This window comes from Aristolochia californica, unplaced genomic scaffold (genome assembly GCF_029961685.1).
Source record: "Aristolochia californica isolate CCGP_79_NKW_82.1479 unplaced genomic scaffold, dmAriCali1.0.hap1 SCAF_16, whole genome shotgun sequence".
Lineage (NCBI taxonomy): Eukaryota > Viridiplantae > Streptophyta > Magnoliopsida > Piperales > Aristolochiaceae > Aristolochia > Aristolochia californica.
In genome coordinates this window covers 1,179,664-1,320,525 of record NW_027181837.1, presented here as the reverse complement: position 1 = coordinate 1,320,525, position 140,862 = coordinate 1,179,664, and the positions used below count along the sequence as shown (strand labels likewise).

Genomic DNA, 140,862 nt, shown 5'->3' with positions numbered 1-140,862 from the left:
CTTATGAACATTTCTTACCTTCCTTTCAAGCCTTTACTTCCTCACTTTCCACTATTTGTGTGCCAACATCCTATTCTCAAGCAGTTAAAGATCCCAACTGGTGCATAGCCATGGATGTCAAGTTGCATGCTTTGGAACAAAACAACACTTGGGTCCTTTCAGACCTTCCCCCTAGTAAAGAACCCATAGCTTGCAAATATGTGTATAAAATAAAGAGCAATTCAAATGATAGTATCGAAAGGTTGAAGGCCCGCTTGGTGGCTAAGGGTTACACCTAGCAAGAGGGGGTTGACTACACTAAGACATTCTCACCCATGGCTAAGATGGTGACTGTTCGTTGTCTTTTATCTATAGCTGTCATCCATGAATGGTATTTACATCAATTCGATGTAAATAATGCCTTCCTTCATGGTGACTTAAATGGAGAAATCTTTATGACCAAACCACCAGGGTATACTAAGGGTAAGCCCGACCAAGTTTGCAAACTTTAGAAGAGTATTTATGGCTTAAAACAAGCCTCAAGACAGTGGTATGCCAAACTCACTACTTGTTTGTTAAATTTTGGCTTTTTCCGATCCAAGATAGATTACAACTTATTTATTAAGTCTACTGACGTTACTTTTACAACTCTCTTAGTGTATGTTGATGATATTTTGGTGGCCACTAATTCTCTTGATTCTATAGCTACACTCAAGGATTTTCTCAATGATAATTTCAAGATCAAATACCTTGGTCCTCTTTGGTTTTTCCTTGGTATTGAGGTGGCCAGAACTTCCAAAGGGATCCATATTTCTCAACGCAAGTATGCATTAGAGATACTTGCAGATTCTGGCACTTTGGGATCTAAACCAGTCAAAGTACCGATGGACCAAAATTTAAAGCTTAGCAAAGATTTTGGCCTTGAATTGCAGGACCCCTCCACTTATCGAAGGCTGGTTGGAAGGCTTCTATACGTGACCATAACTCGTCTTGATCTCAGCTTTGCAGTTCACACACTCAGCCAATTTATGTCCAAGCCAACTACTGCACATACGGTTGTTGCACATAAGGTTTTGAGGTACCTTAAGGCAGCTCCTGGCCAAGGCCTTTTTCTTGCTGCTCATCACTGTAGTTAGTTGTATACTGTGACTCTGACTGGGCTTCTTGCCCTGACACCAGTCGGTCAGTAACAGGCTACTGCATTCTACTTGGCAATTCACTCATTTCCTGGAAATCTAAAAAGTAAACCGTTGTTTCAAGGTCTTTAGCTGAAGCCGAGTACAGGTCCATGGCAGCAACATGTGCTGAAATCACTTGGCTCAAGTTTCTACCTCCAGATCTTCAAGTTTCCCATCCTCAAGCTGCTCATCTTTTTTGTGATAATCAAGCAGCCATTCACATCGCTGTCAATCCAGTTTTTCACGAGCGTACCAAACATATCAAGTTAGATTGTCATCTAATTCGAGATAAAATCATGGATGGTTCCATTCCCACCTCTCATGTTCCTAGCCACTTACAACTTGTTGATCTCCTCACCAAGGTTCTACCTTCTACAACCCTTCAATCTCACTTGCTCAAGATGGGACTTACTTGCTGTGTTGTACAATTGTAATGGGTTCTCTTATTGGGGTGTCAGACTCTGTTATGGAGGTAGCTGTCATAGTTGTAATTGGTTATGTTATTTTCTTGTAAGTATTGGGTGTCAGACTCTGTTATGAGGTAGCTGTCATTGCATTATATATATTTGGCCCTTTGTAAAGTTGTAATCAATTCGATTCATATTGAATACAAAGAAGAATTCATTTCATCTCTTCGTTTTCCTTTTCTTACACCTACTTCTCCCACCTCCTGACTGAGATAATCCCTTTAAATAACATCCATTGCCAATGATCTTCACGTTCTCTGGTTCTTGGACGCGAAGCGTAGGACCAGGTAGAACAGAAACCTGTATAGAACCGCCCATCCCAACATCCAGAACACCATCTCCCACTTCTTAAACTTCTGCAGATTAACCGAGAGTTGCTTTAGAATGATTTCCCCCGTCACAACATTTCCATTTGGATCCACTCCGAAAGTGTGGTTGTTCTGAAATTGATTCATCAATATCCCCTGGTATGGGTACTTCATGGTGGAGATTACGTTCATCCATTTCCAGGCATGGGGAATGTCGTGGGGATTCAAGAAGAAGCCGCAGAACAAGAAGAAGAGAGCAGTGAAGGCGATGACTGCGGCGAAACCCATGATGTAGTTGGGAACGACTGAGCTAACGAAAACCACGAAGGAATTGGTTGAAAGAAGGGAAGCATAGAGAACTATGAAGAAGTAAATGAAAGAACCTCGTAACTCCAAGGCATACCAGACGATTACAGAGTATGGAAGGGCCTGGATAGCTAGAAATGGGAGGTAGGTTAGCATGCCGGAGATGGCATACGAAGATGCACGATATGCATTGTGAGAGGTTTCTCTGATGAAGATGAATCGCTCTTGGATGAAAGCAGGGACGGCGTCGTTGGAGGAGAAGAAGAAAACACATACGGTGAAGATGAAGAAGCTGAGGCGATTGGTGATCCCTTGCAAGTCGTCTTTCGGCTTCAAGAATATGGTGGCCAAGATGAAGCCCATGAAGGATAGAACGACCAGTCTGGATAGGAAAAGCTCTGGCGTTCGGCGGATGTTGGTGAAGTTTCGGCGGACTAGGATACATATCTCGCTCAGGGAAGAATTTGCGAACTTTGGCCCGAGGTGTCGGCGAATGTTATCGGTTTTCGAAATTTCCGCCGGCGTCAAGTAGTCATCTTCGTTCACAGTGTAATCGCTGCTGTGTGGAGTTGGGGTGCCAGGTAGTATCTCGCTGGGGTCGGTGTAGTAGCCAGGAGAACTGCACCATACAAGAGCATCCATTACATCTTTATAATCTACTTTCTTTTATAATTGTCCACTTCAAATAGCTAGTTTTTGTTGTTAATTTGATTTAACTTCGGAAAAGTAACTGTTACCTTAACGGATTATGGGTGGAGGTCCGATCGCGTCGATTCCAGGAAGGGGTAAACCTCAGGGTCTCCATGACTCCGCTCTGATTGGCGCTCCAGGATCTAGATGACCACGTGCTTCTGACACTGTGATCGAAGTCATTGGGGGCCCTGTTCCCTGACCTCCCCACCTCTGCAGACACTCGATTGCTCGCCGCCGGCGGTGGCGTCGGTGGAATCGTCGACAGAGACATGTCATCGGACAACGGAGGTGGTCTCAACCCCGTAAGGCAAAATTTGGAGAGAGGATCAACACCCATCTCGGATAGATCGTACTTCTGGATCACATCCAGAAGGTGTTCGATCGCATTCTCGCCTTTCGGGAGCTTGCGTCCCATCCGGCCGAGGTAATGAGTCACGTCCTTGGGTGAGCCTTGGTACATAAGCTGGCCGCGAGCGAGGATGATGAGGTGGTCGAGGAGCATCTGGATGCGAAACGATGGCTGGTGGATGGTAAGAATCACCGTGCTTCCAGAGCGTGCAATATGGTGAACCTTTTCGATGACACTGTGCGCGCTGGTTGAGTCCAGACCGGAAGTTGGTTCGTCGAGGAAGAGCAGCGGTGGGCCGTGAATTATGTCTACTCCAATCGAGACCCGACGGCGCTCACCGCCGGATATTCCTCGAATTCCTTCGTCGCCTATGTATGTATTCTTAGCCGACTGATTGCATAACAAAATTCAAAGCGTAAATAAATAGTCCAGACTGTACATTAACCAGAGATTAATTGAAAAATCGAAAGAAGAGACGATGATGTCAATCTCCGATCTGTAACTGAAAGATCGTTCAGATTAAACCTGAAAATTAAGCTAGAACTAATTAACGAGATGTTTGATGAGTTCGCCTACCGTCAAACCAAGTTGTTCAATCAACTTCTCAACTATGTTCTTCTTCTCAGAAGAGGGGATGGTACCAAGGCGGAAATCGGCGGCGTACGTCAGAGTCTCGTATACGGTTAACATGGGAAAGAGACGATCTTCCTGCATTATGTAAGCCGAAGTCCTCTTGATCAAGCTCGGGCTCACCTCACTTCCATCTAAGGACACTCTGCCCTTGAGGCTTCCACTTGCAATCCTGCCGGCCAAGCCGTCGAGGAAAGTAGACTTGCCTGCGCCACTCGGCCCCATAACAGCAGTGATGGATCCCTTGGGCGCATAACCGGTGATCCGGTGCAGCAAGTCGACTTCCTGGCTTGTCCACTTGCCCCCCACCTCCTGCTTCTTCGTGACCGTGTAGGTGAGGCTGGAGAACTCTATCCCGCCGGTGAAGCTCGACGGCTTGATAATGTCCAGGACAACGTCCCGGGCATTAGTAAGCTGTCCCATTTTTCTTCTTCTTCTTCTTCGTGTTCCTTTCCGTTAGCCTTTGACAGTAAGGAGAGGCTCGATTTGATATAGAGAAAGGGGGAGAGAGAGAGAAGACAAAGTAGAAGTACTGTTCAGTGCCTGATGTTCTCAGCCGGGATTGAATGAAGGTGGAGGGCAATTAAAAGACATCATCACAGCTGGTGGGTCTGGTACAAGGAGCTCGTTCCTAGGTTCCTTTAAACGACTTCATTGAAAAGGCCGAAGATGGACTCGTTATAGTCGAAACGATTGAATTCTCTTTGTTTTCTTCGTCCTCGTTTTAGATGTTTTGTTTTTTTGACAACATTAGCAAGAATACCCACCCTGGGCTTTTCGTTTCAAGGTCGTTTGTGAAGGACATTAGATTACAGAAAAGGAAGGAGACGACAAAATTAAGAGGGACATTCTCATCTTGGAAGCTTCAGCCTTCATTCTTGGCTGTGAAAATGCTGCTACTTTTTGGCATATATGAGGTCCAAGAAAGATCCAACCGAAGAGAATAATCAAGATGAGAATCTCCCTTTGGAATTTGTGTTAAAGACTCGTAAAAATGGGAGACGAAAGTGATATCTTGTAATTGCAGTCCCCTTCAATCTGTTCGAACACCATCAGCACGACTTCAACAGATTCTCAATATTTGATCATTACAACCCAATCGCAATGAAATCTAGCACTGTAAGATGAGAGATGCAAGCCAAATCATCAATAAAGATGACTACAGAATGCAGATAGTTCCAGTCGTATCCGAATATTTTGTGAAAAAGTTACACTAATCTTCTGTAAAGAAGATTTGGATTTTCTTTGATAGAGGAACAATTATAATCCGCTTTTTCAGAATATTTAGTGTCTCAAGAAGTTATAATCCGCTTGCAATTTTGTTTCTTTTATCCTGGAGTAGGCATCTTCTTCAGTCATCTAAGCTTTCTCCACTTCCATTTCTTCACCTTAAGACCTGACTGTAATTTGAGTTCGAAGCTTCAGTTGAGACAGATAATGGACTAGGTAACTGTAAGAGATTTGTTATACAAAAAAAATTATGGGTGGGAAATTACCAAAAAAATTGTAACAAAATTCAATTATCTAAGTTGTGGAGTCTAATTAATGTCCTATATTGAGTTGTCACGGATCGACCTGCACAATCAAATCGTTGTTGGAGTTGGAAGAGGGGTGGAGACAATATCTGATCCTCGTTGATTGTTATTTCGTTAAGGGTAATTTAAGAATTTTACTCTTGTATCGTGGTTACCTTAATTTTCTCTTTATAATTGAGGGGTATTAATCAAAATAGTATCACTAGTTGCAATTCGAAAGGTTATAAAGAAACACTTGATTTCTCTTGTTAGTCTCACAGGTCTTGTTAGTTTAAAATTATACCTTTGATTCCAACGATTCCGGTATCAGAAAACTCGCGAGTCCGGTATGAGAAAACTCGTGAGTCATGTCCAAACTAGGAGCCAAATAGGCTTCTGGATACCTTATCTAATACTGAGAGTCTGAGACGGTCACCAGTCTTGCCGCTGAAAGATTCGTCTCCTTCATCAAGTGCAAAGCCTACGACAGAAGCCATGAGCAATCATCTGAGCTTTGAGATGCCCATTTCAACTAAATCGTCTGTCTTCAGTCCCTTTGGGTTTTATCGAGAAATCAACACTTATAATCTCGCTGTGAAAGCAGCGTCGTCGTCCTCTTCTTTGTTTCTTACCGCCAGAGACAACAGGAGGAGAAAGAATTCCTTGGAACTGATAACGAACAAGCTCGCTAACTCTAGAGTCAATCGCTCTTGCCAGAGTGAGTATTACTTCTTTTCGCTGGTAGTCATTTTTATGCTCGAATGATTGCTAGAAGTTTGCTACAGTGTTTTTGTTTGGTATTTGACATAACCCAAGATTTTTTCTTCAACCTTGGTGAAAATTATCTCGCTTTTTAATTGCGGTTTTTGGGGGAAGGGGTTTACCATTTCTGAGACGGGACTCTGTGACAAAGCATTCCGACTATGACATTTTACATTTGCTTCTGTATCTTCTCCCATTTTAAGCTTTCTTTCCTTTCCCTTTTCTTCCTCTTTTATGTTTACGCTTTTATATAGATATATATCTTCAACTGAAATCTGTATTACGGCTGTGTTTTCCGTCAATCCATGCGAGTTTTCACAGAAACACGAAGATAAACCCAATCGGGTTCTTCTTGGACCCCTTGAATCGTAAATGGAGGTGTGCTTCATTCTTATTCATAGATAGGAAATGGGGAAAAATTACGGAGCAGTTGTTGCTATCATTTTGTTTTTAGAAAATTGTATGAAACTTAAGTAGTTTAGTTAAGATGCAACATCGGCTATCTTCAATTGGTTATGCTGTATTTGTTAAATTCGTCCACTGGTTACTCGTATCGAATTTCTTCAGCTTCTACTTTAATACGCTTTGATTGATAGTTGGGAGAAATAGTGAAGAAGTCAAAATTTTGGAGCTTTCATGTCATGCACATTGCCTAGTTCATGCCCACCGTGAATAGCTAAATCTTGACTCCCTTAATGCATTTTCAGCTTTTCCTACTATTGTGCTGGATGATTATCTGAAATTGATCCTGCCTCTTTTTCATGGTTTCCTTTGAAACGAATATCTGTAGACCCTCAAGCAATTGGCTCCGGCTCACCCCAAGTGAAAGAACAGGCTGAGGTTCTACTTGCGGAGGGATCTTACCCCAGAGAGACTAGTATCAATGCTACCTCTGTGGAAGACCAAGCTGATACTCAAGTTTCAAAAGAGTTAGGCTCTAAAGCAGCTATCATTGGCACGTTGGAAGAGGCCAAGATTCATGCTGCAGTAGAGTCAGACCCTAAAGCAAACAGCATTGACTCTACCCAGGTGGAAGAGCAAGCTGAGGTTCAAATTGTGGAAGGTTACACCATGACCCAATTTTGTGACAAGATGATTGAAGTTTTCCTGAATGAGAAGCCCCAAACAAAAGATTGGAGACAGCTCTTGATATTTAGAGAAGAGTGGAACAAGTACAGAGACAGCTTTTACTATAGATGCCAAGTACGAGCTGATGCCGATAATGATTTCATAATGAAGCAGAAACTTGTTAGACTCAGGAGAAAGGTTAAGAAGGTATTACTGGAAATTATACCAATTCTAGCTCCTGTAAACTTTTTATGGCTGTACTCTGAACTGTAGCATTTAGTTCTTCTCTGCTTTGTTTTATAATTGCAGATTGATGATGAAATGGAGAAACATGACGAACTTCTTAAGGAAATACAAGATAACCCAAATGACCTTAATGCAGTTGTAGCAAGGAGGAGAATGGACTTTACTGGGGACTTTTTCCACCACCTTAATTTACTTTCAAACATTTATGATGGTCTCGAAGATTGTGATGGTAACTATCCAATTTATCATTTATATTAGAAAAAATTAAAGTAGATATTGTTTTTTGCCCGGTGTGTCTGCTGTTTCTAAAGAAATTTATACATGAATGGTAAACTTCAATTGTGGTACCTCCCCTCTTGGTAGCCTCCTTGGACATCTTTCAGTATGAAAAACTGGTGCTTCAGCTGTATATTTCAATTCATTCTGGAGAGCTGTTATTTTGATGTAGAAGGACACTTATCACAGCATCACATGATTCAGAGCTTTTATCCTCAAATCCTGCATGACAGAAACTATTTTGACGTTTTGTTTGATTGCAAGACTAGAGGAGGGGCGGCATGACAGAAACTAGTCAAAGTTTAAAGACGTCCAAATGTTTATGTTTACCTTTATTTTTCCTTATGTGGCTTATAGTATAGTGGTATGTCTTGGCAGCACTAGTCAGGCTTGGAGCTAAATGCTTATCTGCTGTGCGGGCATATGATAATGCCATTGAAGACATGGAGACGTTAATGGCTGCTCAGGCAAAGTTTGATGAAATCCTGAACTCACCTTCACTAGATGCAGCTCGTGAAAAGATAAAAACTATGGCAAAAGAAAAGGAGCTTGATTCTTCTCTGATTATGTTGATAAATAAAGCTTGGGCTACTGCAAAGGGGTCCGAAAAAATGACCAATGAGGTATAGTTACCATCCCTAGATTCTTTACCTGGCTTTTGGCAATTGATTTATACTAGTTATGTGTTAATAAAACTTGTGCAGGCCAAAAATATCATGTATCATATATATAAAGCCACAAAGAGCAGCCTTAGGAGTATTGCACCAAAAGAGATTAAGCTACTAAAGTATCTCCTTAACATCACAGATCCTGAAGAAAGATTTTCAGCATTAGCCACTGCTTTCTGTCCAGGAGATGAACATGAAAGGAAGGATGCTGATATGATCTACTCGTAAGAGCTTATTCTGGCCCCCATTTTAGCGATTGTAAAACAAATTTAATCATGTATAGGAGTTTGCTTTCACCACAGTTTTCAAAATAGCGGAATGCCAGACTGTGATGCCATCACCTTGAGATTGTATTTATCTCATGACTTTTATGTCTGGAGGATTTTTCCTTACAGGAACTTGTCATCTGGTACATGTGACCTCTATTATTTTTGGCAGTACACCGAAGGAGCTACATAAATGGATTAAAATTATGCTTGATGCTTACCATCTGAACAAAGAGGAGACTGACTTGAGGGAAGCCAAGCAAATGTCTGACCCTATTGTTATTCAGAGGCTCTTTATTCTCAAGGATAGCATTGAGAAGGAATACCTGCAGCATCAAACAGAACCAGACCCTGAAAAGAAAGAGTGAGGTACTCAACATTTCTTTGCTACTTTTTGTTGTAGTGATATCTTCAATTTAGTAGTTCCAATGCTTAGTTGAGTTCTTGGATTTGATTAGCGAAGAGCTAATAATGGAGAAGTGAAGCTTTGATTTTTCTCTACTCAACTCTGCAAAATGTAGTGAGCCAAGTTCATCATCTGTTGACATATCTGATTGCTTAAACATGGTTGGTGGTAAATTTTGACCAATCTCACTGGAACAGTTATGCATGGGAAATCATAAAGAAAGGTATATAATTTCTATATCAAATAGTAATTCATCCGAGTATTGGGAAATGTTATCCTTTGTCCTTATTACTTTTCTCTATTTTATTTCAGCAGACAAACAGGCTGAGCACTCCATTGTAGTCATCAAATGCTTGAAATAGTGGGCTTAGCATACTCATCCCAAAAGAACAACATTTACCTACAGTGTTCCTTCTTGTCATGTTACATAGTTCTGATTATGATGTTGGTTGTTGGCTTGAGTTTTGATAACTGACCACAAAGCTTTACTCTTATATGTCAAATTTCACTGAAATCTTAACCTGGTTCAGTGATATTATTTTGTACTAAACAATATATGCCAATTTACAAAAGGGCAGATTCGGTAAAGTGACGGGTTTCTCGGATACCTCTACTTCCAGTTGCGAGTTCTTCTCGTATTATGGCCAAAGTTGGAGGCTCACAAATAGGTTTCTGTTTTAGGAATATGTCCATGCAGAATATTTCTCTGAAGTTTGATGTGGTCCAGGTGGAATTATCTCCTTTATCATGGTTGCAGAGGGAGTGACTCCCTCCTCCAGTCTCCACTCCCTTATAGGAAAAGGTTTTTCATGAACTGATGAAAAGACCCACTTCTCCTCTGCCTTTTCCCCTCACATAAAGAGGCAAGGTGTGTGAAACTAACGAAGTTAAGGCAGGTGAAGTTGCTTATAGTCCGTTTAAACCATGGTGTTTTGACTAACTGAATCAACTCATAACTCAGGCTGAGTCGGATTGGATTTGGCAAAGAATTAAGATGTCGTAAAAATATTAAGATGGGAGGACCATATTTAGAAATGTTTCTAATTAAGTAACTCCAACTCGGGGTCCCAAATTTCGTAGTCTGATCAGATGAGTTGAGGGAGATTCACGAGTCCGATGGATGAACTCAGCCGGGAGCTCACCCATTATAAGAAGGTTCGAGTGTGTCCTCGATGGAGCTGGCCGAGTCGTTGGTCAACTCGGTGAGTCCACACGGGTTTGGATCGGTTTGAGTCTAATGTCGCCAGTCGCGAAATGAAATCATCCAGAAGCCTCTACGCCGTCTTGGAAATGCTATATATTGTTGACCGAACCTCCGGCTCTGTTCATCTATTCCCACCCTCATTTCCTGGCTCTTCCCTCATTTCCTGGCTCTTCTGAGGGATTCCTGATCCCCCTAAACCCTACTGGCAAACCCTAGCTTTTCCTTCCGGAGAGCGTGATAATGGCGACGTCCGTCATGCTTAGGGCCCTGAGACGTAAAGACCTTTTTTCTTCTTCATTCAGATCGGTAGGTTATCATGTCATTACAGTTTCACTAGTTTTTTACTCGCTTTTCTTTTTGTCTTATAATTTCCTATACGGATGCTCGAAACATCTTTTCTTTTTCTTTTTCTTTTTTTTACTACAATCTGGTTGTTATTTTTGGCTTCTTCCTCAATCTGTACTTCTACCGATTTTTTGTTTGGAAAGATTTTACTTTTCAGGATAAGAGTAGACGTCTTTTGAGTTCCTTCCGGACTAAAATTTAAGACCTCGAATATCCAATAAAATACCTTAGTTAATTCTAGTGTCTTCTATTAATCATAAGTTGTCTTGCTTGTATATTATTTATTTATTACCTTTGCTGATGACTACGTCTTGATAATGTTACTTACGATTGATTTTAGTTGGTTTTTAGCTAGCCCAAGCCATTTTACGGTTTGGTAGACTGGGCTCCAAGATCATTTTGCTTCCGCTCATTTCTATTTTATTAGTATTGTATTTGCGTTATATTTGATGGCTGTGTTGTACATATTTCTATATTTGTTTGGTTACAAGCGGAAGTACAGAGTGTCTCTCTCGAAAGCATTCAATATTTCTTTATTAGATGCGTATGTGTTTGTTTGGATTGGCGATGGAGGGATCGATATGTGGATCTGACTACTGACTTTGAAGGCTCATGTTGTCTTATGTGGTTTGTTTGTTAAGGTTAAAAATGTGAATGCATCAATTTCTCCTTCGGGTTGGAAATGGCCAAGTTTAGCAAGGACATTCAGGTTGGTGCCTTGGGTCTCAGCCTCGGTTTTCTTATATTTTTTAATTTTTATGCTTCCAAAAAAGTGATGTTACAGTTGGTTCCAAATTTTCGATTCAGCTCAAGACCAGCTGGTAATGATGTTGTTGGGATTGATTTGGGAACCACAAACTCATGTGTAGCTGTAATGGAGGGAAAGGTAAATTGTTTATTTATCATCTTTCTCATTTCTTTACATGGATTCAGTCATTGGTTGTATTTCTAATCCAAAGTAATACCTTATCCAGAATCCCAAAGTTATAGAGAATTCTGAAGGTGCTCGAACTACACCATCTGTGGTTGCTTTCAACCAAAAAGGAGAATTGCTTGTTGGAACTCCAGCGAAGCGGCAGGCAGTAACCAATCCAACGAATACAATTTTTGGGACTAAGCGTTTAATTGGTAGGCGTTTTGATGATCCCCAAACGCAGAAGGAGATGAAGATGGTTCCATATAAGATTGTTAAGGCTCCCAATGGAGATGCATGGGTCGAAGCGAATGGACAACAGTACTCTCCAAGCCAGATCGGTGCCTTTGTCTTGACCAAGATGAAAGAAACTGCTGAGTCATACCTAGGAAAGTCTGTTTCTAAAGCTGTGATTACTGTCCCAGCATACTTCAACGACGCTCAAAGGCAGGCAACAAAAGATGGAGGGAGGATTGCTGGCCTAGATGTGCAGCGTATTATTAATGAACCCACGGCAGCGGCACTTTCTTATGGGATGAACAACAAAGAGGGTTTGATTGCTGTTTTTGATCTTGGTGGCGGTACCTTTGATGTTTCAATTTTGGAGATCTCTAATGGTGTTTTTGAGGTATGCCTTTTTTTTTATTGTCAGTAGAAGTATTTCTTTTGAATTTGTGTTCTTCTCTGGGTGGGTTAGGCTCATTTAGTTGCTTTTGCAGGTTAAGGCAACAAATGGCGATACATTCTTGGGAGGAGAGGACTTCGACAATGCATTGTTGGAGCATTTGGTCAGTGAGTTTAAGAGAACTGAAGGTATTGATCTCTCACAGGACAGGTTGGCATTGCAACGACTTAGGGAAGCTGCTGAGAAGGCTAAGATTGAGCTCTCATCAACAACCCAGACGGACATCAACCTTCCTTTTATCACAGCAGATGCTTCTGGAGCAAAACACATGAATATTACATTGACAAGGTCAAAGTTTGAGGCGCTGGTGAATCACTTGATTGAGAGGGCTAGGAACCCCTGCAAGAACTGTCTGAAGGACGCTGGCATATCTACAAAAGAAGTAGATGAGGTGCTTCTTGTGGGAGGTATGACCCGTGTTCCTAAAGTGCAGGAAGTAGTTATGGAGATATTCGCGAAAAACCCAAGTAAAGGGGTGAATCCAGATGAAGCTGTTGCTATGGGTGCGGCCATTCAGGGTGGTATTCTCCGAGGAGATGTTAAGGAGTTGCTTCTATTGGATGTCACTCCTCTTTCACTGGGTATTGAGACGCTAGGTGGCATCTTCACCAGGTTGATCAACAGGAATACAACTATTCCCTCCAAGAAAAGCCAGGTTAGTCCCCTTTAAATTGTCGGGCATATCAGTAGTGTGTAAGTCCAGGATATATGTATTTCAATTATTCCTATGATTTGTATGCAGGTGTTCTCAACTGCAGCAGACAACCAGACACAGGTAGGTGTTCGTGTGCTCCAGGGTGAGCGAGAGATGGCAACTGACAACAAGCTCCTTGGTGAATTTGAGCTTGTTGGTATCCCGCCAGCGCCGAGAGGCATGCCTCAGATCGAGGTTACCTTCGACATAGATGCCAATGGCATTGTGACAGTATCTGCAAAGGATAAGGCCACCGGCAAAGAGCAGCAGATAACAATCAGGTCTTCTGGTGGGCTGTCCGAAGATGAGATCGAGAAGATGGTCAAAGAAGCGGAGTTGCATGCTCAAAAGGATCAAGAAAGGAAAGCTCTAATCGATATCAAGAACAGTGCTGACACCAGTATATACAGCATTGAGAAGAGTTTGAACGAGTACAGAGACAAGATCCCTGCAGAGATAGCATCTGAGATCGAGTCAGCGGTTGCAGATTTGAGGAAGACGATGGCAGGAGAGAGTGTAGATGAGATAAAGGCGAAGCTTGACGCAGCAAATAAGGCAGTTTCGAAGATTGGACAACACATGCAAGGAAGTGGGGGCGGTTCGGCGTCCGGCGGAACACAGGGTGGAGGTGACCAACCACCCGAGGCAGAGTACGAGGAGGTGAAGAAGTAGGAAAGGATTTTATGTGTCAGCCATAAATTGGACACTCGTGAATGTTATGTGTCATAAGCTACGGTTTTGTAGGAAGTTTTCTGGGAGACAACATTAGATGTGGGAAACTATTAATGTTGACATGCGGAGTTTTAGAGAAAAAAAGGTGAGAAGAGGAGCCTGCAAGTTCTACTTTGTTTGGATTTTTTTTTGTTCAATATTAAAAGGAGCCCGGCCTTCGACGGGATATCATTTCATTATTTATATGTTAAACCGATTTGGTCACGGATCTGGCTCAATTGCAAAATGACAACTGAAGGAGCAATTCATTATCTGAAAAGTCAGCCTAGATACTGAATAGTAACAATGCTTCATAGACATTAATAAGGAGGGTTTTCTCAACCTCAATTTAAGCTGTGCTGAAGCATGTAGAAGAAGTCCTCTCATTCTATAATCTCATTGTGAGCCAAAGCTCGATCAATTATAATCTATGCTGATTTCCTACCTGAGCTCCATAAAATGAAGAAGCAAACACATTATACACAGGAAAAATGGGAACTGTCACAGCTTTTGATGCAGTAGCCCTTTCACATCTCATTATCGATTATGTCTCTAATCATCTGTGTTGGTATGAGGCCTTCAGTTCGAATTGCATCCTTGCTGGTATCAGGGCTGAAGAAATACAGTGTTGGCAATCCACGCACCTACCACAAGCCTCTCAGTTATAACACTTCCCTAATGATGCATGTGTGTTATGTAGGTAGAGAGAGAGAGAGAGAGAGAGAGTACCTGCATATTACGGCCAAAGTCATATTCATCATCTGTGTCTACCTTCACAAACTTTGCATTGTTCTCATACTCTACAGCAAGCTAAGTGAAATGATAGGGTGTGAGATAAAAACCATGACAAACAATTAATTTCCTCACATAATAACAATATGATGATAGGACTGGTGAAATGAGTAGACAAAGCACAAAAAATAACATGAATAGAAGCTGTTAAGAAAAGACATTGAAAAACAAAAAAAAAAACAGTAATGGATCTAGCATATGATACATTGAAAAAAGGAAAGGAACCATGTACCCAGTCTAGAACACAGTCAAGGAATCTTTAATGATTGGGATGATGAAAGGAAAGAAATTTTTTTTTTTCAATTTGTTGAAGAAGTCGTATCTAAGAGTCTAAGACGAGTCTTATGCAGAGTATTTCTCACAAGCTTCAAGGAGTTTAAGATGAATCTCATGGAAGACAAGTCTCACATAAGAGAAGTAAGCTCAAAGGAACAAACTGGAATAAAAGAGGAGTTATTGTTTCTTTTATGTTTAATTTAGCAAGTTATAGTTTAGGGTAACTGAGAAAGTCAAGTTAGTTTGTAACTAGGAAATTCTCTTTACTAATAAGATTGTCTAGAGGGAAGATAAAAAACTTTTCAGTCTCCTCTCTTGGTTTCTTTTCTCTTAACGTGCCCTTAGGCCTCCTCTCTCTTGTTCTCTTATTCCTCTCTCACGTTTTTCTCTCAAGCATGCTCACCTTATCAAATTTAATATGGTACTGGAGCGGGTTCTAAGATGAAGAAGGAAAAAAAGATGGAAAAAAAAGAGGAAAAGGAAGAAGAAAACGAAAAAAAGAAGATTTTTGCTTTTCCTTTTAGTCTTTTTCTTTCCCAATACCCATTTTTCCTTTTCACATTATCATACCATGCTTTTCATATATCAAATAATATATTATCGAGAAGATTTTTGAGTCTAGTTTCTAATGCAAACAGAATTTTGGTAATCAGAGTTCCTTACAAATAAAAATTAATATTTGAAGCAACAAAGGTCAAACAACAAGAAGCCTTCGAGCGGCAACAAAAAGCTCCAATTTTTTAGACTTTTTTAATCCATCAAGAACAAGAATTTAATAGAAAACTATATGTCAAAAGAAATCTATGTGAGTCTTATTTTCTATCTCAAGAAACAGTTTCTCGGTCTAATTTTTTCAAAGAGAGATATCAACATCGGAAGAATCAAAAGTCATGCAAGAAAGTTGTTGCATGCAAAAATTCAAATTTTAAGCCTGATTTTTTCCATCTCTTTTAGAGCTGCTATTCTTGCTTTGCACAAGCCTCCTATTTGCTTTCAAACTCTAGTGCATGTCTCTACCAACATAAATCTTTCTTTGTAAGAGTTTTTTTTCCAAGTTTCCTAATTAAATTTGAAGTTTATGTTGCTTTCTATTTCAGGAAAGTTTTTTGTTTGATACTCACAACAATGTGCGAACTACTTGTCCTTGAATACTGCTTAAATCTCAAGTTTCCTTCCTCGAGCGTGAGTTTCCCTTTTCATAAGAAGCTTCCTTTCAAAAAAATCTCATATTCTGGACATGCAAGTTTATCTCCATTTTTTATTTTTTTTGGAGTCTTTTACATGGGTTTATCTAGCCACACATTTTTTCTGCTTGTTGCACACCAAGTTGTTTCCTTCTCAGGACATCTCCATACATAGTTGTTAAAGTGATACTCTCAATAGTTCAATTATGTGTCCTACTCTACTTTTGGGTTGGTTGTTGATCTGGTTTGCATTTTATCATGTTTTATCTCCCTCATGTCAACTTTAATCTTGTTGTTCAATCTTATGAAAAACCACTAATTCCTGGTTATCATTAGTCAATTTTTTTGTTCACATGATGGTTCAATCACTAGTCAATTGTGGTAAACTTTTTGCTCCCCATCAAAGTTACTTTGACACACACACACACAAAAAAAATAAAAAAATCAAATGACATGACAGAAATTTGGCTGTTCTAAATTCTTTATCCCTCTTTTGTATCAATTCTCATTTTTTGATAAAAAAAAAAAAAATCTCATTAATATATTAGTTTGATAAGCGTCTCTTTATTACTATTTTGTACCTGCAAAGAATAAGAGTGTGCCTAACATCCAACTTGAGTCAAGTTTTTTTGTTTTTACCCAAGTGGTGATTTTTTTTTAACTACCTTTGAATAGTAAGCAGTCCCTTTTCATGCCCTAAAATTGGGCCTCTTTGCCACCTTTGAAATTCAACATAGTTTTTCTCTTTTAGACTTTAGACTGGTTTTTACTGGTATATGGAGCTTTATCGTTTGGTTAAGAATAAATTTTTTCTCTCATATTTGTTTTGTCTAAATTGGGTCTTTGTGTCTTTTTTATCCCCAACTTGATGGGAGAATTAGAAAAAAAAAAAAAGTCCAAGAATGAGGTACAAAAAAAAAGCCTACCATGAAGAGAAATTTTATGAGACCAACAACGAAGAACTCCACGAGTTGTGCTAAAGAGTATCCAATTAAAGGGCAGTACTGAAGACTAAAGAACCAAAGTAATGAAGAAGGAAATTTTGAAGATTGAAGACCAGGGAAATTTTCTAGTTTGCTAGACCAGAGAAATTTGCAAAGAATTTTTATTTGAAAATTGAAGTTATAAACTCCAGCTTGACATAGTGTTGAAGAAGCTAATTAAAGAGTCTAAATTGAGTTTCAGGTAGAGCATTTTTTACAAAATTTTGGAAATCTAAGGTCAATTTCATGCAAGACAAATCTTGCAGGAGAAGTACGCTTAGAGGAACAAGCTGGAATAAAAGAGGATGTTTCCTAGTTGTATCTTGTCTCTTTTATGTTTAATATAGCAATTTATATCTTAGATGTAATTGGGTATCTGAGAAAGTAAAGTTAGTTTGTAAATAGGAAATCTTTTCTCTTTATTAATATGAATGTCTAAGAGGGAGGGAAAAAAACACATCAATCTCCTTTCCTGTTTTTTTTTTTCTCTTAACGTACCCTTACCTCTCCTCTCGATTGTTCTCTTCTTCTTCTCTCACATTTTCCTCTAAAGCATGAACACCTTATGAAATTGAACAGAATTGAATTTCAAATTTCACCATCTTCAACCAAAAACAAAAAGAGAGAGAGAGAAACAGAGAGGGACAGAGAGAAGAGAAACTAACGAGAAGTGATGCAAAGCAAAAAATATAGCATCATCATATTTGTGGTTCTCTCAGCTTGCATAAGACAGTCTTATAAAAAGCTCAGCTACACAATCCTTACAAGTCAATAACTTTAACTCAATATTTTAGGGTTTGATAGACCTCAGATGTTGTTTAGTAGAACTGGGATTGCAAAGGGACAAAAAAACCCTCTCTAGCAAAACTTTTAATCGAACTAGGATTATGGGGTCTCCATTTCCAAAATTTCACATAAATAATATTTAATGCCACTGTGCTTTCACCTTTGAGCCCATTATACACACAAATTAGGCTTTTCTAACTCATAGACAGTACCAGAGTAGATCTCAGTGTCACCAACCATTTCCTTCCTGGCAACCATCAGTTGCTAAATGTATCAAACAGAATACGTCTACACTACAACAGTATCAACAGAAATTGCCATCAAAGGCACAAATTTTCACAAATTCTGCAGGAAGAACCTCATGGGAGACAGAAAACCAGTGGCATCAAAATGATTCCTTAATGTTATTTAATTTCAAAGAGGAGATGAATGCACATTGTCTAGTAAACACATAGATGAATCTAAGTAGTAGCCATAAGTATGATATTTCAGAGACACGAGTAAAAAGAAAGGGAAGCTCCAAAACTTTCCTTTCGAACATGTCGGGTATCTCATTGCATCTCATTTTTATCTTATATATTTCAAGCTTTCAGAATTATATAAATAAATGGTACGGCCACTGGCCTTGTAGCATATAGGATATACATTCATCCACAACGTTCACACATTTCAAATTCGATTTTTATATATAGGTGAGTTCAAACACATCCAAAAGCTGGTGTATTTTCACCTTTTTCTAGCTCAAATTGTGAGATTTTATTTACTTTCTTTCAATCAAAGCCCGCACTACAAAAGCAAGTGCTCTGAAATCCACCTCCACATTCCAATGAAATTGTCAAGCATATAAAAAAACAAAGGCGCTTACCAATTCGAGCTCCTGAGCCATCAGTATGCATGGCCCGCACCAAGTGGCGTAGAAATCGACAATCAAGGGTACATTTCTCTCGCCCTTCACCAAGTCCTGAAGCTCCTTTGCCGATACCTTCGACTGTGAGCCAGCAAAATAAAGAAGCAGATGTACATCACACTTGGCTTGCCCAAGTCTCGTGAAACAACAAAGTAAAGAAAAATGAATACAGAAAGGTTACCACAAGATAGTCTGGTCTGAGGTATTTGGCAGAGATGGGTTTCGAGAGAACTCTCGCTCTAGAGGAAAAAGTGAGGGAAGGAAGCAAAGCGCGTCTGGAGGAAGAAGAAGTGAAGCGAAGGGAAGACAAGAACGGAGGCGTCTGAAGTAGAGCCATCTCTTCACTGGCAGTCACTTCCCCGGCTCTGTTTCAATTTGAAAGGCAGCCCTCCGACTTCTGAGGCCTCTTATCTTCTCCGTCCTGCTGCTATACAATGTACCCGCAAGAATTTACATTACCGCCATTATAGTTTGCTCTTGGAGGGGTCCTTCGGTTCACACTCACTATGGATAAATTAGAGGCTGATCCAACACAAAAAGTTATTACTTGTAAAACATACCATTATCTCAGCTGTCCTATCAAATGACTATTATCTCAGCCATCTGATCATGATCGAACGGCTGAAGTAGTCATGTTGCATGTTTCACACCAAATAACTTTTCTTATTGGATCAGCCGTGAGATAGATAGATATATAGGTAAATTTTTTTTTTCTTCTATGTTAAAACAAGTTTTCTGAATTAGGTCAAAACTCACTACTCTAATCGGAGAAGGGACTCATCGAAACATTAGGGCTTGAGTAACAACACCCTTTAACACAGTTTTGTTTTTTTTAAGAGGGGTGTGGCTCGATTCGAACTCTCAACTCTTTAACTCATCAAACTCACCCAAATAGTAAACCGACTCGTCCAGTAAAAAACCCATGATGAAAACATAACTATAGTATATAGATCCAATTGCATATAAATTAAATTATCTTTCCAAAAGAAAAAAAAACAAAATTACTATCATGTTAATATTGTTTATGAGATGTTAAAATTTGATTATAGGAATAATTTCACATTGAAAATTATAAAAAAAATAATTATTAATTTATAAAATTAAATAATAAACATCCAAAGTAGCTAATCATTTCAAGATAGAACATCTTCAGCTGTCTTGTCCATGACCCAAACCACATAAAGTTAAACATAATTGTAATGAATTCATTACAATATGTTATCAGTTCAACTTCTTACTACATGTATAAGATCTTTACTCTTCTAAAGCACACACACACACCCCTCCCTTTCTATTTTGCTCTCAACAACAGTGTGACCTATTTGCCTCCCTACTATCCATAATACAAAAAATAATGATGCCTTTCTAACCACAATATGATAATGCTACATAGAACATATCAAAATCGATAACCGAAAAAACATCAATTGTTTCTCCCTCTGTTTGTTCTACTTCTTTTAGTAGTTAGGGTGGCCTCAAGGTTAGATGCAGACTGATGGCATCTCTGAGCAGGCAAAACCACAGTTTCATTAACAATAAATAACACCCTCTTCTCTTTGAGTTTAGAAAGACATCAGCGCTTGGATGATTTGGACTTAAAGGTTCGTATTTTGCTACTTGCTTCCATGGGTGGCTTCCAGATTATATCTTCGAGTTTGTTACAGAAGCTTTTATAGAACTGCAATCAAGAAAAAAGAAGAGTATGAGTCTCAAATCAGAATTTGCAGAGGCAAGAAGGAGAAAAAATTTGGCTTCACTATTTTTATCCTCTTCTGAAATAAGTTAAACAATCCCTAGTGGCCAAAAATAAAAATGCTACACGGATGAAATCAATGCTCCAAAACTGCGGTGTTGTTAAACTCTGACCTTAAGATACTCAACTGCATCTCCACTCGCATTTTGAATGTCCACCATGAAAAACGATGGAGCGACTTCAAAAATCTGCATAAATTTGCATCATGTTGAAAGTCAAAAGGTCTTTTATTAACTACAAGAATAACATTTTGAGATTCCGCAATTCAGATTATGAAGCAAGCAACAGAGGTTCATATGAGTTTAGATAGGAGCATACTTCCAAAATGACAGAAAAATGACTAGTCTTGTCAGCTGAAAGGCCTTCCACCCTCATCTGAAATACACAATTATATCCGGGCCAAGCCAACACATATTAGATAGAAATGCAATCCCTAGATAGAAATGCAATCCCAACAAAAACAAGTCATCCTAACCTGAATTTTTTTTAATAAAAATAGCTGACTAAAAAAATGAGCAGAGTATCAGATTACTATTACTTTATAGTTACGGATATGAGTCTTGAAACCCATTGATTGAGCAACAACCTCCATACTTGATAGAACAACTTTAGCTGGTTTCCTTGATACAAACCGTGTTTGATGGTTTACATGGTCCTGTTAGACGAAGAAGATGCAAACGTATCTCAGCAGAAGCACAAGATATGATTCTCTAGTTTAAATAACAGAAAATGGAATTAATTTTTGTGAGGCCAAAATTAAGAACTGAGAAGTTGACCAAATAATGCCAAATCTATACTTTATTGAGGAGTGGGATTTAAATTGCAGTAAACCGTAAAACAAAACCAAAGAAATGGTTGACATGCGTCTATGCAAGGAGGTACCTGTCCCCTAGCAAACAGCGATGCAAGGTTTAGACCTTGGGAGAGAATGATTAGGTCAAATGCATTCAGAATAAGTGGGCCTGCATCACTATTACCAGGCTGTATGTTTTCCTGAAGATCCTGCATGGTTAGAAAGTCTAGTTATTTTACTTCCTGTAAAGAAATAAACTGGAAAGGAAGAAAAATAAATTCATGTAGATCAGAAACAAGCAAAACATTAAGGGCCTTACCAACCTCAGGATCATCAAAGACAGCATTTATGTCATCCAGATTCACATCCTCATCTTCCACATGTTTCGCAGGCACATAATTCCTTTTAAACCATTCATCATTCCTGATGTCTACTATTCGTATTCGCTGAAAGATTTTAAATGGTTTCATCAGTTCCCAGAGCAAAAAGAGCTGAAAGCTACAGTAAGAGGGATAAAAGTGTTACAACTGATTCTTGAGACAATTTGATAAGCCAAGACAGAAGAAAACAGCATTTGAAAACAGAGCTAAAGCAGAAGTCTGATAAAGATCACATAGAAAACTAGTCCCCTTGTTCTAATTGGTGTTGAATTGTTCCACCTTGCCTTTGGAAGACATCACCAAGTACAGATCAATTTTGTACTTTTGGGAACAATTATAATCTTTCTATTAGGTTCATATCTAATATAATGGTTAATGGGCTAGAATTAGTGAAAAATATGAAGTTTTGTCAGATTTGATGCTTGTGCTGCTCATTCCCATTCAAGATACATTGTAGACTACTTAGCAGTGTATATTCAAAACAAAAAGATACATTGTAGACTACTTAGCAGTGTATATTCATACGCAGAGATACATTGTAGACTACTTAGCAGTGTATATTCATATGCAGTAACTCATTTATCATTATTATTATTTTCAATCTTTTAAAAAGTTATCACCAATGCTACCTCATTCTTACAACCAATGCATTGAAAACCACTGGATTTTCTATTGTTGAAGGAAAACATTAGTCCCTGAGATTGACAAGTGAGCAAACAGGTAATACTAACTGTTTCAGGATTTGGGTCAAGTATTCTCTGAATCAAGGACTTTGCTCCAACAGGAAACCAAGATGGACAAGAGAATTCAGCTTTCTCAATCTGTAAAATCAACCAAAAAAGGAAATCAGATATCCTACATGGAAGACATTCTTTTCCAAGAGAAATACAAAACCTCCAACAATGTAATTAAACCAAAATAGAAGCTCAAAAATAAAAGCTTAACGTTAGAATGAACAAGAAAACAGGTTGAACTGATCAAGAGAGTATCAATAACAATCACAATGAAAGATAAAGAACTTGCCATCTATTTATATGCTAACATTTTTCTGAAACAGATGCTCATTGTTATCAGACATGCACTCACTCCCTTTTATCTAGAAACAGTCATCACAGTTTCTTTCATGCTCAATTATCAATCCTGCTCAGATTTGACATACTTCCCAATCTTCACATAACCCCATTGATGTTACACAAGAGGTATGACCCTCATTGTTTTAAATCGCTTCTGATAATACTATTAGCAGCATACCATTTGCAAACGAATAAGTCATAAAGAATGACCAGTATGCTGGAAGCAAAAAGATTACTTCCAAATTGGAGACAAATACCTTACTATACAGTGATGTAAGGTCAACATCATCAAAAGGTAGATATCCTGCCACCAAAACATAAAGAATCACCCCACAGGACCAGACATCTGCTACAGCACCATTATAACCTTTGTGGCTGAGTACCTGAAACAAAGACAAAATTCAGAATGGAGGACCGGAAGCAGACTATAACCCATGTAAATCAAACTGCAGTTAGGAAAAGTGTACCTCTGGAGCAACATAATTAGGAGTTCCACAAGTTGTACGAAGTATGCTAACTCCCTACACAAAGGCACCAAGGTGGCAATTAATCTCGTTTCTTTTGATGAAGAAAAATAGGCCAGGGCAAACAAAAAGAAAGAAACACACTTACTTGCTCAGGCAAAGCACTAAGGCCAAAATCTGAAATTTTCAGATTTCCTAGCGAATCTAAGAGGAGATTTTCAGGCTTCAAAAAAGAAAGGAAAGAAACTGTAAGAATATCTTGCAATACTTAAAAGGTGAAATCTCTCAGAACACCAGATAAAGAATACCTTCAAATCTCTGTGATAGACTCCCTTGCTGTGGCAATAATCCACTCCATCAATTAGCTGTTGAAAGTATCTTCGTGCTTCAGCTTCACTAAGGCGCCCATGATGAACCTGTACATCAATGCTTAAGGTGAGCAATTTGTGAAAATGAAAAAGATATTTGCAAAGAGAGTCATTCCCCAGATAACTCGTTCAGGAACTCACAGTATCTGATAGATAGGTTCAGCTTTGTTTTGAGATAGGGTGGCAAGTACTCACAATTTTGTCGAACAATTCCCCTCCTGTTATGTACTCTAGAATAATATAAATTTTTGTTCGGCTTGCAAGGACCTATAAAGGAAGTGTTCCGTATTAGCAACATTAGGTAATAATATAAACAACTTGGGACCTAACCATCTATGAATAACTGAAAAATGAAGTCACAAAAGCTTAAGGGCAAGGAATATAAAGAAGAGCATAACACCATACCTCATTGAGGCGAACTACTTGTGGATGTCTGACAAGCTTCATTATAGATATTTCCCTCTTGATCTGTCAACGAGGAAGTTTGGTAAAGCCTTCAGCAAACACTGACCGGAGAGCATGTTTTTGAAGAAAAAAAATAACCACAGCGATTTTCCTTAAGCTATATCTGACTTTCCCCAATTGAATCTCACATACAAAGAAGAGGTTTAATGTTGAGTTCATCGTTGCTTCAGTTATTATGCTTCTAGTATTAGTAAATTTTCTTCATCACTATTTGGTATCTACACAAACCAGAACCCGTGCTTAGAGGTGCAAAAGAAATTAATATTAGTATTGCTCGTGCACAGACAGGCATTTAGCCTTCAGTGAAGGAAAAAAATAAAACGAAATAAATAAAATAGAACGAAGCCCAGATCCGAGCGACAAAACGGAATATCTGTACAACGATAAATTTTGTTATCAGATACGCGGCATTCGACAATTTTGGCAGTACATGGTACCAACTTTACCTTTCGCCTATCTAATCAGCCAGTTCAACAGACGCGGACTCATACATATTTCTATTTCAAGATAAAAATAAAAAAGATGAGGGAAAAAAATAGGAAGCAGAGAAGTCAAAGACCAAACCTGATCGACCATCTTGTGTTTGATGATGGTGCTCCGATCGAGCACTTTCATGGCTACACTCTCCCCCGTCTCCGTATTCTGGGCAAACTTCACCTTGGCGAAAGTTCCTTCCCCAATAGTCCGCCCCACCTCATACTTTCCCACCTTCCGCACCACCATCACTCCTACACTTCGTAACCCTCTTCCGTATCTCCACTACATTCGCTTCCACCGGAAGAAGATCTGCAAAAACAGTCGACGTGGCTTCTTCCCTTATCCCTTCTACCCTTTTTCTTCTCAAATTCTTTTACCTTCGATTATTCTATTCCCCTTATGAACAACCTCCAGTCTGCATACAGGAATTTTGCCGGTTGAGTGGCGGAAAGTGGGAGGGAGTGGAGACTTTTAAGCGTCGGCGATTCGTCGAAAAGTAAGGAAAAGCGCGGTTAGTTTTTGTTCTGTCTGCAAGTTGGAATTGAAATTTCTCGGTTTTCTGATTGCCCAACCAGGTAACAAAAAAACCAGATTGGGAAATGTGTCCAAACGCCACTGAATCCGAAGGGTGTCGTGGACTGCTCGTCTTCTCTACGTATCTACTGCGTCGACGTGTTTGTAGAGAGCCCAACCCCCAAGCCTATAAATATCCATTTTTTTTCAAAGTGCATATTTTATTATAAATTTAAATTCATTTTTGAAAAATATCAAATTTATAATTAATAAATTTAATTCAAGATAAAAATAATAATTTTTAATATATAATATTATTAAATTTTAATGTTTTTTCCCCCACATGACTCAATTGTCAGTCACATTATTATAAGACATTAATTACTTGAATGTTTCATCAACCGTGGAAGTTCAAATTTCAAACCACTTTATGTCATGCCACAGTGGGTAGTGGGTGCAGATTTTCAATTTATTGGATAAAGACATTTGCTTTGGGGGTGTTGAAAAAAGTTAGACAATGTGTAACAATGTGTAACACCATAGAATGTGTCACATTTCAAGTGGGGGCCATTTGAAATTAACATCTTGTTCAAATATCCAATATGATGACTAACTTGGTTTTGGATTAGAAGCTAAGGCAAGAGGTCTAGAAATTTTATGAAATTTAACAATATTATGTAATATTTTTATATTTAAATTTTTATATGAATGGGTAATGAAGAAACATGTCATAACATTAAAATATTTAAAATTATTGTTTTTAATTATAATTATAAATTTAATATTGATCTTTAATTTAGTTTTTTTTAATCGATTTATTTACTCTAGTTTCGTGTTTTGGATTCGAATAGTACCCAAACTCAATGGTTAGCCGGTCAGGTCAATGGATGTAATAATCACCTGATTTTAGATCGTGAACTACTATAAATCTTTGAGTGTTTATTATATGATTATTTTTATTTACATTGAACATAGCTTAAATCAAATTGCAAATAAAAATCTCTTTAGGGTGACACCTTTCTTTCTCATAGACCATAGACGAAGACAAAGAAGAACGAAGAAGACAAATGAATTTATGGTGGTTCGACAGTGTGTCTACATCCATAGGAGTGGCACCCAGAAAAATCACTCAATTTCAATTAGGGTTACACCATAAGTATTTATACTAAAATTCTAGACGTATTTATGTATAAAATATACAAATATCCATGTATATAAATACCCCCAACCTATATGAGCCATATACTTCAACATAAGACAAGGGGGAAAAAGAGCTTCCCATCCCCATCAATTTATGTGCAAAGGAGATTCGCATCTCGAAAGTTCATATCTTTACACATAAATTATTTTAAAATTTTATAATATGGTTTTATAAACATATGATTTCATAATGATGTCAACACTAGTTCAACTCTTTTTGTTTTGGTGCATACTCCCTCCATAAAAACATGCCATGGTGATGGCGGGTTTTTTTTCCTCTATTACTTGTGCGTGCGTGCGTGTGTGTGTGTGTGTGTGCGTGTGTGTGTGTGTGAGAGAGAGAGAGAGAGGTTTTCTGGAAATGATATTTGTACAAAGAAGAGGTTTTATGTTGTAACAGCCTTCACGCAGTTTGCACTAAAATCGTGCATGACATTTGTTAGTTACTTTGCCAAAACCATTGTCAGCAAGTTATGTCTATAAATAGAGCCTTGTACACTATTCAGATATCAATGAAATGAAAGAGTATTTTCTAAACATCTCTGTTTTCTCATTTTATAAAGTCGTCTCTGTTTTTATATTTTATCAGAGCTTCTCTATTCTTAGAGAGAGAGAGAGAGAGAGAGAGAGAGAAGGGGTATGACGATTCTTGTAATATGCTCAACTACACACCCTAGTCATCCAAGATGAGCCTAGAAAACTCAACTCTATGGAGGTAACTATGACACAAGTTTCTTTATCGATGAAGCGATGATCAATTTCAATATGATGGATTCGGTTATAACTTTATCGTAGTAATTGGGTAGATGTCTTTGGAAGTGAATAATAAAAAATTGTCCCATGTAAAAAAATATTGAGTTTATTAGTTACATCTTCCTAAACTGACTAGCCACATAAGAAGCATCTCATCTTTTTGAATATTTTATACTTGTAACAATGTGGTAAATTTTTAATTTTTTTAAAGTTAAAAAAAAATGGGTAGGTTAAATCATCACCAAATCGTTGTAAGGAGCCATCACTTGATACTCGTGGGTTTGGTACCTCAACTTGATTATGTAATTACCATCAGCGTATATAAGATGCCATCCTCTATAAAGTTTGACTTTTGTTTACTTCATCAGCACTGGGACCCACATCGGGTCCACTCTCTCTTCTTTTATTGACCTCAGGTGAAAAAGCGAAAAAGGTAAATTACACTTTGGACCACTACCGAGGTTGACCTCTCCATTGACTACTTTATACCCAGACACATTGACGACAACAACTGCATGCATGGAACTGTTGGAGTCACGCTGATCTCTTGACCCTTCGCGTACGAGTTCTTCTCTCTTTCCACTTTCTCCTCTTCTTTTCGCCATTAATGCCCTCTTGCTTTTCTCTCCTTCGATTATCTTTCACTACCTTATTTTGTGGCTGTCCTGTAAGATCCGAGCCACCTTCGACGTGCATGGCGATTGAAATTGTTATAACATGAGGTTCCGAGACTCCGTTTTTAGTATCACAAGCAGTTAGTAGCATCTGTCGCTTCGCTGTATGAAGCAAGAAGGCAAGAACAGTAAATGAGATTATGCTGTTGAGGAGCGGGTTGATTAGTGAAGGCCGAAAAGTTGCCAGGAAAGACTGCGACTGAGTATGCCCTGTTTACAGCAGAGATAGGAGTGAACGCCTCTTTTTGCGGCTTCGTTTGTGGGACTCGAAACAGAATTTGTTTTCTTAGCTGTTAAACTAGGAGAAGAGTTTGCCTCTTTTACTTCCGCCGTTGCCAAAACTGCGCTTTCTTTCATTCTTTTATATTTTATTCTCTCCGTCGATCCATTTCTGTCGCTCTTGTTCTGATCAGACTACGGACGCGTTCCTGTTCTCTCTCGTTCTTCTTGTCTTTTGCGCTTTAGCCGGAGGCCAGAAGGGAATCCGCTATGGACCTGGAACTGGGACGGACACTGAGGGTGGAAGATGAAGAGGCGCCATCCATCTTCAGAAAGGAGACTGACCGTCCTGTTACACTCAAGGTAGCGAAATATCAAACGAAATTTCATTCGTTCGTTTTCTCTTTTCTTCTTCTCCTTGATCGCGAGTAAACTGTTTGGTTATTGAATTGCGATTTGCCGTTGGGTCATCTGTATCTGCTTTTCTCTTTTCTTTTTTTTTTTTTTTTTTTTTCTCTAACCCAAATAAAAGGTACATCTCTAAATTTGCTTCTCTGGCTTTTTTCATGGCATAGTTGACAACGATTAATTAATAATATTCATTTATAATCAACAACTTATATATAGCGGTAATAAAACAGATGTTGAAGAAAGAAAGAGTAAAGGGATTGGCTGTGATATATGATCAGCCTTGTAGAAGCAGATTAGTGAAAGAAAGAAGAGAAATGCTCCCTTTCTATCGTGATTGTATTTGAATCTTGGATTTCACTTTTAGTAGCTAGTTCCAACACATTTGTTTGGAAAGTAACATCAAATATCCCTGCAATGCAGTTTGTCGAAGTTAAATACCTGATCAAGCCAAACAAAACAAAGAACAGATGCTCAATCTGGCCTGCTTCCAGTACCAATGTACCAGATAGATTGATCCTTAAAGGCATCAGCGGAGTAGTATACCCAGGAGAGATGCTGGCAATGTTGGGTCCTTCTGGAAGTGGCAAAACAACTCTGCTCACAGCTCTGGGGGGCCGACTCCATGGCCATCTGTCCGGCTCAGTAACCTACAATGACATGCCCTTTTCAAAATCCATGACTCGGAACACTGGTTTTGTCACACAGGACGATGATTTGTATCCCCATCTTACAGTTACTGAGACCCTGGTCTATACGGCAAGATTGAGGCTCCCCAGAAAAATCAGTAAAGAAGAGAAAGTCGGGTTAGCTATGGCTGTTATCTCTCTTCTTGGACTAACGCATTGTAAGGATAGTATCATAGGCGGAGGGTTGGTAAGAGGGATTTCTGGAGGTGAGAGGAAGAGAGTTAGTATAGGACAGGAGATGCTCATAAACCCTAGTCTTCTTTTTCTTGACGAACCCACCTCTGGTTTGGATTCAACAACTGCACAGAAGATCGTTTCAACACTAGAGGAACTGGCAGCAGGTGGAAGGACTATTATTATGACCATACATCAGCCTTCTAGCAGGATTTTTTACATGTTTCACAAGGTTTTATTGTTGTCAGATGGGTATCCTATTTATTTCGGCAAAGGATCAGATACAATGGACTACTTCGAAGGTGTTGGACAGAGCCCTGGTGTCCCCATGAATCCTGCTGATTTCCTTTTAGATCTTGCTAACGGTATGTTACTTCATTTTATTATGTTTAGTGTCTTTTCGTTTTTTTTTCTTCCCCAACTTTTTTATTTTCTTAATTAAGACTTAACAAAACCTCTTCTTGCAGGCATATCATCTGTAGAATCACAATCAGATCGTACAGAAGTAAAAGGGCTTCTAGTTTCTGCTTATCAAGATAACATTGGCAACGAACTGAATAACGAGCTTTCTGTGGTTGTTGAAAGTGGAATGATAGCCACCAAGGACCAGAAGGAAATCAGTAGATGGAGTGCAACTTGGCGGGAAGAGTTCATTGTGTTGCTTCAGAGGGGCATGAAGGAGGGGAAACACTCATCTTTCTCTGGTTTAAGAATAAGCCAGATCTTGTTTGTAACGTTCTTCACCGGCTTTCTTTGGTGGCAATCTGATAGCTCCCATATTCAAGATCAGGTTAATTTGTCTCCGATTTGCCGTTTTACTGGATTTTCAAACTAATGTCTAGCTTAATCTAACTCATTATTTGTTTCTTTCCTACAGACAGGAATACTTTTCTTCTACACAACCTTCTGGGTCCTCCTGCCCATGTTCCAAGCCATCTTCACGTTCCCTCAAGAACGAAAGATGTTGACAAAGGAGAGATCTTCAGGAATGTACAGGCTCTCCTCCTACTTCATGGCCAAGACTTGCAGCGACTTGCCAATGGAGCTCGTTTTGCCAACCGTGTTCATCACTATCAGCTACTGGATGGCCGGCCTAAAGCCCACATTCCCAAACTTCTTCCAAACCCTCTTCGTGATCCTTCTCACAGTCGTAGTCGGCCAGGGCATGGGGCTATCATTGGGGGCCCTCATCATGGACCAGAAGGCTGCAACCACACTTGGATCCATCTGCTCCCTCACATTCCTCCTCAGTGCCGGATACTATGTGCAGCACGTTCCAGTTTTCGTTTCTTGGGTGAAGTACATCTCCATCACCCACTACACTTACTTACTCCTGCTGGATTCTCAGTTCGCCATTGACGACACATATCTTTGTGGGAAGCAGGAATACTGTTTGGTGAGAGATTTCCCCACAATAAAACTCGTGGGCCTTGGTCATGTGGGTACTTCTCTTATGGCATTGTTGATGATGTTGGTGGGATTCAGACTAATTGCATATGTTGCACTTACCAGAATCGGGGCAAAAAGTTGAGTTCAGTTTTCAGCTTTTTGACGTAGTCGTGTTGGTACTGGTAGCGGAAGAATCAAAGAAAAAAGGGTCAACACAAATGTAAAAAACATTCTTTAGGTTGAATTAATCAGTGAAGAGAAGTTATTGGAGTTAGAGAACAGTTCACTGTAATTTTTTGTTTTCTGTATACGAATCTGTCCAAGCTGGACCATAATTGCTTATTTCATCTTTGTGTTGGTATTTGACTAGTTTCCCATCAGATGTTCTGGGTTTCTGGTATTCCAGTCCTATTTCTTTTCCAGAACAGATCAATCAATTAACTGATCATTTAGAATAATGGGATTTTTTCCCATCAAATGCATGTCACTTCTGAGTAAATCAATCAATTGGGAGGATTTATTATGAGAACGAGACTATTTCGAAGATGAGTTTTTGTTTCAGCAAATCATAATCCAAGGAATACAGTCAACTGTACAGACACGAAAAAAAATTAACTGAGGAAGTTTACACAGTTGACTACTACCCGAGATTGTACTCAACTGTACTGCAGGTACTGCTTGTACTGCAAGCTTTTCTTTTTGCTTGTGGGAGACGACAAGTCTTTAATAAAGCAAGTAGGTGGGAAGCATAATAAGAACTCTTGTAGAAAAATAAAAAAATTATTGAATTCAGCAACTGCAGTCATGCAAAATATCTTGGAATAATTTGTGCCGAAATGGCTCAACAACCAGTTGAGGTGCTCTTGTTGTGTCCAACGGCAAACATTTGATGCCGATTAGGTAAATACCAAAACAGACATCATCTCGTTAAAAAAATTTTATCTTGATAGAGCAGATTTCTATTTGGATTTTGGATCGAAAATATGAATTTTGAACCCTTTTTTTTATGTAAAATGATTGGACTTGTTTTGTCTTTCTGGAAAAAGTTGAGGGACAAATCTTTCATTTTCGATTCTAATTTCTTATTTGAAAGATGTCAAGCATAAATTTAAATAGATTTCTCATTTCTGGTTGGAGCGAGCAATCAAACAGGATTCTGATGCATCGAGACTGAGAGCGGGGAAACTCGATGAATTTCTGGGAATTTTGTGAGTTTTTCTTCAATCTCTCGTTCGCCTTCTTCAGGAATCGTTTTGTGTTATTGTTTCACATGCCTATAACGCGGAGTGATCGAGTTTCCCTGGAGTAGCCAATTCACATGTTTGTTGATTCGATTGTTTTTATCTGTTTGGGCTACGATTTTTAAGTTTATGATCTGAATTGCTTAGTTTTGCCATGCTCTATTGGTTTCCCGATCTTTTGAGCCTTTTTTTTTTCTTCTTATTTATGGTTGTTGTGAAACAAGGAGGCTAAAATTTCTTAATTTGTGATTTTTATTTGACTGCTTTACATATGTTATGATCATTACTTTTCAAATATTTACAAAATTTTGATTCTGAAAAATGGATTAAATTATCTCTCGGGTCTCTCTCTTGTAAAATTTGATGAACACTTGAGAGTTGTTTTACCATGTTATATGATTTTTGAGTTAAATTTGCAATTTGAACGATCAGTTTATGGAGAGCGTTCGATTATGTTCTATCTGTAGCATGAGAAATCTCGGCATGCTTTCTGGTCATCTTTTACCTTGGTAAGGTCTTCTCTCATGAGGAAAATTAGAAAGTTGCCTTCTGAACGAAAACAAGAGATGCATCGTATATTTGTTCTTTCTAAATTTTGTCCTTTTGTACTTTTTACAGGAGAGCTGAAATCTTGTTTTTCGAAATTTCCATCGGAGAAAATCTTTGTATCTGATCCTCTTCAATAAGGAAATGGAGCACGATCAGGAAGTCGAGTGGCTTGAAGCACAGAAGATTAAAGTTAGCGTTGACCTTGTGGATGCAGCTCAGCAGCAGCTACAATTTCTTGCAGCTGTTGATAAGAACCGTTTTTTATATGATGGCCCTATACTGCAAAGAGCAATTTACAGGTTTGTTTTCTTTGCAGATCTTTCCATGTCTTTATTGTCTTCGCTCATAAACGACCATGACATTTGCTACCATATCTTACTAATTATGTGCCTGTTCTTCAGCATACAGCGTTGTCTGTCTTTTGCCTTTTCTTGTGATTCAAATCACTAGATTATAATACTTTGAACAGCTCTGGATGTTGATTAGGGGAAAATACCTTAATGTTTTTGGTTTTTTTTCTTATTTTGTGACTCTTTGATGGCTGAGGTGGACCAGACATGGCACAAAAACACTATAGATGTCCATAACAATGGACTGGCTTCTTGATTCTAAGACGATGTTAGTGATAAAAGTCTAGTAGAATATTATTAATAGTCAATTATCACAAGTCACTTTCTTCCTTGGAGTGCCCCTTGGTTCTTTCTAACTTTATGAAGTGATCTTGTTAAGGTACAAAGCATACTGGCTGCCCTTGCTTGCTAAACATTCGAAATCTCCAGTTCTGGAAGGCTTTCTTGTTGTGCCTCTTGATTGTGAATGGATATGGCATTGCCACCGACTTAATCCGGTAATTTTCATAGATGAGAATGACCACTTCTTTGATATAAGTTTTTGAATCTTCTAGTCATAAATCTACATTACTTAGGTACAATACAAAGCCGATTGCGAGAAACTTTATGGGCATATCTTGAACAACAAAAATGTAGTATCTGTTGTGCAAGGGATCTCCAAACAGCAGACAGAAGAAATTTGGAGCAGCCTATATTCAGAGGAACCATATGAGCTAGATTTTAGCAGTTTTCCATTGAAAAATGCTCCAGGAAACTCTCATGAAGCTGAACTTGGCATCCAATATGATCTTGCTTCTGCCGCTAGAAGGCAGAGTCCTTTCTTTTATCAGGTAAACAAAATGATTTCTACTTTAACATGCTTTTCGTATGTTGTTCCTATTAAATGCCTTTTTATTTGACTAGTGGATTTGGTATACTGTTTTTTTCCACTCATCTAAAACTTTCCTGAAGGCCTCCACCTCAATAGATGGAACTTTCCTGGTGAACTTTGTCTCAGTTTTTTCACGTCTACGTGACCATGAGAAAACAAATTGTTATATAATGTGAAAGAATGGTTACTCAAGACATAACATGGGATTCAATCCATGGCAGAGTCCATGTCAAAGCAATTCTTTGGTCGTACTGCATCTGTCATTCTGATTTTATGTAGAGTAAGCATGTTATGCAATCCTAGGAATCTACAGTGGAAAATAATTTTGAATTACTGCAGTAGATGGATCCAGCTTAATCTCTGTTTACATTTCAAAACCAATCTCAATCATAATGATTGGTGATGTTTTCTTCACTGCATAGAGACTCAAGATTTGAGAATCACTAATAACTGTGGTGCCTATACATGTTGGACATGAAAATCAAAATCACCTGTATCAGTGTCAAAAGTTACTTGTGGTAGCCAAGAGAGAGAGAGAGAGAGACCACAGTTATGGATCATTTCTCTGGTATCTATAACAATCTTGGATGTCTGACTAATTAGCCTTAATCAATGGTTATGAATAATAAATTACTCTTACTTACAAATAATAAAAGATCAGAGCTCTAGCATCATTTTACTGGTGCCTACTGGCAGAAAAGATCTAATGTATCTTTCGTATATATCCTGAGCTTCTAGTAGCACAATTAACCTTTATATTCATTTCTTCATTGTTGAACAGGTATCCAGGCCTCATATGCATGATCCTCACTTTCTTGAAGGTGCAGTAGCCAGATACAAATGCTTTTTGCACCTTATCAAAAGAAACAAAGAGAAAGCCTTGAGACGTTTTTGTGTACCCACTTACGACATCGATTTAATTTGGCATTCTCATCAACTACAACCTGCCTCGTATTGCAATGACCTGATAGAAACTTTAGGGAGGGTACTAGAGCATGAGGATACTGATTCTGACCGAACGAAGGGGAAGAAGCTGGATACGGGTTTTTCTGAAACCGCCAAACAGTGGGAAGAAACATTTGGGTTGAGATATTGGAGAGCAGGAGCAATGTATAGAGGCAATGCTCCTTCTCCTGTCTCAGACACTCCATGGAAACTAAAGTCTGTGGCCAAGGATATTGGTCCTTGCAATGAGTTTGAGAAATGTCTTGATCTTCCAAAAACAGAGATCATGGAGGTAAGTTTCCTGACAATTTTCTAGCAGCTCTTAAAATGCCTTTCTTTGTCCTCTTTATGTTAATAAATTTTGAAACATGAGCTTGAAATCAGGATAAAAAGGTCCAGCATGACAATCTGTAATAATTTCAAGTTGAGAAAGCCAAACCATGGACCGGTCAAGCATCTAGAAGTGATACTTGTTGCTCCATTTTTCAATATTTCCTCATTGAATGTCCTTAAATTATGTGAAGCTATTAGCTACTCTAGTGTAACTGTCCCTTGCAGGTTAATTTAGAGTTTGTTCGGGTAAAATATTTACCAGCTCACCAGAAGGGGGATTTCTTCCTCTTGGTCAGCAAGAACCAGCCAGATAAGTTCTTCAGCAGTAAGAAAAGACTGAAAATTTTACCCCAATCCAGGGAGAAACAAGTTGCTACCTTCCATTGTGAGCCTCATGGGGAGCTGAAATTTGTGCTAATGTCGGACGCACTGTCCCACATACCTTTGTCAAAACCTGCTACAGTCATGGGCACAATTTCAGTTTCTCTACAAGACTTGATGAGATCCAGTTCTACACTCACTGTTGAGAAATGGTTTGAGTTAGACCCACCATCTGGTGCTGCTGAACCCAAGGCGTTGACTCTACATCTTGCTATATCTTGGACGATTCCGACTGTAGCCCCGCATGCATTCCATATGGTCCAATTCCGTCCATATGTAGCTAGCAGTTGTTTATTCCCTCTTCCGGGGAACATTCAGCAGCTTCGGCATTGGACTCGTGTGGTGGATGGCACTGGGGAAGAGATGATGAGCCTCCAAATCAGGTAATCCATGCTTCTATGCAGAGAAGAATAATGTGATACATCAAGATTTGTTATCCATACTGACAGGCTAGAAGAGCAGTGTCTCTTCAATGCCACGCTATCGAGCTTTTCCTTTAACTGGACCATTGTCAGATTCATTCAATAGCTCATTTCAGTCTTTCCTGATCTATGGCGGCAATATTTGTTTAACAGATTGTGGACCAAGACGTGGTTTGGGCATAAGTACATAAATGTTAGTTATTTAAAATATCTACAATTGGATTTCAGATCTAAAGAAAATTCTGCTATCGGATTTAAATTGAAATAGTTCCTTTTCTGTTCTGAAGTCCAGAAGATTGAGCTTGTTCAAGTTGTTCAATCAATCCCTAAATCTTTGATCACTTTGGGTTTTCTACTCTTAACTAGAGGACATACAAGTTGTGGTTGATCCAGTCCGCTGTCTGGTCCACAGAGTCATGCACAGAAGCAACTTTTGGGGCAGTCAACTTTTCAAACCATCTTTGTTTGTTTTTGAAATATTATAGTCTTTTTTTGACAATACACGCATGAAAAGCTGAACTCTGACCATTTATCCCCTGTTTTAAACTGTTTTTCAGAAACTTGAAGAAAGGAGAGGTAAAAAAGAAAGAGCTAGTTGGCGTAATAGGAGGCACTGCTGTCAAATGTGTGCTAGCTGAGTCCACTGAAACAGGTTGGTCCTTCTTGGATTCTCACTGGTTCCTTCAGCTTGAGAAAAGACCTACCAAAGAAGGTTATAGCATTGATCTCAGAGGTGATCGTGCGGTATAATTTTCTCATCCTCTCTTTATTTATTTATATTTGAGAAAAGCCTAGTTGAAATTGTCTGCTCATGGCAATAGTGATCATATGTCACTGTAATCTATAATTGTGACAGGTAAAACTTTTCCAAGGGAGGAAGCTGGAATATGAACCAAAGTACATTGGCAATCAGAAAGATGAATGTGATTTTATGACTGCAGTTGGTTTTTCAACAGAAGATCCGTATGGCAAAGCAATTGCCTTGCTTAATTTGAAATCTAGCCTTCTCATGGTATACTTCTCATTTGTTCTGTGAAGTACTGAGCATTCAAACACCGATTTTCCATACTTACGTAATCGTCTGGATTCTGATAGGTCAATGAAGACTGGTTCGCTTTGCCAGCTATTCTGCTCTTATACTTGTTATCAGACATATTCAGGAAGGAGGGACGTGGTGGGATAGCTAAAAATGAAGAGCTGGGTGTTAATCTAAGTGATAAAGCAGATGACTGCAGAGTGGCAAATCTGGGAGGACTTGATGATTACTGTGGTGATGAGAACAATATGCGGATAATTAAGAGCAGTGGCTGTGGAAGCGGGTGTGGAGGATGTGGGGCTGGGTGTGGAAATGCAGTTCGAGGTGGTGGTTGTGGGGGGTGTGGTGGAGGCTGTGGAGGTGGTTGCGGTGGAGGATGTGGAGGTGGCAGTGGGAACAGGTGGGCAGCAAATGAAAAGCATGGAAACATGGTGGCAACCGTGACTAGAGGTTGTGGCAGTTGTGGTGGTGGCTTATTTTCAGGTGGTCGTCGCAGTGAGTGACACCAGAAAAACATGATGGTATTTGTAATATGTGTAAGTACAGTCATTCTCCTGTTTTATTGCATAAGTATAATGTATTAAGGTGCTTGTTCCATTAAACACCTGCTACAAATAAGAGCTGTACCGCTTCAACTGCATACTAAATACATATGTTTTCTTATCAGAACTCAAAGGCATGGGCATCTTTAGTAGTACTACATCTAGAAAGTATATATTTCTATCCAGAAAAATTCATTCATGGACTGCTTTAGCACCTAATTAAGCTTTATAATTCTTCCCTTGGTAGAAACATTATTTGACCAGTGCCGCATCAATAAACTAATTCTAGAGTATTTTACTTGATCTTACTTGGATTATATGGTTCATTTGAAGTGGCTTTCACAGATGAAGACCAGGGGATATTTTGCCTGTGTTAAATCTGAGATGTTTCAAGTACCTTGCCCAAGATGTCTCAGGTTTAATGCTGTATACTGTTAAGTTAACATAGGGGTTGTGCTGTCTTACTTCCTTTAATATCTTGCCTTATATATGAGACCAAGCTCTTTCTCATACTAGAGACATTTTAGAGTTCATTTTACTTATATACCATTGCCCTTTGTGATTCTGTGACCTCTTCTTTTCTTCTTTTTCTTCTTTGTCTTCCTCTTCCCATCTCAGATCAATATTTTGATTCCATATTAGATTTAGAAATAAAAAATCAATAGAAAGGGTGGTTGAGCATCATGCACTCAACCCCAACTTTGCTAGTTAAAGTGGAACTCTAACAATACAATCCCACTTTAATGGCTAGCCATAAGGATTTCTTCCTTCTTCTTCCTTATTTTAACCTCCATTATGTCACATATTGACCTCATGAATTAGGAGTCAAATATGTCTACCTTTTATTTTTATTCAGAAAGGAGTTTCAATCCAAACAAACACACATGTCAATTTGCTTTTGCCTAGATTGAATTTACTCTGAAATGTTCCAAATCTCTCTCTCGTCTTGAAGAATTAACCAGGCGAGTGAAAAAACAGATTTTAGTAGAAAGTCAGATTAATGGATGGTTTACCAGGTGATTTAGATAATTTGGACTGGAAAGTGGAAACGCAGAATTCTGTCATCACACATCTCTATCAACCATTTGATATCTGAAAAGCTCACTTTTTCAATATCAGCCACTCCACGAATTTCTCTCTTTTGAATGCAGAAGGTGGGTTCAATCGATCGATCACGATTGGTCTCCTAAACGCCATGTCTTATCTCACCCACCATCAGCAGGCTCAACAGTAACCCTCATCTCCATCACCCAATTTCAGGCTAATTTCAGGCTCAACAGAGACCCAAAGACTTGATTAAAAAAAACTCACAGAAGAAGCTCTTTTCTTCACTGACTGCGTTCAAAACCAAATTCAAGCGAAGCAGAAATTTACATCTGAGATATATTCAGGAAGAGGTTATGATGACAACGGAATACTACACAAAAGGATCCAATTCTTTCATGGTTTGAAACACAGAATTACAGGAATCCATTCCAAACATCCTAAAACCCTCAATTTACTACCACACGTAACGATCAAATCTAGAAGAAGATGATGGAGGGGTCACAGCAGCATTCATCAATAAGACAGCAACAGCAGAGGGCTGCAAGGCTGCAACACAAGAAAGATTACTTACTGAAGGTCATGAACCAGAAGTGGTAGTGAGAGTAATAGTACAAACCATCCTTCGAGGAAACCAGGTTGTCTCCGAGGCGGGGCATATTGAGGCGGTGCCATCACTGGAGGTCCCTGGTAATAGCCTGTGAAAGCAGAGAACATAAGAAGGCACAGAAGAGGAAATTCCCAAATATAACGAATTTGGAATAGCGAGAGTGAAGATCTTCTCAGTTGTCATTCTCGAACGATAAAACAGCATGAAGGGAACATCAGCGCCATTACTTTAGCTTGCCAGTTCTAATTTTTTAACATTTCACGGCACAAAATGCAAACAGAAGAGATTTCTCAGATCAAGAACTGTTAAAACCCCTTGAGGATGGTACTGACGGTCAAAATCTCCAGAACCGTCCGGGTTGATTCTCCATAACTTATGTGTTACACGACCAAGAAACAGCAGAAAAAACAAAATGATCATGAAGAATGAAAAGATTTTTCCATGTAGATGGCTTGCCCCTTAAACGAATGTGAGAAACAGAGATGATGAATATCAAAGATGATCAAACCAGAAAGACAGAATCGCAGAAGTCCCACAGTTTCAGCTCCCAGAAACCACAAAACTGAAAGACATCTTACCTTGAGCAGGGTAAGGATAACCATATTTGGGGTCGCTCATTGCTCAGCAACTGAAGATAACCAGGAGAAACAAATTGGAAGCACAAAATTATGCGGAGTCCTTTCAGCCCACCCGACTTATATAGTGATGACGACGAAAAGATGAAGTTTCCAGACGATGACTTAGACCCCTCTACACTGCCTTTTGGTAAAGTAATCCCATCTGGAAAAGATTGCACCGCCTGCAGTCTAGACACAGATTACGCTGTTTGGTGTCTTCCGCAAATCCTTTTCTAGTTTCTACACTTCTGCTCCTTCCTGTTCTTTTCCTGCTATTACTTCTTTTCCCCCAAAGATTTGATTTTTTTACTGGTTTGGAAACCAGAAAGCGCAATCATCTCTGAAGGAACTACGTTGGTACCCTCTATGACGTTCAAATTTCATCAAATGTCTTTTCGAATTAGTCAAACCGCATTAATTTTTAAAAAGATATGCTCCTTATCCGCGTTGAAATAGGACCCAGAATTTGATTTTTTTTTTTTTTTTTCAATTTCATGATCCTAATCAGGGACCGGGTAGTCTGTTAATCAGACGAACAACCCTTTTTTTTTTTTTTTTGAATCTTATTCGTTAAGAGACTTCATCTCTGAAAGTGGGTAAGTGAAAGCAGGAGACGATTCTCATTCTTAATCCCTTTCTGGGAAGGCACTTCTGCAACTCCCATCATCTTATGCTGCGACGACGCGTTCGCTTAGAAGAGAAGAATGAATATATTCGCGTTTGTTTGAGAAGACCATAAGAAAATAACGTTGAGCTTTACAGAAAGGTAGAAAAAAGAGCACGTTACTGTCTCCGGCTTCTCTTTCTTTCTGCTTTACGAGCCTTAAAGGGAGATATCCAGTGGAGTGTAGATGCCTGCGGAGAATGTCGGCCCAGCCTCTCTATCTTCACATTCTTCTATTCTCAATCAAAATGTTCCAGTTCGTTCACATTGAATGCCCATAAAGTCAAGAAATCCGGGCTGTGTTTGGAATGTTTAAAAGACAATGGATTAAAGAGGAGGTGAACTGCGAACCTTCCTGCTAGTTTTGCTTTTGGGTCTGCGTAATTCGATGCAAAACCAGGGAGTTCATGTTATTGTAATGGGTAGGCAATGCATCAGGGATGAGGAGCAGGTGCAGCATCTTTATCTCCGGTATCACGCCATGATTCTGCCTTCGTTTTGTTCTGTAACGTGGATTTGTGGAGTGGTTGGGATGTTACTTTTATTCTGTGACATGGATTTGTGGAGGAATGTGGGAGATTTTATAACAATTTTTCTGTCTTTCTGGAACAAACAAGAAAAACACTAATAGGAATCCTTTTTTTCCTGTTTGCCACCAATGACAGTGAAGAACCAGAAAGCTGAAGTTCTGGAGGTATTAAATACAAAAAAAACCAGATGGTCATGGATGGGGTTTCTGATTCAGAGAAGTGGATCGAGCTGTTTATTTTTAGCTTTCTGTATTCGGAAGTGGAATGTGGAAGGACAACCTTCCCGCCCTCTTTTGTTGCTATCCTCTCTAAAGTTTGACCTCGGTTTATTAACCTCAGGTGAAATAGTGAAAAGGTCTTCTCCATTGACTCCATTTATACCCTCCAAAGAGCTTCTTACTCGACCAGATAAATTGACGACAACAACTGCATGCATGGAACTGTTGGAGTCACGATGATCTCTAGACCCTTCAAGAACGTGATCTTCTCTCTCTTTCCATTTCTCCTCTACTTTTCGCCATTAATGCTCTCCTGCTTGTCTTATTTGAGAGAATCAAACGGCTGTGTGCACAACGGCGTATCTATGTCATTGGCCCCTTCGATTATCTTTCGCTAGCTTAATTTGTGGCTGTCCTGTAAGATCTGAGCCACCTTCGACATGCATGGCGATTGATTGTTTTAACATGAGACTATGAGGAAAGTGGAACGTGCTGCACATAGTATCCTGCACTGAGGAATGTGAGGGAGCAGATGGATCCAAGTGTGGTTGCAGCCTTCTGGTCCATGATGAGGGCCCCCAGTGATAGCCCCATGCCCTGGCCGACTACGACTGTGAGAAGGATCACGAAGAGGGTTTGGAAGAAGTTTGGGAATGTGGGCTTTAGGCCGGCCATCCAGTAGCTGATAGTGATGAACACGGTTGGCAAAACGAGCTAGATTGGCAAGTCGCTGCAAGTCTTGGCCATGAAGTAGGAGGAGAGCCTGTACATTCCTGAAGATCTCTCCTTTGTCAACATCTTTCGTTCTTGAGGGAATGTGAAAATGGGCAGGAGGACCCAGAAGGTTGTGTAGAAGAAAAGTATTCCTGTCTGTAGGAAAGAAACAAATAATGAGTTAGATTAAGCTAGACATTAGTTTGAAAATCCAGTAAAACGGAAAAGCGGAGACAAATTAACCGGATCTTGAATATGGGAGCTATCAGATTGCCACCAAAGAAAGCCGGTGAAGAACGTTACAAACAAGATCTGGCTTATTCTTAAACCAGAGAAAGATGAGTGTTTCCCCTCCTTCAAACCCCTCTGAAGCAACACAATGAACTCTTCCCGCCAAATTGCACTCCATCTACTGATTTTCTTCTGGTCCTTGGTGGCTATTTCACCACTTTCAACAACCACAGAAAGCTCGTTATTCAGTTCGTTGCCAATGTTATCTTGATAAGAAGAAACTAGAAGCCTTTTTACTTCTGTACGATCTGGTTGTGATTCTACAGATGATATGCCTGCAAGAAGCGGATTTGTTAAGTCTTAATTAAAAAAATAAAAAAGTTGGGGAAGAAAAAAAACGAAAAGAAACTAAGCAAAATGAAATGAAGTAACATACCATTAGCAAGATCTAAAAGTAAATCAGCAGGATTCATGGGGACACCAGGGCTCTGTCCAACACCTTCGAAGTAGTCCATTGTATCTGATCCTTTGCCGAAATAAATAGGATACCCATCTGACAACAATAAAACCTTGTGAAACATGTAGAAAATCCTGCTAGAAGGCTGATGTATGGTCATAATAATAGTCCTTCCACCTGCTGCCAGTTCCTCTAGTGTTGAAACGATCTTCTGTGCAGTTGTTGAATCCAAACCAGAGGTGGGTTCGTCAAGAAAAAGAAGACTAGAATCCCTCTTACCAACCCTCCGCCTATGATACTATCCTTACAATGAGTAAGTCCAAGAAGAGAGATAACAGCCATAGCAAACCAGACTTTCTCTTCTTTACTGATTTTTCTGGGGAGCCTCAATCTTACCGTATAGACCAGGGTCTCAGTAACTGTAAGATGGGGATACAAATCATCGTCCTGTGTGACAAAACCAGTGTTCCGAGTCATGGATTTTGAAAAGGGCATGTCATTGTAGGTTACTGAGCCGGACAGATGGCCATGGAGTCGGCCCCCCAGAGCTGTGAGCAGAGTTGTTTTGCCACTTCCAGAAGGACCCAACATTGCCAGCATCTCCCCTTGGAATACTACTCCGCTACTCCGCTGATGCCCTTAAGGATCAATCTATCTGGTGCATTGGTACTGGAAGCAGGCCAGAGTGAGCATCTGTTGTTTGTTTTGTTTGGCTTGATCAGGTATTTAACTTCGACAAACTGCATTGCAGGGATAACTGGTGTTACTGTCCAAACAAATGTGTTGGAACTAGCTACTATGAGTAAAATACAAGCTATTCACACATTCATTCCAAAAAAAAAAACAGAAAAGGAGTAAAATAGAAGCTTCACATACAATCACGATAGAAAGGGATGTCTGCCAGTATGACAGAGCATTTCTCTTCTTTCTTTCACTAATATTCTTCCGCAAGGCTGATCATATATCACAGCCAATCCCTTTACTCTTCTTTCTTCAACATCTGTTTTGTTACCGATAAACATAAGTTGTTGATTTGAAATGAACGTTATTAATTAATCGTTGTCAACTATGCCTTGAAAAAACCCAGACAAGCAAATTTAGAGATATACCTTTTATTAGGGTTAGGGAAAAAAAAAAGAGAAAAAAACAATCAGATGATCCAACGGCATATCGCAATTCAGTAAACAGTTAACTGGCGATCAAGGAGAAGAAGAAAAGAGAAAACGAACGAATGAAATTTCGTTTGATATTTTGCTACCTTGAGTGTAACAGGAAGGTCAGTCTCCTTTCTGAAGATAGATGGCGCCTCTTCATCTTCCATGCTCGGTGTCTGTCCCAGTTCCAGGTCCATAGCAGATTCCCTTCTGGCCTCAGGCCAAAGCCCAAAAGCGAAGAAGAACTAGAGAGAACAAGAACGCATCCGTAGTCTGATCAGAACAAGAGCGACAGAAATGGATCAACTGAGAGAGTAAGTATCAGAATATCAGGCCTTTTTAAGAGAAGTTCAGCCTCCTTGTACAAAAAGAAAGCAGGTTAGCTAGATTATCACCCCCTTTGTCTCTCCAACAGCTCTTAAAACAGAGTGAGAAAAAAACTCAACATGGCATGGACGGTACGCTTCTCCAACAACCAAACTAACAGTGAAGACATTTAGGAATGCATTAACATCCTTAGCAGGTATCCAACCATCTTGGCACCTCTTATTTTCTCATAAATTCACAGCAAAGCAGCCAGGTAGGCTTTCTTGTGATACTAGACAACATAGGCAGAATCAAAATTTCATCCGGTGTAAGGCATAACTCTATCTTCTTCTTCTTTTTTTTTCTAATTCCAATCAATTATTCAGCAGTTTTTTTTGTTTTTTTTTTTGTTCCCTTTCCTATGGTGTACACATTGCCCAATCAGGTAGTAAATGCATGGCCAGTGGCATCCTCAACGTGAATGGTCTCAAAGCTGCCCTAATGCTTTTCTCTACTCTTTAAGATACCAACCCTTTGTTTCTGCCACCGGTCACCATGACCACATTACCAACATCAAATTTGATAAAAGAGGCATTTTCCATAGAAGAGCAAAGAAACTAAATTACATTGCTGGGAATCGAACCTAGATTCTCCAGTTAAACTGGTGCCTTATATATTAAGCCACAGAGTCTTCAATGACTCTTGATTCTTCCATTAAAAATTCGTGGACTGTCCAATAGATAAAAAAAATGCAGGAGGAAGGATTGGGTTCAAATGGTATTGCATTTTAAGACGTATAGATATTGTACCTTGGAGGTGATTTCTCATTGCAACAATCTCTAGACATTCAACCACACAATTTGATTTTGAGTCCATAAAGAATGCCACCCACAATTTTTGTTTCAAATCAAGGTTGGAAATCTCAGTCGTGTCTACGATTATGCTTTAGAAATCATGCTTTTATATATTTGAAGCTTAATTAACCCCATCTTAAGCTAGAATTTTAGATAAAATATGTGCCTTCTCACAATCTCACTGGCTGATGCAGTTCTGCTATTAACAAGTACTTGTGCAGCAAGTAAACATAACAGTTATATAAGCAAGAATAACCACGAATGAAAACTCCCAAGCACTTAAACATTGGAGACAACATATTGTTATGGATCAAGGCATAACACAGAATGATGCTCCACAACCAATAAGCCACATAAAATTCAATCAGAATGATAGAAAATCAAGTTGTATGTTTTTCAACATAAAAGAGATAGACAAACAGTGGCAGGAGCAGTCATCAAAGGTGCAATTTCTGCAACGATAGTATTTTGAAACCGGGGATCTCTTCCAACTGTATAAATTACTTGATCCAAAGGAAATAGCATGTTGAAAATCTATACCAAAAACAACTGATGTATGCAGATACAAGAATATGCGAAGAATATTTTTAGTTTAACAATCTAACCGTTGAAAGGCCTTCATTAGATTATAAGAGTAAAAGGATAAAACAAAATAGGTGTAGGAGACATAATTACACATTGTTTCCTCTTCATTTCGAAAGAGATTAGCAACCTCAATACCAGCCTATAAAATGAGCCAAATCAAACTCTAAACCCATTAACAAAATATTTAGATTGAAACCAAAAGAAGGCTATACACAAGTGGGAAATTGAAATACTCAACATGCTTGCACTAGCCCACCAAGATTCTCTCATTTGTGAATTTCATAATCCAAAACCAAGAAGCAAAAATAAAGATATTACTAGTTGAACCCAATGAAAATCAGCCTCTATTCAGAAGTTCATAAAATTTAACTACATCAAGCAAATGGAGGATTCTTACTTGTCTCACACCACCACATGGACAAGACCATCTAAAATGAAACCTAGCACCTGCACTTTGAATGAACGGTTCTCTACATGGATTTCCTTCATATTTATCCCAATTCCAATCACATCATACTGGGCTATTTTGGAAAACTACTGCCAACCACAAAGCAATAAATGAAACAAAGTAAAGAAGAACACTAACTAACATAAGAACACTTTGAGCTTATTCTGGTCCCTTTTCTTTGTAAAACCAATCAACCAAACTAACAAAAGTAGCAACATTTGGGTAATGTCAAGACAAAAACAAACAAAAATAGTGAGGAGAAAAAATGGCATAAAAGTATATAAGACAAAAAAAAAAATAGAATAGCTATTAGAGAAATATTTATGCTAGAAAAATAATTCTTTTAGAGTGAAACCAAACAACAACACCCGTAACAAAAACTTTTTTTTGCTCATAGATAAGATGATGAAGAAGAAGAAGAATAAGTGAAAAGGACCTATATTGATTTGACGAGCACAATTGCTATGCAAATATAGCTCCACAAGCACAAAATATAGCTAATACCTAGCACATGATCAATCATCTTGTGCTCCTCGACTTGACTTTATTTCAGATTGAGCACGAGTTGCAACTGTAATTTTGCTGCATCAAGATCTTGTTCTAAAGTTGCTACTCTTTGTTCAAGTACCTGAGCAAATCCAAATTGTTCAAACAAGTTCATCAAATGTTATTTACTATGACAATAGCAAAATGTCGTCAATCTCTAGTGTTTGTTCTTTTTTTTTTCCTATTCTGTTTCAGTGGAAACTAAAAAAAAAAAAAAAATTGACCATGTAGTGTGGTCCAGACATACTTCTATCAATGAATCTCTAGACACTCAAATATGAATGAAATTCAAGCTATGCAAAAAGTTATAACATTAAAATATCACCATAACATCTGCACTATTCTAGCTCAATTCACACAATTATAAGATATGGTTGAAATTTGGAAGGGATACCTGGGAAAGAGTGGCCAAGTAAAATAGACCTCTTGTCCATGCTTAATTTTTTGGGAAAGTCATAATTAAAAACAATATAGCACGTCAAAAACAAGAGTTCTGCCGAATCCAACTACAGTCTTGCCTAGCATGGAATGCCTTTTTAATATTGCTAATCTTTTTTAACATGTGAAAAGCAAATTCTTCTTTTCTTTGGGAGCATTGGGTATAATGCAAGCATTTCATCAATGTCCATTGCTTTTTAATTATTCTATTAACATTGGATATACAGCAACATTCCATTTGAATGCTACTCTCCTTTTCTATTTCTTTAATAATTTTTTGGACAAAGACATGTTAATCACTCCTTTCAACAAATGCTATCTCGACACATTTTGAGAGATTCCTCCCTTACAAATTCAAATAGGTCATCTTGGGCTACAGACCCTGTAGCAACAGCCCTTTGAATCCAGCATCAGCCTTGCCTTTGTTATCCAACAAAAACCAATAATTTAACATGAAGATGATTGTAATCAAGAAGAACATTCACAAGATTTTTAATTTATCAACACAAAATGGCTGTAAAAAATATAGTAATCCATGAAATTCATATGTGAAACACCATAAAATAAATTGAAACTTCTAATCAAATTAAATTAATGGGATTTTATTCCTTTACTGAGAAACGAAAAGAGAGGAATGAATAAGAAGAGGCCTGACTTGGCTACTCAAATCCAAGAATCGAGCCATCTAGAATCCATTTCATATTATTCAGTACTAAAATTATTCTAAGAGCTTTGAAAAAATAAATAAATAAATTGATGACAAGGTGAAAGTTTGATTAAGCGGCTTCGTACCTTGCAATAGAATGACAACCAAACAACGATGAATGACGCCAACGATGGAGACGTTGCGTATGAAGGAATGAGAGGTGATTGACAAAGATTTTCGAGGAAGAGGTGAGAGATGAAGGAAGGCTAGGGGAGTCAAATCAAGATTGAGAGGGAATCAAAGGCATAAGTGGGAATGAGAGGCGACCGAGAGTGAAAGGGAAAATGAGAGGGAATTCACCTTCCCCATTGATCAAAATCGAACGGTAGAGGTTCCCGTTTCGTATTTTCGCATGAAACTTGGTTTTGTACCCAATCATCCTCTCTCTCTCTCTCTCTCTCTCTCTCTCTCTCTCTCTCTCTCTCTCTCTCTCTCTCTCTAGATATTGATATTGTAGTTGATTTATTTTTAAAAGTAGTTTACACTTAGATTTATTTGCACTTCTCTTTAATAGATTAATTATATTTTGTACAAATACATTAAATAAACAAATAAAATAAATATTTAATACAAGTAATCTATAATTAAAAATGAATTATAATAATATAAATAATTTGTAACTAATTATAAATGACTAATATTTAATTTAAATATATTTTTTTAATTATAAGTAAATTATATCTTTTCCAACAGATTAAATAAATAATTATACTTAAGGGCGATACAATTGATCCAAGTAGACAATGAGGAAGGACAATCTCAAGCATACATGTACTATTTATGGGTAGAAATCCACCGCTCGAAGCGTGAAAGCAGGAGAGGATGAATTCAGAAGCTTCCCATGACTAGAGGGACAAGTGGGGCGCAGGCCGCCACTTTTTATACATTTCCTTCCACGTGAAAGAGAGAAAACGTAAACGACTAAACTAGTGTCAACAAGCCTCACCCTCTCCACTCACCTTTCCTTTCCAGCTTATCAATGATGTGCTTCACATGCTGTGCAGTGTCCTCCTTCCACAACTGGTAGGAAACATATTAATGACACAGAGACTCCACCACCCAGATCCAAAGCTCCATTAGAGGGGTTTCAAGTTCCGCTATGCGACTTCAGTTTGGAAAAGAAGAGGGGACACATTTGATCTTTCTTTTTCTTTAATATTTAACTTCCGAGACAGATAGAACCACGGATATGAACAAATGACAGCAAATGATATAATGACGTTTTCCTCTATTAGTTTTTCAACTTCATCCAGGGTAACTCTCACTCAGAACGCTCGATACAGTCATTAGACAGGATGATACTAAAAATATTTATATAATCGCATTTCAACATATACATCGCAGGAGAATTCTAAAAGACAGAAGAAGCACAACAAAGACATTTAGACACTACAAAGCAAAGCAAACAGAGGGTGAAATACCGCGTAAAAGTTAAGAAGCTTGAGCAGTCTTTGTGATAGTTGCTTTAAGCTCGGTCTGTCTCATGTCCACCGGTGCCGCGTTAACCGTCTGGTAAGAGGTGGGTACCACACCACCAGGCGCCGCAGTGTAGTATACCTGCCTGCCCGACGCATCGTACGCCACCTGTCCGTAACCCATATCGGGCACCTTCGTCACCCCCTGCGGAGGTGCGACCTGTGGCTGCGCGTACACGCCCGGCGAATCACGGTATGCCTCCGGGACCATCCGCTGCACTGCATAGTAACCGTGACCAACCTGACCTGTCACAGGGCGTACAGGCGGGTACATTCCAGGCGTCCCCGCAGGGATCAGATAAACCTGTTGGTCCGTTCCATTCATCGCTTGAATTTGCCTCTCAGGCCAGTATGCTGCAGTGACACTCTGTGGAACATTCACGTTCACTGGCGGCGGAGCGATTTTCTCCTGAGTTTTCGGAGCGTAATAGTCGGTGGGAGCAACTCTAGGCAGGCCTTCGTCAACTCTTCTATGATACATCGCTGCCTGTTCTTGGCTGGCGATCTGCAACCTCTGCAATTCGTGGATCTGCCTCTGGAGCTCCGCCGGCGACACCGCCGGTTCTCCTCCTCCGATCTGCCTGTCTTCCTTCCCCAAATCAGATCCCACGGGCGTCTCCACCGAAGCAACTTCCGTCACCACCGATTCAGGCGAAGGCTCCTGCAACTTGGCGGCGGGTTGCGCGTATCCCTTATCTAATCCGAACAGGAAGTCTGGATTCGTTGGCGATGCCGACTCCATCGTCTGGATTGGCGCCGAATTTAATGCATCAACGAACCATTGCCTGTCCGTCTTCGACTCCGCCGGAGGCGGATTCAAAGGGAACAAAAAGAGCCGCAGCCGAGCAGGCTTAACGGAAGCTCGATGAAGTCGGTCATACTCCATCATCATGTGGTCCAGATCCTCGTCATTGGTGACGGAAATAAGCGCGTCAAGATCCTCGCCGGGTAGCTGATACTTGAAGCAGACTTCTGCGTCGCAAATCGCGGAAAGCTTAGCCATGATGCCGGCGAATTTAATATTCCGATCAGCGGCAAGAATCTTGGTATCTCCGCCGATGTAAGCGAGCTGGTTATCATGCGGCCGGGGCTGGATTTTTCCGCCATAACTGCACATGAACTTGACCTTGTAGTTGCTAGCCTGATGCTCCTCCCAGGACGCGTTATCGCAGTCAACCTCCCGCGATCGGGGCGACGAATCGCCGGAATCCGGATACGAAGAATAAGTGTAATTTTCCATGTCAGGGCGATCGAGAAGAAGGAGATCACTCTCTCTAGGGTTTTGAAGAGATTTGGATTACGATTTGATGCCCGACGGAAGCGTGGAAAATGGGGGAGGGAGGGAGGGAGGAGAAGAACGAGTCTCCTTCTTTAATGAGGACTTTATAGTGGACTTAAGAGGTGAATGGATTGCGAGGCAAGAGACGTAGTGTGACGTGGCGATACGCTTTTTTCCACAAGACAACCAGACGCCATGTGCGCAGTGTGCACACGAGGCAAGATGGAGGGCAGGCAGGCAGGCAGCAGCAGCAGCAGCAGCATCACGTCGAACGGTTGCGATTCCAATAGGCGTACCCAGTAACCCTATTCCGTCCGTGGTGTCGGCAGTTACAAATCGCTCTAAGGCGCAAGTTAGCTCTTTGAATGGTCAGATCTCGTCTTTGTCTCCGTCTCCGGTGGGCCCGCTGGTTACCTTTTCTTAAACGGGTAATCGGAACTAAAAATGAATATCCCATGAAAAAGAGGAAACCAACCTACTCAGATTGCGCAACCAAGCCGCTAATTCCTCCTTTTTAAACGAATAATTTAAATTATCTTAATACGTTTATTTTCTTATATTATCTGGAGAGATAGAATTGTCACATCTGGGTCACGCCTGCCCCCACCTTGATTGGCCTCTCGTCTCCGGCTCTTGCCCTCCAGATGTTTGTCCATATTCTTAAGTGGAGTAAGAACTGGGGAAGAGTGCATGATCGTTTAATTATTTAACTGGAATCGTTTGTTTACACGAGCTGTGCTTACATTGGGAAGTCAAAATTCAGGGAATGCCTTGTTCTTTCTGCTGGGGAGGAGATTGACAACCGGATACCAGGTAATCTGCTGTGTATTTACGTCTTTCTCTTCTCGGAATGAGCGAGAATTTAGTAAACCATAATGGAGGATCCAGCTCTTATCATAGCTCATCGATTTCCAAATTCCTGGACTGGGATCTCTCTCTGCCCACTTCGCCTCTTGGAATTCATTTTATTTTTCCAACATCTTTTCATTGCCAGAGTGCTTACGGGAGTCGATGGTCAAGGAGACACTGGGAGGAGCTCTTGAGAATCTGAAGAAAATGCAGCATCCTCGGTGGAGAAATATCGTACTTTTTTTTGTCCAGTCTCTGAATATAAAAACGTCTCATCATCCCTGCCACTATCACACAACTAATCCTCTGTTTTAAATTTCCAATTCCGAAGAGAGAAACCAGGGTCGATTACACTGTATGGGCACGTGTATACATGGGTTGGATATAAGTGGCCGTGCTGACTTCACCAGCCGCCATCAATACGCTGAGAGTGAGAGACGGTTCTTTCTACTCTCAAGTAGCCCCAACTTTTCTCTTCTTCTACAGGGTTGTTATTTGTCTATCAATGAAGATAGGTGGGGATGGTAGATTGATGGAGAATTAACAGTTTGTCTACTTTTGCAGGGGTTATGTCAGTTTGTGTGCTGCTTCTTTCAACCTCTGCTTCTCTCTTTTTTTCTAGCTTTTCTGATAATGGTGGATCGAAAAACTGTAGCTCTCTCTATTTGGTTGAACAGATGGAAGGAGATGTAGTATACAAAGTGAATAGTGAAAAGTTCTGCAATGGTCGTGGAAACTGGAAAGATCAGAAAAAAGACTGGTTCAAGGCCTTTTCCTTCCTTATGGTACCATCACTGTCTCTTCTCGACTTATGTAGTTTCTCTTGTTTTAATACTCGTGAAAAATAAAAATGAAAAAAAACTTAATAATATTTTAAAGTTTTGATGATTAAATTTTTTTTCTCCCCAAATTCCATCATTTTGTGAGAAAATTTTGAGAGAAAGTGATTTTCTCTCTTATTTTCTTTTCTCTCAATGATTCTATGCTGCTAAACAACAAAAAATATCTTTTTGCTTTTCATTTCTTTTATTTGAGTTCCAAAACATACCCTGACCCATAAAAAAGTAAAGAGAGAGAAAATTATTCTCTGTTGTTGGGCAACAATGAATCATTAAGAGAAAAGACTCTCTCTTGGTTAATAATTTTTTTTCTCGCTAAATGATGAAATTTAGAGAAAAAAGAAAAGAAATAAAACTTCAGAGAAATTTAATCATAAAAAATTAAAAATATTACTTTTTTTTCTTTTTCATTTTTCACGTGTATCAAAACAAGAGAAACTATATTTTTTTCTATTTTCTCTCTTATTTTCTATTGGCATCCAAACAAGGGAAGAGAAACCTCTTTTATTTTATTTTCTTTTTTCTCCACTTCCTGTGTTCCAAACACAGCCTAAGTATTCCTTCTCAATATGAATTCTCAGCTTTGATATGAAGGTGCCTTGTGCAGTTATTGGCCCCTTTTGAAGACTGGATTTTAACTAAAACTTTTTATTTATCTTTACCTACCTCTGCTCCAAATTTTTTTATGCCCTGTTAGTGCCCTTGGTTAGAAATTTATATCCTAGAAAAAAATATTTCTAGCTACTTTTCAAGAAATCTTCAATAAGAAATTCTATTAGTGGTTTACTAAGAAATTATATGAAGTTTTTTAATTTTCCATATAACTATTAAATTAATCTTATTAAATCAACTATTTTATCCCACATATTGTCCCAAATTTGAGTTGCTAGATTGTTACTTATTCATTAAATGAGCCAGATAGTAAGAATTTGAAGCAGTTGGAGGCAGTCTAACTTGTTGAGAAGAAAGATACCAGGCTGAAGATGGCCCTCCAAATGGCAGATTTCTACTCCAACAGCTATTAATCCAGAGCTTTAGGATGGCTCCTGAGTAGACATAAATAGTGAGGAAGACTGGTAAGGTTCAAGGTTAGTCAAAATCTTAGGTACAGTCTTATTTGCCAAATGCAAAGAATTTGTTTCACTCATTCATAAATCTAGTCTGAAAAACTTAACTGAAGTAAAAAGCTCCTCAGTGTTTAATTGCCTATTAGTGATCATGGTTCTGAGCAAAGCAAATAGCAGGTTCATCCAAGTCAAGGTGGACGAATTCGATTGAATGGCCAAGGGCAGGGGTCGGTATCTGCAAAGAACTGGTGTCACTCATTCATAAATCTAGTCTGAAAAACTCAACTGCAATATAGTAAAAAGCACGTCAGTGTTTAATTGCCTATTAGTGATCATGGTTCTGAGCAAAGCAAATAGCTGGATTCGATTGGATGGTCGAGGGCAGGGGTTGGTCTGCAGTTGAAAGTGGGAGGAAAACATGAGTGCAGACATACATAAATTAAAGAACTACACAATGTATGAAGAGCATGGAGCAGAGATACATAACGACTTGATAATTTTACCTCTGCAGGCAACAATTCTTCCATCAACTTTAATGGGTGGAACTTCATTGATCAGTTCCATTGGAGACTTTATGGTAGTGTCCTGTATGATCATGGAGTGATTCAACAATTCATACATATATCTGTAGCTTCACACTCATTTTTGGTATTCAAATGTAAGCGAAGGTCATTTGTATTCATGTACATGCCACTCAAAACTAGATCTATCTGGTTCTCTACCATCATAATCCAGTCCAGCAGACTTGTCATAACTTCTGCCTTTTAACAGGAGACATGAATGGAAGCAGCAGCTATAATTCAAGCAATTTCACCCTTCAAAGAACTAATCATTTTTGTTCACAAATTCGAAAGTATGAACAACATTGACAGTTAAAACCATCAATACAGTTCAGAATACAGCTTTCAACTATGTAGCTTCACACTCATTTTTGGTGTTCAAATGTAAGCGAAGGTCATTTGTATTCCAGTAAATGCCACTCAAAACTAGATCTATCTGGTTCTCTACCATCATAATCCAGTCCAGCAGACTTGTCATAACTTCTGCCTTTTAACAGGAGACATGAATGGAAGCAGCAGCTATACTTCAAGCAATTTCACCCTTAAAAGAACTAATCATTTTTGTTCACAAATTCGAAAGTATGAACAACATTGACAGTTAAAACCATCAATACAGTTCAGAATACAGCTTTCAATTAAGCCAACAATTCAAGCAATTTCACTCTTCAAAGAACTAACCATTTAAGTTCACAAATTCGAAAGTATGAACAACATTGACAGTAAAAATCATCAATACAGTTCAGAATACAGCTTTCAATTAAGTCATAAGTACCTCCTACTTAACTGATCACTACACAAAGATATGATTCCAGTATGTCTCACAACAAAAGAATATTGAGAAAGAACAAGTGATGATAAAATATTTTTAACTCTAAGATAACTATATAATTGCAATAACTCCAACATCCTGCACAGACAGGAATAACAACAATGGAATAATATGTGTTTGTAATGAAGTGGTTTACATGTTAAAAGTCAATGTACATACACATATCAGCTGCATTAGCACACTAATCCAAAAAACTAGTAGGGCATGATGAATCCTTCAGGATGTCCTTACCCAGATTAGGACTTTTCAAGAGCTTTCCATGTTCCTTTAGGAAGTCTACCTTGATGAGTCCAGGAAACCAAGAGGATGTTAACCTCAAAGGGAAAGTACCTGTTTAAAATGCTTCTTCTTCTTCTTCTTCTTCAGCCATCCAATGTTTTTTTCCTGTTTTACTTCATAGAATCTTTGTGGTCTATCTTCTAGTTGCTCCTCTGTGCTCTTCTACTCTTCTTTCAATTCACTCTTCCCCTTATACTTCCACCTTTTATTGAGTCTTTATGTGACTACTGATCTGACAAAACTAAGTTCCATAAGGTACAGTGGGTACAGAAAGTCAATATTGCTTTTGTATTTGGACATGAACTTGCAGACATTTTGTAATCAGAACTGAAACATAAACTCCAGAATCGTATTCCCAACTGGCAAGATCAGCCTCAGTAGATTCAGAGCAACCAAAACTAGAGATCTATCCATTAATAAAGTAAAAATCAAATCCTTACAAGCTTTTTCATGGGCCATAAATCAGAACACTAAGATTTGTCAGGAAAAAAAAAAAAAAAAGCATCAGAGTTAAAACCGTTTATTAGAAAATTACTTGGACTTGTTCAGTGGGTACAGGAGGATGAGTTCATTGCCGTCGTCTGTGAGTATGTTTCCCAAGACCTCATCGGCGAACAGGTGAATGTTGCTTCTTGGAATAAGAAGATTAAGCCATAGATGCGGAACTTCCCACAAGCATCTGAACTGGAGTTCGGAGACGTTCACCCTGTCCAGGAATTTAAGATACGAGACCTTCGAGACGAACAAAGTCGGCGGGATATAGCTTAACTTCGGTAGCAGGGTCAGAGGCGTTTGGATGAAGAATTTAATAATGGTGGGTCCGACCTGTTCCATGGCGTTTGTCTCGTCTGGGTCACAGTTCCTGGTCAGTTCCAAACCGAAGAGAGTCTTCCCGTCTGACTTGAACTGGCTATCCTGTGAAGGGTCCTCCTCTGGATAGAGGATGGAAACGAAGTCGTAGACGAAGGTGAAAACTGTTTAAGAAAGTCATGTCACGGTTGAAAACTGACTCCGCTTTTAAAGACCCTTCCAGATTCAGGTTCAAGCTCACTCCACTGCACTGCTCGTTTCTTTTCTCCACGGGCATTCATGGCTAATCCACAGAGGGAGCCACGGGGTTTCCTTCGCAGTCGTCGTATGCTTCAGTAAAGTTAACTTGATTGGTAAAAGTGCGGAGGCATTTTAACAGAGACGATTAACGGCAAAATTCAAGACATCGAAGATCATTTGGGAAAGTGGCAGAAAAGCAACTTAAATTGAAAGATGATTACTGTTAAGCAAAAGTCCTTCCACGTATCCAATTTGGTTAACGGAGACACTAACCTACTTCGAGGAAGGAAAGTATAAAGAAATCTAAGAACCAAAATCAAATTTCGTTTTCATTCCCGTTTTAGGAAAGTCGCAAGATAGCAATTTCAATTGAAAACTGACTCATATGCCTAGTCTCAGTCTCAGTACGCGGTGGAAAATCGTCTTCACTTATAAAAACGCTTCTCCGGTTAGGTTCAGGCTCACTCCACTCCACTGCTCGTTCCTCTTTGTCCACTCCACTGTTCCTCTTCTTCACTGACATTCATGGCTAATCACCCCGCTGCTTCTCCTGTTCCTCCCCAACTTACCCCAGAAGAACCTGACTCTTTTACAATCACTATTAACCCTTCGTACCAAGCTCCAGTCCACGCTCCCACGGCGGTCTTCTCAATCTGCCATCGACGCGAGTTCTTCTATATGCGTTCTGTGCCGGAGGGAACCCATGTTGAACAAGCTACTTTCCTTACACCGCCGAAGTGCTTTCATCTGCCTCTTTCCATATTGTCCGATCGGAGTCGCTGGCAGCGTGCGGCCTCCTGGATGCTGCACTACTTCTCTTTCAGGTCCGAGGTCTACGCCCAACTCCTTTCACATCTCCATACTCTTGGAGCTGATTGGCCGGAGATTGCGTTGAGGCATGGGTGTACTAAGTGGGATGTGGCTGTTGACGTGCATGAGAGTACTGAAATCGACTTTCCGCCACTGTTTCCTGTGGACCCTGAGTCAATGCCGCCACTAGAAGAAGCTTCAATCGGTCAAAACATGAAGTTGAAGGAGCTCAGTGAGATAGCTGCCGGAGAGACGTGCGCTGTTTGTTTCGAAGAATTCGAAAGATCAACGAAGGTGGCGACGGAGACTCCATGCTCTCATCTTTTCCATACTGACTGCCTGCTTCCTTGGTTGAGCAGAGCGACAACATGTCCACTCTGCAGATCCTCCCTCCGACTCCCATGAGCCAAGCTCAAAATTGATTAGTAGATTAGACGAATCAAAGTTTGTTTACCATTTTTTTATTTTTTTTGTGAAAAGTATTGTTGATTGTACAGAAACTTCTTACGTGCAGCAGCTACCATACAAATAAGACTGTAACAGATCTTCTTTTTGCATTTCTGCAATAAATTGATTCGATAGGAAACAGAATCTACAGCTTTTAATTTCCTCATTTCGATTAAAATGTGATACGTTTACTTGGCCGCTGGTTACGATCGTTTTCTGGGTAACTGATCTCATCAAACATATCCCTCTGTTTTGGTGATTCGACAACTCTGTTTCCAAGTTCCTACTATTTAGATTATCAAATATTATTGAAGGGGAACTAAAATAAAATGAAAATTGCACTTCATGGTGCAAGTGTGTAGCCTTCTTATGTGAAAATTTACAACATCTGAACTTCAAGCTTCGAGGAATAATCTGAAAATCTTCCATGCGATTCTCGCTCAGTTATCTCTTGGCTGTGCGTAGTCAACTCTGTTTTTAGTGAAATGCAAGATTTCTCAAAAAAAATATTTTTTTTAAAATTGGTGTTTTGTTCCTAGATTAGCAATTTTTTTTACTGATTCTCTAGCTAGAGAGGGGGTTACCGGGCTTACCCTTCAATCCCTCATTTTAAGGGCCCCTTTTTTGGATTGTGAAGGAAACTAGCAAAACAAAAACTAAGAGAAGCAGAGAAGAAGATGCTAAACTTGAGTTCAAAGCTATAGCAACAGTCTCTAATCCTTTATTTATAACTTTCTAGAACTGAGTATCCTACTAAAACTCACATTAGAGACTTTTTAAAGTAAGTACCATTACAACAATATAAGTTACAGACTGAACCATCAGATTTGATGTAGTACAATATATGCTTTCACCCACTGAAGAACATCAGCCCTAACCCCATTAAGACTGACATAAGAAGAAGGGCAAGAGCAATAAAAATGATAAAATAAAGGTCCTTAGTTTCTGTGTTTCGCTTTGAGTCCTTTCCTTTCTTCATCTGGAAACCATCTGATTCTGATTTTGGATTGCCATGAACAAGATCCCAAAAAGATTTAGTACTCAAAGAGGTGGCCTCTGTTTCTGGTTCTAGAATCGCTTCCATATCAGACAGAGCATCAATGAAGAGTAACTCTTTCCAACTTGCAATTTCGGCAAGACCACCTGCATAACAAGCACTTATCAGCCACTTGAAAAAGGGAAAAGGATCTTCCAGCATAGTACTAAAGCAGAAAGAAAGGTCAATGCAGTCTAATAGAATTTTCCATCCAGGTATAAGCTAGAAAACAGATTCAGATAGAAATAATAAAAAAAAAAAACTTCTTGGGTTGAACGAAATATGAATTAGGAGCCTTTCATCCAAATCACTTTCATACCATTGTGCTGCCTCTGCAACAACCTTAACCGTCTGTAATATGATGTCTAATCAGTAAAATTTGCTGAAATGTACCAAGGGTTTGAAAGCACTTTTGGACATGTTAGGTTTGTTTAAGATATATCAAGTCTATTTAGTAAAGGGAAAAAAATAGTACCTGCCACAGTATAGTGGTTGATGTTTTGAATGAGCTCTCAGCTGCCCAAATATAGATCCCAATAACATTTACACCACCCAAGAGCAATCTTGCGACCTAAACCACATTATCCACGCCCAAAGACAACTTTACATCCATGTTATTCATTCTCAACTTACAAGCTCTGACAAACTAGCTAGCTCTACAGTGTCTTCAGGTGACTTATGAAGTCGAATTTTACAAGTTACTAGAATGTCTAAGTTCCTTCTTAATGTAGTTAAAATCTGAATAAAATGAAACAACAGCATGACATCGGATAATAATAGCAATAATCAAGATCAAAATCCTGAAACTGCCAGATCTCAATAAAGACACATCAATTACATCATGGATAAGCTCCGGCTTTGACAATAAAGCTGCACCCATGCCCCCACTGATAGAGAATGACTTGGGGCAGCCCATGTTGACGTCAATAGCCGCTACATCTTTGAACCTGAAAGTGGAATACACTCTAAAAATTCTCCAATTATGATGATCATGCAATGGCTGAGATAAACATTACCAGAGTACAGAACTTGAGAAAAATATCAGTTGCTTAATACCCTTTTCTTGTCAAAGTTATCTTGCATAATAACCGGAAAAGGTAAGAGTTATATAAATTCCATATGATTGACCGGTTAGACCAGTAATTACTAAGTGCAATGACTCAGTAATTGATCACCAATTAGATTTACTTGTTTACAACTTAATCTATATCTAAGATACAACAAGAATAAATGCACACCATCTGAGCAGCAGTAAGAGCCCTCACAGCATCTGAAGTACCCAATTGAAATACTACTGGGCTTCTCTCCTTGGCGCAGATCCTGAAACCTAAAGCTGCTGTTCCTTTCTCCGCAAAATCTGTAGTACCAAGAGACTCTAGTAGAAAACAGAATTTATTTAAGAGATTTTACCACAGCATGAACAAGAATTTGTGTAAAACCAGTATCCTTCTCAGTTAACAGAGGACATGATTTGGTACCAGTAAGATCTAGTAACCTTAGAACTATATTTCCTCTTTGCTATACACCTAGATAAACAAACAATATTTCCTAGTCAAGCTGTGGAAATTGAAAATTATCAAAGAACATGAAACAAGTTCTAAACTATAATTTTGATATTTAAAACCAGCATACTGTACCATTTATCTTCCGCTCACACTTCAGCTTCTTATGATCGATTATCTATTCTCTGTAAATGATGTCTGCACCATATTCTGCAGCTAAAAGCCGAAATGGTAAAGTTCCCTACATGCACAAGAATGGGATAGCACTCTTTAGTGCAAATAAACAGCTAAAGAACGAAGGAATCTACTGTAGAAAAACTATTCATAGCAATCTATTTTTAACCTATCTAATATTTTGTATCTCGGAAGTTACTGGAGAAAAACTAAGGTTTGACATTTTCTACTTTTCAATAATGACAGGAATTTCGGTACAATTCCTCCGCAACATACTTCGCATGACTACTCCGGTAGATGGAGGAGTCAGTTCTCACATAGACATAATTAAAACATTAATATTTAGAAGAGAAAGTGTGGGAAAACACACACTATAACCTACTTCGCAGAAGGAAGTAATATGAAGCAATCGTAGATTCATAAAAAGTTTGAAAGAAGGAATGCTAACTTAAATGTGAAAAACACAAACACTATGGATCTGTTCACTTACATAGTTTCGAAATCAATAATCTACAAATTCTACTATTTTTCAAAAAAAAAAAAAAAGTAATAATTCCAAAAGTAAGAAAGAAAAAAAAAAGGCATGGTACTGCCAACTGACCACGCCAACCATGGGGGCGAGGAGTGCTTGTTCTCAGACTCCATCTTCGTCTGCAGGCAGCTCGGTAACGAATCGAAGAAATCTACACAGACCAGAGTCCCTCGCCCCCCTTCTTTTCGTGCCTTGGGGCGGGGAAAATCAAGAGCGTATCGACCCTTTCCCGCTGGCGCTGAGCTGCCCCCTCTAAAGGAAGCTTACCAGCCGTTGATCTTGTGGACTGCCTTCATCTTCCACCGCCAGTTTTAAACTCGAAAAGACGCGGTTTCTAAACTAACTACGCTTTTCTAAACTCACTTCGCATGTAAAATTAAGGGCTCACTCCTTCCATCACTACTCCTTCCACTCCAACTGCTCTTTCCTCTTCTTCGCAGGCTCGCAGCCGTTGATCTTCTGGAAAGCCTTCATCTTCCAGCGCCAGATTAAATTTGGAAGGTTTCTAAACTCACTTCGCCTATAAATTTGAGCTTCAGGCTTCTTCCACTCCACTGCTCCTTCCTCTTCTTCCACTCCACTGCTCCTTCCTCTTCTTCACTGGAATGGCTAATCACCCCGCTACTTCTCCTGGTCCTCCTGTCTCTTTTGATATCACATTTAACCCTACGTGCCAAGCCCCACTCCACGCTCCCACGGCAGTCATCTCAATCTGCCATCGACGCAAGTTCTTCTATATGCGTCCTATGCCGGAGGGAGCCCGTGTTGAACAAGTTACTTTCCTTACACCGGCTATGAGCTTTCGCCTGCCGCTTCCCTTATTGTTCGATCGGAGTCGCTGGCAGAATGCAGTCTCCAGAATACTGCACCACTTCTTCTTGAGCTCCGAGGCCTACACACAACTCCTTTCACATCTCTATATTCTCGGAGCTGATTGGGCGGAGATCACGCGGAGGAATGGGTGTACGAGGTTGGATGTGGCGGTTGACGTGCGTGAGAGGATCGAAATCGACTTTCCGCCACTGCTTCCCGCAGACCCTGAGTCAATGCCGCCACTAGAAGTGGCTTCTGTCGGCCAGAACATGAACTTGAAGGAGCTCAGCGAGATAGCTGTCGGAGAGACGTGCACTGTTTGTTTCGAAGAATTGGGAGGATTCACGAAGGCAGTGGTGCAGACTCCATGCTCTCATCTTTTCCACAATGACTGCCTCCTTCCATGGTTGAGCAGAGCGACTACATGTCCTCTCTGCAGATCCTCCCTCCGACTCGCATGATCAAGTTCAAATTAGTTGATTAAACGAATCAAAGTCCTATTTACTATTTTTTTTTTTTGTAAAAAGTATTGGGTTTTGTATAGAAACTTCTTTCGTGCAGCCGCCACCATGCAAATAATGCAAGCAACAGATCTCCACTTTGCAAATCTTCAATAAATTGATTAGATAGGAAACAGAATCTACGGCTTTTAAATTTCCTAATTTAGATTATATTCCTCTGTTTTATCAAATATATTCCTCCGTTTTGATGATTCAACGACTCAGTTTCCAACTCGAAAATATTTAATATTGAGATTTTTACTGATTTTATATTATTTATTAATATTTTTTTTCAATATTAGTTTTTCTTTAGGATGTTTTTGTGCCAATAAAAAATTAGGAAAATGCCATTAAATTTTCTGCTGACCAAATTTTTTAATATTTATATCATTTTTGGGATGGAAATTTTTTTCTCTTTATTCTTTCTTACCTTTAAAAAATATTAAAAAGTAGATGAGTTTTTTTTTCTCCAATAAAAAATTTTAAAAAAACTAATATGTACCAAAATGGCTCTCGATCACTTACATTTTAATTTTAATATTTTTTATTATTAAATAAAATAATTTATTTTTAATACAAATTCTAAGAACATATCTTATTTTTCTATTATTTTATGATAGCAAAAAAACAAAAGTGGTCAAAGGAAAAATAATAATAAAAAAATTGGACAAAGAAAAAATAATTTTCCTATTAAAACAAAAGTTTTGCACCTCAAATAGTTCATCAATTATTCTTAAGAGAATTAAAGTGATTTCAAGCTCTCGTCGTCTTCTAAAGTACTCTTGAATTTAGGGGTGGCTTCGAACCGGTGCCACCTCGATTCGATTCAATATCTCTGGATCTTGAGCCGAGTTCGAGATCCGGGATAGGCTCGTTTAAATTAACGAGCCGAGCTCGACCGAATCAAGGTTTGGCTCGATAGGTCCCGAGCCAGCTCATTAATTTCACTAGTGGCGCGGGATTTGGGGGAGTCGAGAGTCGAGAGACCGAGAAGAGAGTCGCGTCACAGGACTCTCTTCCATTCCGTCTCTGGCATGGCAGCACGATTTGATGCAATTCCGACGAAATCCTTGACCACAATTTTCGTCCGCTGGTCACTAGAGTAGAACCTTTTTCTTCGACGATTGAGACAAATTCTTCACCGGAATTGGGGAAAACACGAAGAATCTGAACCGTCAGAGGATCCCAAACTGTCCGATTTCGAGTGCATGTGACTAGGGGTGGCTTCGAACCAAGCCGGCTCGAGTTCGGCTCAGTTTGATTCGGTGTTTCTCGAGCTCGACCCGAGCTCAAGTTCCGGAATCTGCTCGTTTAAATTGTCTCGTGGAAATTGTTGTCCGTCAACAGGGATTCATGGGAAATGGGGGATTTTGGTCTTCATATCCCTCATTCTCCCTCTCCCTCTTTGATTCCTCACTCTCTGTCTGACTTCGATTTTTTCGTCTATGATTTCTTCCTCTAAAATTTCTTCCTCTTTTATCTTGTTCCTCTTTGATTTCTTCACCCGAAGTTCTTCCTCGCAGACAAGACGAAAGCGATGGTCCAACGGAAGGAGGTAAGTTTGTTATTTAATCTTCTATTTTTTTTTCGTCGCCAACCTAACCCTACAAAAGCTCTAACTCTCGCAATTTTTTTCAGTATCATCCAAATGTATGCAAGGGGAACAACTGCAGCGTTTAGTTTCATCGGATCAACAAAGCTTACGATATAAGTAATTAAAAAATACCCCCTTTCTCTCCAAGTTTTAATCTATTCCCTTGTCTTCCTTCAACAAAATCAAAAAGATCGATTACTGATTTCTACTGGCGACCCTTTTTCGTGTTCAGATGGTGATGAGCAATTTGAGGGCATCCGATGAAGACAAATCGCATTCTTACAACACCAAAAGCTACGAATACGTGGATGGTTGCGATGAACCCTTCAGGGGAATGAACAATTCGACCTGGGATTTAAGGGTATAATGGATGGGTTGGGAAGGAGCCGGAATCCGAGACTAATCATCTCACATCAACCCTTACATCTAATTCCTTTCATCATCATCTTCTTCTTTGATTGTCTTCTTATTCTGTGAATTTCGTCCCCGCAAAAGGAAGAGGTTGTTGGAATTATTATTTGGCATATTTTTTGAAATTTTTGTCTTGATCGTCATCTCTTCACAAATTTTCTCATTCCATATATAATTTTAGCTCTGGAAGGATTAGATATCCTACTTCTTTATTTCTCTTCAGCATACTGTGGAAATTATCTAGTTATCTTGCCCCTCTAAGTTCTTCAATTACTGAGGCGTTGCACTTAGTAAGTAATGGCGTAACTGGTCAATCATATGGAATTTATATCACTCTTACATTTTCAAGTTATTATGCAAGATAACTTTGACAAGACAAGGGTATTACCTAATTGATATTTTTCTCAAGTTCTGCATCCTGGTAATGTTTATCTCAGTCATTGCATGATCGTCATAATTGGAGAATTTTTAGAGTGTATTTCCCCTTTCAGGTTCAAAGATGTAGCGGCTATTGACATCAACATGTGCTGCCCCAAGTCATTCTCTATCAGTGGAGGCATGGGCGATATTAGTACTCAGTTCCACAACCATCTGAATTTTTATCTGGTGCATAGGACATTAAAAGTAATGAAATCCGCTTGGTAATATGTAATTCTAACATTGTTCCTAGATGATGTGTCTTATATTTCATCTGTTTGGCCATGAAATTAATGCATGATCTCCAATAATGATTCCCATTACCTAAAAATGTTGCTTTTTGTTTGAAAATGAGAGTGGCTATATAGTTCATTATTTTCACATAGGGATAATGTCACCTACCTTAACCCCATTGAAGAGTACGAGAACAATTTAGGTTATAACACAATTATTTGTAAAATTCCAAATTTGGGTGAAGGAAGAGGAGAAAATAGAGAGAAAAATGAGAAAGGAGAAGAAGAGATTTTTGAAGTGCTGAAAGGCTTTGTTAGTAACTGTACACGAAATCCCAGACTTCTTAAATAGGTACTTTGAGTTACAAATTACAAAAATACTCCTATATACTTAATAAACCTTCTCCCTTACTACACATCCTATGTACATGAAAAATTAACCACTGATATAATTTAACATGCAGAACAAGATTACAAAAAAAAAAAAAATTAACCACTAAATAATAAAATAACCGAAATACCCCTAAAGGCTAAAATGACCAAAATACCCTTGAAGGGTATTTTCTATCACCTCCTCAACCTAGAACATATACATATATATATCCATGAGTCCAAACTTTTTGTAGAATAACATAAATTATTGTTTGCCAAGGGCCTCAATGAAGATTTTTCCCAATTGATCTCCAAACAGAGTCACTACCGCATTTTTCATCACCACATATCGAATGAAGTGGCAATCCACTTCAATATGTTTAGTCCTCATGGAAAAATGGGTTACTTGCAATAAAGATTGCAACATGATTATCGCAAAACATGTTCATCAACTAATCCTCATTGAAACCCAACTCTCGTGAGACTAACCTAACCCACATCAACTTATTTACTGTGCGAGCCATCGTACTGTATTCAACTTCTGCAGGCTACAATATTCTATTTTTTACTTTGCCAACAAACCAAATTTTCTCTAAGGAAGACACAACATTATGAAAAGTGTTAGTGTGCACATCGGAGGCGAGTTGAACTGGATGAACATGTTCGTTCTCTTGAACTAATTCCTGAGTAAAGTGGGTGAATTAGTATTCCTACCAAAATCCTAGTTCATCCACTTAACCTCGCATCGACGCTCCCTCTGCCCTCTCGCTCTCGGCCTCCCTCGCATCATGAATTTCGACTACGTAAAAATCTATCTTATGTTATTAACAAAATATTATATTTATTTATTTATTATATTAATTATTTTTATTATTATATTAAATTAATGATTTAAGAGTGATAATTAAAATATTATTACAATAAACCTTTGATCAAGTACTTTTGTTTAATTATCCTATTTTTATAATTAATTAAACACATAACTTTTGACTTTTTGGCAGTATATTATTAATTTATACTATGTAAAAATCTATCTTATGTTATTAATAAAATTAAATATTTATTTATTTATTTATTATATTAAATATTATAAAATTAGTGATAATTAAAATATCGGGAAAGTAAGCATTTGATCAAGTACTTTTTTTTAATTATTCTATTTTTAAAATTAATTAAACTAATGATTTTTTAGTTTGTGGAAATATATTATTAATTTATACTACTTAAAAATCTGTTTTATGTTATTATTAAAATAATATTTATTTATTATATTCGTTACTCTTAAATTTTTAATATTTATATATCTATTTTTAATTAATTAGTGTATAAGTTAATTTTAACACATGATTATTGTATTAATTTAGACTAAACTGCAATCTATCTTAATTTGTTAATGAAATATCTTATTTAATTAATTAGTACATTAAATTACTTATTAGTGTAGTAATCATGTGTTGTTTAGGTTAATTAGTTATTTAGGTATATTATAAAAAAGTAACTCATTATCTTGTTCAAACTAAATTTTTCATTTTCCGCACTAATATAGGAAAGGATGAATTTTATTCTATTTTTAATTAATTATTTTATTTTATTTATGGAGGGTGGGAGGTGTAAAAAGGGCAACGACGTGCTTCAGGCTTGTCATCATCCGACAAGTGGCTTTGCATAAAACTACAAAATCACTCTAGTCTTTTCTATTTAGTTTCTTATTTGGATCAACAAAAAAAGATAAAAATTAAATATTTATATATTTTAAAAAAAGTTTAAATAAAAATCAAGGCCATCGATTAAAAAATAGAGAAGGAATAGAAATATTTATAAATTTATAAATTTTTATTTTATTCTAAAAATATCTATTAATATAAAGTGAGTAAGCACGATTCAAAATGCAATTGCTTTTGACATTAATCTAAGAAAATATATAATATTCACATAAAAATAGAATAAACTTTCTTTACGGTTATTTATGCTTGTTGACATGTATATACGAATATGATATTATTTTCTATTTTGATTATAAAATAGTATATACCCGTAGAGTTTTTTAAAATAAAGAATAATATTTTTTAAAATAAAAAGTAAAATAATTATTACGAATAGAAAGTTTTCAAATATAAAACTATACAATATGATATACTATAACATGTAAGATAAACATAATAATTACATTTATTTTATTAACATTTATTATTTAAAATAAAGAATAATATTTTTTATAATAAAAATAAAATAATTATTACTAATAAACAATTTTCAAATATACCAGAAATATTAGATAATATAATGCCATCTTCATATATTGTTTCTTAATATTTATTTGTTATGTATTTATATGAAATGCATAACTTGGTATGAACAATTATCATTCTTGTCCTGTTCTACAAGTTCGTGCTTGTTTTTACCAGTGAAAATGAAATTTTGATGTTCCTCGGTGTTTTTGTTACGAAATATAATTCATATAGAAGAGTCTAAGAATCTAGGTATAAAAACGTTATTTTAGTAAGTGAAAACGAAAAACATTTCTAGGGGGTATTAGTGCGTGCGCGAGTCACATAAAAGTGTAAGTGATTACACTGTCACTTGACCCGAACGCGTTAGTGCGCACATTGGAGGCGAGTTGAACTGGATGAACCCGTTCGTTCACTTGAACTCACTCCTGAGTAAAGTGGGTGAATAAGGATTTCTACCAAATTCCTTGTTCATCCACTTTCCCTCGTGTCGACGCTCGCTCTCGGCCTCCCTCGCATCATTAATTTCTACTATGTAAAAATCTATTTTATGTTATTAATAAAATATTATATTATATTTATTTATTTATTATATTCATTATTTTATTATATATTAAATTAGTGATTTAAGAGTGATACTTAAAACATTATTAAAATAAACCTTTGATCAAGTATTTTTGTTTAATTATCCTATTTTTATAATTAATTAAACCATCAGTTTTTACTTTTTGGCAATATATTATTAATTTATACTATGTAATTTTTTTTATGTTATTAATAAAATAAAATATTTATTTATTTATTATATTGAATATTTTTATTACTATATTAAATTAGTGATAATTAAAATATCGTGAAAGTAAGCATTTGATCAAGTACTTTTTCTAATTATTCTATTTTTTAAAATTAATTAAACTAATGATTTTTTAGTTTGTGGAAATATGTTATTAATTTATATTACTTAAAAATCTGTTTTATGTTATTATTAAAATACTATTTATTTATTATATTCATTACACTTAAAATTTTAATATCTATTTATCTATTTTTAATTAATTAGTGTTTCAGTTAATTTTAACACATAATTATTGTATTAATTTAGACTAAACCGCAATCTATCTTAATTTGTTAATGAAATATCTTATTTAATTAATTAGTCAATTAAATTACTTATTAGTGTAGTAATCATGTGTTGTTTGGGTTAATTAGTTATTTAGGTATATTATAAAAAAGTAACTCATTATATTGTTTAAACTAAATTTTTCATTTTGCGCACTAATAAAAGAAAGGATGAATTTTTCTTCTATTTTTAATTAATTATTTTATTTTATTTATGGAGGGTGGGAGGTGTAAAAAGGGCAACAACGTGCTTCAGGCTTGTCATCATCCGACAAGTGGTTTTGCACAAAACTACAAAATCTCTCTAGTCTTTTCTATTTAGTTTCTTATTTAGATTAACTAAAAAAAAGATAAAAATTGAATATTTTTATATTTTAAATAAGTATAAATAAAAATCAAGGCCATCGATTAAAAAATAGAGAAGGAATAGAAATATTTTAAAATTTTTTATTTTTTATTTTATTATAAAAATATCTATTAATATAAAGTGAGTAAGAACGATTCAAAATGTAATTGCTTTTGACATTAATCTAAGAAAATATATAATATTCACATAAAAATAGAATAAGCATTCTTTAGGGTTATTTATGCTTGTTGACATGTATATACGAATATGATATTATTTTCTATTTTGATTAAAAAATAGTATATACTCGTAGAGTTTTTTAAAATAAAAAGTAAAATAATTATTATGAATAGAAAGTTTTCAAATATAAATCTATACAATATGAAATACTGTAATATGTAAGATAAACGTAATAATTCATATCTTATATAATAATTACATTTATTTTATTAACATTTATTATTTAAAATAATGAATAAATTTTTTTATAATAAAAATAAAATAATTATTTCTAATAGATAGTTTTCAAATATACTGGAAATATTAGATAATATAATGCCATCTTCATATATTGCTTCTTAATATTTATTTGAGTATTTATATGAAATGCATAACTTGGTATGAACAATGTATCGATCTTGTCATGTTCTACAAGTTCGTGTTTGTTTTTACCACTGAAAATGAAAATTTGATGTTCCTCGGTGTTTTTGTTACGAAACATAATTCATATAGAAGAGTCTTAGAATCTAGATATGAAAACATTATTTTAGTGAAAACAAAAAACATTTCTAGGGGGTATTAGTGCGTGCGCGAGTCACATAAAAGTGTAAGTGATTATACAGTCACCTCACCCGAACGCGTTAGTGCGCACATCGGAGGCGAGTTGAACCGGATGAATCCGTTCATTCACTTGAACTCACTCTTGAGTAAAGTGGTGAATAAGGATTCCTACCAAATTCCTTGTTCATCCACTTTCCCTCGTGTCGACACTCGCTCTCGGCCTCCCTCGCATCATTAATTTCTATTATGTAAAAATCTATCTTATGTTATTAATAAAATATTATATTATATTTATTTATTATATTTATTATTTTATTATTTTATTATATATTAAATTAGTGATTTAAGAGTGACACTTAAAACATTATTAAAATAAACATTTGATCAAGTATTTTTGTTTAATTATCCTATTTTTATAATTAATTAAACCCATAAATTTTTACTTTTTGGCAATATATTATTAATTTATACTATGTAATTTTTTTTATGTTATTAATATAATAAAATATTTATTTTATTTATTATATTAAATATTTGTATTACTATATTAAATTAGTGATAATTAAAATATTGTTAAAGTAAGCATTTGATCAAGTACTTTAAAATAGTGCGTGTTGCCACCTCTATAGTGAACAATGCAATCTCCTACACTCAGGCATCATTATCTTAAAGGTCATTTTAAATGTATGTAACGACTTTACATAAATAATGTTACATATAGTGAAGATTTACATAACTAAGTATAATATATTCAAGCATATTCACAGCAGATTCTGGCGATATTAGTACTCGGTTCCAAAACCATCTGAATTTTTATCTGGTGCATAGGACATTAGATGTTTAGATATGCGATTACTTTTGAGTACTCCTAAGGGTATGCACCCCTGAAACGTCCTGATTAACCTGCCTCAACCTGACCTCCTCCACATGGCAACGTGTTTTTCTCTACAATCCTGCAATCTGGCTGATAAGAAATATATTCATGGGGTTCAGACATTTGCTGACATGGGTATAGTTGGAAATAGTCCCTCTCAATGTCTAGACTTTATGACTTTTGTTTCTGGTTGTCGTTTACTCTTTTTGTACTTAAAATAAGTGAATTTATGCCATTCAAAAAGTAGAAAAAGAGTTTATAAGTTGTAGTGAGAAGAGTGTTTTTCTCCATGTACTAATCTCTTACTTAAATGAATTTATATGTGGGGAAAAGTGATCGACTTTCAGCCTATCGTGTTCCTATCAAATACAAACCATATCATCATTGTAAGATTTGTTAGTGGGAATTATTCCATATTGGTTAATAATTAGAAGAGTCATGTGGTTCTTAGTTGGGAAAAAGGCCCGGTTTTGCTATTTTAGTTTGTATGCTATATGTGTTATTTTTGTTATAGACCCATTGTCCCTTTGAGTAGGTTTGTATGTGAAGGGGAGTGTTAGTGGAAATAATCCCATATTAGTAAATATCAAGAAAAGTCATACGGATATTAGGTGGGAAAAGACCTCCTAACTTCGGTTGGGATGGACCTGGATCCTAATATGTTCTAGAGCCTCATAATGCAAGAAGGGAGCAAACTATCTATCTTGTCTCCAAATCTATTAGTTTATAACTGAAACTACATGATTATTGACTTTCAATTAGCACTCTGTATTACATAATATGATTTAACCTCTTAAGTTTCTTTACAAGGAAATGGTTTTTCATATACTCGAATAGTCTCTCTCAAGTTTGAGCATACAAGTTATAGATTTCGAACTTGTAATATTGTGAATGTAATTGTGCTGATGACAAGGCCTGGGTGAATATATCGGCAAACCACTTTTATTGAGAAGAGGTAATAGATGTGTCTTTATTGAGATATGGCAGTTTCAGGATTTTTATCTTGATTATTTCTATTTTTATCCAGTGTCATGCTATAGTTTTTTTTTTTTATGCAGATTTTAACTACATTAAGAAGGAACTTAGACACTCCAGTAACTTGTAAAATTCGATTTCTTAAGTCATCTCAAGACACTGTAGAGCTAGCTAGACGAATTGAGAAGACTGGTGTCTCTTCTCTTGCGGTTCATGGAAGGTAAACACTTCATATATTCATAGTCATTTTTCTGAATGTTTGTTAGAATAGAAAAATATATTTTCTTGTTGTGGTATATTCTATGGTGATGGTTTATTCTAGTTTTATTTGGTGTTTTATTGTACTTCTGGTGTTGATATAGGAAATTGCTCTCCGATTCTTCCAAGTATTGTTTGCTAAGAATAGTAAGATGAGAAAATATAGAATGTTGCGTGCTATTTGAATGAAATGTCTAGGAGAAGATACTGGGATGGATGATTACTGCATTTCTTAGAAGATTAACTTGAAGGTGGATATATATCCTGATTTAACTCTTTGGAGTACTGACTTATATAAAAAATATAAGTAAATAAAAAAAAATCTTGAAATATATGCCCTTCAGCAATCATCCATTTTTTAACAAAGTTTCAGACTGATATAAAGTAAGTTCTGTACAGAATGGTATTAGTTTCCAAATGAGTTTAGTGAACCGTTTTGCAATACTATAGATAAGCTACAAAATTCAGGACCTGTTCTGTCTGTGGTATCTTCTCTCGTGAAACTGGAATTGGTATTTCCTCTTGTTTGCTTCTTGTATAGGCCTGAAATTAAATTAGATTTAAAGGGGAAGATAAGTATTTAGCACAAGCGGAGGTTGACAACATGGTGACCTTACAGTGTATCTATTAGAAAACAGTTGATGTGTTTGTGGACATAACAAGCTGATAAAGTTAATCTTATCCTTTAAAAAAAAGAAAAAGGCAGATTGAGTTGATCACAGGGAAATGACGGATGAAGAAGACACCATGATTAAGAGTTGTTTGTAGCTCAGGCAGTCAACATGGTTGCAATGCTTAAAAATTTGGCTTAGTGCGTGCTGCCACCTCTATAGTGAACAATGCGATCTTCTACACTCAAACATCATTATCTTAAAGGTCATTTTAAATGTATGTAACAACTTTACATAAATAATGTTACTTATAGTGAAGATTTACATAACTAAGTATAATTGATTCAAGCTTATTCACAGCAGGTTCTGGCAATATTAATACTCTGTTCCAACCATCTGAATTTTTATCTGGTGCATAGGACATTAGACGTTTAGATATGCGATTATTTTTTAGTACTCCCAAGGGTATGTACCCCAGAAAAGTCAAGATTAACCTGCCTCAACCTGACCTCCTCCACATGGAAATGTGTTTTTCCCTACAATTCTGCAATCTGGCTGATAAGAAATATATTCAGGGGGTTCAGGCATTTGCTGACATGGGTATAGTTGAAAATAGTCCCTCTCAATGTCCAGACTTCATGACTTTGGTTACTGGTTGTAGTTTACTGTTTTTGTACTTAAAATAAGAGAATTTATACCATTCTAAAACTAGAAAAAGAGTTTATAAGTTGTAGTAAGAAGAGTGTTTTTCTCCATGTACTAATCTCTTACTTAAAATGAATTTATAAGAGGGAAAAAGTGATTGACTTGTTCCTATAAAATACAAACCATATAATCATTGTAAGATTTTGTTAGTGGGAATTATTCCATATTGGTTATTAATAAGAAGAGTCATGTGGTTCTTAGTTGGTTCTTCGGTTAGTCATATTGGGATGTACCTGGACTTAACTTTAACATGGAATGAAAGCGAGACGAGCCTTGTTGGCCCGATTTTGCTATTTTATTTTGTTTTCTATATGTGTTATTTATGTGTTAGACCTGTTGTCTCTATGAGTAGGTTTGTATGTGAAGGGGAGTGTTAGTGGAAATAATCCCATATTTGTAAATATCAAGAAAAGTCATGCGGATATTAGGTGGGAAAAGGCCTCCTAACTTCGGTTGGGATGGACCTGGATCCTAATGAGTTCTTGAGCCACATAATGCAAGAGGGGAGGAAACTATCTATCTTTTCTTCAAATCCATAAGCTTAAAACTAAAACTACATGAAGATTGACTTTTAATTTGCACTTTGTATTACATAATAACTCTAAGTTTCTTTACTAGGAAATGGTTTTTCATATACTTGAATAGTCACCCTCAAGTTGGAGCACACAAGTTATAGATTTCTAGCTTGTAATATTGTGAATGTAATTATGCTGAACCCATAAATGGATTTATTTAGTATAGAAACTTCGTTTTCCTCTTCAACCACAATTCTACTTAGTTGTCCCATGTCCACATCTTGTAGAGATCTCTGTTAAGGAAAACCTTTTTTTTTATATCTATCTAATAAATAGGCCAATGATAGTTGGCAATAATAGAGAAAAAACACGAATGGAATTTAATTTGGCAATAGGAGAAAACAAAATTCAGAGTAATTAATTCCCTAAGTTTAAGTAAACCCATTTGACAACCAATCTTTGTTTGATTCATTCCTTACTATCATTTGGGTTATATTTCACTGTTACACCCACCTTTCTTATTTTATTTTTTTTAGTGGGTAATGATGTCAAGTCTGGAATGTGATTGTTTTAAATGACCTCCATGCCTTCATCTGTTGCCATTCACAAACTTGGGTGTGTTAGAGCATGTTGGTAGGATTGGGAAATAACGATGGATGACAAGGCTGTGAGGAAAGAGGCACAATTGGGGGATAAGGGTTGTGTAGACATAAAATGGGATATTGGGTGCGAAGTATTGGCCTTCACTTAGATACCAGATCTGTCCCCTTTTCGTAGTCTATCATTCAAAAAGTTGGTCCAAAGATGAATAGATTCAAGAAATCACTTACCTACAAAACCTCATCAAACGAACCAGATGCCTATATTTCTCTATTTTTTAACGATGTGGATGACTAAAGTGGAGCAGTTTTTATATGCTTTTTTTTTTAAATGGTTTAGATGCCTTCTTTTGCACACCTTTAAAGTAAAAAATGGATCTACCTTGTGATGAATGGTCACTGCAGAATAGGGCAAAAGAGGATTCACCTCTACCATAAGAGGGTGGCTTCAAAGAAGGTAACATCAGTCGAGGTATAAAACTTCTTTGGAATATGGGTCATAGCATATGTATCCCTTTTTATTTGTAAGTACCCAATAAAATACACTTCGTGGTTCTAGCTTATAACTTGTTTCCATTTGCGATGAACAATGCACAAAATACACACTGAAAGACACGAAGAATCAATGAAAATGGATTCTTCCTAAGAATAATACATAAAAGGGTGTCTCATTATTTGCAACACATCATGGCATTCTATGATTAGATAACAAGCCATCTACATAGCATACGGCCAAAAAAATTGTGGAATATTCATACCATGTAACAAAGATTGGGCTACTTTAAGCAAAAGCCTAGTTTTTCTTTTGGTTGCCCAATTTTGTTTTTGGGGTATACACATATTGATGTAAAATACCTTTTCCTTACAAAAGGAAGAGAATGTGGAGGACCTGTCTTCTCTCACATTATCTGAACAAAAGATTTTAATTAGAAAACCATATTGCAGAGAGACCATTATATAAAATAGATGAAAATAGGATAGATTTGATACATACGTGAGTCCTTAAAGTATGATTTGTATTATCGAATGATCTAAATGACCTCTAAGGGTCACAATTGATAGACCCAACTATCAGACTCCTATGACTTATTGGTGGACATCCTTCTTCCTCAGTCCTAAGACTTGTAAACTTTTCCTCTAGACTAATGGTGTAACTCTTTTTCTACCTTCCTAGGTCCACACAAAAGAAAACTTCTTTGACATACCCTAACTAGATCATCAATGTGACCTATTCCAATAGGTGTTTGTAACATCCTATTTCGCATGAGATTTATACAACAACCTTTTTCCTAGAATCCCTTTTAATAATCTCAAAATCCTTTATGTTGCCTCAAGATGAACTCTTTGGAAGTTTTCCATAAATTGACTTAGAATCCCTACTATAAATGTTGTTAAGGAATAGTCCCACATGGATTAATGAGTACAAAAATCTTGAGTTTATTAGTTAGGAAAGAGGTTTCCTAAGTTGGCTAGTCATTTTGGGATGGGCCTTGGACCCAACTTAACATGGTATCAGAGCAAATACTCATATGTGGGCCTACACCTAAACTATCCACTTGTAGAGCCACAAAAGAGGACCTACACCTAAACTCTCTACCTGTAGAGCCATAAAAAGAGGGCCTACACCTAAACTATCCGCTTGTAGAGCCACAAAAAGGGGGCCTACTCCTAAAACTATCCACTTGTAGAGCCACAAAAGAGGGCCTACCCGTGAGGGAAAGTGTTAAAGAATAGTCCCACATGGATTAATGAGTAAAAAAATCTTGAGTTTTTTAGTTAGGAAAGAGGTTTCCTAAGTTGGCTAGTCATTTTGGGATGAGCCTTGGACCCAACTTAACAAATGATATATCTGGTATGTGCCTGTTGCATAAATGAGCTTTCCAATTAACCGCTGGTATTCATTCTTTTGTTGAACTTTGGACTCTTGTTATCATCCAAACAACCCATATTCTTCTAACATATCTTTGACATAATTCCTCTGGGATAACACCTACAGTTGCCTTACTTGAAACAACCTCAATGCTAAGAAAGTATTTCAAGTACCTCGAGTCTTTCATTTGAAAATGACTTTCTAGATACTTCCTTTACCTCTTCAATTCTTTTTTCTCTCTTCCCAAGAGCAATATATCATCAACTAGACCACTGATACTCCAATTCTTGATGACCACATCAAAACAAATACTAAATGGTCACAATGATTTTGGGAGAAAAGGGGGTGAGGCAAGCCGTTTTCTCCCTCAACCCGCATTTCTGCCTCAATGCAAGGCTTCTTGGACTTCATTGGTGGATGTGGTATGGATGAGATACCTCTTTCCGGAAAGAACTACACTTGGACTAACGGCTTGCAGCAATCTATCCTCTCAAAATTGGACCGTTTCTTGGCTTGTCATGACTGGTTGCAGCTGTTTGGGAATGTTATTGGAAGAGTTTTCAATAAGGTAGGGTCTGATCATTGGCCTATCATGCTGACCTCCATTGTTGAAAAATGGGGGCCCTCTCCTTTCAGTTTCAAAAACTCATGGTTGATGGAGAAAAATTTTGATGCTCTTATTGGTGGATGGTGGGCTGAGGGTTCAAGCTTTGGTAGAAGGGAGTGGGCCTTCCCTCTAAAGTTGTGATTCATAAAAGGAAAAACAAATAAGTGGGCTACTAGTCGTCATGCCTCTTTGGGTGCCGAGAAGGCCTCCCTTCCTCTCTCAGATCGCGGCCTTGGACCTGGTAGAGGAACAAAGGTACCTAACTTTTGATGAGTTTTCTTCACGTGTTTCTCTAAATTCTAATCTCAAAGGCACACACACTCTTACACTTGTCCCAATACTTGTTTAAATAGTGATTTAACCTTCCATGGTGGGCACATTTCTTTTCTTCACGTCTTAGTGATGTACTTTATTCTTTGTCGTTGTGCCTCACAACTTCAATGCCTTTTGTTCTGTATTTATGTGCCATTGATCTGCAGTAGAATTTGGACAAGTTAGCATATGTTTTGGTTTCTTGCTCAACCATATTTTTAAGATACTAGTTCATTGTATAGAACTATCTTTTCTTTACATTTGTTTTTTAGTGTTGCAAATCACTGCAAACATCTGCTTTTGTTATTAATTGTTCTTGTGTTGAATAATTGCAGAAAAATTGCTGATAGACCAAGGGATCCTGCAAAATGGAATGAGATTGCTGATATTGTAGCAGCATTATCAATCCCTGTTATAGCAAACGGAGATGTCTTTGAGTATGATGATTTTCAACGTATAAAAAGTGCAACTGGTAATTGTCATATCAGGGTTTAGTCTGGATGTTTGTCCTTTTTTTTCCTTTTTAGTGAAGGAAAAGTCTGAAATTTTTTCTTATGATAAAGAATATAGCTTCTCTCTCTAACGAGAAAACAATAAATGCTGATAACAGACCCTTTGGTTACAATTAAGCCTTTTAGAAGCATGACTAATATCACCTTAATTTTATGGCTTTTAATAAATCACAATCTCTGTCACTGGCAGAACAGCAAAGCATATAAAAATATTTTTATATGAGTTTCTTTTTTTCGTGATTCTTGAAATATGCTATTTCTGTTAATGCCTCACTTTTCCTTGTGACAATATGTTTAGTGTTTCAGAAAGAAATGTTATAATTATCTATATAGGTTTTTAAGCATTTATAATTCATGTAAATATTAAAGTGCTCTAAATGAATTTGGCGAGTTTCAAGTGAAAATAGAAACTGTGAAGCAGTCAAAATTTTCTTTTCTCTGAAACAACTGAGGAGATGAAAAAAGGAAAAAGAAAAAAACTCTTAATAATGGTGTAATTGTGTTACTGGAAATATGACTATGACATCTTGTTTAGTTTTCACTGACAAAAAAAAGAGAAAAGAACATTCTAGCTTGAAACCTCTGCCATGTTTTAATGTACTTCTTAAGTAATTCATAAACCTCTGGAGTTTCTAGGTGCTTCATCTGTGATGGTGGCTAGGGGGGCTCTCTGGAATGCTTCAATGTTCAGTGCCAAATGCATATTACCATGGGAAGATGTCAGAAGAGAGTATGTACGGAAGGTGTGCATCTCATCCCTGAAATGGTGTATTTTGAGTTCTGGAATGCATCTTTATTATATTAAAAAAATCAATCTTGGTTCTAGAGCAATTTATTTGTTTTTTAAGAGAAAAAACCGATCTTGGTTCCGGAGGATTCTTTTCGTTATTTTCTTTTCTCAGTGCAGAGTGTCTTATGGGACAACGATCTTAGAAGCACCAAGCAAACATTGAAGGAAATGATAATGCACTACTCGTGCCTTGAATTTCCAGAGTGAAAGGCTGTGACGAAGTCTGAGACATTGGCAGACTTAGCGTAAGTTCCTTCGCGTGTATGCTTTCTTTGTGACGGTGTGGAAGTACAGTTTTGACACAAATAAGGTCCATAGTAGTTGCTGCATTCATTTCAAATCTGTTTATATAAAAATACTCCATATTCTTAGTAAGCTCTTTATTCCCAACCACTCTTACTAAAAAAGACAGGCTATGGATATCATCACTGGAGTTCTATTGCATTAGTGATGCGGGAGAGAGGAAGAGTGGCACTTGACTGACGTTTTTCCCCTTTAGTGCCAGCAACTGCTGCTCCCCAAGCTCAATGCCAAAATCCTGGTGAATTTTGCTACCTGCCTCCTCTTATGTGATGGAGGAAGCTGCTACTATGTATTGCTATGAAACTGCTGCAACTTTAGCGCCAGCAACTGCTGCTCGCCAAGCTCATTGCCAAAATCCTGGTGACTTTTGCTACCTGCCTCCTCTTATGTGAAGGAGGAAGCTGCTACTATGTATTGCTATGAAACTGCTGCAAGCGCCTAAGTACTGTTTGTTATCCCATGTTCCACTAGAGAAGTTAAACGACTCTTACAGGAGCCTTGAAGAGAGTTTGAAAGAAATAGATGAGATGAAGATTCTTTGCACTAGGGATTTCAAGTGTGGTTTTATGGTGAATAGCCAAGAATGAAAACTCACTTAATGTATCTTGGAAAAATGCTAGAAGTGACCAGGTGGCCCCTTCTATATCCCTCAAGGTACATTAGACAGGCTGGTTGGAACTGGTTCACGACAAAAGTTAAAATCCATAGCACTTTCCCCTCTCCACTGGTGAACCTACTCAGTTTTCATCCGACTAACTCGCGTCGGTCACCTTGTACGTCAAAGAGAAGGAAGCAGCCACACCCCTTCAGTTCCTGCCCCTGATTATGCCAAATGCAAATAATCCTTCAAATGAACTAACCACCTGGCTACAGCAAAGTATACCTGACTGACCACCTCCACTGGAGGCCAGGGGGCTAGGGCTAGCCATGAGCATTGAGCTAGAGAGCACTAATGGCTCGTCTAAGCTAGCTCCGAACCTGCCTCATGGCCACAATGAAGGATGAAAGTGCTGAGAAGAAATGAATCCGAAACTGGACTGAAGACCAATGGAAGACAGTAGAGAAGCCTGGGGGTCCATTTCCTGCGGTGAAGAGTTGGCTTGAATACCTGCCTTCAACTTAGGAAAAGGAGAGAATCTTACGTTTGGGGCATAAGGTGGTGAGTGGGAAAATGGAGATACTGGTTATCAGGAATGACTGTTGGTGGTGCTTCCACTTGGATAACTATTAAGGGCATACCATTTTATATCTGGTGTGAAGAAACATTCTGTGCTATCACGGAAGTCGTCGGCCATGTAAGGAGTTGATCAAGAAGCCTTACAAGGCGAGATTTGTTAGGGTTAGGATGAAGGTTGCCATTGCTGTGCCTTTTTTGGTTTGCTGGTACTCCCAATTTCAGTAGGTGTTTCAACTTCCATGCTGTTACTAGAAAGATCCACTCATTGATGAATTCTTACCAAGGAGGAAACCTCAATGGAAAAGCTTCAGCCTCCAGCAATGGAAGATGAAGAGCAATTGCCAAAGACAAGGCAACAAAAACAAAACCAATGTGGTTGACAGGAGAACCAGGCCAGAGACTCAGAAGCCTCTGCAACCCTACGTATGGCTAGGTAGTCTGCAGGAGCATTTAATACTCCTGACCAGTTTGGAGAAGACTGAACCCAAAGTCACTTAAATCCGAATTCATATCTGTAGCTGAATGTGGGGCCTCGCTCCCCCCAACAAACGCACTGTGTCCTGGGAACAAATTGCATGAAGCAATGAAACCCAACTTGAGAATGGGAGACTACTACTCAATTCCCACAGGAAATTTGGGTTGATAGCACCCTTGAGGTGACAATTCAGCACAGCCTTTCAACCCATGTTTCTGAGACCCCTGATGCTCATTTAACCGATGGTTCAGCCCAGCGTTAAACAATCAAAGAGGAGTTGGTAACAAGCAAATCAGACCGGATGCTGCAAAACCCAAAAGTGCCCAGCTCCATCGAGTCTCGTGTCTTCCCCAGCAAAGCATACCAGGTAAGCTTTATTGTCCCAATAGGCTTCACTCAGTTCGTACCTCTACGGTCATCATAGATAAGCCTTTCCATCTTGAGGACATATTCTCGGAGGATGCCAATTGGATTATACAAAACTCGTGCTACGTGGTACAATCCTATCAACCAATGCTTATTGTTGACAAATATCCTCCCAATGCAGCAATGTAAACCAAGTCCCACCAATTAGGTTAGTGCATCTAATGTTCTAAATAGTGGAGTCGGGGCTGATGGCGATTGCGGCTCGGGCAACTGCGACAGGGACATCAGGGAAGACGTTGTCTGCAATGGCCGCGACATCCAATGTGACCCACACCGACGGCGTCTCTCCCCCTCCCGTCGACAGTTCAATCACCATTCTACGGCAAGACGATCTTGCGTATGTCGTGGACCTAAGAACCTTGATTTTGGCTGGGCGTCTCCCTGTCGATGAGGAGAGTAGTTGTCTCAACTAGGACCCCAAGGACGGAGGACGACGGTGACACTCGTGGAAACTGGACCACGATTTCTAGAAGACGAAGATCACCACCCAAGATGGCATGCATCCGTTTCACTTTTGGAAAAACCTTTGCCGTATTGGAGTAGCTCAACTGTGCCTCTGGTGCCGTCATCTGCATCACCATTTCCAACGATGCATAATGATTCTCCATTTGCATCACCATTTCCCTCTCTTTTCTTCCTCTTGATTCATTATATATTAATAAAACTTAGCAATTCAAAAAAAAAGGGGGGGGGGGGGGGGGGGGGGGGGGGGGGCAGGCTATGATGTCCACCATGTAAAGATGTATGACACTTGGTTATCGTGTGTTAGTTTTACTGAGCGGCCTATGTAAAGTTTCATCATGCTTACAGTTCATGGTGAAGTGAATATCTTGTGTTAATTTGGCAATCTAGGTGGAATAAAGTTCACAAGCTTTGCCACTTGAAAGAAATATCAAGTTATTAGAAAATGTGAATCAGATTGCAGAAGTGATTTCTTCTCAACCATTAATCTCTGTACTTATTAGGTTATCATTGTCATGCTTTCCTTTTGATTTCTTTTACTTTCTCTTTCCTCCTTGCTTTCTCCTCCTTTTTAAATTCAACTTTATCTTATCTTAATTTTTTTATGAACCATTCTAGTTCTGTTTCAGTGTCCTTAATTAATATAGTGTTCTAACTGAAGGGTTTCATTTTGACCAAAAAAAAAGTTTTTTTTTATTTTTTTCCAAGAACAAGTGTCCTTTCTTTCAAGTGTTCAATTATTGGTTCTCATCTACATCTAAATGTTGTTTTCGTTGTTTTTTACACATCGTAGTGTCATCAGTTTCGCACTAAGAACCCTCAAACTCTTAAAGGCTAAATTGAAATTGTGGTCCTCAACATGCCACTCTACTGCCAATGCTGAAAAGGCTTTTCTCTTATCTCAGATTGTTGACCTTGATAATGTGATAGACCCCAAATTAGTGTTACCTACTCTAGAAGGAGTAAACAACACTTGGAAGGATAATTGGAAGGTGATTAATGTGGTCAGGGGAATTTTGGGAATTTGACAATTTAAGTGGTTTAGGGAGGGAATTTAGAGAGCCAGTTGAGGGAGAAGAAGGGGCGCGTCGTTTTGTCTTCAGAGCGTGGCTCAGGAAGAGTACTGGTCTCTCGAATATCAGTGGTTATCGGCGACTATTTCCGGTGAGTTCTACATCGATTTCGACAGAGGAGTTTCCATTTTCATCTCTATTATAAGTGTGCTCAGTGATTACGGCTATCGGGGGGTTCGTTAGCTCTGTCGAGGATTCATCGTCGACTCAAGGAGAGTGTATTTCTTTCGATTTCAGTAGTGAAGGTTTGTCGATTACTTTTCTTTGGCTTGGAAGTCTTTATTCTTGTTATCGGGTTGTATCATAATGTTGAGCAAAGGTGTCTCAGTTCCACTGAATTCTTCAACAGAATTTCTCTTAAATGCAAATTCCAAAGAGACTGTATATATGTATCAGTCTGCATACAAAGCCAGGTGTTATGAAGTCTTCTCAACAAATAAAATATTTTGCAACAGGTCACAGAGGCCTCATATTAATGCAATAAGTTATTACAGTAATTAAAAATATATGGAGTAAAAGATAAATTTACAGATTTCTATTTAGCCACATGGAGCATCTTGAAGATAAACATCTTATTTCATTGAAACAGGAATTGTAAGGTGCTATTTACTGTCGCACACCTAAAACAGGAACCATTGAGGCAATGTGCTACCGGTGTTCTAGAAGCTTTCAAAAGTGCTCCATAGAATGATGATGGGCATGTTGACGATTTTTGTCCAGAGAAATCCACATATATGTAAGTTATTCAATGTTGATTCAAAGATATCCATTCCCAAGTCGTGTCTTGTACTTTTCTTAGTCAAATTGTCTTAGACAACTCTCTTGGAATTGTTATATGAATAGTTATCCTCCTTGACAGTTGTTTAAATGAAGTATAAGATGGTCCTTGAACTTTTCATACTTTTCCTTTGGGTGATAAACATATTTGCAAATTGCATTCATCTTTGAGCACAAACTTATAAAGCGACCTTTTTCCATTCATGAAATAAAATATTTTATCGATAAAAAAATTGCTAACTCATTAAAAAAAAAACCATATCCGAGGCTGGGAAATGCAAGCAGAACCTCTTATGAACTCTTTTTCAGTCATTCCAGTTTATTTAAAGACATGCACCATGAAACAACTGAAAGGGCCAATATAACACAATCAAGTAGGCCATCCAAGAGCAATTGTTGTCAAAGTATCATACTTGCCTCCCGAAAATATGCATAACTCACTAAACTTCCTAGCAAAAAAATTTTGTCAGGAAGCCTAACTACCTGATTTCCTTGGGAAAGATGCCCTCCATGAGGAAGATCCAAGGCCATGATTCTCTCATGTGGCTTCAATAATGCCCGTTTAATCCTTGAAGTTAGTTGGAGACCTTGACAATGATTGCACATTAACTGCAAAAAGTATCAACATAAGATCAAGTGATAAGTAGAGTGAAGCTGGGATGAGAATAAACAACCACTCATTGTAACAATTAGCCATCTAATCACTACAATAAAAGGAGTTAATGCATCTAATTATTATTATTTTTTTGAAATGATGTTGAATTTTATTAAAAGATAGCTCGAACGAGCAAATTACAAGGGGATTGCATCTAATTATTGACAAACTCATATAGTGCACATCTCATACAACCAACTGTCTCTTCCCCAACAAGAGAAAATATTTTAATTTGCCAAAGAACTATCGATAAAACATTCTCCTCCAGGTTTCGTGATTCCACCTTTCCTGGAGATTCTTATTCTACAAAACGTCTCTCTCTCTCTCTCTCTCTCTCTCTCTCTCTCTTTCTGTCTGTGTCAGGTTTCATTACTTACTTGTTTATCAAACGGTAAATGGATAAATTATAAAATTTGATAAAAATCTATAACAATTTAACAAGAACATTTTGTTGAATCAAATGTTGAAGGACATCTGGGTCTTTCAAAAAATGAATACAACCATTGACTTGCATATTGTCCTCTGCCATTAAAAAATAAAAAGTTACAAAAAATAGATCACTTAAAAAAAACTAGTACAGTCATAAACTTACAACTTGTCTTACATTAGCATATTTGTTTGTCTACGAGGAGGAAAGTTGGGTGGCAATTTGAGGAGGGGAATTAACTTACGGTTCTTTTGACATTAATATTCTCATAGAATAAATTACAAATTGCCCTTAAAACTTAAATGGGTAATGGGGTATTTGGTTACAAAATAAGCATTACTTTTATCCATTCTGTTCAAATTCATATTATTTTCCTATTTGACTCATGATGACCATAAAACAAGTTAGTGATCTTCATATAGTTAATAACCCTTTTGTATGTGAATCATGCTTATTTGTTCAGATGAAAGTTAAGATACGAATTTTGGCTATGTTGTTCGACGATGATGTTGAGAAATCCACAAGGCTTGAAACTGACTCAGAAGTAGACATGAGATTCTTATTACTTCAAAGAAGATCAAATTTGATGAAACAATTGGTTGAAAAGAATTCACAACGCATCTATTGGGCTCGTAAACATCAAGATACAAAGAATGTTCCAAATCTCCCAACATCAAAGTATGTGTCGCATGGTAATATTCTTGTCTCCATGGTATCAACTAGTTTGGCTCCCAACAATCTATACTCTTAAAGCATATCTATGACATACTTACATTGTGTCATCACAACACCTTTACTTTTCGCCACTTCAATGTCGAGAAAATATTTCAATGGTCCCAAGTTTTTAGTTTGAAAATGTGCAGAAAAATTAGACTTGGTATCCTCTATACCGGAAATATTAGATAATATAATGCCATCTTCATATATTGTTTCTTAATATTTATTTGTTATATATTTATATGAAGTGCATAACTTGGTATATACAATGTATCGATCTTGTCCTGTTCTACAAGTTCATGCTTGTTTTTACCAGTGAAAATGAAATTTTGATGTTCGTCGGTGTTTTTGTTACGAAACATAATTCATATGGAAGAGTCTAAGAATCTAGGTATGAAAACATTATTTTAGTGAAAACAAAAAACATTTCTAGGAGGGTATTAATGCGTGCACGAGTCAAATAAAAGTGTAAGCGATTACACTGTCACTTGACCCGAACGCGTTAGTGCGCACATCGGAGGCGAGTTGAACTGGATGAACCCGTTCGTTCACTTGAACTCACTCCTGAGTAAAGTGGGTGAATTAGGATTTCTACCAAATTTCTTGTTCATCCACTTTCCCTCGTGTCGACGCTCCCTCTGCCTGCTCGCTCTCGGCGTCCCTCGCATCATTAATTTCTACTATGTAAAAATCTATCTTGTGTTATTAATAAAATATTATATTATATTTATTTATTATATTAATTATTTTTATTATATATTAAATTAGCGATTTAAGAGTGATAATTAAAACATTATTAAAATAAACCTTTGATCAAGTATTTTGTTTAATTATCCTATTTTTATAATTAATTAAACCCATAAATTTTTTCTTTTTGGCAATATATTATTAATTTATACTATGTAATTTTTTTTTATGTTATTAATAAAATAAAATATTTATTTTATTTATTATATTAAATATTTTTATTACTATATTAAATTAGTGATAATTAAAATATTGTTAAAGTAAGCATTTGATCAAGTACTTTTTTTTAATTATTCTATTTTTATAATTAATTAAACTAATAATTTTTTTATTTTGTGAAAATATATTGTTAATTTATTTTGTGGGGGCATGGATTGGAAACCTTCGGCTTGTTGGTTCATCTACTCTGGTGTGTCATAGGTTGCTAAAAAGGATGAAAATTTCATCTATTTTTAATTAATGATTTTATTTTATTTTATTTTTGGAGGGTGGGAGGAGGAAAAAGGGCAACGACGTGCTTCGGGTTTGTCATCATCCGACAAGTGGTTGTGCACAAAACTACAAAATCTCTCTAGTCTTTTCTATTTAGTTTCTTATTTGGATGCACTATAAAAAAGATAAAAAATAAATATTTATATATTTAAAAAAAATATAAATCAAAATTAAGGCCATCGATTAAAAAAATAGAGAAGGAATAGAAAATGTTTTTACTTTTTTTTAAAAATATCTATCAATATAAAGAGAGTAAGCACGATTCTAAGAAAATATATAATATTCACAAAAAATAGAATAAACTTTCTTTAGGGTTATTTATGCTTGTTGACATGTATAAACGAATATGATATTATTTTCTATTTTGATTATAAAATAGTATATACTCGTAGATTTTTCTAAAATAAAGAATAATATTTTTTAAAATAAAAAGTAAAATAATTATTACTAATAGAAAGTTTTCAAATATAAAACTATACAATATGATATACTATAATATGTAAGATAAACATAGTAATTCATATCTTATATAATAATTATATTTATTTTATTAACATTTATTATTTAAAATATTGAATAATTTTTTTTTAAATAAAAAGTAAAATAATTATTTCTAATAGATAGTTTTCAAATATAAAACTATACAATATGATATACTATAATATGTAAGATAAACATAGTAATTCATATCTTATATAATAATTATATTTATTTTATGAAAATTTATTATTTAAAATACATAAAAAAATTTGCTTAAAATAAAAATAAAGTAATTATTTCTAATAGATAGTTTTCAAATATAAAACTATACAATATGATATACTATAATATGTAAGATAAACATAGTAATTCATATCTTATATAATAATTATATTTATTTTATTGACATTTATTATTTAAAATATTGAATAATTTTTTTCTTAATATAAAAATAAAATAGTTATTTCTAATAGATAGTTTTCAAATATAAAACTATACAATATGATATACTATAATATGTAAGATAAACATAGAAATTCATATCTTATATAATAATTATATCTATTTTATGAAAATTTATTATTTAAAATAAATAATTTTTTTTGCTTAAAATAAAAATAAAATAGTTATTTCTAATAAATAGTTTTCAAATATAAAATTATACAATATGATATACTATAATATGTAAGATAAACATAGTAATTCATATCTTATATAATAAATATATTTATTTTATTAACATTTATTATTTAAAATAAATAAATATTATTGTTATAGTAATAAAGGGCTTCTCTTAACTTGAGTAAGAAAGAGATAGGGTTAGTGCACCCACCTCTAGCTTTAAAAAAAACCAGTGGTGGTATAATAATAATTAATAATAATTTTGTTTCAAATCTATGTTTATACTTTTAAATAACAAGAAGAAATTATGGAAGATCATAATTTGTAGATTTGAAAATCTAGGTTAAAATTAAATTCAATTTAAATGATACATGTTCAGCAATTCAGCATATTAGTACCTAAATTAAAACATGCTTGTAACAAACGCAAGATCCCGAAGAAACCAAAGAAAAAATACCATCACAATGGAACAGAAACTAGCATTTTATTTGCTTTAATCAACAAAAGTTTCTGAACAATCAACAATATACACTTTTGATTCCTTTAATCAACTAATCAGGGAGGATCTGCAGAGGGGACATGTCGTCGCTCTCCTCAACCATGGAAGGAGGCACTCGCTGTGGAACACATGCGAGCATGGAGTCTCCGTCACCTCCTTCCTCGATCCTGCGAACTCTTCCATACAAACTGCGCAAGTCTCTCCGGCAGCTATCTCGCTGACCTCCTTCACCTTCATGTTCAGGCCGACAGAAGCCGGCGGCATTGACTCAGGCTCCGCGGGAAACAGTGGCTGAATGTGGATTTCCAACATCTCACTCACGTCAATAGCCACGTCCAACCTCGTACGCCCATTCCTCCACGTGATCTCCGCCAAATCACCTCCAACAATATAGAGATGTGCAAGGAGTTGGGCGTACGCCTCGGAGCTCAAGGAGAAGTTGTCCAGTATTCCGGAGGCCGCATTCTGCCAGCGACTCCGATCCAACAATAAGGAAAGCGGCAGACGAAAGCTCATGGCCGGTATGAGGAGATTAACTTGTTCAATATGGGCTCCCTCCGGCATAGGACGCATACAGAAGATTCGATGGCAGATTGAGATAACCGCCGTGGGATCGTTGACAGGGGATTCAAACGATTGGTTAAAACTCATTTCAATAGACACAGGTTCTTCAGGGGTAAGTAGGGCAGGAACAGGAGAAGCAGCGGGGTAATCAGCCATGAAGGCCACTGAAGAAGAGGAACGACTGGAGTGGGCCACTGAAGAAGAGGAAGGGGCCACTGAAGAAGAGGAACGACTGGAGTGGGCCACTGAAGAAGAGGAAGGGGCCACTGAAGAAGAGCAACGACTGGAGTGGAAGAAGAGGAAGGGGCCACTGAAGAAGAGGAACGACCGGAGTGGAAGAAGAGGAAGGGGCCACTGAAGAAGAGGAACGACTGGAATGGAAGAAGAGGAAGGAGCACCGGAGTGGAGTGGAGTGGAAGAAGAGGAAGGAGCAGTTGAGTTTGAGTGGAAGAAGACTGAGAAGCTGCTGGATTGGAGTTCAGAAAGCGCGGGAAGAATACGCAAGCTGAGCCCTTAATTTATAAGCGAACAGAGTTTAAACCCCGCAGTTAGTTTAGAAACCGCGTAGTTAGTTAAGATCGTTCGAGTTTAAATCTGGCGGTGGAAGATGAAGGCGTTCCAGAAGATCAACGGCTGCGATGCCTCCTTCAGCAGCGCCAGCGGGAAAGGGTCACTGCCCTCTTGATTTCCCCCGCCCCAAGGCACGAAAAGAAAGAGGGCGAGGGACTCTGGTCTGTGTTGATTCGATTCGTTACCTAGCTGCCTGCAGACGAAGATGGAGTATGAGAACAAGCACGTCCTCACCCCCATGGTTCGTGTGGTCAGTTGGCAGTACCATGCCTTTTTTTTTTTTTTTTTTCATCTTGCGGTTGATTCCTTCATTCTTTTGCTGTTTATTTGCCCTAAAGAGTGCTATCCCATTCTTGTGCATGTAGGGAACTTTACCATTTCGGCTTTTAGCTGCAGAATATGGTGCAGACATCACTTACGGAGAAGAGATAATCGATCCTAAGATGCTGAAGTGTGAACGGAAGATAAAAGGTAACGCAAAAAAAAAAAAAAAAAAAAAACAGAGAAATGGTACCGTATGCTGGTTTTAAACATCAAAATTATAGTTTAGAACTTGTTTTATGTTCTTTGATAATTTTCAAATTTCCACAGCTTTACTAGGAAATATTGTTTGTTTATCTAGGTGTTTAGCATAGAGGAAATATGGTTCTAAGGTTGCTAGATCTTACTGGTACCAAATCATGTCCTCTGTTACCCGAGAGAAGGATACTGGTTTTACACAAATTCTTGTTCATTCTGTGGTAAAATCTCTTAAATAAATTCTGTTTTCTTCTAGAGTCTCTTGGTACTACAGATTTTGTGGAGAAAGGAACGGCAGCTTTAGTTTTCAGGACTTGCGCCAAGGAGGCAGATTGGGTACTTCAGATTCTGTGAGGGCTCTTGCTGCTGCTCAGATGCTGTATGTTTATTCTTGTTGTATCTTAGATATAGATCAAGTTGTAAATAAGTAAATCTAGTTGGTGATCAATTACCGAGGCATTGCACTTAGTAAGTACTGGCCTAACCGGTCAATCATATGGAATTTATATAACTCTTACCTTTTCCAGTTATTATGCAAGATAACTTTGACAAGAAAAGGGTATTACCTAACTGATATTTTTCTCAAGTTCTGTATTTTGGTAATGTTTACCTCAGTCATTGCATGATCATCATAATTGGAGAATTTTTAGAGTGTATTTCCACTTTTAGGTTCAAAGATGTAGCGGCTATTGACATCAACATGGGCTGCCCCAAGTCATTCTCTATCAGTGGGGGCATGGGTGCAGCTTTATTGTCGAAGCCGGAGCTTATCCATGATGTAATAGATGTGTCTTTATTGAGATATGGCAGTTTCGGGATTTTTATCTTGATTATTGCTATTTTTATCCGGTGTCATATTGTAGTTTCATTTTATGCAGATTTTAACTACATTAAGAAGAAACTTAGACACTCCAGTAACTTGTAAAATTCGACTTCTTAAGTCACCTCAAGACACCATAGAGCTTGCTAGACGAATTGAGAGGACTGGTGTCTCTGCTCTTGTGGTTCATGGAAGGTAAACACTTCATACATTCCTAGTCATTTTTTTCTGAATGTTTGTTACAATAAAAAAATATTATTTCTTGTTGCGGTATATTCTGTCTTGATGGTTTATTCTAGTTTTATTTGGTGTTTCTTTGTACTTTGAGTGTTTATATGGGAAATTGCTCACCGATTCTTCGAAGTATTGTTTGCTAAGAATAGTAAGATGAGAAAATATTGAATGTTGCGTGCTATTTAAATGAAATGTCTAGGAGCAGATATTCTGGAATGGATGATTTCTGAGAAGATTAACTTGAATATGCTTTGAAAGTTTGACTAGAATTTTGTATATCCGATATGTATCCTGATTTAACCCTTTGGAGTATCGACTTATGTTGAAAATAAAAGTAAATAAAAAATTTGAAAATATATGCTCTTCAGCAATCCTCCATTTTTTAATAAAGTTTCAGACTGGTATTAGATTCCAAACGAGTTTAGTGAACCCTTTTACAATACTATAGATAAGCTACAAAATTCAGGACCTATTCTGTCTGTTGTATCTTCTCTGGTGAAACTTGAATTGGTATTTCCTCTTGTTTGCTTCATGTATAGGCCTGAAATTAAATTAGATTTAAAAAGGAAGATAAGTATTTAAGCACAAGCGGAGGTTGACAACATGGTGACCTTACAGTGTATCTATTAGAAAGCAGTTGATGAATTTGTGGACATAACAAGCTGATAGAGTAAATCTCATCCTTTTAAAAAAAAAAAAAAGGCAGGTTGAGTTGATAACAGAGAAATGACGGGTGAAAAAAGCACCATGATTTAGAGTTGTTTGTAGCTCAGGCTGTCAACACAGTTGCAATGCTTAAAAAATTGGCTTAGTGCGTGTTGCCACCTCTATAGTGAACAATGCAATCTCCTACACTCAGGCATCATTATCTTAAAGGTCATTTTAAATGTATGTAACGACTTTACATAAATAATGTTACATATAGTGATGATTTACATAACTAAGTATAATATATTCAAGCATATTCACAGCAGGTTCTGGCGATATTAGTACTCGGTTCCAAAACCATCTGAATTTTTATCTGGTGCATAGGACATTAGATGTTTAGATATGCGATTACTTTTGAGTACTCCTAAGGGTATGCACCCCTGAAACGTCCTGATTAACCTGCCTCAACCTGACCTCCTCCACATGGCAACGTGTTTTTCTCTACAATCCTGCAATCTGGCTGATAAGAAATATATTCATGGGGTTCAGACATTTGCTGACATGGGTATAGTTGGAAATAGTCCCTCTCAATGTCTAGACTTTATGACTTTTGTTTCTGGTTGTCGTTTACTCTTTTTGTACTTAAAATAAGTGAATTTATGCCATTCAAAAAGTAGAAAAAGAGTTTATAAGTTGTAGTGAGAAGAGTGTTTTTCTCCATGTACTAATCTCTTACTTAAATGAATTTATAAGTGGGGAAAAGTGATCGACTTTCAGCCTATCGTGTTCCTATCAAATACAAACCATATCATCATTGTAAGATTTGTTAGTGCGAATTATTCCATATTGGTTAATAATTAGAAGAGTCATGTGGTTCTTAGTTGGGAAAAAGGCCCGGTTTTGCTATTTTAGTTTGTATGCTATATGTGTTATTTTTGTTATAGACCCATTGTCCCTGTGAGTAGGTTTGTATGTGAAGGGGAGTGTTAGTGGAAATAATCCCATATTAGTAAATATCAAGAAAAGTCATACGGATATTAGGTGGGAAAAGACCTCCTAACTTCGGTTGGGATGGACCTGGATCCTAATATGTTCTAGAGCCTCATAATGCAAGAAGGGAGGAAACTATCTATCTTGTCTCCAAATCTATTAGTTTATAACTGAAACTACATGATTATTGACTTTCAATTAGCACTCTGTATTACATAATATGATTTAACCTCTTAAGTTTCTTTACAAGGAAATGGTTTTTCATATACTCGAGTAGTCTCTCTCAAGTTTGAGCATACAAGTTATAGATTTCGAACTTGTAATATTGTGAATGTAATTGTGCTGATGACAAGGCCTGGGTGAATATATCGGCAAACCACTTTTATTGAGAAGAGGTAATAGATGTGTCTTTATTGAGATATGGCAGTTTCAGGATTTTTATCTTGATTATTTCTATTTTTATCCAGTGTCATGCTATAGTTTTTTTTTTTTATGCAGATTTTAACTCCATTAAGAAGGAACTTAGACACTCCAGTAACTTGTAAAATTCGACTTCTTAAGTCATCTCAAGACACTGTAGAGCTAGCTAGACGAATTGAGAAGACTGGTGTCTCTGCTCTTGCGGTTCATGGAAGGTAAACACTTCATATATTCATAGTCATTTTTCTGAATGTTTGTTACAATAGAAAAATATATTTTCTTGTTGTGGTATATTCTATGTTGATGGTTTATTCTAGTTTTATTTGGTGTTTTATTGTACTTCTGGTGTTGATATAGGAAATTGCTCTCCGATTCTTCCAAGTATTGTTTGCTAAGAATAGTAAGATGAGAAAATATAGAATGTTGCGTGCTATTTGAATGAAATGTCTAGGAGAAGATACTGGGATGGATGATTACTGCATTTCTTAGAAGATTAACTTGAAGGTGGATATATATCCTGATTTAACTCTTTGGAGTACTGACTTATATAAAAAATATAAGTAAATAAAAAAAAATCTTGAAATATATGCCCTTCAGCAATCATCCATTTTTTAACAAAGTTTCAGACTGATATAAAGTAAGTTCTGTACAGAATGGTATTAGTTTCCAAATGAGTTTAGTGAACCGTTTTGCAATACTATAGATAAGCTACAAAATTCAGGACTTGTTCTGTCTGTGGTATCTTCTCTCGTGAAACTGGAATTGGTATTTCCTCTTGTTTGCTTCTTGTATAGGCCTGAAATTAAATTAGATTTAAAGGGGAAGATAAGTATTTAGCACAAGCGGAGGTTGACAACATGGTGACCTTACAGTGTATCTATTAGAAAGCAGTTGATGTGTTTGTGGACATAACAAGCTGATAAAGTTAATCTTATCCTTTAAAAAAAAGAAAAAGGCAGATTGAGTTGATCACAGGGAAATGACGGATGAAGAAGACATCATGATTAAGAGTTGTTTGTAGCTCAGGCTGTCAACATGGTTGCAATGCTTAAAAATTTGGCTTAGTGCGTGCTGCCACCTCTATAGTGAACAATGCGATCTTCTACACTCAAACATCATTATCTTAAAGGTCATTTTAAATGTATGTAACAACTTTACATAAATAATATTACTTATAGTGAAGATTTACATAACTAAGTATAATTGATTCAAGCTTATTCACAGCAGGTTCTGGCAATATTAATACTCTGTTCCAACCATCTGAATTTTTATCTGGTGCATAGGACATTAGACGTTTAGATATGCGATTATTTTTTAGTACTCCCAAGGGTATGTACCCCAGAAAAGTCAAGATTAACCTGCCTCAACCTGACCTCCTCCACATGGAAATGTGTTTTTCCCTACAATTCTGCAATCTGGCTGATAAGAAATATATTCAGGGGGTTCAAGCATTTGCTGACATGGGTATAGTTGAAAATAGTCCCTCTCAATGTCCAGACTTCATGACTTTGGTTACTGGTTGTAGTTTATTGTTTTTGTACTTAAAATAAGAGAATTTATACCATTCTAAAACTAGAAAAAGAGTTTATAAGTTGTAGTAAGAAGAGTGTTTTTCTCCATGTACTAATCTCTTACTTAAAATGAATTTATAAGAGGGAAAAAGTGATTGACTTGTTCCTATAAAATACAAACCATATAATCATTGTAAGATTTTGTTAGTGGGAATTATTCCATATTGGTTATTAATAAGAAGAGTCATGTGGTTCTTAGTTGGTTCTTCGGTTAGTCATATTGGGATGTACCTGGACTTAACTTTAACATGGAATGAAAGCGAGACGAGCCTTGTTGGCCCGATTTTGCTATTTTATTTTGTTTTCTATATGTGTTATTTATGTGTTAGACCTGTTGTCTCTATGAGTAGGTTTGTATGTGAAGGGGAGTGTTAGTGGAAATAATCCCATATTTGTAAATATCAAGAAAAGTCATGCGGATATTAGGTGGGAAAAGGCCTCCTAACTTCGGTTGGGATGGACCTGGATCCTAATGAGTTCTTGAGCCACATAATGCAAGAGGGGAGGAAACTATCTATCTTTTCTTCAAATCCATAAGCTTAAAACTAAAACTACATGAAGATTGACTTTTAATTTGCACTTTGTATTACATAATAACTCTAAGTTTCTTTACTAGGAAATGGTTTTTCATATACTTGAATAGTCACCCTCAAGTTGGAGCACACAAGTTATAGATTTCTAGCTTGTAATATTGTGAATGTAATTATGCTGAACCCATAAATGGATTTATTTAGTATAGAAACTTCGTTTTCCTCTTCAACCACAATTCTACTTAGTTGTCCCATGTCCACATCTTGTAGAGATCTCTGTTAAGGAAAACCTTTTTTTTTATATCTATCTAATAAATAGGCCAATGATAGTTGGCAATAATAGAGAAAAAACACGAATGGAATTTAATTTGGCAATAGGAGAAAACAAAATTCAGAGTAATTAATTCCCTAAGTTTAAGTAAACCCGTTTGACAACCAATCTTTGTTTGATTCATTCCTTACTATCATTTGGGTTATATTTCACTGTTACACCCACCTTTCTTATTTTATTTTTTTTAGTGGGTAATGATGTCAAGTCTGGAATGTGATTGTTTTAAATGACCTCCATGCCTTCATCTGTTGCCATTCACAAACTTGGGTGTGTTAGAGCATGTTGGTAGGATTGGGAAATAACGATGGATGACAAGGCTGTGAGGAAAGAGGCACAATTGGGGGATAAGGGTTGTGTAGACATAAAATGGGATATTGGGTGCGAAGTATTGGCCTTCACTTAGATACCAGATCTGTCCCCTTTTCGTAGTCTATCATTCAAAAAGTTGGTCCAAAGATGAATAGATTCAAGAAATCACTTACCTACAAAACCTCATCAAACGAACCAGATGCCTATATTTCTCTATTTTTTAACGATGTGGATGACTAAAGTGGAGCATTTTTTATATGCTTTTTTTTTTAAATGGTTTAGATGCCTTCTTTTGCACACCTTTAAAGTAAAAAATGGATCTACCTTGTGATGAATGGTCACCGCAGAATAGGGCAAAAGAGGATTCACCTCTACCATAAGAGGGTGGCTTCAAAGAAGGTAACATCAGTCGAGGTATAAAACTTCTTTGGAATATGGGTCATAGCATATGTATCCCTTTTTATTTGTAAGTACCCAATAAAATACACTTCGTGGTTCTAGCTTATAACTTGTTTCCATTTGCGACGAACAATGCACAAAATACACACTGAAAGACACGAAGAATCAATGAAAATGGATTCTTCCTAAGAAAATAATACATAAAAGGGTGTCTCATTATTTGCAACACATCATGGCATTCTATGATTAGATAACAAGCCATCTACATAGCATACGACCAAAAAAATTGTGGAATATTCATACCATGTAACAAAGATTGGGCTACTTTAAGCAAAAGCCTAGTTTTTCTTTTGGTTGCCCAATTTTGTTTTTGGGGTATACACATATTGATGTAAAATACCTTTTCCTTACAAAAGGAAGAGAATGTGGAGGACCTGTCTTCTCTCACATTATCTGAACAAAAGATTTTAATTAGAAAACCATATTGCAGAGAGACCATTATATAAAATAGATGAAAATAGGATAGATTTGATACATACGTGAGTCCTTAAAGTATGATTTGTATTATCGAATGATCTAAATGACCTCTAAGGGTCACAATTGATAGACCCAACTATCAGACTCCTATGACTTATTGGTGGACATCCTTCTTCCTCAGTCCTAAGACTTGTAAACTTTTCCTCTAGACTAATGGTGTAACTCTTTTTCTACCTTCCTAGGTCCACACAAAAGGAAACTTCTTTGACATACCCTAACTAGATCATCAATGTGACCTATTCCAATAGGTGTTTGTAACATCCTATTTCGCATGAGATTTATACAACAACCTTTTTCCTAGAATCCCTTTTAATAATCTCAAAATCCTTTATGTTGCCTCAAGATGAACTCTTTGGAAGTTTTCCATAAATTGACTTAGAATCCCTACTATAAATGTTGTTAAGGAATAGTCCCACATGGATTAATGAGTACAAAAATCTTGAGTTTATTAGTTAGGAAAGAGGTTTCCTAAGTTGGCTAGTCATTTTGGGATGGGCCTTGGACCCAACTTAACATGGTATCAGAGCAAATACTCATATGTGGGCGTACACCTAAACTATCCACTTGTAGAGCCACAAAAGAGGACCTACACCTAAACTCTCTACCTGTAGAGCCACAAAAAGAGGGCCTACACCTAAACTATCCGCTTGTAGAGCCACAAAAAGAGGGCCTACTCCTAAAACTATCCACTTGTGGAGCCACAAAAGAGGGCCTACCCGTGAGGGGAAGTGTTAAAGAATAGTCCCACATGGATTAATGAGTAAAAAAATCTTGAGTTTTTTAGTTAGGAAAGAGGTTTCCTAAGTTGGCTAGTCATTTTGGGATGAGCCTTGGACCCAACTTAACAAATGATATATCTGGTATGTGCCTGTTGCATAAATGAGCTTTCCAATTAACCGCTGGTATTCATTCTTTTGTTGAACTTTGGACTCTTGTTATCATCCAAACAACCCATATTCTTCTAACGTATCTTTGACATAATTCCTCTGGGATAACACCTACAGTTGCCTTACTTGAAACAACCTCAATGCTAAGAAAGTATTTCAAGTACCTCGAGTCTTTCATTTGAAAATGACTTTCTAGATACTTCCTTTACCTCTTCAATTCTTTTTTCTCTCTTCCCAAGAGCAATATATCATCAACTAGACCACTGATACTCCAATTCTTGATGACCACATCAAAACAAATACTAAATGGTCACAATGATTTTGGGAGAAAAGGGGGTGAGGCAAGCCGTTTTCTCCCTCAACCCGCATTTCTGCCTCAATGCAAGGCTTCTCGGACTTCATTGGTGGATGTGGTATGGATGAGATACCTCTTTCCGGAAAGAACTACACTTGGACTAACGGCTTGCAGCAATCTATCCTCTCAAAATTGGACCGTTTCTTGGCTTGTCATGACTGGTTGCAGCTGTTTGGGAATGTTATTGGAAGAGTTTTCAATAAGGTAGGGTCTGATCATTGGCCTATCATGCTGACCTCCATTGTTGAAAAATGGGGGCCCTCTCCTTTCAGTTTCAAAAACTCATGGTTGATGGAGAAAATTTTTGATGCTCTTATTGGTGGATGGTGGGCTGAGGGTTCAAGCTTTGGTAGAAGGGAGTGGGCCTTCCCTCTAAAGTTGTGATTCATAAAAGGAAAAACAAATAAGTGGGCTACTAGTCGTCATGCCTCTTTGGGTGCCGAGAAGGCCTCCCTCCTCTCTCAGATCGCGGCCTTGGACCTGGTAGAGGAACAAAGGTACCTAACTTTTGATGAGTTTTCTTCACGTGTTTCTCTAAATTCTAATCTCAAAGGCACACGCACTCTTACACTTGTCCCAATACTTGTTTAAATAGTGATTTGACCTTCCATGGTGGGCACATTTCTTTTCTTCACGTCTTAGTGATGTACTTTATTCTTTGTCGTTGTGCCTCACAACTTCAATGCCTTTTGTTCTGTATTTATGTGCCATTGATCTGCAGTAGAATTTGGACAAGTTAGCATATGTTTTGGTTTCTTGCCCAACCATATTTTTAAGATACTAGTTCATTGTATAGAACTATCTTTTCTTTACTTTTTTTTTAGTGTTGCAAATCACTGCAAACATCTGCTTTTGTTATTAATTGTTCTTGTGTTGAATAATTGCAGAAAAATTGCTGATAGACCAAGGGATCCTGCAAAATGGAATGAGATTGCTGATATTGTAGCAGCATTATCAATCCCTGTTATAGCAAACGGAGATGTCTTTGAGTATGATGATTTTCAACGTATAAAAAGTGCAACTGGTAATTGTCATATCAGGGTTTAGTCTGGATGTTTGTCCTTTTTTTCCTTTTTAGTGAAGGAAAAGTCTGAAATTTTTTCTTATGATAAAGAATATAGCTTCTCTCTCTAACGAGAAAACAATAAATGCTGATAACAGACCCTTTGGTTACAATTAAGCCTTTTAGAAGCATGACTAATATCACCTTAATTTTATGGCTTTTAATAAATCACAATCTTTGTCACTGGCAGAACAGCAAAGCATATAAAAATATTTTTATATGAGTTTCTTTTTTTTGTGATTCTTGAAATATGCTATTTCTGTTAATGCCTCACTTTTCCTTGTGACAATATGTTTAGTGTTTCAGAAAGAAATGTTATAATTATCTATATAGGTTTTTAAGCATTTATAATTCATGTAAATATTAAAGTGCTCTAAATGAATTTGGCGAGTTTCAAGTGAAAATAGAAACTGTGAAGCAGTCAAAATTTTCTTTTCTCTGAAACAACTGAGGAGATGAAAAAAGGAAAAAGAAAAAAACTCTTAATAATGGTGTAATTGTGTTACTGGAAATATGACTATGACATCTTGTTTAGTTTTCACTGACAAAAAAAAGAGAAAAGAACATTCTAGCTTGAAACCTCTGCCATGTTTTAATGTACTTCTTAAGTAATTCATAAACCTCTGGAGTTTCTAGGTGCTTCATCTGTGATGGTGGCTAGGGGGGCTCTCTGGAATGCTTCAATGTTCAGTGCCAAATGCATATTACCATGGGAAGATGTCAGAAGAGAGTATGTACGGAAGGTGTGCATCTCATCCCTGAAATGGTGTATTTTGAGTTCTGGAATGCATCTTTATTATATTAAAAAAATCAATCTTGGTTCTAGAGCAATTTATTTGTTTTTTAAGAGAAAAAACCGATCTTGGTTCCGGAGGATTCTTTTCGTTATTTTCTTTTCTCAGTGCAGAGTGTCTTATGGGACAACGATCTTAGAAGCACCAAGCAAACATTGAAGGAAATGATAATGCACTACTCGTGCCTTGAATTTCCAGAGTGAAAGGCTGTGACGAAGTCTGAGACATTGGCAGACTTAGCGTAAGTTCCTTCGCGTGTATGCTTTCTTTGTGACGGTGTGGAAGTACAGTTTTGACACAAATAAGGTCCATAGTAGTTGCTGCATTCATTTCAAATCTGTTTATATAAAAATACTCCATATTCTTAATAAGCTCTTTATTCCCTGCCACTCTTACTAAAAAAGACAGGCTATGGATATCATCACTGGAGTTCTATTGCATTAGTGATGCGGGAGAGAGGAAGAGTGGCACTTGACTGACGCTTTTCCCCTTTAGTGCCAGCAACTGCTGTTCCCCAAGCTCAATGCCAAAATCCTGGTGAATTTTGCTACCTGCCTCCTCTTATGTGATGGAGGAAGCTGCTACTATGTATTGCTATGAAACTGCTGCAACTTTAGCGCCAGCAACTGCTGCTCGCCAAGCTCATTGCCAAAATCCTGGTGACTTTTGCTACCTGCCTCCTCTTATGTGAAGGAGGAAGCTGCTACTATGTATTGCTATGAAACTGCTGCAAGCGCCTAAGTACTGTTTGTTATCCCATGTTCCACTAGAGAAGTTAAACGACTCTTACAGGAGCCTTGAAGAGAGTTTGAAAGAAATAGATGAGATGAAGATTCTTTGCACTAGGGATTTCAAGTGTGGTTTTATGGTGAATAGCCAAGAATGAAAACTCACTTAATGTATCTTGGAAAAATGCTAGAAGTGACCAGGTGGCCCCTTCTATATCCCTCAAGGTACATTAGACAGGCTGGTTGGAACTGGTTCACGACAAAAGTTAAAATCCATAGCACTTTCCCCTCTCCACTGGTGAACCTACTACTCAGTTTTCATCCGACTAACTCGCGTCGGTCACCTTGTACGTCAAAGAGAAGGAAGCAGCCACACCCCTTCAGTTCCTGCCCCTGATTATGCCAAATGCAAATAATCCTTCAAATGAACTAACCACCTGGCTACAGCAAAGTATACCTGACTGACCACCTCCACTGGAGGCCAGGGGGCTAGGGCTAGCCATGAGCATTGAGCTAGAGAGCACTAATGGCTCGTCTAAGCTAGCTCCGAACCTGCCTCATGGCCACAATGAAGGATGAAAGTGCTGAGAAGAAATGAATCCGAAACTGGACTGAAGACCAATGGAAGACAGGAGAGAAGCCTGGGGGTCCATTTCCTGCGGTGAAGAGTTGGCTTGAATACCTGCCTTCAACTTAGGAAAAGGAGAGAATCTTACGTTTGGGGCATAAGGTGGTGAGTGGGAAAATGGAGATACTGGTTATCAGGAATGACTGTTGGTGGTGCTTCCACTTGGATAACTATTAAGGGCATACCATTTTATATCTGGTGTGAAGAAACATTCTGTGCTATCACGGAAGTCGTCGGCCATGTAAGGAGTTGATCAAGAAGCCTTACAAGGCGAGATTTGTTAGGGTTAGGATGAAGGTTGCCATTGCTGTGCCTTTTTTGGTTTGCTGGTACTCCCAATTTCAGTAGGTGTTTCAACTTCCATGCTGTTACTAGAAAGATCCACTCATTGATGAATTCTTACCAAGGAGGAAACCTCAATGGAAAAGCTTCAGCCTCCAGCAATGGAAGATGAAGAGCAATTGCCAAAGACAAGGCAACAAAAACAAAACCAATGTGGTTGACAGGAGAACCAAGCCAGAGACTCAGAAGCCTCTGCAACCCTACGTATGGCTAGGTAGTCTGCTGGAGCATTTAATACTCCCGACCAGTTTGGAGAAGACTGAACCCAAAGTCACTTGAATCAGAATTCATATCTGTAGCTGAATGTGGGGCCTCGCTCCCCCCAGCAAACGCACTGTGTCCTGGGAACAAATTGCATGAAGCAATGAAACCCAACTTGAGAATGGGAGACTACTACTCAATTCCCACAGGAAATTTGGGTTGATAGCACCCTTGAGGTGACAAATCAGCACAGCCTTTCAACCCATGTTTCTGAGACCCCTGATGCTCATTTAACAGATGGTTCAGCCCAGCGTTAAACAATCAAAGAGGAGTTGGTAACAAGCAAATCAGACCGGATGCTGCAAAACCCAAAAGTGCCCAACTCCATCGAGTCTCGTGTCTTCCCCAGCAAAGCATACCAGGTAAGCTTTATTCTCCCAATAGGCTTCACTCAGTTCGTACCTCTACGGTCATCATAGATAAGCCTTTCCATCTTGAGGACATATTCTCGGAGGTTGCCAATTGGATTATACAAAACTCGTGCTACGTGGTACAATCCTATCAACCAATGCTTATTGTTGACAAATATCCTCCCAATGCAGCAATGTAAACCAAGTCCCACCAATTAGGTTAGTGCATCTAATGTTCTAAATAGTGGAGTCGGGGCTGATGGCGACTGCGGCTCGGGCAACTGCGACAGGGACATCAGGGAAGACGTTGTCTGCAATGGCCGCGACATCCAGTGTGACCCACACCGACGGCGTCTCTCCCCCTCCCGTCGATAGTTCAACCACCATTCTACGGCAAGACGATCTTGCGTATGTCGTGGACCTAAGAACCTTGATTTTGGCTGGGCGTCTCCCTGTCGATGAGGAGAGTAGTTGTCTCAACTAGGACCCCAAGGACGGAGGACGACGGTGACACTCGTGGAAACTGGACCACGATTTCTAGAAGACGAAGATCACCACCCAAGATGGCATGCATTCGTTTCACTTTTGGAAAAACCTTTGCCGTATTGGAGAAGCTCAACTGTGCCTCTGGTGCCGTCATCTGCATCACCATTTCCAACGATGCATAATGATTCTCCATTTGCATCACCATTTCCCTCTCTTTTCTTCCTCTTGATTCATTATATATTAATAAAACTTAGCAATTCAAAAAAAAAGGGGAAGGGGGGGGGGGGGGGGGGGGGGGGAGGGGCCGCAGGCTATGATGTCCACCATGTAAAGATGTATGACACTTGGTTATCGTGTGTTAGTTTTACTGAGCGGCCTGTGTAAAGTTTCATCATGCTTACAGTTCATGGTGAAGTGAATATCTTGTGTTAATTTGGCAATCTAGGTGGAATAAAGTTCACAAGCTTTGCCACTTGAAAGAAATATCAAGTTATTAGAAAATGTGAATCAGATTGCAGAAGTGATTTCTTCTCAACCATTAATCTCTGTACTTATTAGGTTATCATTGTCATGCTTTCCTTTTGCTTTCTTTTACTTTCTCTTTCCTCCTTGCTTTCTCCTCCTTTTTAAATTCAACTTTATCTTATCTTAAATATTTTATGAACCATTCTAGTTCTGTTTCAGTGTCCTTAATTAATATAGTGTTCTAACTGAAGGGTTTCATTTTGACCAAAAAAAAAGTTTTTTTTTATTTTTTTTCCAAGAACAAGTGTCCTCTCTATGAAGTGTTCAATTATTGGTTCTCATCTACATCTAAATGTTGTTTTCGTTGTTTTTTACACATCGTAGTGTCATCAGTTTCGCACTAAGAACCCTCAAACTCTTAAAGGCTAAATTGAAATTGTGGTCCTCAACATGCCACTCTACTGCCAATGCTGAAAAGGCTTTTCTCTTATCTCAGATTGTTGACCTTGATAATGTGATAGACCCCAAATTAGTGTTACCTACTCTAGAAGGAGTAAACAACACTTGGAAGGATAATTGGAAGGTGATTAATGTGGTCAGGGGAATTTTGGGAATTTGACAATTTAAGTGGTTTAGGGAGGGAATTTAGAGAGCCAGCTGAGGGAGAAGAAAGGGCGCGTCGTTTTGTCTTCAGAGCGTGGCTCAGGAAGAGTACTGGTCTCTCGAATATCAGTGGTTATCGGCGACTATTTCCGGTGAGTTCTACATCGATTTCGACAGAGGAGTTTCCATTTTCATCTCTATTATAAGTGTGCTCAGTGATTACGGCTATCGGGGGGTTCGTTAGCTCTGTCGAGGATTCATCGTCGACTCAAGGAGAGTGTATTTCTTTCGATTTCAGCAGTGAAGGTTTGTTGATTACTTTTCTTTGGCTTGGAAATTTTTATTCTTGTTATCGGGTTGTATCATAATGTTGAGCAAAGGTGTCTCAGTTCCACTGAATTCTTCAATAGAATTTCTCTTAAATGCAAATTCCAAAGAGACTGTATATATGTATCAGTCTGCATACAAAGCCAGGTGTTATGAAGTCTACTCAACAAATAAAATATTTTGCAACAGGTCACAGAGGCCTCATATTAATGCAATAAGTTATTACAGTAATTAAAAATATATGGAGTAAAAGATAAATTTACAGATTTCTATTTAGCCACATGGAGCATCTTGAAGATAAACATCTTATTTCATTGAAACAGGAATTGTAAGGTGCTATTTACTGTCGCACACCTAAAACAGGAACCATTGAGGCAAAGTGCTCCATAGAATGATGATGGGTATGTTGACGATTTTTGTCAAGAGAAATCCACATATATGTAAGTTATTCAATGTTGATTCAAAGATATCCATTCCCAAGTCGTGTCTTGTACATTTCTTAGTCAAATTGTCTTAGACAACTCTCTTGGAATTGTTATATGAATAGTTATCCTCCTTGACAGTTGTTTAAATGAAGTATAAGATGGTCCTTAAACTTTTCATACTTTTCCTTTGGGTGATAAACATATTTGCAAATTGCATTCATCTTTGAGCACAAACTTATAAAGCGACCTTTTTCCATTCATGAAATAAAATATTTTATCGATAAAAAAATTGCTAACTCATTAAAAAAAAAACCATATCCGAGGTTGGGAAATGCAAGCAGAACTTCTTATGAACTCTTTTTTAGTCATTCCAGTTTATTTAAAGACATGCACCATGAAACAACTAAAAGGGCCAATATAACACAATCAAGTAGGCCATCCAAGAGCAATTGTTGTCAAAGTATCATACTTGCCTCCCGAAAATATGCATAACTCACTAAACTTCTTAGCAAAAAATTTTTGTTAGGAAGCCTAACTACCTGATATCCTTGGGAAAGATGCCCTCCATGAGGAAGATCCAGGGCCATGATTCTCTCATGTGACTTCAATAATGCCCGTTTAATCCTTGAAGTTAGTTGGAGACCTTGACAATGATTGCACATGAACTGTAAAAAGTATCAACATAAGATCAAGTGATAAGTAGAGTGAAGCTGGGATGAGAATAAACAACCACTCATTCTAACAATTAGCCATCTAATCACTACAATAAAAGGAGTTAATGCATCTAATTATTATTATTTTTTTGAAATGATGTTGAATTTTATTAAAAGAAAGCTCGAACGAGCAAATTACAAGGGGATTGCATCTAATTATTGACAAACTCATATAGTGCACATCTCATACAACCAACTGTCTCTTCCCCAACAAGTGAAAATATTTTAATTTGCCAAAGAACTATCGATAAAACATTCTCCTCCAGGTTTCGTGATTCCACCTTTCCTGAAGATTCTTATTCTACAAAACTTCTCTCTCTCTCTCTCTCTCTCTCTCTTTCTCTCTGTGTCAGGTTTCATTACTTACTTGTTTATCAAACGGTAAATGGATAAATTATAAAATTTGATAAAAATCTATAACAATTTAAAAAGAACATTTTGTTGAATCAAATGTTGAAGGACATCTGGGTCTTTCAAAAAATGAATACAGCCATTGACTTGCATATTGTCCTCTGCCATTAAAAAATAAAAAGTTACAAAAAATAGATCACTTAAAAAAAACTAGTACAGTCATAAAGATACAACTTGTCTTACATTAGCATATTTGTTTGTCTACGAGGAGGAAAATTGGGTGGCAATTTGAGGAGGGGAATTAACTTACGGTTCTTTTGACATTAATATACTCATAGAATAAATTACAAATTGCCCTTAAAACTTAAATGGGTAATGGGGTATTTGGTTACAAAATAAGCATTACTTTTATCCATTCTGTTTAATAAATGGTAAGTGGTAAAGAGGTAAAAGTACCCATCCTTACTCTGTAAAGGATTTTTCTTTTGTTTCTGTATACAAATGAAGGGGTGGTAGACCAATTATTTGGTAAAATTGACACCTCTAATATCAGTATTTAGCATATCTTGAAATCCAAGACATCTCACTTGAGAAGCAAAAGGTATCAAAGAGATGAGGAACCCTGATAAAGAAGAGAAGATATCATCCTTTAAAAACGAGGATCAGAAGAAATTTCTCACTGGATACTACGAGTTTCTTAAGAAATTTCTCATTGGATATTGCAAGTTTCTTTATATGCAACTCATAATTTGCTGAAGCATTTTCTAATGATTATATAATATTTCTCAATGGTGTCTCAATTTCTCTCGTTAGTTGATTATTGTAAATTTGAACTTTTCATATTAGTTTCTTTCAAGGTTGATGATGCGAATCTTACTGAGCTTTAGTTTCCTGTTTCCAGTTTACAATTTTGTTATTGCCACTATTGCATGTTCTTGAAACTTTACTCAAGTCTATTATTCATTACTTCAGGATCTAAAGGATCAATGACAAGATTTACTCTTCAGGGATGCTTTGTCTTATATGAAAACAATTTTAGAAGTAGAGGCCACCTCTTTGAGTACTAAATCTTTTTGGGATCTTGCTCACGGGAATCCAAAATCAGATTTTGATGGTTTCTAGATGAAGAAACGAAAGGACTCAAAATGAAGCACAGAAACTAAGCACCTCTATTTTAACATTTCAATTGCTCTTGCCCTTCTTCTTATGTCGGTCTTAATGGGGTCAAGGCCGATGTTCTTGAGTCGGTGAAAGCATATATTGTACTAAATCAAATTCATATTATTTTCCTATTTGACTCATGATGACCATAAAACAAGTTAGTAACCTTCATATAGTTAATAACCCTTTTGTATGTGAATCATGCTTCTTTGTTCAGATGAAAGTTAAGATACGAATTTTGGCTATGTTGTTCGACGATGATGTTGAGAAATCCACAAGGCTTGAAACTGACTCAGAAGTAGACATGAGATTCTTATTTTACTTCAAAGAAGATCAAATTTGATGAAACAATTGGTTGAAAAGAATTCACAACGCATCTATTGGGCTCGTAAACATCAAGATACAAAGAATGTTCCAAATCTCCCAACATCAAAGTATGTGTCGCATGGTAATATTCTTGTCTCCATGGTATCAACTAGTTTGGCTCCCAACAATCTATACTCTTAAAGCATATCTATGACATACTTACATTGTGTCATCACAACACCTTTACTTTTCGCCACTTCAATGTCGAGAAAATATTTCAATGGTCCCAAGTTTTTAGTTTGAAAATGTGCAGAAAAATTAGACTTGGTATCCTCTATACCGGAAATATTAGATAATATAATGCCATCTTCATACATTGTTTCTTAATATTTATTTGTTATATATTTATATGAAGTACATAACTTGGTATATACAATGTATCGATCTTGTCCTGTTCTACAAGTTCATGCTTGTTTTTACCAGTGAAAATGAAATTTTGATGTTCCTCGGTGTTTTTGTTACGAAACATAATTCATATGGAAGAGTCTAAGAATCTAGGTATGAAAACATTATTTTAGTGAAAACAAAAAACATTTCTAGGAGGGTATTAATGCGTGCGCGAGTCAAATAAAAGTGTAAGCGATTACACTGTCACTTGACCCGAACGCGTTAGTGCGCACATCGGAGGCGAGTTGAACTGGATGAACCCGTTCGTTCACTTGAACTCACTCCTGAGTAAAGTGGGTGAATTAGGATTTCTACCAAATTTCTTGTTCATCCACTTTCCCTCGTGTCGACGCTCCCTCTGCCTGCTCGCTCTCGGCGTCCCTCGCATCATTAATTTCTACTATGTAAAAATCTATCTTGTGTTATTAATAAAATATTATATTATATTTATTTATTATATTAATTATTTTTATTATATATTAAATTAGCGATTTAAGAGTGATAATTAAAACATTATTAAAATAAACCTTTGATCAAGTATTTTTTTTAATTATCCTATTTTTATAATTAATTAAACCCATAAATTTTTACTTTTTGGCAATATATTATTAATTTATACTATGTAATTTTTTTATGTTATTAATAAAATAAAATATTTATTTTATTTATTATATTAAATATTTTTATTACTATATTAAATTAGTGATAATTAAAATATTGTTAAAGTAAGCATTTGATCAAGTACTTTTTTTAATTATTCTATTTTTATAATTAATTAAAATAATAATTTTTTTATTTTGTGAAAATATATTGTTAATTTATTTTGTGGGGGCCTGGATTGGAAACCTTCGGCTTGTTGGTTCATCAACTCTGGTGTGTCATAGGTTGCTAAAAAGGATGAAAATTTCATCTATTTTTAATTAATGATTTTGTTTTATTTTATTTTTGGAGGGTGGGAGGAGGAAAAAGGACAACGACGTGCTTCGGGTTTGTCATCATCCGACAAGTGGTTGTGCACAAAACTGCAAAATCTCTCTAGTCTTTTCTATTTAGTTTCTTATTTGGATACACAATAAAAAAGATAAAAAATAAATATTTATATATTTAAAAAAAAATATAAATCAAAATTAAGGCCATCGATTAAAAAAATAGAGAAGGAATAGAAAATGTTTATACTTTTTTTAAAAAATATCTATCAATATAAAGAGAGTAAGCACGATTCAAAATGTAATTGCTTTTGATATTAATCTAAAAAAATATATAATATTCACAAAAAATAGAATAAACTTTCTTTAGGGTTATTTATGCTTGTTGACATGTATATACGAATATGATATTATTTTCTATTTTGATTATAAAATAGTATATACTCGTAGATTTTTCTAAAATAAAGAATAATATTTTTTAAAATAAAAAGTAAAATAATTATTACTAATAGAAAGTTTTCAAATATAAAACTATACAATATGATATACTATAATATGTAAGATAAACATAGTAATTCATATCTTATATAATAATTATATTTATTTTATTAACATTTATAATTTAAAATAAATAAATATTTTTGCTTAAAATAAAAATAAAATAATTATTTCTAATAGATAGTTTTCAAATATAAAACTATACAATATGATATACTATAATATGTAAGATAAACCTAGTAATTCATATCTTATATAATAATTATATTTATTTAATTAAAATTTATTATTTATAATAATGAATAATAACTTTTACAATAAAAATAAAATAATTATTACTAATAGGTAGTTTTCAAATATAAAACTATACAATATGATATACTATAATATGTAAGATAAACATAGTAATTCATATCTTATATAATAATTATATTTATTTTATTAACATTTATTATTTAAAATATTGAATAATATTTTTAAAAATAAAAAGTAAAATAATTATTTCTAATAGATAGTTTTCAAAAATAAGACTATACAATATGATATACTATAATATGTAAGATAAACATAGTAATTCATATCTTATATAATAATTATATTTATTTTATGAAAATTTATTATTTAAAATAAATAATTTTTTTTGCTTAAAATAAAAAGTAAAATAATTATTTCTAATAGATAGTTTTCAAATATAAAACTATACAATATGATATACTATAATATGTAAGATAAACATAGTAATTCATATCTTATATAATAAATATATTTATTTTATTAACATTTATTATTTAAAATAAATAAATATTATTGTTATAGTAATAAAGGGCTTCTCTTAACTTGAGTAAGAAAGAGATAGGGTTAGTGCACCCACCTCTAGCTCTAAAAAAAACCAGTGGTGGTATAATAATAATTAATAATAATTTAAAATATACTACAAATGATGTTTCAAATCTATGTTTATACTTTTAAATAACAAGAAGAAATTATGGAAGATCATAATTTGTAGATTTGAAAATCTAGGTTAAAATTAAATTCAATTTAAACGATAGATGTTCAGCAATTCAGCATATTAGTACCTAAATTAAAACATGCTCGTAACAAACGCAAGATCCCGAAGAAACCAAAGAAAAAATACCATCACAATGGAACAGAAACTAGCATTTTATTTGCTTTAATCAACAAAAGTTTCTGAACAATCAACAATATACACTTTTGATTCCTTTAATCAACTAATCAGGGAGGATCTGCAGAGGGGACATGTCGTCGCTCTCCTCAACCATGGAAGGAGGCACTCGCTGTGGAACACATGCGAGCATGGAGTCTCCGTCACCTCCTTCCTCGATCCTGCGAACTCTTCCATACAAACTGCGCAAGTCTCTCCGGCAGCTATCTCGCTGACCTCCTTCACCTTCATGTTCAGGCCGACAGAAGCCGGCGGCATTGACTCAGGCTCCGCGGGAAACAGTGGCTGAATGTGGATTTCCAACATCTCACTCACGTCAATAGCCACGTCCAACCTCGTACGCCCATTCCTCCACGTGATCTCCGCCAAATCACCTCCAACAATATAGAGATGTGCAAGGAGTTGGGCGTACGCCTCGGAGCTCAAGGAGAAGTTGTCCAGTATTCCGGAGGCCGCATTCTGCCAGCGACTCCGATCCAACAATAAGGAAAGCGGCAGACGAAAGCTCATGGCCGGTATGAGGAGATTAACTTGTTCAATATGGGCTCCCTCCGGCATAGGACGCATACAGAAGATTCGATGGCAGATTGAGATAACCGCCGTGGGATCGTTGACAGGGGATTCAAACGATTGGTTAAAACTCATTTCAATAGACACAGGTTCTTCAGGGGTAAGTAGGGCAGGAACAGGAGAAGCAGCGGGGTAATCAGCCATGAAGGCCACTGAAGAAGAGGAACGACTGGAGTGGGCCACTGAAGAAGAGGAAGGGGCCACTGAAGAAGAGGAACGACTGGAGTGGGCCACTGAAGAAGAGCAACGACTGGAGTGGAAGAAGAGGAAGGGGGCACTGAAGAAGAGGAAGGGGCCACTGAAGAAGAGGAAGGACTGGAATGGAAGAAGAGGAAGGAGCACCGGAGTGGAGTGGAGTGGAGTGGAAGAAGAGGAAGGAGCAGTTGAGTTTGAGTGGAAGAAGACTGAGAAGCTGCTGGATTGGAGTTCAGAAAGCGCGGGAAGAATACGCAAGCTGAGCCCTTAATTTATAAGCGAACAGAGTTTAAACCCCGCAGTTAGTTTAGAAACCGCGTAGTTAGTTAAGATCGTTCGAGTTTAAATCTGGCGGTGGAAGATGAAGGCGCTCCAGAAGATCAACGGCTGCGATGCCTCCTTCAGCAGCGCCAGCGGGAAAGGGTCACTGCCATCTTGATTTCCCCCGCCCCAAGGCACGAAAAGAAAGAGGGCGAGGGGCTCTGGTCTGTGTTGATTCGATTCGTTACCTAGCTGCCTGCAGACGAAGATGGAGTATGAGAACAAGCACGTCCTCGCCCCCATGGTTCGCGTGGTCAGTTGGCAGTACCATGCCTTTTTTTTTTTTTTTTTTCATCTTGCGGTTGATTCCTTCATTCTTTAGCTGTTTATTTGCCCTAAAGAGTGCTATCCCATTCTTGTGCATGTAGGGAACTTTACCATTTCGGCTTTTAGCTGCAGAATATGGTGCAGACATCACTTACGGAGAAGAGATAATCGATCCTAAGATGCTGAAGTGTGAACGGAAGATAAAAGGTAACGCAAAAAAAAAAAAAAAAAAAAAAAAAACAGAGAAATTGTACCGTATGCTGGTTTTAAACATCAAAATTATAGTTTAGAACATGTTTTATGTTCTTTGATAATTTTCAAATTTCCACAGCTTTACTAGGAAATATTGTTTGTTTATCTAGGTGTTTAGCATAGAGGAAATATGGTTCTAAGGTTGCTAGATCTTACTGGTACCAAATCATGTCCTCTGTTACCCGAGAGAAGGATACTGGTTTTACACAAATTCTTGTTCATTCTGTGGTAAAATCTCTTAAATAAATTCTGTTTTCTTCTAGAGTCTCTTGGTACTACAGATTTTGTGGAGAAAGGAACGGCAGCTTTAGTTTTCAGGACTTGCGCCAAGGAGGCAGATTGGGTACTTCAGATTCTGTGAGGGCTCTTGCTGCTGCTCAGATGCTGTATGTTTATTCTTGTTGTATCTTAGATATAGATCAAGTTGTAAATAAGTAAATCTTGTTGGTGATCAATTACCGAGGCATTGCACTTAGTAAGTACTGGCCTAACCGGTCAATCATATGGAATTTATATAACTCTTACCTTTTCCAGTTATTATGCAAGATAACTTTGACAAGAAAAGGGTATTACCTAACTGATATTTTTCTCAAGTTCTGTATTTTGGTAATGTTTACCTCAGTCATAATTGGAGAATTTTTAGAGTGTATTTCCACTTTCAGGTTCAAAGATGTAGCGGCTATTGACATCAACATGGGCTGCCCCAAGTCATTCTCGATCAGTGGGAGCATGGGTGCAGCTTTATTGTCGAAGCCGGAGCTTATCCATGATGTAATAGATGTGTCTTTATTGAGATATGGCAGTTTCGGGATTTTTATCTTGATTATTGCTATTTTTATCCGGTGTCATATTGTAGTTTCATTTTATGCAGATTTTAACTGCGTTAAGAAGAAACTTAGACACTCCAGTAACTTGTAAAATTCGACTTCTTAAGTCACCTCAAGACACCATAGAGCTTGCTAGACGAATTGAGAAGACTGGTGTCTCTGCTTTTGTGGTTCATGGAAGGTAAACACTTCATATATTCCTAGTCATTTTTTTCTGAATGTTTGTTACAATAAAAAAATATTATTTCTTGTTGCGGTATATTCTGTCTTGATGGTTTATTCTAGTTTTATTTGGTGTTTCTTTGTACTTTGAGTGTTTATATAGGAAATTGCTCACCGATTCTTCCAAGTATTGTTTGCTAAGAATAATAAGATGAGAAAATATTGAATGTTGCGTGCTATTTGAATGAAATGTCTAGGAGCAAATATTCTGGAATGGATGATTTCTGAGAAGATTAACTTGAATATGCTTTGAAAGTTTGACTAGAATTTTGTATATCCGATATGTATCCTGATTTAACCCTTTGGAGTATCGACTTATGTTGAAAATAAAAGTAAATAAAAAATTTGGAAATATATGCTCTTCAGCAATCCTCCATTTTTTAACAAAGTTTCAGACTGGTATTAGATTCCAAACGAGTTTAGTGAACCCTTTTACAATCTTATAGATAAGCTACAAAATTCAGGACCTATTCTGTCTGTTGTATCTTCTCTGGTGAAACTTGAATTGGTATTTCCTCTTGTTTGCTTCATGTATAGGCCTGAAATTAAATTAGATTTAAAAAGGAAGATAAGTATTTAAGCACAAGCGGAGGTTGACAACATGGTGACCTTACAGTGTATCTATTAGAAAGCAGTTGATGAATTTGTGGACATAACAAGCTGATAGAGTCAATCTCATCCTTTTAAAAAATAAAAAATAAAAAGGCAGGTTGAGTTGATAACAGGGAAATGACGGCTGAAAAAGGCACCATGATTTAGAGTTGTTTGTAGTTCAGGCTGTCAACACAGTTGCAATGCTTAAAAAATTGGCCTAGTGCGTGTTGCCACCTCTATAGTGAACAATGCAATCTCCTACACTCAGACATCATTATCTTAAAGGTCATTTTAAATGTATGTAACGACTTTACATAAATAATGTTACATATAGTGAAGATTTACATAACTAAGTATAATATATTCAAGCATATTCACAGCAGGTTCTGGCGATATTAGTACTCGGTTCCACAACCATCTGAATTTTTATCTGGCGCATAGGACATTAGATGTTTAGATATGCGATTACTTTTGAGTACTCCTAAGGGTATGCACCCCTGAAACGTCCTGATTAACTTGCCTCAACCTGACCTCCTCCACATGGCAACGTGTTTTTCTCTACAATCCTGCAATCTGGCTGATAAGAAATATATTCATGGGGTTCAGACATTTGCTGACATGGGTATAGTTGGAAATAGTCCCTCTCAATGTCCAGACTTTATGACTTTTGTTTCTGGTTGTCGATTACTCTTTTTGTACTTAAAATAAGTGAATTTATGCCATTCAAAAAGTAGAAAAAGAGTTTATAAGTTGTAGTGAGAAGAGTGTTTTTCTCCATGTACTAATCTCTTACTTAAATGAATTTATAAGTGGGGAAAAGTGATCGACTTTCAGCCTAACGTGTTCCTATCAAATACAAACCATATCATCATTGTAAGATTTGTTAGTGGGAACTATTCCATATTGGTTAATAATTAGAAGAGTCATGTGGTTCTTAGTTGGGAAAAAGGCCCGGTTTTGCTATTTTAGTTTGTATGCTATATGTGTTATTTTTGTTATAGACCCATTGTCCCTTTGAGTAGGTTTGTATGTGAAGGGGAGTGTTAGTGGAAATAATCCCATATTAGTAAATATCAAGAAAAGTCATACAGATATTAGGTGGGAAAAGACCTCCCAACTTCGGTTGGGATGGACCTGGATCCTAATGTGTTCTAGAGCCTCATAATGCAAGAAGGGAGGAAACTATCTATCTTGTCTCCAAATCTATTAGTTTATAACTGAAACTACATGAATATTGACTTTCAATTAGCACTCTGTATTACATAATATGATTTAACCTCTTAAGTTTCTTTACAAGGAAATGGTTTTTCGTATACTCGAATAGTCCCTCTCAAGTTTGAGCATACAAGTTATAGATTTCCAACTTGTAATATTGTGAATGTAATTGTGCTGATGACAAGGCCCGGGTGAATATATTGGCAAACCACTTTTATTGAAAAGAGATAGTGTGATTCTGCATCTTGTCTCATAAGAAACTACAATCAAGTTCAAAATGTTTGTCCACTCATGAAAGACTAAATTATTTGCAATGTGAAGAACTGTTTGATTATCACAATAGAAGTTCATCTCAGGCTAAATTAGGCTTCTCTCTCCAACACCTTGTTGTGGAGGGAGGCCCTCTTTAGCAAGATATTGTAATCTTCGTCTTTTTTTTAATACGGATATCTTCTTTAAAAAAAAAAAAAACAATAGAGTTTCATTAGTCCTTCAACTGTCAACTGCAATTCTTGGAGTAATGATTTTAACCAAATCATCTCACAAATCACATGAGTCGTCGCCTTATACTTTGCTTTTGCACTTGATCTTGCTACCATATTTTGTTTTTTTATTCGCTATGTAAACAAATTTATGAGAATTAGGGCACAATACCCAGACTTACATTTCCTATCATCTGACAAACCCACCTAGTTTGTATATGTTAAACCTTTTATACATATATGTCAATAAGATTTATATAACAACCCTTTCCCCGGAGCATGTTTAAATAGCTCAAAAACTCTTTTTTAAGCTCTCTGGTGGGAATCACAGGGAAGTGCATGTATTGACTTATGGCACTAACTCGAATTGCAATATGTTGTTTTGTGATGGATAAATACGTCAACTTTCCCACTAGTCCTTGAAACCTATCTGGATCGTTAACAATTCATCTCCTTTTGCTTCAATTGTTATCATGACATTGAGCTCCATAGGTGTGTCACTAAGTCTAAACCCCAACATCCCTATCTCCTTCAATAGATTAAGAACATATTTTTGTTGGGATAGGTTTATACTAAATCAAGATTGCATGATCTCAATACCAAAAAAATAATTAAAATATCAAGATCCTTTGTTTGGAAGTTTTTATGTAAATGATCCTTGATCCTCTTGATCTCATCGTTGTCAACCCATTTCATCTCATAACAAAACTTGGTTTCTTTTTATTAGATCGCTAAGGCTTTATTCTGTTGGTGGGTGAAGTGTATCCTATTTTATGCAGGTGGATCTTGTAATTGGAAAATTAAGTTGAAGCTTAGACTAAGGTTTCGTGTTGATTTGATTTCAACGCTAGCCAACGATACCAGCGGACCCGCTTGATGGCTTTCAGAGAATGGGAAAGATGATAGGAAGAAAGGTTGGAAGATGAAAGCTCAGGGGAAGCTTCGTTGCCTATGATCGACAGGGATTGGGTTGCAGAACATGCTAGACAGGTTATTCTAAGGTCGTTTTTTTTTTAAATGAAGGTTATTCTAAAGTTAACTGTTGATAAATTTTTCTTTCTCAATACTTAAGTTGTTTTTTCGAACAAAGGTTGTTCTTGTGACTTAGGTTGTCAAATGGGGATTTCTATTGTGAGACCTTAGGTTCAAGTCTCTGCGGGGGTAAAAGGGTGTGTGCATCTTTAGTTTACATTAAAAAAATAGACATTGATCTTAGGGTGATCACCTAGGGAAATATAAAGGAATCGTTCGTTCTACAAGATGATTGTCCTTTTCTGTATCAACGGGAGCACATAGAAAGAGTCAAGGGAAGTATTAATTCAAATCTTATATTAAGATGAGATATGATATTGTGCCACCTTAAGCTTTCGTTCAAGAATCTGAAATTTCTCATTTACACTGAAAATAGACAGTGAATTCTTCTCCCACATACCTATTAACTAACTCGTTTTCTTCCAATTATCTAGAGTAAAACAACTCTCCGCATACACTAACAAGCCCTGACAGGCAAGTTTTGGTATTTTTGACTTATCTATTGCTACCTGGTTATACTCCATATGACTTCAGTCGCGTACTTTATGAACTCACGCAGGGTTTGTCCATGTCCCAGGCCAATTATCTGTTTTTTTTAGCCTGGATGAGGCGTAGTGTTAATGGGAGTAGTCCCACATAGATAATAGTAAGAAATATCCCATAATTTTTAGTTGAGAAACAACTAATTTTGGGTAGTCATTTTTCGGATGGACCTTGTTACCCGAATTTGTCAGAGCTTCTAAGTTGAGAATGAATAACATGGATGTTAAGTTGTCTTTGGGTGTGGATAATGTGCTTTAGGTCTCAAGATTGCTCTTGGGTGGTGTAAATGTTATTGGGATCTATATTTGGGCAGCTGAGAGCTCATTCACAACATCAACCACTATACTGTGGCAGGTACTAATTTTTTCCCTTTACTAAATTGACTTGATATATCTTAAACAACCTAACATGTCCAAAAGTGTTTTCAAACCCTTGTTACATTTCATCAAATTTTACTGATTAGACATCTTATTATAGAGGGTTAAGGTTGTTGAGGATGCAGCACAATGTTATGGAAGCGATTTGGATGAAAGGCTACCAATTCATATTTCGTTCAGCCCAAGAAGTTTTTTTTTTACCCAAATCTGTTTTATATCTTATACCTGGGTGGAAAATTCTATTGGGATGCATTGACCTTGTTTTTTTCTGCTTTAGTACTATGCTGGAGGATCCTTATCCCTTTTGCGAGCGACTAATAAGAGATTGTTATGCAGGTGGTCTTGCTGAAATTGCGAGTTGGGGTCTACTTTTTCATCAAGCTGCTTAAGACCTTGTAACTTCAAAATGGGAAAAGTGTTACCATCCCTTCAAAATTTTAAGTGCATGTACAACTTTGAGATGAGGTATTGCTAGATTTCTTCTTGGAGTTTCTCTATGTTTGAATGTTGCTAAAGTCGTCGGTTTTTTTCATTTTTTTTGGCTATGGTCATGTTATGAGACTTCTTTTAATAGACATACATGAACTGTCTGGTGTTAGATGCCATGAGTTTGGAGACGTTTCTTGATCTAAAGATATGTTATTTCATTCATATTTTTCTGCCTGCATGGATTTTTTTTCTAGTGTTTGTGTATTTTATTTATGGGATACAGGTACTTGTTTTCTTTTCTTTTCTTTTAATATTCTACAAGTGCAATTTTTTTTTTTCTTAATATGTGGTTTCTTTTGCTCAGATTGCCCATTTTTTGTGCTGATGCTTCAAAAGCTTGGTCATTAGGAGATGCCCTCGCAGTGAGATTGCTTCACACGCCAAGGAGTTGAGAGAAGCAAAAGCATTAGTTGATGGCAATCTGGTAAACAAGTTCCAGTTTATTTATTAACTGATTTTTATTTTTACGTCCTCTTTTTTCATTGCATTGTTTGTTATTGTTTTTCTTTGTTCTGTTCTACTAAGAGACAAAAAAGCTGTGAGATCATCATATTTCCTCTTACTGTTTTCCTGAACCCGCTAAATTGTCATTGTTTTTGCCATTGTTTCTGACAATCCTGTTTGTAGCAAACATTGTCTTTCAAAATTTATTTCAACAAATCTTTTCTAGTCATCCTGAAACAGCCGGTCACTTCTTTCGCCACTGTCCCTTCATGGGCCAGGTTTGGAACACTTTTAACTTTTAAGTTTGGTCTCAAATTATGCTTCCCGCAATCAGTACCCTCTTTCCTTATCCGAACAGATCCTTTGGGAAAAATTTTGGTAAAATATTTTTGGTCTTTGTCTATTGCCATCATCGCATGGAATCTGTTGAACTAGCATTATAAGAGAATATTTGAGAACATGCAAATGAACCTGGGGGAATTGTGGGGAAAGCAATGCACTGTGTCCTTTTTTAGGCTACACACCCTCCATGTTCTCTCATTAGAAATGTTGGAAAGTTGTTTTTAACTTGGTCACCCACAATTAGAATCTTATGGCTTGGTTGGTGAAAACTCAACTTTGACAGCAGTTTCTGGGTAATCCTGGCCTGCCAAGTAAGAGTGGAGTCATCAGGGACCTGGTATCCTCCTTGTCTTCTCTGCTCTCTTCAGTCATTATGAGGCCACTGGTGGAGCTGGGAGCTCTCGTACAGGGTGTTGGAGTCTTCGGAGATGGTTTTTCTCTCCTGTTATTGTTGAGGAAGACTGCACAGTGGTCATCACTTAGGCCCCAGGGGAGAAAGCTCCTCGGGTTCTTCTTGACATACTTGGACAAAATTGAGGACATTTGCTGATCATTGACTGTAACGTGACATCACACCCTGGAAGTGCAAACAGTATACTCTTTGGCCAGGGTAATTACCTTGCAACACCTTGCTATCAACACCTTGCACTATAATACTATCTTCTTTTTTGACTTTTTGTATTTTTTTCTCCTGTTTTATGTAACATCCTCTTTATCTGCTCCTTGCTCTGTTGAGAGCCCTCCTCTCCTCAAAAGGATTCCTTTTCTTTATTATGAGTTTCAGTCAAAAAGGTTGAAGGAACTTTTGCCATACTCTTAATGTTAAAAAAAGATGGAGAGATAGAAAACCTTGAGTATATTCGTGTAAGCTATTTCTTTTCTTCTATGATTTGGTTTTGTTAGGTGGTAGGGGATCAGCCAAGCACATCTGACACTGCACATGAAGTTGAGCTACTTCTACCCTTCACCAAAGATCCAACTAAAGAAGGTGTGTTAAGGTTTTATCATTGATAAGAAAAGCTATCCAGCTTGTCACATTTAATAAAATAATTTTCAATTTTCTAGTATGAGGCCTTGGTTTCAAATTTCACTAGGGGTAAGGATTAAGGCAAATGTGTAAATGTGTAATCAACATTCAAAATAAATAAATGAACAAAATAGTTTTGAAAGCCATCAAATCAATCAATGCTTACTCTATGAAATTTTGTAAAGCATGCAGCACTGAGGAAGTTATGAGTGTCGTTGTTGTTAGTGGAGCTATATTTTCTTCTGCTTACTTGTGTCCGAAAGTACCTATTTCTCAAGCTATATCAGACATAAAGATAATTGATTTACATATCTCTGTGGCTTATTTTTTTATACATTCATTTTGTTGTTCTCCAGGTTTCGTGTGTGCCACCTTTGCTGGAGATTCTTATTCTCAAAAACTTTTCTCTCTCTCTTTCTTTCTCTCTCTTTCTCTCTCTCTCTCTTTGTGTCAGGTTGATATAATCAACAACTTAAGGAGTAGGATAGATATACTGTGTGATATATCTGAAGAGGAGAATTCAAGGTTGAAAGTTGACGATGAAGGAAAATTTGGAAGTGTTGCTTCTCCTAAGAAGCCTGCTCACAAGCTCACCTTGCATGAATTAAGGTAAACTTGACATTGTTCTAATTGCCTAGCATACAGAGTTTTCGTCAATTTTGAGGTACAATCGACACCACTTGTTCAGGTTGAAGCATGTTTTCACTTGGTGGGACTGATGGACCTTTTAATCGAGAGATTGTCAACGATCAGCAACTAATAAAATTGTGGTGCTCTAATTAAAAGAAGAAAAGATTTGGAGCTGATTTTAATGGATCTTCAATTGAATGTTTTTCTTTCTAACATAAGAATAGCCATTTTCTTTCCTCGAGCATGTAGCAAAACTTTCAAAGAACCTTGTTCCAGCATTGAGGTTCAGAGGTTGCTCTCACCCCCCTGACACCGAACATGAAGTTGAGTTACTTCTACCCTTCACCAAAGATGAAACTAAAGGTGTGTTAAGGTTTTATCGTTGATAAGAAAAGCTATCTAATTTGTCACATTTAATAAAATAGTTTTCAATGGTCTCATTGTGGGTTTTATAGTATGAGGTCTTGGTTTCAAATCTCACTAGGGGTAAGGACTAAGGCAAGTGTGTAAATGTGTAACAACATTCAAAATAAATAAATGAAAAAGATAGTTTTGAAAGCCATCAAATCAAACACTTAGGCTAAGATGGGTATTTCGCTCCAACACCTTATTGTGGAGGAAGGCCTACCTAGCTAGGTTTGTTAGTACTTTACTCTATTTTTTTATAGCTTATACACCACATTTAAAAAAAAAAAAAAAATCTCAGTTGCTTCTTCTTTATACATTCGTTTTGTTGTTCTCTAGGTTTCGTGTGTTCCACCTTTCCTCTCTCTCTCTCTCTCTCTCTCTCATTTGTAGATATATTTACCGAAGACCATTTTACAAACACTTTCTTCATAGATCACAAATTTTATGATAAATATTCCAATGTCTCTAGGGAGGATCTATGCACCAGCTAATGGAAGTGTTGGGGTCACCTTCTCTCTAAGGGACTTAAGAAATGATACATAGTCGTAGGAATTAAACACCCTAATTCCAAACTAACGAGAATAATATAATAAACGCAGAAGAAGGGAAAAACAAGCACCGAAAAGCACAACAAGATTTATACAGTTTCGCCTCAAGGTGAGACTACGTCCTGTCTTCTGTCGCTGCTGTAATCCTATGAAGATGAAATAGTTTACAAAAGAAATCGCACACTTACAGGTATTTCTCTCTAACATCTCGGGTTGCAACTTGAGATGCTCATCGGATTAAGATTATAAAACCCTAAAAGCAGAGCCCCTCAATTATAAAGGGAAAACTAGGGCAACCGCGATACAAGAGTAAAATTTTCAAAGTGCCCTTAATGAAACAACAGTCAATATATCATGGACCGGGCTAGGGTTCTGCCCCCTACACCCACGGGAGGGGGGCTTCCCGCCCCTATCCAACCCCCACGACGACTTGACCGCGTAGGTTGATCCGCGACCAACTCAGTGTAGGGCATTAATTAGGCTCCACAACTTAACAACCTTCTCTCTAAGGGACTTGAGAAATGATACATAGTCTTATGCATGAAGAGCAGCATTATCTCTACCAAAATAGGATCCGTATGACCCAAAAGGTCCTCAGAAGGATTAGAGCAGTAGCTCCATCGTTCCATCTAAACACTGCTTCAAACTTTATTGGGCCTGGATTTTCCCAAGAACAGCCATCAAATTAAAACTGATACAGCCTTGATCTAAGGGATACTTGTTTGTCCTTCTTTACTTTAGCGAGAGTGTCAACCCTTTCTTTCTGTCTCTCAGAGGATAGGAGGGACTCTACATCTCCCTCTGACTCCCCCACGTCGATCCTCTCCTTCTAACCCTCAGAGAAGAGGAGGGACTCTCTGCTACTCCCTTTCCTTCCTCCTGAGTTTGGGAGAAAGGAGAGGAGAAGCTTCCTCCCTCTGATTTTTGTAAATAAATGTTAAATTAATTTATAAAAATAAAAAATGGTATTTATGTCCTTCTTTGGCAAAAAATATGAAGAAAGTGAGCATAGCGATTATTGAGATACAAATCCAGTGAGATTAAGAGTAATTTTCAATTTGTTAGGGGGTGAGAGCAATTAACCCACCAAAGAAAAAAGATTGTTATTTACTTTTATGCTAGGATCAAATGTATTGTGCCCAAACTGTTGTTATGTTATTTGGTTGTATAATTTGACTGAGTTTTAACTAATTGATATTATTAAATGCTTTGGCAACAGAAAGCCATGCAATCACTTCTTTCTTAGAAGAATTCTTGTTCCTTGGCAACCTGGTATCTGCATCTGTGACTATCTACAGTCATCAGAGTCCATTCAGGTTTGTTTCTCTCACATATTAGTAAAGGTGTCTGTTACAACACAACCTAGGTCCATGGAGATAACTGATGTCCAGGGGTGTAAATGGGTAAAGTACAAAATAAAGTAAGAGTATTCTATTACCCATTTGTTTTGGTTCTGTCTGGTTACAGAAATAACTCTTCATTACTCTTCATTGAGGGCTAAAAACACTCATGCGTTAGTATAGAACTGAAAAAACATCTTACTTCCTCCTGGTCATTTTTTCTTTCTTTTGCCCAGTTAGGTTAGCATGGCTTGAAACAGTTTTTACACAACAACATCAGAAACGAAGAGAAAGTCCTGCATCCCTTGCATTGTACAAAACTTTATTCTAGTTTTATCCGTAAGTTCTGATATTACAGTTTCATTGCGAGAATATAAAAGACAGATTTTATAGAAAGACATCTTCAAGGAAAAAGAACCACAGATTTGTACTACAGCTTGCATTCGAAACTCGGAAGATTGTTTAGTGGCAAGGACTATTTGTTAAGTGGAGGACTTGCAGCCCCACATGCAGACTCAGTAATCTACAGATGAATTAGCAGCACTAAGGAGACAAGCTGAAGCTTCAATGCAACAACTTGCTGCATTCCCATGCAGTTCATAGCAAAGGATGTTCAAACTGAAGATGAGTCTAAAAACCCTTCCCATGATGTCACAATGATGGACGGGTAATAAAGCTTGAAATTCAGTTTCAAAAACTCCACAGCTGCACCTAACAGTGGCTAGAGTAAGAGGGCACTAGGCAGGGAATCAAGTAAAGGGGAATGCGGCTCAGGTTGGATGGAATTTTGATAGTAAAGGTGCAGTATCTGTTAATTTTGAGAAGTCAACAATCAGAAACCACGGCCATTCTTCCGGTTGCTAATAAATTCAGTTTAGTAAGTCAACAGTTGAATTGAAAATTGGAAGGTTCAGTCCGTAACTTACATTGTTGTAATGGTACTTATTTTAAAAAGTCCATAGTGTGAGTTTTAGTAGGATACTCGGTCCTAGAAAGTTATAAATAAAGGATTAGAGACTGTTGCTATAGTTTTGAATCAGATTTAATTTATTCAAAACACTTTGAACTCAAGTTTAGCATCTACTTCTCTGCTTCTCTTAGTTTTTGTTTTGCTAGTTTCCTTCACAATCCAACATCAGCTTATAGGGTGCATTGCAGAAACAGCCAAGAAGATCTGGGAGACATACCAAATGTTCACGACACGTTTCTACAGCAAGGAAAGGTGGACAGTTTAAACTTGATATTGCAGAGCGATCACTGTTCCCAGCATTTGCCACCATTAGTGGAAGAGCATCAACCCCATCCACATAGCCATCCCCACCAAAGACACCCACTGCTGTTTGCATTGTCCGGTAAACCAGTTGAATGAAAAGTTCATACTTCGAATGCACAACCTGAACATGCTCAGGAAAAATCTCATAAATGGATCTCATTTATACAAGTCTAAAACTATTCTAGTTTTATCCGTAAGTTCTGATATTACAGTTTCATTGCAAGAATATAAAAGACAGATTTTATAGAAAGACATCTTCAAGGAAAAAAGAACCACAATTCATAAAAAAAAAAGTCTAAAACCATTTGGAGTATCGACTTATGTCGAAAATAAAAGTAAATAAAAAATCTGGAAATATATGCTCTTCAGCAATCCTCCATTTTTTAACAAAGTTTCAGACTGGTATTAGATTCCAAACGAGTTTAGTGAACCTTTTTGCAATACTATAGATAAGCTACAAAATTCAGGACCTATTCTGTCTGTTGTATCTTCTCTCGTGAAACTTGAATTGGTATTTCCTCTTGTTTGCTTCATGTATAGGCCTGAAATTAAATTAGATTTAAAAAGGAAGATAAGTATTTAAGCACAAGCGGAGGTTGACAACATGGTGACCTTACGGTGTATCTATTAGAAAGCAGTTGATGAATTTGTGGACATAACAAGTTGATAGAGTTAATCTCATCCTTTAAAAAAAAAAAAAAAAAAAAAAGGTAGGTTGAGTTGATAATAGTGAAATGACGGATGAAAAAGGCACCATGATTTAGAGTTGTTTGTAGCTCAGGCTGTCAACACAGTTGCAATGCTTAAAAAATTGGCTTAGTGCGTGTTGCCACCTCTATAGTGAACAATGCAATCTCTTATACTCAGGCATCATTATCTTAAAGGTCATTTTAAATATATGTAACGACTTTACATAAATAATGTTATATATAGTGAAGATTTACATAACTAAGTATAATATATTCAAGCATATTCACAGCAGGTTCTGGCGATATTAGTACTCGGTTCCACAACCATCTGAATTTTTATCTGGTGCATAGGACATTAGATGTTTAGATATGCGATTACTTTTGAGTACTCCTAAGGGTATGCACCCCTGAAACGTCCTGATTAACCTGCCTCAACCTGACCTCCTCCACATGGCAACGTGTTTTTCTCTACAATCCTGCAATCTGGCTGATAAGAAATATATTCATGGGGTTCAGACATTTGCTGACATGGGTATAGTTGGAAATAGTCCCTCTCAATGTCCAGACTTTATGACTTTTGTTTCTGGTTGTCGTTTACTCTTTTTGTACTTAAAATAAGTGGATTTATGCCATTCAAAAAGTAGAAAAAGAGTTTATAAGTTGTAGTGAGAAGAGTGTTTTTCTCCATGTACTAATCTCTTACTTAAATGAATTTATAAGTGGGGAAAAGTGATCGACTTTCAGCCTAACGTGTTCCTATCAAATACAAACCATATCATCATTGTAAGATTTGTTAGTGGGAATTATTCCATATTGGTTAATAATTAGAAGAGTCATGTGGTTCTTAGTTGGGAAAAAGGCCCGGTTTTGCTATTTTAGTTTGTAGGCTATATGTGTTATTTTTGTTATAGACCCATTGTCCCTGTGAGTAGGTTTGTATGTGAAGGGGAGTGTTAGTGGAAATAATCCCATATTAGTAAATATCAAGAAAAGTCATACGGATATTAGGTGGGAAAAGACCTCCTAACTTCGGTTGGGATGGACCTGGATCCTAATGTGTTCTAGAGCCTCATAATGCAAGACGGGAGGAAACTATCTATCTTGTCTCCAAATCTATTAGTTTATAACTGAAACTACATGATTATTGACTTTCAATTAGCACTCTGTATTACATAATATGATTTAACCTCTTAAGTTTCTTTACAAGGAAATGGTTTTTCATATACTCGAATAGTCTCTCTCAAGTTTGAGCATACAAGTTATAGATTTCGAACTTGTAATATTGTGAATGTAATTGTGCTGATGACAAGGCCTGGGTGAATATATCAACAAACCACTTTTATTGAGAAGAGGTAATAGATGTGTCTTTATTGAGATATGGCAGTTTCAGGATTTTTATCTTGATTATTTCTATTTTTATCCAGTGTCATGCTATAGTTTTTTTTTATGCAGATTTTAACTACATTAAGAAGGAACTTAGACACTCCAGTAACTTGTAAAATTCGACTTCTTAAGTCATCTCAAGACACTGTAGAGCTAGCTAGACGAATTGAGAAGACTGGTGTCTCTGCTCTTGCGGTTCATGGAAGGTAAACACTTCATATATTCATAGTCATTTTTCTGAATGTTTGTTACAATAGAAAAATATATTTTCTTGTTGTGGTATATTCTATGTTGATGGTTTATTCTAGTTTTATTTGGTGTTTCATTGTACTTCTGGTGTTGATATAGGAAATTGCTCTCCGATTCTTCCAAGTATTGTTTGCTAAGAATAGTAAGATGAGAAAATATAGAATGTTGCGTGCTATTTGAATGAATTGTCTAGGAGAAGATACTGGGATGGATGATTACTGCATTTCTTAGAAGATTAACTTGAAGGTGGATATATATCCTAATTTAACTCTTTGGAGTACTGACTTATATAAAAAATATAAGTAAATAAAAAAAAATCTTGAAATATATGCCCTTCAGCAATCATCCATTTTTTAACAAAGTTTCAGACTGATATAAAGTAAGTTCTGTACAGAATGGTATTAGTTTCCAAATGGGTTTAGTGAACCGTTTTGCAATACTATAGATAAGCTACAAAATTCAGGACCTGTTCTGTCTGTGGTATCTTCTCTCGTGAAACTGGAATTGGTATTTCCTCTTGTTTGCTTCTTGTATAGGCCTGAAATTAAATTAGATTTAAAGGGGAAGATAAGTATTTAGCACAAGCGGAGGTTGACAACATGGTGACCTTACAGTGTATCTATTAGAAAGCAGTTGATGAGTTTGTGGACATAACAAGGTGATAGAGTTAATCTTATCCTTTAAAAAAAAGAAAAAGGCAGATTGAGTTGATCACAGGGAAATGACGGATGAAGAAGACACCATGATTAAGAGTTGTTTGTAGCTCAGGCTGTCAACATTGTTGCAATGCTTAAAAATTTGGCTTAGTGCGTGCTGCCACCTCTATAGTGAACAATGCGATCTTCTACACTCAAACATCATGATCTTAAAGGTCATTTTAAATGTATGTAACAACTTTACATAAATAATGTTACTTATAGTGAAGATTTACATAACTAAGTATAATTGATTCAAGCTTATTCACAGCAGGTTCTGGCAATATTAATACTCTGTTCCAACCATCTGAATTTTTATCTGGTGCATAGGACATTAGATGTTTAGATATGCGATTATTTTTTAGTACTCCCAAGGGTATGTACCCCAGAAAAGTCCAGATTAACCTGCCTCAACCTGACCTCCTCCACATGGAAATGTGTTTTTCCCTACAATTCTGCAATCTGGCTGATAAGAAATATATTCAGGGGGTTCAGGCATTTGCTGACATGGGTATAGTTGAAAATAGTCTCTCTCAATGTCCAGACTTCATGACTTTGGTTACTGGTTGTAGTTTACTGTTTTTGTACTTAAAATAAGAGAATTTATACCATTCTAAAACTAGAAAAAGAGTTTATAAGTTGTAGTAAGAAGAGTGTTTTTCTCCATGTACTAATCTCTTACTTAAAATGAATTTATAAGAGGGAAAAAGTGATTGACTTGTTCCTATAAAATACAAACCATATAATCATTGTAAGATTTTGTTAGTGGGAATTATTCCATATTGGTTATTAATAAGAAGAGTCATGTGGTTCTTAGTTGGTTCTTCGGTTAGTCATATTGGGATGTACCTGGACTTAACTTTAACATGGAATGAAAGCGAGACGAGCCTTGTTGGCCCGATTTTGCTATTTTATTTTGTTTTCTATATGTGTTATTTATGTGTTAGACCTGTTGTCTCTATGAGTAGGTTTGTATGTGAAGGGGAGTGTTAGTGGAAATAATCCCATATTTGTAAATATCAAGAAAAGTCATGCGGATATTAGGTGGGAAAAGGCCTCCCAACTTCGGTTGGGATGGACCTGGATCCTAATGAGTTCTTGAGCCACATAATGCAAGAGGGGAGGAAACTATCTATCTTTTCTTCAAATCCATAAGCTTAAAACTAAAACTACATGAAGATTGACTTTCAATTTGCACTTTGTATTACATAATAACTCTTTAAGTTTCTTTACTAGGAAATGGTTTTTCATATACTTGAATAGTCACCCTCAAGTTGGAGCACACAAGTTATAGATTTCTAGCTTGTAATATTGTGAATGTAATTATGCTGAACCCATAAATGGATTTATTTAGTATAGAAACTTCGTTTTCCTCTTCAACCACAATTCTACTTAGTTGTCCCATGTCCACATCTTGTAGAGATCTCTGTTAAGGAAAACCTTTTTTTTATATCTATCTAATAAATAGGCCAATGATAGTTGGCAATAATAGAGAAAAAACACGAATGGAATTTAATTTGGCAATAGGAGAAAACAAAATTCAGAGTAATTAATTCCCTAAGTTTAAGTAAACCCGTTTGACAACCAATCTTTGTTTGATTCATTCCTTACTATCATTTGGGTTATATTTCACTGTTACACCCACCTTTCTTATTTTATTTTTTTTAGTGGGTAATGATGTCAAGTCTGGAATGTGATTGTTTTAAATGACCTCCATGCCTTCATCTGTTGCCATTCACAAACTTGGGTGTGTTAGAGCATGTTGGTAGGATTGGGAAATAACGATGGATGACAAGGCTGTGAGGAAAGAGGCACAATTGGGGGATAAGGGTTGTGTAGACATAAAATGGGATATTGGGTGCGAAGTATTGGCCTTCACTTAGATACCAGATCTGTCCCCTTTTCGTAGTCTATCATTCAAAAAGTTGGTCCAAAGATGAATAGATTCAAGAAATCACTTACCTACAAAACCTCATCAAACGAACCAGATGCCTATATTTCTCTATTTTTTAACGATGTGGATGACTAAGTGGAGCATTTTTTATATGCTTTTTTTTTAAATGGTTTAGATGCCTTCTTTTGCACACCTTTAAAGTAAAAAATGGATCTACCTTGTGATGAATGGTCACCGCAGAATAGGGCAAAAGAGGATTCACCTCTACCATAAGAGGGTGGCTTCAAAGAAGGTAACATCAGTCGAGGTATAAAACTTCTTTGGAATATGGGTCATAGCATATGTATCCCTTTTTATTTGTAAGTACCCAATAAAATACACTTCGTGGTTCTAGCTTATAACTTGTTTCCATTTGCGACGAACAATGCACAAAATACACACTGAAAGACACGAAGAATCAATGAAAATGGATTCTTCCTAAGAAAATAATACATAAAAGGGTGTCTCATTATTTGCAACACATCATGGCATTCTATGATTAGATAACAAGCCATCTACATAGCATACGGCCAAAAAAATTGTGGAATATTCATACCATGTAACAAAGATTGGGCTACTTTAAGCAAAAGCCTAGTTTTTCTTTTGGTTGCCCAATTTTGTTTTTGGGGTATACACATATTGATGTAAAATACCTTTTCCTTACAAAAGGAAGAGAATGTGGAGGACCTGTCTTCTCTCACATTATCTGAACAAAAGATTTTAATTAGAAAACCATATTGCAGAGAGACCATTATATAAAATAGATGAAAATAGGATAGATTTGATACATACGTGAGTCCTTAAAGTATGATTTGTATTATCGAATGATCTAAATGACCTCTAAGGGTCACAATTGATAGACCCAACTATCAAACTCCTATGACTTATTGGTGGACATCCTTCTTCCTCAGTCCTAAGACTTGTAAACTTTTCCTCTAGACTAATGGTGTAACTCTTTTTCTACCTTCCTAGGTCCACACAAAAGGAAACTTCTTTGACATACCCTAACTAGATCATCAATGTGACCTATTCCAATAGGTGTTTGTAACATCCTATTTCGCATGAGATTTATACAACAACCTTTTTCCTAGAATCCCTTTTAATAATCTCAAAATCCTTTATGTTGCCTCAAGATGAACTCTTTGGAAGTTTTCCATAAATTGACTTAGAATCCCTACTATAAATGTTGTTAAGGAATAGTCCCACATCGATTAATGAGTACAAAAATCTTGAGTTTATTAGTTAGGAAAGAGGTTTCCTAAGTTGGCTAGTCATTTTGGGATGGGCCTTGGACCCAACTTAACATGGTATCAGAGCAAATACTCATATGTGGGCGTACACCTAAACTATCCACTTGTAGAGCCACAAAAGAGGACCTACACCTAAACTCTCTACCTGTAGAGCCACAAAAAGAGGGCCTACACCTAAACTATCCGCTTGTAGAGCCACAAAAAGAGGACCTACTCCTAAAACTATCCACTTGTAGAGCCACAAAAGAGGGCCTACCCGTGAGGGGAAGTGTTAAAGAATAGTCCCACATGGATTAATGAGTAAAAAAATCTTGAGTTTTTTAGTTAGGAAAGAGGTTTCCTAAGTTGGCTAGTCATTTTGGGATGAGCCTTGGACCCAACTTAACAAATGATATATCTGGTATGTGCCTGTTGCATAAATGAGCTTTCCAATTAACCGCTGGTATTCATTCTTTTGTTGAACTTTGGACTCTTGTTATCATCCAAACAACCCATATTCTTCTAACATATCTTTGACATAATTCCTCTGGGATAACACCTACAGTTGCCTTACTTGAAACAACCTCAATGCTAAGAAAGTATTTCAAGTACCTCGAGTCTTTCATTTGAAAATGACTTTCTAGATACTTCCTTTACCTCTTCAATTCTTTTTTCTCTCTTCCCAAGAGCAATATATCATCAACTAGACCACTGATACTCCAATTCTTGATGACCACATCAAAACAAATACTAAATGGTCACAATGATTTTGGGAGAAAAGGGGGTGAGGCAAGCCGTTTTCTCCCTCAACCCGCATTTCTGCCTCAATGCAAGGCTTCTCGGACTTCATTGGTGGATGTGGTATGGATGAGATACCTCTTTCCGGAAAGAACTACACTTGGACTAACGGCTTGCAGCAATCTATCCTCTCAAAATTGGACCGTTTCTTGGCTTGTCATGACTGGTTGCAGTTGTTTGGGAATGTTATTGGAAGAGTTTTCAATAAGGTAGGGTCTGATCATTGGCCTATCATGCTGACCTCCATTGTTGAAAAATGGGGGCCCTCTCCTTTCAGTTTCAAAAACTCATGGTTGATGGAGAAAAATTTTGATGCTCTTATCGGTGGATGGTGGGCTGAGGGTTCAAGCTTTGGTAGAAGGGAGTGGGCCTTCCCTCTAAAGTTGTGATTCATAAAAGGAAAAACAAATAAGTGGGCTACTAGTCGTCATGCCTCTTTGGGTGCCGAGAAGGCCTCCCTTCCTCTCTCAGATCGCGGCCTTGGACCTGGTAGAGGAACAAAGGTACCTAACTTTTGATGAGTTTTCTTCACGTGTTTCTCTAAATTCTAATCTCAAAGGCACACACACTCTTACACTTGTCCCAATACTTGTTTAAATAGTGATTTAACCTTCCATGGTGGGCACATTTCTTTTCTTCACGTCTTAGTGATGTACTTTATTCTTTGTCGTTGTGCCTCACAACTTCAATGCCTTTTGTTCTGTATTTATGTGCCATTGATCTGCAGTAGAATTTGGACAAGTTAGCATATGTTTTGGTTTCTTGCTCAACCATATTTTTAAGATACTAGTTCATTGTATAGAACTATCTTTTCTTTACATTTGTTTTTTAGTGTTGCAAATCACTGCAAACATCTGCTTTTGTTATTAATTGTTCTTGTGTTGAATAATTGCAGAAAAATTGCTGATAGACCAAGGGATCCTGCAAAATGGAATGAGATTGCTGATATTGTAGCAGCATTATCAATCCCTGTTATAGCAAACGGAGATGTCTTTGAGTATGATGATTTTCAACGTATAAAAAGTGCAACTGGTAATTGTCATATCAGGGTTTAGTCTGGATGTTTGTCCTTTTTTTTCCTTTTTAGTGAAGGAAAAGTCTGAAATTTTTTCTTATGATAAAGAATATAGCTTCTCTCTCTAACGAGAAAACAATAAATGCTGATAACAGACCCTTTGGTTACAATTAAGCCTTTTAGAAGCATGACTAATATCACCTTAATTTTATGGCTTTTAATAAATCACAATCTCTGTCACTGGCAGAACAGCAAAGCATATAAAAATATTTTTATATGAGTTTCTTTTTTTCGTGATTCTTGAAATATGCTATTTCTGTTAATGCCTCACTTTTCCTTGTGACAATATGTTTAGTGTTTCAGAAAGAAATGTTATAATTATCTATATAGGTTTTTAAGCATTTATAATTCATGTAAATATTAAAGTGCTCTAAATGAATTTGGCGAGTTTCAAGTGAAAATAGAAACTGTGAAGCAGTCAAAATTTTCTTTTCTCTGAAACAACTGAGGAGATGAAAAAAGGAAAAAGAAAAAAACTCTTAATAATGGTGTAATTGTGTTACTGGAAATATGACTATGACATCTTGTTTAGTTTTCACTGACAAAAAAAAGAGAAAAGAACATTCTAGCTTGAAACCTCTGCCATGTTTTAATGTACTTCTTAAGTAATTCATAAACCTCTGGAGTTTCTAGGTGCTTCATCTGTGATGGTGGCTAGGGGGGCTCTCTGGAATGCTTCAATGTTCAGTGCCAAATGCATATTACCATGGGAAGATGTCAGAAGAGAGTATGTACGGAAGGTGTGCATCTCATCCCTGAAATGGTGTATTTTGAGTTCTGGAATGCATCTTTATTATATTAAAAAAATCAATCTTGGTTCTAGAGCAATTTATTTGTTTTTTAAGAGAAAAAACCGATCTTGTTTCCGGAGGATTCTTTTCGTTATTTTCTTTTCTCAGTGCAGAGTGTCTTATGGGACAACGATCTTAGAAGCACCAAGCAAACATTGAAGGAAATGATAATGCACTACTCGTGCCTTGAATTTCCAGAGGGAAAGGCTGTGACGAAGTCTGAGACATTGGCAGACTTAGCGTAAGTTCCTTCGCGTGTATGCTTTCTTTGTGACGGTGTGGAGGTACAGTTTTGACACAAATAAGGTCCATAGTAGTTGCTGCATTCATTTCAAATCTGTTTATATAAAAATACTCCATATTCTTAGTAAGCTCTTTATTCCCAACCACTCTTACTAAAAAAGACAGGCTATGGATATCATCACTGGAGTTCTATTGCATTAGTGATGCGGGAGAGAGGAAGAGTGGCACTTGACTGACGCTTTTCCCCTTTAGTGCCAGCAACTGCTGCTCCCCAAGCTCAATGCCAAAATCCTGGTGAATTTTGCTACCTGCCTCCTCTTATGTGATGGAGGAAGCTGCTACTATGTATTGCTATGAAACTGCTGCAACTTTAGCGCCAGCAACTGCTGCTCGCCAAGCTCATTGCCAAAATCCTGGTGACTTTTGCTACCTGCCTCCTCTTATGTGAAGGAGGAAGCTGCTACTATGTATTGCTATGAAACTGCTGCAAGCGCCTAAGTACTGTTTGTTATCCCATGTTCCACTAGAGAAGTTAAACGACTCTTACAGGAGCCTTGAAGAGAGTTTGAAAGAAATAGATGAGATGAAGATTCTTTGCACTAGGGATTTCAAGTGTGGTTTTATGGTGAATAGCCAAGAATGAAAACTCACTTAATGTATCTTGGAAAAATGCTAGAAGTGACCAGGTGGCCCCTTCTATATCCCTCAAGGTACATTAGACAGGCTGGTTGGAACTGGTTCACGACAAAAGTTAAAATCCATAGCACTTTCCCCTCTCCACTGGTGAACCTACTCAGTTTTCATCCGACTAACTCGCGTCGGTCACCTTGTACGTCAAAGAGAAGGAAGCAGCCACACCCCTTCAGTTCCTGCCCCTGATTATGCCAAATGCAAATAATCCTTCAAATGAACTAACCACCTGGCTACAGCAAAGTATACCTGACTGACCACCTCCACTGGAGGCCAGGGGGCTAGGGCTAGCCATGAGCATTGAGCTAGAGAGCACTAATGGCTCGTCTAAGCTAGCTCCGAACCTGCCTCATGGCCACAATGAAGGATGAAAGTGCTGAGAAGAAATGAATCCGAAACTGTGACTGAAGACCAATGGAAGACAGTAGAGAAGCCTGGGGGTCCATTTCCTGCGGTGAAGAGTTGGCTTGAATACCTGCCTTCAACTTAGGAAAAGGAGAGAATCTTACGTTTGGGGCATAAGGTGGTGAGTGGGAAAATGGAGATACTGGTTATCAGGAATGACTGTTGGTGGTGCTTCCACTTGGATAACTATTAAGGGCATACCATTTTATATCTGGTGTGAAGAAACATTCTGTGCTATCACGGAAGTCGTCGGCCATGTAAGGAGTTGATCAAGAAGCCTTACAAGGCGAGATTTGTTAGGGTTAGGATGAAGGTTGCCATTGCTGTGCCTTTTTTGGTTTGCTGGTACTCCCAATTTCAGTAGGTGTTTCAACTTCCATGCTGTTACTAGAAAGATCCACTCATTGATGAATTCTTACCAAGGAGGAAACCTCAATGGAAAAGCTTCAGCCTCCAGCAATGGAAGATGAAGAGCAATTGCCAAAGACAAGGCAACAAAAACAAAACCAATGTGGTTGACAGGAGAACCAGGCCAGAGACTCAGAAGCCTCTGCAACCCTACGTATGGCTAGGTAGTCTGCAGGAGCATTTAATACTCCTGACCAGTTTGGAGAAGACTGAACCCAAAGTCACTTAAATCCGAATTCATATCTGTAGCTGAATGTGGGGCCTCGCTCCCCCCAACAAACGCACTGTGTCCTGGGAACAAATTGCATGAAGCAATGAAACCCAACTTGAGAATGGGAGACTACTACTCAATTCCCACAGGAAATTTGGGTTGATAGCACCCTTGAGGTGACAATTCAGCACAGCCTTTCAACCCATGTTTCTGAGACCCCTGATGCTCATTTAACCGATGGTTCAGCCCAGCGTTAAACAATCAAAGAGGAGTTGGTAACAAGCAAATCAGACCGGATGCTGCAAAACCCAAAAGTGCCCAGCTCCATCGAGTCTCGTGTCTTCCCCAGCAAAGCATACCAGGTAAGCTTTATTGTCCCAATAGGCTTCACTCAGTTCGTACCTCTACGGTCATCATAGATAAGCCTTTCCATCTTGAGGACATATTCTCGGAGGATGCCAATTGGATTATACAAAACTCGTGCTACGTGGTACAATCCTATCAACCAATGCTTATTGTTGACAAATATCCTCCCAATGCAGCAATGTAAACCAAGTCCCACCAATTAGGTTAGTGCATCTAATGTTCTAAATAGTGGAGTCGGGGCTGATGGCGACTGCGGCTCGGGCAACTGCGACAGGGACATCAGGGAAGACGTTGTCTGCAATGGCCGCGACATCCAATGTGACCCACACCGACGGCGTCTCTCCCCCTCCCGTCGACAGTTCAATCACCATTCTACGGCAAGACGATCTTGCGTATGTCGTGGACCTAAGAACCTTGATTTTGGCTGGGCGTCTCCCTGTCGATGAGGAGAGTAGTTGTCTCAACTAGGACCCCAAGGACGGAGGACGACGGTGACACTCGTGGAAACTGGACCACGATTTCTAGAAGACGAAGATCACCACCCAAGATGGCATGCATCCGTTTCACTTTTGGAAAAACCTTTGCCGTATTGGAGAAGCTCAACTGTGCCTCTGGTGCCGTCATCTGCATCACCATTTCCAACGATGCATAATGATTCTCCATTTGCATCACCATTTCCCTCTCTTTTCTTCCGCTTGATTCATTATATATTAATAAAACTTAGCAATTCAAAAAACAAGGGGGGGGGGGGGGGGGGGGGGGGCAGGCTATGATGTCCACCATGTAAAGATGTATGACACTTGGTTATCGTGTGTTAGTTTTACTGAGCGGCCTGTGTAAAGTTTCATCATGCTTACAGTTCATGGTGAAGTGAATATCTTGTGTTAATTTGGCAATCTAGGTGGAATAAAGTTCACAAGCTTTGCCACTTGAAAGAAATATCAAGTTATTAGAAAATGTGAATCAGATTGCAGAAGTGATTTCTTCTCAACCATTAATCTCTGTACTTATTAGGTTATCATTGTCATGCTTTCCTTTTGATTTCTTTTACTTTCTCTTTCCTCCTTGCTTTCTCCTCCTTTTTAAATTCAACTTTATCTTATCTTAATTTTTTTATGAACCATTCTAGTTCTGTTTCAGTGTCCTTAATTAATATAGTGTTCTAACTGAAGGGTTTCATTTTGACCAAAAAAAAAGTTTTTTTTTATTTTTTTCCAAGAACAAGTGTCCTTTCTTTCAAGTGTTCAATTATTGGTTCTCATCTACATCTAAATGTTGTTTTCGTTGTTTTTTACACATCGTAGTGTCATCAGTTTCGCACTAAGAACCCTCAAACTCTTAAAGGCTAAATTGAAATTGTGGTCCTCAACATGCCACTCTACTGCCAATGCTGAAAAGGCTTTTCTCTTATCTCAGATTGTTGACCTTGATAATGTGATAGACCCCAAATTAGTGTTACCTACTCTAGAAGGAGTAAACAACACTTGGAAGGATAATTGGAAGGTGATTAATGTGGTCAGGGGAATTTTGGGAATTTGACAATTTAAGTGGTTTAGGGAGGGAATTTAGAGAGCCAGTTGAGGGAGAAGAAGGGGCGCGTCGTTTTGTCTTCAGAGCGTGGCTCAGGAAGAGTACTGGTCTCTCGAATATCAGTGGTTATCGGCGACTATTTCCGGTGAGTTCTACATCGATTTCGACAGAGGAGTTTCCATTTTCATCTCTATTATAAGTGTGCTCAGTGATTACGGCTATCGGGGGGTTCGTTAGCTCTGTCGAGGATTCATCGTCGACTCAAGGAGAGTGTATTTCTTTCGATTTCAGCAGTGAAGGTTTGTCGATTACTTTTCTTTGGCTTGGAAGTCTTTATTCTTGTTATCGGGTTGTATCATAATGTTGAGCAAAGGTGTCTCAGTTCCACTGAATTCTTCAACAGAATTTCTCTTAAATGCAAATTCCAAAGAGACTGTATATATGTATCAGTCTGCATACAAAGCCAGGTGTTATGAAGTCTTCTCAACAAATAAAATATTTTGCAACAGGTCACAGAGGCCTCATATTAATGCAATAAGTTATTACAGTAATTAAAAATATATGGAGTAAAAGATAAATTTACAGATTTCTATTTAGCCACATGGAGCATCTTGAAGATAAACATCTTATTTCATTGAAACAGGAATTGTAAGGTGCTATTTACTGTCGCACACCTAAAACAAGAACCATTGAGGCAATGTGCTACCGGTGTTCTAGAAGCTTTCAAAAGTGCTCCATAGAATGATGATGGGCATGTTGACGATTTTTGTCCAGAGAAATCCACATATATGTAAGTTATTCAATGTTGATTCAAAGATATCCATTCCCAAGTCGTGTCTTGTACTTTTCTTAGTCAAATTGTCTTAGACAACTCTCTTGGAATTGTTATATCCTCCTTGACAGTTGTTTAAATGAAGTATAAGATGGTCCTTGAACTTTTCATACTTTTCCTTTGGGTGATAAACATATTTGCAAATTGCATTCATCTTTGAGCACAAACTTATAAAGCGACCTTTTTCCATTCATGAAATAAAATATTTTATCGATAAAAAAATTGCTAACTCATTAAAAAAAAAACCATATCCGAGGCTGGGAAATGCAAGCAGAACCTCTTATGAACTCTTTTTCAGTCATTCCAGTTTATTTAAAGACATGCACCATGAAACAACTGAAAGGGCCAATATAACACAATCAAGTAGGCCATCCAAGAGCAATTGTTGTCAAAGTATCATACTTGCCTCCCGAAAATATGCATAACTCACTAAACTTCCTAGCAAAAAAATTTTGTCAGGAAGCCTAACTACCTGATTTCCTTGGGAAAGATGCCCTCCATGAGGAAGATCCAGGGCCATGATTCTCTCATGTGGCTTCAATAATGCCCGTTTAATCCTTGAAGTTAGTTGGAGACCTTGACAATGATTGCACATTAACTGCAAAAAGTATCAACATAAGATCAAGTGATAAGTAGAGTGAAGCTGGGATGAGAATAAACAACCACTCATTGTAACAATTAGCCATCTAATCACTACAATAAAAGGAGTTAATGCATCTAATTATTATTATTTTTTTGAAATGATGTTGAATTTTATTAAAAGATAGCTCGAACGAGCAAATTACAAGGGGATTGCATCTAATTATTGACAAACTCATATAGTGCACATCTCATACAACCAACTGTCTCTTCCCCAACAAGAGAAAATATTTTAATTTGCCAAAGAACTATCGATAAAACATTCTCCTCCAGGTTTTGTGATTCCACCTTTCCTGGAGATTCTTATTCTACAAAACGTCTCTCTCTCTCTCTCTCTCTCTTTCTCTCTGTGTCAGGTTTCATTACTTACTTGTTTATCAAACGGTAAATGGATAAATTATAAAATTTGATAAAAATCTATAACAATTTAACAAGAACATTTTGTTGAATCAAATGTTGAAGGACATCTGGGTCTTTCAAAAAATGAATACAGCCATTGACTTGCATATTGTCCTCTGCCATTAAAAAATAAAAAGTTACAAAAAATAGATCACTTAAAAAAAACTAGTACAGTCATAAACTTACAACTTGTCTTACATTAGCATATTTGTTTGTCTACGAGGAGGAAAGTTGGGTGGCAATTTGAGGAGGGGAATTAACTTACGGTTCTTTTGACATTAATATTCTCATAGAATAAATTACAAATTGCCCTTAAAACTTAAATGGGTAATGGGGTATTTGGTTACAAAATAAGCATTACTTTTATCCATTCTGTTCAAATTCATATTATTTTCCTATTTGACTCATGATGACCATAAAACAAGTTAGTGATCTTCATATAGTTAATAACCCTTTTGTATGTGAATCATGCTTCTTTGTTCAGATGAAAGTTAAGATACGAATTTTGGCTATGTTGTTCGACGATGATGTTGAGAAATCCACAAGGCTTGAAACTGACTCAGAAGTAGACATGAGATTCTTATTACTTCAAAGAAGATCAAATTTGATGAAACAATTGGTTGAAAAGAATTCACAACGCATCTATTGGGCTCGTAAACATCAAGATACAAAGAATGTTCCAAATCTCCCAACATCAAAGTATGTGTCGCATGGTAATATTCTTGTCTCCATGGTATCAACTAGTTTGGCTCCCAACAATCTATACTCTTAAAGCATATCTATGACATACTTACATTGTGTCATCACAACACCTTTACTTTTCGCCATTTCAATGTCGAGAAAATATTTCAATGGTCCCAAGTTTTTAGTTTGAAAATGTGCAGAAAAATTAGACTTGGTATCCTCTATACTGGAAATATTAGATAATATAATGCCATCTTCATATATTGTTTCTTAATATTTATTTGTTATATATTTATATGAAGTGCATAACTTGGTATATACAATGTATCGATCTTGTCCTGTTCTACAAGTTCATGCTTGTTTTTACCAGTGAAAATGAAATTTTGATGTTCGTCGGTGTTTTTGTTACGAAACATAATTCATATGGAAGAGTCTAAGAATCTAGGTATGAAAACATTATTTTAGTGAAAACAAAAAACATTTCTAGGAGGGTATTAATGCGTGCGCGAGTCAAATAAAAGTGTAAGCGATTACACTGTCACTTGACCCGAACGCGTTAGTGCGCACATCGGAGGCGAGTTGAACTGGATGAACCCGTTCGTTCACTTGAACTCACTCCTGAGTAAAGTGGGTGAATTAGGATTTCTACCAAATTTCTTGTTCATCCACTTTCCCTCGTGTCGACGCTCCCTCTGCCTGCTCGCTCTCGGCGTCCCTCGCATCATTAATTTCTACTATGTAAAAATCTATCTTGTGTTATTAATAAAATATTATATTATATTTATTTATTATATTAATTATTTTTATTATATATTAAATTAGCGATTTAAGAGTGATAATTAAAACATTATTAAAATAAACCTTTGATCAAGTATTTTGTTTAATTATCCTATTTTTATAATTAATTAAACCCATAAATTTTTACTTTTTGGCAATATATTATTAATTTATACTATGTAATTTTTTTTATGTTATTAATAAAATAAAATATTTATTTTATTTATTATATTAAATATTTTTATTACTATATTAAATTAGTGATAATTAAAATATTGTTAAAGTAAGCATTTGATCAAGTACTTTTTTTTAATTATTTTATTTTTATAATTAATTAAACTAATAATTTTTTTATTTTGTGAAAATATATTGTTAATTTATTTTGTGGGGGCATGGATTGGAAACCTCGGCTTGTTGGTTCATCTACTCTGGTGTGTCATAGGTTGCTAAAAAGGATGAAAATTTCATCTATTTTTAATTAATGATTTTATTTTATTTTATTTTTGGAGGGTGGGAGGAGGAAAAAGGGCAACGACGTGCTTCGGGTTTGTCATCATCCGACAAGTGGTTGTGCACAAAACTGCAAAATCTCTCTAGTCTTTTCTATTTAGTTTCTTATTTGGATGCACTATAAAAAAGATAAAAAATAAATATTTATACATTTAAAAAAAAATATAAATCAAAATTAAGGCCATCGATTAAAAAAATAGAGAAGGAATAGAAAATGTTTTTACTTTTTTTTAAAAATATCTATCAATATAAAGAGAGTAAGCACGATTCTAAGAAAATATATAATATTCACAAAAAATAGAATAAACTTTCTTTAGGGTTATTTATGCTTGTTGACATGTATAAACGAATATGATATTATTTTCTATTTTGATTATAAAATAGTATATACTCGTAGATTTTTCTAAAATAAAGAATAATATTTTTTAAAATAAAAAGTAAAATAATTATTACTAATAGAAAGTTTTCAAATATAAAACTATACAATATGATATACTATAATATGTAAGATAAACATAGTAATTCATATCTTATATAATAATTATATTTATTTTATTAACATTTATAATTTAAAATAAATAAATATTTTTGCTTAAAATAAAAATAAAATAATTATTTCTAATAGATAGTTTTCAAATATAAAACTATACAATATGATATACTATAATATGTAAGATAAACCTAGTAATTCATATCTTATATAATAATTATATTTATTTAATTAAAATTTATTATTTATAATAATGAATAATAACTTTTACAATAAAAATAAAATAATTATTACTAATAGGTAGTTTTCAAATATAAAACTATACAATATGATATACTATAATATGTAAGATAAACATAGTAATTCATATCTTATATAATAATTATATTTATTTTATTAACATTTATTATTTAAAATATTGAATAATATTTTTAAAAATAAAAAGTAAAATAATTATTTCTAATAGATAGTTTTCAAAAATAAGACTATACAATATGATATACTATAATATGTAAGATAAACATAGTAATTCATATCTTATATAATAATTATATTTATTTTATGAAAATTTATTATTTAAAATAAATAATTTTTTTTGCTTAAAATAAAAAGTAAAATAATTATTTCTAATAGATAGTTTTCAAATATAAAACTATACAATATGATATACTATAATATGTAAGATAAACATAGTAATTCATATCTTATATAATAAATATATTTATTTTATTAACATTTATTATTTAAAATAAATAAATATTATTGTTATAGTAATAAAGGGCTTCTCTTAACTTGAGTAAGAAAGAGATAGGGTTAGTGCACCCACCTCTAGCTCTAAAAAAAACCAGTGGTGGTATAATAATAATTAATAATAATTTAAAATATACTACAAATGATGTTTCAAATCTATGTTTATACTTTTAAATAACAAGAAGAAATTATGGAAGATCATAATTTGTAGATTTGAAAATCTAGGTTAAAATTAAATTCAATTTAAATGATACATGTTCAGCAATTCAGCATATTAGTACCTAAATTAAAACATGCTTGTAACAAACGCAAGATCCCGAAGAAACCAAAGAAAAAATACCATCACAATGGAACAGAAACTAGCATTTTATTTGCTTTAATCAACAAAAGTTTCTGAACAATCAACAATATACACTTTTGATTCCTTTAATCAACTAATCAGGGAGGATCTGCAGAGGGGACATGTCGTCGCTCTCCTCAACCATGGAAGGAGGCACTCGCTGTGGAACACATGCGAGCATGGAGTCTCCGTCACCTCCTTCCTCGATCCTGCGAACTCTTCCATACAAACTGCGCAAGTCTCTCCGGCAGCTATCTCGCTGACCTCCTTCACCTTCATGTTCAGGCCGACAGAAGCCGGCGGCATTGACTCAGGCTCCGCGGGAAACAGTGGCTGAATGTGGATTTCCAACATCTCACTCACGTCAATAGCCACGTCCAACCTCGTACGCCCATTCCTCCACGTGATCTCCGCCAAATCACCTCCAACAATATAGAGATGTGCAAGGAGTTGGGCGTACGCCTCGGAGCTCAAGGAGAAGTTGTCCAGTATTCCGGAGGCCGCATTCTGCCAGCGACTCCGATCCAACAATAAGGAAAGCGGCAGACGAAAGCTCATGGCCGGTATGAGGAGATTAACTTGTTCAATATGGGCTCCCTCCGGCATAGGACGCATACAGAAGATTCGATGGCAGATTGAGATAACCGCCGTGGGATCGTTGACAGGGGATTCAAACGATTGGTTAAAACTCATTTCAATAGACACAGGTTCTTCAGGGGTAAGTAGGGCAGGAACAGGAGAAGCAGCGGGGTAATCAGCCATGAAGGCCACTGAAGAAGAGGAACGACTGGAGTGGGCCACTGAAGAAGAGGAAGGGGCCACTGAAGAAGAGGAACGACTGGAGTGGGCCACTGAAGAAGAGCAACGACTGGAGTGGAAGAAGAGGAAGGGGGCACTGAAGAAGAGGAAGGGGCCACTGAAGAAGAG

The 140,862-nt window shown here is 36.9% G+C and overlaps 11 protein-coding genes, 2 long non-coding RNA genes and 4 pseudogenes across 23 annotated transcripts; 10 read left to right on the top strand and 7 right to left on the bottom strand.

Annotated features, from left to right (window-relative positions):
- Window positions 1-1,872: 1,872 nt before the first annotated feature.
- Window positions 1,873-4,333, bottom strand: LOC137953494 (ABC transporter G family member STR2-like). Its single transcript, XM_068800917.1, has 3 exons — window positions 3,857-4,333; window positions 2,976-3,670; window positions 1,873-2,857 (listed from the first exon to the last, which is right to left on the bottom strand). Exons 1-3 carry the CDS (start codon window positions 4,331-4,333, stop codon window positions 1,873-1,875), a joined length of 2,157 nt encoding a protein of 718 aa, XP_068657018.1.
- Window positions 4,334-5,863: 1,530 nt separating this feature from the next.
- Window positions 5,864-9,689, top strand: LOC137953793 (uncharacterized protein At4g37920-like). 4 transcript variants are annotated; one of them, XM_068801303.1, is made up of 8 exons: window positions 5,864-6,142; window positions 6,977-7,461; window positions 7,564-7,729; window positions 8,155-8,399; window positions 8,481-8,668; window positions 8,883-9,074; window positions 9,174-9,339; window positions 9,429-9,689. In XM_068801303.1, the coding sequence occupies exons 1-7, from the start codon at window positions 5,920-5,922 to the stop codon at window positions 9,199-9,201; spliced, it is 1,527 nt and encodes a 508-aa protein (XP_068657404.1). In that variant the 5' UTR covers window positions 5,864-5,919; the 3' UTR covers window positions 9,202-9,339; window positions 9,429-9,689. The 4 variants fall into 4 exon arrangements, with proteins under 4 accessions (XP_068657404.1, XP_068657407.1, XP_068657406.1 ...); XM_068801306.1 differs by having other exon boundaries at window positions 8,883-9,079; window positions 9,314-9,339; XM_068801305.1 differs by having other exon boundaries at window positions 8,883-9,079; window positions 9,232-9,339.
- Window positions 9,690-10,458: 769 nt separating this feature from the next.
- Window positions 10,459-13,868, top strand: LOC137953021 (heat shock 70 kDa protein, mitochondrial-like). The gene is made up of 6 exons (XM_068800200.1): window positions 10,459-10,626; window positions 11,307-11,374; window positions 11,473-11,551; window positions 11,640-12,206; window positions 12,298-12,918; window positions 13,006-13,868. Exons 1-6 carry the CDS (start codon window positions 10,561-10,563, stop codon window positions 13,627-13,629), a joined length of 2,025 nt encoding a protein of 674 aa, XP_068656301.1. The 5' UTR covers window positions 10,459-10,560; the 3' UTR covers window positions 13,630-13,868.
- A 47-nt stretch (window positions 13,869-13,915) lies between these two features.
- LOC137953023 (thioredoxin-like protein CITRX, chloroplastic) lies at window positions 13,916-19,004 on the bottom strand. The gene is made up of 4 exons (XM_068800203.1): window positions 18,778-19,004; window positions 18,555-18,677; window positions 14,398-14,478; window positions 13,916-14,312 (listed from the first exon to the last, which is right to left on the bottom strand). Exons 1-4 carry the CDS (start codon window positions 18,931-18,933, stop codon window positions 14,196-14,198), a joined length of 477 nt encoding a protein of 158 aa, XP_068656304.1. The 5' UTR covers window positions 18,934-19,004; the 3' UTR covers window positions 13,916-14,195.
- A 712-nt stretch (window positions 19,005-19,716) lies between these two features.
- Window positions 19,717-24,978, bottom strand: LOC137953022 (CBL-interacting serine/threonine-protein kinase 8-like). 2 transcript variants are annotated; one of them, XM_068800201.1, is made up of 14 exons: window positions 24,457-24,978; window positions 23,833-23,895; window positions 23,623-23,694; window positions 23,368-23,475; window positions 23,208-23,282; window positions 23,063-23,116; window positions 22,853-22,978; window positions 22,254-22,343; window positions 21,466-21,588; window positions 21,232-21,351; window positions 20,888-21,004; window positions 20,668-20,724; window positions 20,463-20,537; window positions 19,717-20,274 (listed from the first exon to the last, which is right to left on the bottom strand). In XM_068800201.1, the coding sequence occupies exons 1-14, from the start codon at window positions 24,613-24,615 to the stop codon at window positions 20,170-20,172; spliced, it is 1,344 nt and encodes a 447-aa protein (XP_068656302.1). In that variant the 5' UTR covers window positions 24,616-24,978; the 3' UTR covers window positions 19,717-20,169. The 2 variants fall into 2 exon arrangements, with proteins under 2 accessions (XP_068656302.1, XP_068656303.1); XM_068800202.1 differs by lacking the exons at window positions 19,717-20,274; window positions 20,463-20,537; window positions 20,668-20,724; window positions 20,888-21,004 and having other exon boundaries at window positions 21,240-21,351; window positions 21,462-21,588.
- A 3,020-nt stretch (window positions 24,979-27,998) lies between these two features.
- Window positions 27,999-30,530, top strand: LOC137953493 (ABC transporter G family member 9-like). The gene is made up of 4 exons (XM_068800916.1): window positions 27,999-28,091; window positions 28,560-29,364; window positions 29,467-29,789; window positions 29,877-30,530. The coding sequence occupies exons 1-4, from the start codon at window positions 27,999-28,001 to the stop codon at window positions 30,528-30,530; spliced, it is 1,875 nt and encodes a 624-aa protein (XP_068657017.1).
- Window positions 30,531-31,167: 637 nt separating this feature from the next.
- Window positions 31,168-37,184, top strand: LOC137953667 (glycine-rich domain-containing protein 1-like). 5 transcript variants are annotated; one of them, XM_068801129.1, is made up of 11 exons: window positions 31,168-31,288; window positions 31,541-31,596; window positions 32,062-32,138; window positions 32,248-32,477; window positions 32,908-33,025; window positions 33,104-33,358; window positions 34,181-34,636; window positions 34,903-35,441; window positions 36,038-36,224; window positions 36,337-36,492; window positions 36,576-37,184. In XM_068801129.1, the coding sequence occupies exons 4-11, from the start codon at window positions 32,320-32,322 to the stop codon at window positions 37,017-37,019; spliced, it is 2,313 nt and encodes a 770-aa protein (XP_068657230.1). In that variant the 5' UTR covers window positions 31,168-31,288; window positions 31,541-31,596; window positions 32,062-32,138; window positions 32,248-32,319; the 3' UTR covers window positions 37,020-37,184. The 5 variants fall into 5 exon arrangements, with proteins under 5 accessions (XP_068657230.1, XP_068657229.1, XP_068657228.1 ...); XM_068801128.1 differs by having other exon boundaries at window positions 31,482-31,596; XM_068801127.1 differs by lacking the exon at window positions 32,062-32,138.
- A 1,170-nt stretch (window positions 37,185-38,354) lies between these two features.
- On the bottom strand, window positions 38,355-39,530 carry LOC137953959 (uncharacterized). Its single transcript, XR_011112455.1, has 3 exons — window positions 39,291-39,530; window positions 38,722-38,800; window positions 38,355-38,651 (listed from the first exon to the last, which is right to left on the bottom strand). It is a non-coding gene; the product is annotated as an uncharacterized lncRNA (long non-coding RNA).
- Window positions 39,531-40,501: 971 nt separating this feature from the next.
- Window positions 40,502-46,043, bottom strand: LOC137953266 (ABC transporter G family member 9-like; annotated as a pseudogene).
- A 2,433-nt stretch (window positions 46,044-48,476) lies between these two features.
- On the bottom strand, window positions 48,477-49,993 carry LOC137953870 (uncharacterized). Its single transcript, XM_068801409.1, has one exon. It carries the CDS (start codon window positions 49,893-49,895, stop codon window positions 48,612-48,614), a length of 1,284 nt encoding a protein of 427 aa, XP_068657510.1. The 5' UTR covers window positions 49,896-49,993; the 3' UTR covers window positions 48,477-48,611.
- Window positions 49,994-50,640: 647 nt separating this feature from the next.
- LOC137953668 (uncharacterized) lies at window positions 50,641-53,391 on the top strand. The gene is made up of 4 exons (XR_011112405.1): window positions 50,641-50,747; window positions 50,929-51,568; window positions 52,541-52,710; window positions 52,867-53,391. It is a non-coding gene; the product is annotated as an uncharacterized lncRNA (long non-coding RNA).
- A 4,817-nt stretch (window positions 53,392-58,208) lies between these two features.
- LOC137953490 (uncharacterized) lies at window positions 58,209-60,278 on the bottom strand (annotated as a pseudogene).
- A 235-nt stretch (window positions 60,279-60,513) lies between these two features.
- Window positions 60,514-77,828, top strand: LOC137953489 (uncharacterized; annotated as a pseudogene).
- Window positions 77,829-87,970: 10,142 nt separating this feature from the next.
- Window positions 87,971-98,598, top strand: LOC137952932 (uncharacterized; annotated as a pseudogene).
- Window positions 98,599-109,608: 11,010 nt separating this feature from the next.
- On the top strand, window positions 109,609-124,023 carry LOC137952928 (uncharacterized). 3 transcript variants are annotated; one of them, XM_068800045.1, is made up of 14 exons: window positions 109,609-109,760; window positions 109,876-109,981; window positions 110,290-110,383; window positions 110,689-110,797; window positions 110,898-111,034; window positions 114,146-114,367; window positions 115,200-115,295; window positions 115,655-115,783; window positions 116,112-116,231; window positions 116,877-117,203; window positions 117,497-117,581; window positions 117,977-118,229; window positions 121,693-123,860; window positions 123,961-123,988. In XM_068800045.1, exons 1-6 carry the CDS (start codon window positions 109,716-109,718, stop codon window positions 114,156-114,158), a joined length of 504 nt encoding a protein of 167 aa, XP_068656146.1. In that variant the 5' UTR covers window positions 109,609-109,715; the 3' UTR covers window positions 114,159-114,367; window positions 115,200-115,295; window positions 115,655-115,783; window positions 116,112-116,231; window positions 116,877-117,203; window positions 117,497-117,581; window positions 117,977-118,229; window positions 121,693-123,860; window positions 123,961-123,988. The 3 variants fall into 3 exon arrangements, with proteins under 3 accessions (XP_068656146.1, XP_068656144.1, XP_068656145.1); XM_068800043.1 differs by lacking the exon at window positions 121,693-123,860 and having other exon boundaries at window positions 114,218-114,367; window positions 123,961-124,023; XM_068800044.1 differs by lacking the exons at window positions 115,655-115,783; window positions 116,112-116,231; window positions 116,877-117,203; ... (2 more) ...; window positions 121,693-123,860; window positions 123,961-123,988 and adding an exon at window positions 115,419-115,641 and having other exon boundaries at window positions 114,218-114,367.
- A 4,801-nt stretch (window positions 124,024-128,824) lies between these two features.
- On the top strand, window positions 128,825-129,184 carry LOC137953484 (uncharacterized). The gene has a single exon (XM_068800903.1). It carries the CDS (start codon window positions 128,825-128,827, stop codon window positions 129,182-129,184), a length of 360 nt encoding a protein of 119 aa, XP_068657004.1.
- Window positions 129,185-129,192: 8 nt separating this feature from the next.
- On the top strand, window positions 129,193-135,282 carry LOC137952929 (uncharacterized). The gene is made up of 5 exons (XM_068800046.1): window positions 129,193-129,298; window positions 129,691-129,827; window positions 130,504-130,610; window positions 130,775-130,902; window positions 135,158-135,282. The coding sequence occupies exons 1-5, from the start codon at window positions 129,225-129,227 to the stop codon at window positions 135,252-135,254; spliced, it is 543 nt and encodes a 180-aa protein (XP_068656147.1). The 5' UTR covers window positions 129,193-129,224; the 3' UTR covers window positions 135,255-135,282.
- The last annotated feature ends 5,580 nt before the right edge of the window (window positions 135,283-140,862 follow it).

Excerpts from the sequence above, each read along its gene's own strand:
- LOC137953494 (XM_068800917.1), bottom strand. The coding sequence starts at position 4,333 with ATGGGACAGCTTACTAATGCCCGGGACGTTGTCCTGGACATTATCAAG. Across the intron at positions 3,671-3,856 it reads TTGAACAACTTGGTTTGACG|TCGGCTAAGAATACATACAT; the intron begins GTAGGCGAACTC and ends TTATGCAATCAG. Across the intron at positions 2,858-2,975 it reads TCCACCCATAATCCGTTAAG|TTCTCCTGGCTACTACACCG; the intron begins GTAACAGTTACT and ends TGTATGGTGCAG.
- LOC137953793 (XM_068801303.1), top strand. The coding sequence starts at position 5,920 with ATGAGCAATCATCTGAGCTTTGAGATGCCCATTTCAACTAAATCGTCT. Across the intron at positions 8,400-8,480 it reads CCGAAAAAATGACCAATGAG|GCCAAAAATATCATGTATCA; the intron begins GTATAGTTACCA and ends AAACTTGTGCAG. Across the intron at positions 9,075-9,173 it reads CCAGACCCTGAAAAGAAAGA|AGCTAATAATGGAGAAGTGA; the intron begins GTGAGGTACTCA and ends TGATTAGCGAAG.
- LOC137953021 (XM_068800200.1), top strand. The coding sequence starts at position 10,561 with ATGGCGACGTCCGTCATGCTTAGGGCCCTGAGACGTAAAGACCTTTTT. Across the intron at positions 11,375-11,472 it reads AGTTTAGCAAGGACATTCAG|CTCAAGACCAGCTGGTAATG; the intron begins GTTGGTGCCTTG and ends TTTTCGATTCAG. Across the intron at positions 12,919-13,005 it reads TTCCCTCCAAGAAAAGCCAG|GTGTTCTCAACTGCAGCAGA; the intron begins GTTAGTCCCCTT and ends ATTTGTATGCAG.
- LOC137953023 (XM_068800203.1), bottom strand. The coding sequence starts at position 18,933 with ATGGCTCTACTTCAGACGCCTCCGTTCTTGTCTTCCCTTCGCTTCACT. Across the intron at positions 18,678-18,777 it reads TCAGACCAGACTATCTTGTG|TCGAAGGTATCGGCAAAGGA; the intron begins GTAACCTTTCTG and ends GCTGGCTCACAG. Across the intron at positions 14,479-18,554 it reads TGGCTCAGGAGCTCGAATTG|CTTGCTGTAGAGTATGAGAA; the intron begins GTAAGCGCCTTT and ends CATTTCACTTAG.
- LOC137953022 (XM_068800201.1), bottom strand. The coding sequence starts at position 24,615 with ATGGTGGTGCGGAAGGTGGGAAAGTATGAGGTGGGGCGGACTATTGGG. Across the intron at positions 23,896-24,456 it reads AACACAAGATGGTCGATCAG|ATCAAGAGGGAAATATCTAT; the intron begins GTTTGGTCTTTG and ends CCTCGTTGACAG. Across the intron at positions 23,476-23,622 it reads GGGAATTGTTCGACAAAATT|GTTCATCATGGGCGCCTTAG; the intron begins GTGAGTACTTGC and ends ATTGATGTACAG.
- LOC137953493 (XM_068800916.1), top strand. The coding sequence starts at position 27,999 with ATGGACCTGGAACTGGGACGGACACTGAGGGTGGAAGATGAAGAGGCG. Across the intron at positions 28,092-28,559 it reads ACCGTCCTGTTACACTCAAG|TTTGTCGAAGTTAAATACCT; the intron begins GTAGCGAAATAT and ends CCTGCAATGCAG. Across the intron at positions 29,790-29,876 it reads GCTCCCATATTCAAGATCAG|ACAGGAATACTTTTCTTCTA; the intron begins GTTAATTTGTCT and ends TCTTTCCTACAG.
- LOC137953667 (XM_068801127.1), top strand. The coding sequence starts at position 32,320 with ATGGAGCACGATCAGGAAGTCGAGTGGCTTGAAGCACAGAAGATTAAA. Across the intron at positions 33,359-34,180 it reads AGAGTCCTTTCTTTTATCAG|GTATCCAGGCCTCATATGCA; the intron begins GTAAACAAAATG and ends ATTGTTGAACAG. Across the intron at positions 36,493-36,575 it reads TGAAATCTAGCCTTCTCATG|GTCAATGAAGACTGGTTCGC; the intron begins GTATACTTCTCA and ends GGATTCTGATAG.
- LOC137953870 (XM_068801409.1), bottom strand. The coding sequence starts at position 49,895 with ATGGAAAATTACACTTATTCTTCGTATCCGGATTCCGGCGATTCGTCG.
- LOC137952928 (XM_068800043.1), top strand. The coding sequence starts at position 109,716 with ATGGAGTATGAGAACAAGCACGTCCTCGCCCCCATGGTTCGCGTG. Across the intron at positions 109,761-109,875 it reads TCGCCCCCATGGTTCGCGTG|GGAACTTTACCATTTCGGCT; the intron begins GTCAGTTGGCAG and ends TTGTGCATGTAG. Across the intron at positions 111,035-114,217 it reads GCTTTTGTGGTTCATGGAAG|CCAACGATACCAGCGGACCC; the intron begins GTAAACACTTCA and ends TTTCAACGCTAG.
- LOC137953484 (XM_068800903.1), top strand. The coding sequence starts at position 128,825 with ATGCAAGGCTTCTCGGACTTCATTGGTGGATGTGGTATGGATGAGATA.
- LOC137952929 (XM_068800046.1), top strand. The coding sequence starts at position 129,225 with ATGCCTCTTTGGGTGCCGAGAAGGCCTCCCTTCCTCTCTCAGATCGCG. Across the intron at positions 129,299-129,690 it reads GACCTGGTAGAGGAACAAAG|AAAAATTGCTGATAGACCAA; the intron begins GTACCTAACTTT and ends GAATAATTGCAG. Across the intron at positions 129,828-130,503 it reads ACGTATAAAAAGTGCAACTG|GTGCTTCATCTGTGATGGTG; the intron begins GTAATTGTCATA and ends TGGAGTTTCTAG.